We start from the raw sequence: 144179 nt of genomic DNA, 5'->3' as shown, positions 1-144179 counted from the left end.
AGACAGCTAGCTCAGCAGACACAACGGCACACACAGGAGTCAGTCACAAATATTTCCTAGCTAGCATGCTATGGATGAAGAGGTTTTTTCACAAAGGTGTGACCAACACACCAGGTAAAGCTTCCAGAAGGAAAGGTTTAATCCTGGTTCAGTCCACCACAGAGAAGATGAATGATCAGCCCCGTGATAACGTGAGAGCAGAAGTGTGCGGCAGAAGAAAGGTGTTTATCACATGCCTGACAGGAATTCGAGAGCTCAGTAGGGTAACATATTCCCAAAGAAGCATCCGAAGTGAACTACTTTCTCCAACTAAGCTCCATCTCCTTCAGAAGCTACAACTTTCCTAAATGGAGCCATTAACCTGGACCAAGTGTTCAAAACAAGAACATGGGGGAGGGTGTGGTGGTGGGGGTGTGGTGGTGGGGGTTGGGGGGGAAGGTTCCTTTTCAATCCTAGCACTCTGCTCAGTGCGTACCCAGAGGTGTCTTCTGCCAATTCAAGTGCCTGGTTTGGGGAAAGTTCAGGGGAAACATAATGGAAAACTATGATATTTTGTCGCCATGCACATGCATCAATAAATGTAATGCTAAGTCTTTAAAAAAGGAAGCATAAGCTATCATTTACAATAGGACAGGACACCAAGAAAATTAGCAGTACAGCCCATGTGTGGAGGTCAGAGGGCAATCCTTGGGAGTCGTTTCTCTACTTTCGTCATGGCAGTAAGTGCTTTACCCGTTAAACCATGATGTCAGCCCAGTAACTCATATTTTCTGAGGAATGCAAATGGCATGGCTTTACCATCTTTGATGAAAGCCATATCTGTATATTAATCCACACCTATCTGTATCAATCAACATAATAATAGCACTGGTGAAAGAAATCTTTTTATTTTTAATTTATTAGATTTTTAAAAATACCAATCCAAGTTCCCACTCCCTCCTCTCCTCCCATTCCCTCCACACACCCTCCCCACATCCCCACCCAGTCCTCAGAGAGGGTAAGGCACATTGTTTTGTGAAAGGAATCTTAATAATATGCAATAATAACTTCCTTGTTATCTGATGCTAAATGGTAAGTTATACTTTTAAAAAATTTTCACAACCTATGAGATGCAGCTATTGCCTGACTTTAAATATACGGGAATTGATGCAGGCAAATGGAGTGAAAAGGCTAGATTTGAACACAGGCTATGCAGTTTCATAATAAGTACATGTGGGTCTCTCTGACGATAAAAGTCCCCTATATTCACAATTATAGCAAAAAAAAAAAAAAAAAAAAAAAAAAAAAAAAAAAAAAAAAAAAAAAAAAAAACCTCCTGCAAACAGACACGTGTTTGCTGTCCAGAAACTGAGAAGAATTTTGCCAGTTGTCTACATCCCCCTTTAAGATGGTAGCCTGCAAAAAGAGCAAGCGTTTTGCTTTCAGAGAAAAATAAGGGAGAGAAAGGAAGGTTGTGTGTAAACAGTGCCGGAGTGGAAGGAGACTGCAGGTCGCTGTTGCCACAGTAACCTGACGTCATCAAGGCGACCCATAAGTTTTTAGTTAGATGTGCCTCATCTACCGAAAACAGGGATTCGCTGCCACTAACGTGGTTTGCTTCCAAAACTTGCACAGGGTTCTGCTAACAGAAAGCAACCTGGCACACTTTCTCAAATGACTGTGTTTAGTTTGGTTATCTTAAAGAGTTTAGTTTCGGAGACAAGCAAGGGCATGGAAAAGAAGTCCATGTGGAGACATTTTAAGATTTTCTAACAATCCTAGCATCGCGATTGCCCTAGAAACATGACGTCATTATGGTGACCGAAATGTCTTTTAAAGCACATTCTGCAGCTAAAATCATACTTTTTAAAATCTGTCAATGGTCTGCGTCCTAATCTAATGAACGTTTTCTCAGGTGGCCTCAAGGGTGAAAGGTGCTTTGTTCTCAGAAATGGGGGTGGGGGTGGGGGAACGTGAAGACTGGGTGGGTACACAGTCATTTCCGGTTTGGGGGGGAAGACTAAGTGCGTCCCAGTTGCCATAGAAACCTGACACCTCTTTTTTGACAACATGGCAGGTTTTGACCAAGAACAAGGGGTTGTGATTAAGAGAACGGGGTCCCTCTTTCCTTCTCTTGTGGTTATCCTGAGGTGGGCATCCTTGCACGGTTGAGAGAGGCAGGGATCACTGATCTAAGAGGACTGGTTACTACTTTGAAACTTGGGGGCAAGGAGGCTCAAGGGCAGCAGAGATATGGGATCCTGTCCTTAAGGGAGTGTGCTACCCTTGACTCTTTCCACGTAGCCCAGCTTCTCCTTGGTAAAATTGGGGCAGAACGCAAGAGGTCACCCCACTGGATCACTGGTATCTTCTGGTTAACTCCAGCTTAAACAGCAGTTGTAAGCACTGCAGCTCGGTTGGAAAGCAATCCTGACCACAAAGTCACCATAAACATAGCAAAAGCCTATAGCTAGCCTTGTTCCAGGGAAAGGCTTCCCCAACATAACAGCTCTGTTCTGGCAGAGGAGGGGTTCCCCAGCAAAATTGTTACAGGAGAGTTTTTGTTGGGTTCAATTTTGGCTTTTTAAAAGTTTATTTTTATTTTATTTATGTTGGAGTTTTGTCTGCAGGTATGTCTGTATGAGGGCAACAGACTCCCTAGAACAGACGTTACAGCCAGCTGTGAGGTGCCATGTGGGTGCTTGGAATTGAACCCAGGGCCTCTGGAAGAGCAGTCAGTGCTCTTAACCACTGAGCCATCTCTCCAGTCCCTGATTTTGGCTTTTTAATTCGTATTATATCATCCACAAATTTTATGTTTAATTTTCCCATATCGTTGCACATATTGATGACTCTTATTGACTTGTTTGCAGCAGTGTTGAGGACTGAACCAAAGCCCTTCAGCTTGTTGGCAGACATTCTACCACGGAGCTCTTTGCCAGCTCTCTTCACTTTTTCTCCTTCCCCTTCAATCAGGAGCTCCCGAGTGGAACCCCTGCTTCAGTTTACCAAATGCTGGGATGACAGGCTTTGGACAGCACACTTGCTTTATCTCTTCACCCCTTGGTGGAACATTGTGTTTCTGTTCGTAAAGCTACTATGAGCATCTGGGAATTGTGGCGACACGATGTTATGACAATATGGCTTACATTCTAAGAGACTGGAACCTTTGCTGGACCTCATTACTGAGGTAATGGTCACTTAAGACTGCTTTCCTACTCTATACTGGGCCTACTTATTTAACCTACATTTCAGAGAACAATGCAACAACAAACCTTACTTGCCTTGCAATTTTCCAATGCAATCAACTTTTACAGCCTAAGCTAATGCATAGCTGTAACTTTCAGTTACGGGCATATTCCTCTGTGCCCCTGACCCAGAGGAATGTATTGTATGCACGCTGTGGTAATAAATGCTGCCAATAGCAAATTTAGGTTGAAAGCAATCGCACAACCTCACAGAATGAATACCTGCCGTAAATGTTGAAGACAACACAGAGGTATTACTTGTTAGCATTTGTCTGTATATCTAGGTCGGTTGGAGTCACTGACTCAATCCCTTGTAAGCACCCTGCTAAAGAATTCTGTAAACTGTCCCTCATTCCTTCCCCGTGTGACACTGTCTAGTATGTTCAATAAAAGAGAAAAATCCTTTTTATAGGGACACACATACACGAGGGGGAGGGAGGGCAAGAGGGAGTGAGGGAGGGAGGGAAAAAGAGAGAGAAACAGAGACAGAGAGAGCATAATAGCTACTCTTATGAAAGTAGTCCCAGACGACCCAACTACAGGAATCTCAGGAACACTCTCCAGAAGAAAGAAAAGGTGGAATCGGGATCTTTATCTACTATTTCATTGACAACTGCACACATCTCAGCGATCATATGTTTAACATTACTCACTCCTAACCATTCTAGGAGGAAGACATCATTATTCCCAACTTACACAGTCAGAAAAAGGCTAATGAAGAATCACACAAACCCATTCCTTCTCCTTAACTGTGTGCTTGTGACTGCTCAGTCAGCAACCCTATGTCTATGGTGAAGCTAATGGAGCAGAGTACATCACAGTGCAGGAATCTCGATGCTACAGTGAATCAGCTGGAGAGTCAGGGGCTTATGATCTCTCTGCCTCTCTCTCTTTCTCTCTCTCGTGTGTGTATGATCCTGTCAACTATAAGTCAGTGGAAATCTGATACTGAATATCAGTATTACCAGTATCAATATCAATGTTCTGATACTGAACTATATATCAAGGAGACCGAAGTTAATAAGAAACAGTCTAAAATCCATCACCATCAACACCCTACATCACAATAATGTCTCCAAAGCTTGAAGCTCAATGCAAGCATGAGTGTGGGCTGCTTCTTATTGTTACCATTCCAGGTGGCCTCCACGTGAGTCATACTGTTTGATTCTAGCCACTCTCCTTGCTTCCATGGTAGGAAGGAGAAAGTTGGGCCAGGGTGGAATCTGTTGAGATCCTTCTATGTACTATATAGTATGTGAAGGATTTCAATTCTGTAAAAATCCATCGGCTCATTTGAGAGATAATCACTGGAAATGTAATGTCTCAAAAGCTTTCCTATTATGTCCAGAAGATGCCACGAACCAGAGTATACTGATGTCTCTGTTGCCCTGAATGCATGGATCCTTGAATCCCCGTCAGCCGCCCCAGTTCTCATGGCTGTAGGCCACTGGCTAGATGCCTTGCGGTCCTGCCATTCTAACATGAATAATCAGATGTTACCTGCCTCCACTGGTGGGGTGGGATTGAGACAGGGTTTCTCTGTAGCTTTGGAGCCTGTCCTGGAAATAGCTCTTGTAGACCAGGCTGGCTTCAAGCTCACAGAGATCTTCCTGCCTCTACCTCCCGAATGCTGGAATTAAAGGTGTGCGCCAGCATCACCCAGCCACCTGCCTCCAATTTTAACAGATTATTTTTCTTGCCAAGAACCATCTATCTCTCTAGCTTCCCGAGGGTGGCATACATAGTTAACTTACTTCAGTGTGCTAGGAATTTATTACGGTAGTCCCCTGTCTGCATGCTCCACCATCTCATTCTATAGCTGCTTCTTACAAAAGGAAATTCCCCTGTGGATATTTGTGCCCACTCACAAGGAATGACTCAAGGACACTTCTTTCATCAGTGGGCCTGCTTCTTCGAGCATCGTGACAATTCAAATCTCTGAGTTTCCCATTTTAGTAAGTTGCACGATGTTTTCATTTGCACAAAGTCAGCTAAGCACCCGAAGAGAACACCTGTCTGTGCATGTCTGAGAAATTGATGAGTTCCACAAACTCTGGCTATCTGCACATCTGATATCCTGCTATAATGTCTCAGACTGTATCTTAGAAGCAACTGCAGAATTGGAAGGGAAACCTTACTGGCCAGGTTGTGTTTATGCTACCCCTACAAGAGCACAAAGTGGGGAGAAGGTCACGTTATGCTAAAAAAAAAAAAGAGAAATTTCACACATCCTCTTTGTAAAAAAGTGGGGGAGCATCAATGTGGGATAAAAGGGAAACTTTTGTCTGCTAATGTTCTCTTAGCTACAGCATAGACCACCCCAGGGATATGTGCCTGGCAAACACAGACTCAAATCTCTTGGAGTCTGGAGGTGGTGTGGAGGTTTGAATAAGAATGGCCCCCATAGGCTCATGTATTTGAATGCTTAGTCTCCAGGGAGGGGCACTCCTTCAGAAGGCTTAGGATGTGTGGTGTCCTTGTTGGTGTAGATGTGGCATCATTGGAGGAAGTGTGCCATTGGGGGTGGGCTTTGAATTTCAACATCCCATGCCAGGCCCAGTGTCACCGTCTCTCTCCCTGTGGATCAGGTAATAGAACTCTCAGCTGCTTCTCCAACACCATGTCTGCCTGTGTGCCACCATGCTCCCTGCTGTGTTGGTCACAGACCAGTCTCAGAAACTACAAGCAAGCCACGTGAATGCTTTCTTTGATAAGAGTGCCCTTGCTCATGGTGTCTCTTCACAGTGATAGAACAGTGACCACGACCGATGGTGTTTCGTAAATTCCTGTGTGCTCAAGGTCTTTACAGTTTCTGTATACGCGGGTTTATCCATGAGGAGGCTAAACGGGGACCACTCTCTTCTGAAGAGCACATTTCTTTAGACAAGTAACTTGAATGGCCTCCTGCTCTCCCCAAATGTCACACAGTAGTCTCTTCTATTAATGACTGACATCTCAGAACAGATTCTAGTCTATGCACTTATGGGTATTCACCAGCCACAATTCTCCCTCTGCAGCTGCTGATGGGGAGAGGAAATCCCTTACAGGACGGTGGTAGTTTGAATGAGGATGGTCCCCATAAGCTCCTATGGTTAATGTTTCAATACTAATGGTGGATGGTTTAAGAAAGATTAGGATGTGTGGCCCTATTGGACGAGGTGAGTCACTGGGGTGAGTTCTGATGTCTCAAAAGCCCTCTGGCTCCTGCCTGTGATCAGGATGTAAACTCTCAGTCTCTGCTACAGTGCCCTGCCAGGCTGCCTGCTGCCATGCTGCCCACAGTGATGGTACTGGACTAACCCTCTGACACTGTAAGCAAGCTCCCAATTTAATGCTTTGTTCTGTAAATTCCCTCAACACAGCGCCTCTTCACAGCAATAGAGCAGTAGCTAAGACAATGTCCTGTGGCTGTCAAGAGACTTGGGGTTCCTGCCTCTTTTCTTCTGCATTATCTCTTCTTGTAGGACTCAGGGGATAATTTCTCTTTCAATATCAAGTTAGTTGTTCTAAAATGATGGGGAGGTAAAGGAAGTACTTTGGAGATCTTCCTGCAACAGAAAGGGGACCCAAAATCTTGGTCCACATTGTAAGGGTGAAAACATATTACATCTTAGCCATATGCAGACGGTGTCTGAGGCATGTGTGCTCTCCAGATTATACAATGGTCTTCCTTTCTCTGGGAAGGTGGAGAAAGTTGACCCAGGATGCACACTGGTAAACTCTGATTTCTAAAGTCCTAAGTAATCCCATGAACAGTTCTGGAAAGAGGGTGCAGTATGTCTGCTTAAATGATGCACACTTCAACCTGGCAAACGCTAACAAGGATTCCCACATCAAACTTAAGTAAAGGAAGCGTGTGGTGTCATATTTGCTCCTACAGAAATGCTCCCTGACTCCTCAACAGGGGCACTACGCTCATAGGGGTGACAGTCCACATTACCTGTGCTCTGTGGCAGGGCCACAATGTATAAAGAGCTTACACTTCATCTGTGATGTCAGAACTCATAGTCTGGTCAGAAAAGGACGTGTGAAGGGGGGAAATGTCCAAAAATCCTTCCTTTGCTGTGATATGGAAATGACATTAAATCCTACCATTATAGAAATGATGGACCACCAGAGCTTATGGTGGTATAGATGTAGGAGCTGGGTCAGGAAAAGGAGTGGGTTCTCCTGAAGCTGGCATCCTGCAGTGTAGGACTTAACATGCTTGAAACTTAAAATAAGCAAATGTTATGAGAGATTGTATTATGAATTCAATCCAATTTGGGCTCCACAGTGAGTTCCAGACCAACCTAGGGTACATAGTGAGCTGCTCCGCATGTAAATAAAATACATTTTCCTGAGAAGACGAGCACAATAACGGGACAGTTGGGTTAGAAAGATCATAACTTGATGTAGATCAGTCTTCCATGTATGTCTCTAGCTGTTTATCTGGAAATTTTAAAGTAGAAAAATAAAAGATTGCTGTTCCTCTCATATACAAAATTTTGCTCATGATGGCGAGAGGCCAGATCCTTACCAGTGGCGCACAGTGTTCCTGTACTCCACGACTGTCCTTTCCACCAAGACCTTCAAAAATGAAACTGCTGGCCACAGTGACACATGCGTCGTGGCTCCGCCGCTGTGTGGAAGATGGATTGTCAGGTGGGAGCCCGCGTCAGGAGTGGGAAGGGACGGAGCAGGCCACCCAATGTCCTCTTGTGGCCTCCACAGTCATACGAACGTGCACATACATACAGCAATCCACAAGCATACACACAAAAACTAAACCATCTTGGACGGAATGATTCTAATTTGACTGTAAAAGTGATAAGCATGGAAGCAGACTTGGAAACCACACCACAAACAGCAGGGTGCTCTTGGAAGTCCTCAGCAGGCATGGTGCAACACAGTGCCAGTGACTGACCAGGATACAACTTGCCTGGCAGGTGGCGATCTGGGGGCTGTACCACAGCCTCCTGGAGATGGGATGGAAAGTCTAGGAAATCCACCCATCCCATTGTCAGGGGATTCAATGTGACCACCACATTCATGTTCTCTACAGAGCACCAACCACTCTGTATCCCGTGTGCACTGCCCACCTTACACTCAGGGAGGATGAAGTGAGTTGTGGATCACTACAGTTGCTGCAGTCCATAAATGGAACGGCTCTGTATGTGTGCCAGCTTTCCAAACACACTGAAAACGCATTGCTGTTCCATAAAACATCAGCGCTTTTAAAGAAAATAAATGTAGGTATGTAGTTTGAGTGCCACCTCCTGGCCATAGTGGGAACTACATAAGTGAGAGTCTTGGGCCATGTGAAGTCTATGGTTGGGTGGGAGGGAACATTGGCTGTGACCTGGACTTGAAGGGACCTTACCTGTGGAGATAAGGCAGTGTTTTTTTTCACCTCAGTATAATTTCCTGGCACACAAAACTTGACATCTTAGGTATATCAAATGTAAACCTGAGATTGTAGGCCAATCGCAGTATAAGGTTAACATAAAGCTGCCTCATTAGATAGAGATGGTAGAGCTCTGTGTGTAAACACACACACACACACACACAAAGGAATGCACAGATTTTGGGTTCGTGCATATGTGCATGTGTGCCTGTGAGTGTGTGTGCAATTGTGTGCATGTGTGCCTGTGTGTGCCTGTCTGTGCCCATACATGCATGTGGTCAGGGGACAGAAGACAGCCTCCGGTGATGTACCTCAGGCTCCACCCCCCTCAAGTTTTTCTTAGACAAGGTTTCTCACTGGCCTGGAACACGCAAGGCAGGCTGGGTTGGCTGGTCAGCACACTCCAGGGATGGGCTCAGCTCCACCTTCACACACAAGCATCCCCCGCCACACCTGCTACTTTTCCTGCTGTAGTTTAGCTTCATTTTCTTGATGATGTTCTCTGGGGATGGAACTCAGGCCTCATGCCCACAAGGCCAGCACTTTACTGATTTAGCTGTCTCCCCAGCCCCGCTTTTACCAGCTGGAGGACAAGTATTTTTCTCTGTTTACACTTTAAAGTGCTTTCCTTCCTGGATACAAAATTTCAAACACCACAGGAAAGCACATGTAGTACCATAAGGAAATCTGTGTCTGTCGCTGGTCTGATTCCTACCCCTAAGGCACAGGGCTGTCTGCAGGGAACTCTCCTGAGAATGATCTATGTGAGTACAGTCCCAGCCGCAATTTTCTGTGCACCTTGCTGTATGTGGTGGTGAGGAAGTCACTTCCTCGTTTAGAGGATGCTAATCTTTAATGTGTCTGCCAGGGACGCACAGGGCTGTGCCTCGCATCCGATGGAAAGAGGATGGCTTCCCATGACAGAACTAAGATGAAACTTTCCCACAGTGAAAGGAACGATAATAGACCTGCTATCTACTTTGTGTGTTTAGGGCAGAGTCTCACGGAGCAGCCCAGCCCAGCCTGGGACTCTTCACCTTCCTCTCTCAGCCTTCAGAGTGCTGCTGGTCTTCCAAGCTTACCACACTGCCCCCACTCAAGTATTCATTTTAATGCAAACACATTCTAAATGCTACTGTTTTCTTCTGGGCCCAGTAACATTTTCATTCCATTTTCTACATGTGTATTGTTGAATTCCCAAGAAATAAGTAATTTTATCATTGAATTCCTTGCAAAAATTTATTTTATAATGATACACACCTCTTGAAAAACCATGTACTCTAAGATTGCTATTTTAAGAAATTTAGCATTTTCTGAGATATTTCTGGTTATTGTTTGGTTTTCATTTTCAGTCAGGGGCTCTCTAGGCTATTCAGGCTGTTCTGAAACTTCTTAGCACTAATGATCCTGTAACCCCAGCGTTCAAATAGCTGGAAGTGCACGCATTTGCCACATAACGCTGATGAAAACTGTTCTCATTACTGCCTGGCATTTGAGCATTTTTCTTTAATGTTTCACAACAACTATTTTAATTTGTAAATGATTTTAAGTCAAAGAATGTGCATAACTTAATAATAATTAGGTTGTGTATACTCTTATGTGTATGTACACATCAATTCCGGTGCCTACAGAGGTCAGGAGAGGTCATACCTTCCTGGAGCTGAGGTACGGTCCATCATGGATGTTGGAAATGGATGCTGGAAACAGACCTTGCGTCCTCAGCAAGAACAGAATGCACTCTGAACCACTGAACCATCTCTCCAGGAAGACTGTAGACTGTTAAAGTCCATTAGCCATTTTAATGTTCATATATTTTAAATTCCACTGTGTTTTCCCCTTGGTTCAATAACCTGGAGCTGATGCTTCTGTTTTCTTGTTTGGATTTTAGTTTTACTTTTAATTATGCATGTCTGTCTGTCTGTCTGTCTGTCTGTGGTACGCACACGATTGGCAGAGGCATTGACTCCTGATGGAGCTGGAGTTAAAGGCAGTTGTGAGCTATCTGCCATGGGCGCTGGGAGCCATACTCTCATAAACAGTAATGACTCTCACGCCTCTTTCCTCCTCCCTCTACGCCTTGAGTGCTGGTATTACAGGTGAGGGTGAATATGCCCAGAGTGTCAAAGAACCCAGAGCAATTTACATTCTAGGCAATCAATCATTCTACCACGTGAGCTGTGTCGCCAGCCCCTGTACTGTGGCTTTTTAAATTCACCAATGACTTCTTTTCATGGTATATCATTCTCATTGATCAGCTACCAGAGAAATCAAGAATATAGCTGGGAATGTCCTGCACAGCCAGGGGAGCAATAGCAGTGTTTAGGGACCAATTTGAAAATCCCCAAATGTGCTCCCACCACATTTGTGAAGAGCTGGGATGGGGCCATCAGATGCTGGGCAGATCTAAGTGCTGCAGCATCCTCTGGTAAGGACATCATGTTCCTGAGAGCAAGTCTCCTGCCAGCAAACCTACCTTAGATGCCCAGCGTCCTCAAAGGTCAGCAACAAGGGTCTGGAGGCTGCTGTTGTACTGTCTGTGGTTGTGTGTGCAGAACAATGACCGAGACCCTGCAGAAGAATCACAAAACAGGAAAAAGGTTGGCCAAAAGATCAGACACATCCTTAAGATGAGCATTAAGATATAAAAAAAGCAAATTAGGAAATATAGCATAGTGTGTGGAGATAGAAATGACAGGGAAAGAAGAACAGGGTCCCCTCGCAGAGAGATGTGAGTGTGTGTTTCCTGATGTGGGGCTGTGCCTCTCTAGGAGTATGGGAACAATGATGAAGGGATCCCAGACATATCTGAGAAGCCAGATTCTGTGTTGGATGTCTGTACAGCAGTGGTTCTCAGCCTTCCTAATGCTGTGACGCGACTCTTATACAGTCCCTCATGTGTGGTGATCCCAGCCAGAAAATTATTTCTGTTGCTACATCATCGCTGTAAAGTTGTTACAGGTAAGAATCACAATAAAAATAGTTTGGGGATAGACGTTTGCTGAAGGGGTCAAAGTCACAGGTTGAGAACCACTGTTCTAGAGTCAGAGAGATGTGGGACCTTCCTAGTCCCAGCAACTTTGGTTCCCTGAGCCAAGATGTCCTGGACCCATTTTCCAAACACAAGCTGGGCATTTATGTGAGGAGAAAACAGAGGAAGAACCTATGCTCTGAGCCTTGCTTCCCACTCTGTGAAATGAGAGCATCACACTGCTCATCGGCAAATTTTGGGAGCCTTTAATGATAATATGTGCTTTAAATACCAGTCAGAAGTCCCTGTGTATATGTCAGCCTAATGAAGTGTGCAATTGGCAGGGTGGGGTGTTTCAGTACAAGCATTTGTGGTCTCTGTGTAGTCCTGGTTGTCCAGGTATTACAGGCTGGTCTTGAACTCAGACATCCAGGTGCCTCCATCTCATGAGTGCTGGGATTAAATGCGTGTACCACCAGCACCTGTCAAAAATATGCATTTCTAAAGGCAGTTTTCTTCTGGAGAAAGAATAGAAGCAGTAGCTGCAGCACCTAGAGACCGATTTCATTTTGACTCTGCCTAAAACCTATTCATTTGCTTCGTCTGTAAAACTGTAAAACTACAGCAGTACACGCTGTAGAGCAGCCATTTTCAAAAATACATTAAACGTTAGGTTTGCTTTTCATTAGACAAATGTTAGATTCTTATTCTTTTGGAAATTCTGCTACAGTTAGTTGTACTTAGAAAAGTTTACATCTTAAAATTATTTATCAGCTGACAAGTTATTAAATTGCTAAGTTTTACAATAACTAGTTTGGGTTTTCAAACTATCCTGTGTCAAAAACATGTGTAACAACAGATGTCAGTAAACGGAAGCACTGTGTCTCCATGTGGTCAGACAAATCCAGAAACGTTAGAGCGACGTCTCCACAAGGAAAATGCACAGCGCATACAGGTGCTATCCGCCCTCTCGCAGAGAAGGCTGCACAGGGCGGCTCTCCCGCTGATCACGCAGCGTGGCTTCATCCCTCTTGCATACCACTCCCATCCCTCCCCTGTCTTCTGAAACATCTCCACTGTCTCCACACCCTCCCTCATCTCGCCCTCCTCAGGCCTGTCTCTGTGCAGTGCCAAGTCACCTTCCACCAAAAGGAATCAAATCATGACAATTCCATAACTCTCCTTCCACAATGATCATATAATCCAAATGTCATACACAGCTGAAAGGACACATATCTTCCTTTCTTTCCTATCCCCAAGCAGTGTCCACATTGTCTTCAAGGCTCTGGCCACTGGCCTTGTCCTCTGCTCTTAGAGCCACTGTTCTCCATGGGGGCAAGCACACCCACAACACGGCTTGTGCACGGCCTTGCATCTTTTTGTCACTCAGGACTCAGATCACATGCTAACTTCTGAAACCTTTGAGGGTAACATCACATACCACAATGTCCATCTCAAATACTTCCTATCCCCTTTATGATCTTTAAAGCACAAATAATACATTGAATTTCTCTGATTACTGATTTCTTCTGCTTACTGACAGTTTGCCTATCTAACATGATATACAAGGACCCATGCTAGTTTCTCAGTGCAAGAACCCGGCACTCACAAAAGAGGCCACTATGTGATTATCTGGATAGATATATATGAAGGAATTGATGCGTATTTCACATGCCATGTAACACACTGATATTTACGGGAGTAACAAGAGAACATGGTATGGAATTAAGCAGTCTGTGACTCCATATTCTGGAAGACAGAATATCAAACTCACTGGCAATACGTTTTAACATGGACAGTCATCAGAAAGAAGTGGCTATGCCACACCCCACTTCCCAGGGTTTGATTCAGTGTCTGTTATGGACCAGATATCTACCATTTTAAAAAGCACTCCCTGCAAATATGATGTAGTAATGCATGGCCCATTCGGGGAAATGGTCTGTCTGATGGAGATGGCTTCCATTTCAGTCCTGGTCATTTAAAGGGACCCTACAGGGTTCAGTCATCTGGGGAGTCTATGAATGCCATTGTTCCACAGTGTGCTGCTATTGCTGCTACCTGCTCAACAAGATGTGTTCCTACAAGGCATCACAGATCCTCTGCTGGTCACACGGATGGGAAGAGAAAAGGAAATGTCTCACCTGGTAAGTCCCACATGATCTTGTTACTCTTGCTTAGGTAACAGGCTGACAAGACCACACCACACTTGGTTCTTCTCCAGGAGCTGGTTCTGCAGGGAGAGTTCGCAGTTTTCTCCTCTGTTCTACTAGAAGGCAGAGAAAGGGGAGAGAAACCTCATAGAGAGGATAGGAAGGCAGATGAGAACGCTCCTGCACTCTACTGTACTGAATATAGGGATGGAGTAGTCTGTCTGCATCCAGTCAAGTCAAAGATGTGCAGTGACATCTTCCTCTTCTTGTTCATCTCACAGACCCTTCCTATACACACACACACACACACACACACACACACACACCAGTGGCACTTACGACTCTCACATACTGAAACAAGGGCTCATGTCAGCTTCTTGTCAACCTTCTGCGTGTTCTCTCTGCAGTCCTCCTGTTCTTCTCATAGAAGAGACCTGACATTGACAGACAGAGGAGTAAACGTGTCACTGACAAGAAGCATTTGGTGATTACTGTCTTCCAGGGGTGGTCAGATAATCCAGAATTCTAAGCAGATAACACATGAAGAGCAGGTCCACTTGAATGTGTGTCCTTGCACGGGCACGTTATGGGATAATTTAAGCATCACAATATATAATAATGACAAAGGAGTACTCCTTTAATAATGGGTGTTTCTGAGTAGACACAAACACACGAGTAATACATTAATAAGCAAAAGAGAAAAAAGTGGAACTTTCCTCAAATACAAGCAATGCTTGTAGACTAGCAACTGCACAGGGAAGTAGGTAACACAGCAACACTTAGCAGGTGTCATGGTAATAATCAACATGGCAAGAACCATCCATAAAACACCCCCTCTGTACACAGTCCACATCAGACACTGCCAAAATCTGTGTGACTGATGGGAAAACAACAGGGAAACACACGAGTACTAACCTTGTCCTTTTTGTGTTGGGAAAATTATATTAGATGTTATGAAAATGACTATCTAAATATTCTTGACAATACGAACCTTACTGGAGTTACACATACACACCTAAATCTTCACAGGAATCCCCTTCTTTCTCTCCACACATGATATCAGCACCTCCGTGATGGAGCTGGCTGGGAGGTAAAGGACTATCTCTATGATTCCAAAGATTCCATTTGGGCAAACGTTTGGCATGTGGCTGCCTTAGAAAATTTTCCCCCAAATGGGTGTTGGACATTTGTTTGTTTTCTCATAATTCACTTTCAACTTCAAAATACTGAAATTGAAACACAAGCAAATATATGTTATCAAGGACATTTTCATCATAGAGAAAGAAACCTAACATTTCAACATAGAAGAGAGCTTCTGTTAAAATCTACCCACAGACAGCTGACCACAGTGAATTGTGTGGAAGCTGTAATATAAAATCCCCGTCACTGGAGATAGCATCAGGAAATATGAAATAATTAGGAAAACTCTGCCCGCTTCTCTGTAGTGCCTAGACACTAAATGGGACAAAGCATTGCTGAGGGAGAGTAAAGATGTATAGATTCGTCGACTGTGGTGATATTTTGTTTGTTTCATGGCAATAAAGCTTTGAGGATCAGTGTGTGCAGATAGCCACTAGTTAGCCATAGAGGACAGGCAGTGGTGGCACTCACCTTTCCCAACACTCAGGAGATACAGGCAAATGGATCTCTGGGAGTTCAAGGCCACTCTGGGTTACACTAGACTGATCCAGTCTAAAACAGAAACAGAGTCAGGCAGTGGTGGCTCACACCTTTCATCCCAGGGTACTTGAAGAGAGGAATATAAGGTGGGGTGAGGCAGGAGCTCCAGGTATTCAGTCTGAGGTTTTGTAGAGACAGGATACTCCACTCGGTCTGAGAATTTCATAGAGGAAAGAACTGGAAGCTGGCTGCTTTGCTGTTCTGATCTTATAGATTCAACCCCCTAATATCTGACTCCAGATTTTATTATTGAGACCAATTACAAATCACGCTACAATCACCTTCATGCAATGGAAGATACAGGTGTCTGTTCTCCTCAAACAGACCTATAGTTCCAGTGCAATACCAACACAACTCAACAGACTTTTAATAAAATAATGGCTGAGTCTCAAACTCATAGGAATATGACTAACCGCAGCTTGAAAACAACCTTGAAAAGGAACAAACTTGGAGGATGAACACCTGACTTCCAAACTCCTTATAAACCTAGAGAAATGAAGACAGCGTCCCTGATTGGTAATGACAATAAGACAGAAAAGAATATGAAGGGGACAGAAGAGTCACACACGTGTGAGGGAACACCTTTAGCAAAGACACAAAGACACTTCGGTGAAGCAGGCATATGCTCTTCACCGAGTTTTTCTGTGACTCTGGGTGGTGGTAGGGAGGTACAGCCCAGCACCGTGACCAGAAGCCTGAGGATCACCCTGTCCTTTTGATGACCTTGACCCTGGTAAAGGTGGATCTAAGCTGCAGAAAAGAATTTCAGGAAAAGCCAGGATGAAGCAAACCTTGTGAGCTTATTAATCCTTTGGACAGTAGATCACATAGACTAGGAGTGGCTCATGCATGAAGTACTGAGTGTGGACTAGAGAGAAACGTGAGATTAGGTGTCATTCCAATAGGTGTGTGAGGAGGGCAGGAAAGTGAGAAATGTGAAGTTTTTATGGCTCTCAAAGTTACATTGTTTTAAAATTACATGTAAGAATACTTTGAGTCTTTAAATGGGTTCTGTTTTCCCATTAGGAATAATATACATTACATTATTTAAAAGTCAAAAATAAAAAAATATCTTTTGAAATGTTCTTATCCCTTTTAAAATTTCTTTTAGTAAATTAAATTGTAAGGTGAATATGTGATTCTACAAGTATTCTTGTCCTAAGTAAGCACAATTAATTAATTAATTTTTATTTGTTTAATGTTTTTCCACATGGAAGTCTGTGCACCACATGAGTGAGTACCTACTGCCCACAGAGGGCACCAAAGTTTGAGATATCTCGAATCTGGAGTTACAGACAGTTGTGAACCATCGGGTAGGTGCTGGTTATCAATTCTGGATCCTCTGGAAGACATCCAGTGATATTAACGAATGAACCATATCTTCAGACCCTAGTTTATTAGTTTTTATTTTTAAACTTACTTTGAGATGTCTTTAGGAATAGTTGCATCATATCTGCAGGTAATTTTGGCTTATCAGTTGGGTTGAGGCTTCTTGAATGTTCTAAAAATGTAAAAATGATCACAGGATGAGGGGCTATGTATTCCCTCTCATAGCCCCTTCAATGCCCTGTCTTTCTGTCTTATTATGGGACAAGTGGACATCCTCATGGACAGATATAAATATAGACAAGTTGTTTATCTCAGGATACAAAAGTCAACCCAAAACAAACAATTGATCTACACAGGACTAGAGAGACATCTCCGAGGTTAAGAGTGCCTTTGGCTATTGCAGAGGACCTGACTTTAGTTTCCAGCACCCATATGGTGACCCACAGTCGCCTGTAACTCCCGATCCAGAGGAATTGGCAGTCTTTCCTGGTCTCAGTGGACATCTGCACTCAAATGTGCACACGGCACACACAGACATACAGGCAGACACTCAGTAAATAGTCAAAAGAAATCTAAATGAATCGTGTAACAGAAAACAATTGAATGAATTACAGACACTCAGTAAATAGTCAAAAGAAATGAGGCAGACACTCAGTAAATAGTCAAAAGAAATCTAAATGAATCGTGTAACAGAAAACAATTGAATGAATTACAGACAAACTTCTTAGATGCAACAAACCCCCTTTCATTAAAGAAGAACTGTATTGTTAAGAACTCCATAAAGTGAGAAAATGTCCACTCTTCCAAATATATGATAGAAACATATTTTTCTTACCTGGGAAAATGAATGTTTGAAATTGTGTATCAGATAACAGTCTTCTTGTTTCCAGAATACAGAAAACCTCAAAAAGAGCCGCTAAGAAAATAGACAATTCAGGAACTAAAACTTGGCCAGAAGGTTGAGTAGATGCTCCACTAAGACAAACATACAGCAGCAACATGCTTAACACTTAGGGAAGAGAGACAGGTGACTCTGAGGGGACTCTCGACACCCCCACAAAATATTCAGAAATAAAGACTTGTCATACGAAGACCTGGCAAGGTTGTGGAGGATGAAACTCTCATGCCCACTGCTGGTGGCCATGGACAACTGGACGATTACTTGGAAAAATATTTCTCAGTTTCTTGATATGTTGATTGTCATATGGCCATCACATCACCAAATATATAACCTGGAGAAAGAGAACATATTTTCTTCGAAAGATTTATTTATTTCAGTTCACACCAGCTTTATATACAAGACATTGAAACTGAAGACAACCTAAACAACAGGCAACAGGTAAAAGACTCATTTCCCAAAACTGACATGGCAGCTCCCAACTGTAACTCCAGTGCCAAGGGATCCATTGCCCTCTCTTGGCTTCCATGGGCACCAGATACGCATGTATTCTTCATACCTATACGTAGATAAATCTATATACACATAAAATAAAAATAAATTATAAAAATTTCAGTGTAGCTATACATTGCTACACCACTTAATATTAAGAATGAACAATTATCACTGGCAACAAAATTGATAAATTTAAACATATATGCATGATGAATGAAGGCCAGATGTCTCTAAACTCTGATTCTATTCTAATACCTTCCAGCATATATAAATTTGTCTAAAATGGCAGATTGTTGTATTTTCCTGCACACAGGGTAGGGCAGTGGTTGGGATTGAGAACCTAAGTAACTTAGAAATGAAACCTTCTGGATTGGTAAATAATAATGAAACTTGGACCTACCCGAGTATAAGAAGATGTCTATTGAAAGTAGAAAAATACTAATTACATTTACTATTTGGTGACTTGGACTTCAGAGGTGGCCCCATGGTTAAGAGGACTTGCTGCTCTTACAGAAGACCTCGGCTGGGTTCTCAGCACTCACTTGGTGGCCCACAATGGAGTGCATATCTGTTTCTAGGGGAAACAACACCCCTTTCAGGCTTAAGCAGCACATCCTGATCCTGAAACCAGAGCAAAAGAAACAATCACTGACCCTGAGACTAGAATCGATTCACTGGCCCTGAAACCAGAGGCCAACGTTTAAAAAAGGCCAGTGAAATAAACACACTTTGCCCCTGAAACCAAAGCCACAGAAACACACTCTTCCACCAACCAATTCGGAAAAAAACTAACCAATCTCTCAGATAAAACGAACCAATCCCTGAGCAGGAAAACCAGCTGATGACTGAGCACGAAACCAACCTGTACCTGTTCAGTTGGGAGCTGCCTTTCCCACTCTTCCAGGGGCAGCCACCTCCTGGATTCCTCTCTCTTAGTGAATCTCTTGAATGAGGCTTGGGTGAGACCTTCTTTGCCTAAGAAGAACAGAGAAACAAAGACTTTAACTGGAGCCGAGCAGAGGAGAGGGGAGCAGAACTGGAAAAGCTTCTCCTAGCAGAGCAGAGTTGTTGCTGTCTTGAGGCTCTAAGCAGAGCTGTAACAACTTGGCTGGAGAAACCCTCCCCTACCAGAGCAGAGCTGTTAATTTGGGGAAAACTTTCCCTGAAGCAGGGCTGTGAACTGCTAAGCTTAAGGTGACTTTGTGGTATTCCTTGGCTCCCGACTGCCAGGATCCCTTTCCATCTAAACAGCAATGCTTACGATATACACACAATTTTTAAAACATTGCAGTCATTGGGTGCCGGGAACATATCCCCAGGCTGCCTGATACCATTCTGTTCAGGCAGGTGCCAGTCACCCACAGGCCAGCCTGCATTGTCAAAGCCTGGGCTGGCAGGAAGACATTCACAGGCCTACCCGGTACTTCAAGGGGGCCATTATGATGAGCAAAATGTGTGGTGGAGAAATGGGAGAGAAAGAGCAGCAGAACGAGCTATGAAAAGAGGTGCATTGGAGAATGTGAAGGCAGTGAGGAAAACCAGCTTGCTTTCTACAACCCCAGACAACCTAGGCAAGAAAGAGGATCCTAAGAGAGACATTCCTGGATCTACATATGAAGGAGAAAAAGACAAGAACTCCTGAGAAAACTGGGAGTGTGGGGGTCACAGGAGAGGAGAAAGAGGAGAGGGTAGGAAGGTAGGGAAGTGGAGCAAAATGTATAGCTCATTAAAAACAATAAAAACCAAACTTTTTACATATAACAAACCACTTTTTATAAGTTGAGAAGCTTGTTGTTAGAACGTCCATCAAGTGTCAGTTGTATGCTCTTCCAAGTAATGGTTGATAAATGAAGACGATGCCCTGATGGGGAAATAAAAGTTTGAAAACCATGCACCAGATTAAGGAATCCTTGCATCTAGGATACAGAACATCTTACAGACATCATTAAGGTAAGTGCTACCTATGGGTTTTCATGTAATAGAATAGAGATGATTCTAAGTGACCAAGAGTATTGATTTCATAATAAATGTAAATGTATATGAATTCATCAAGCAAAGAAAAATACTCTTCAGGTTGCCTGTTAGGATAAAATCTTAAAATACCGACTTTTAAAGCACATACCCCTTAAATGTTACATTGAACACTTAGAAATGAACAAAAAATAGTAGCCAATTACAAATAAAAGGAAACCTGAGATAAAAATTCTGATATTTGAGAAATGCTTAAAAGAATATGCAATTAAGAGATATTTTTGAAACCCACAATAATTCTATAGACTCAACTTTAGTGGCAAAATGTTACTCTTTCAAGAAATATACCAATAATGTGGCATCTTTTTGAGGAATGTGATGGCTAATCTTGGTTGTCAATTTGACTACATCTCAAATCAACTAAAACTCAAGCATCTGGGCACTCCTGTGAGAGATTTTCTTGACTGGATCATTTGAGGTGAGAATATTCACCCCAATCTGGGCAACATCTCTGTTGGAATACCACATCAAAGTAGTGGAAAAGGAAAGCTTTTGCATTTGTGTGCTCTCATTCTTATCAGCAAGGTCATCTACCCTACTTCTGAGGCATCCCTTTGCTGGAGTTAGAACCTACATTTTTGGGACTCCAATATTGACTGAAGACCAGTAGCAGGTCCCTAAGAATCCTCTAGATCTCCAGTGCCACACTGAGACTGCTGAGACATCCAGTCTTGTTGACTGAAAACTACCATTTATGGCTTTTCTGCTAGACAGAGCCATTGTTGGATTAGCTGGACCACAGTCTACCAATTATATTCGTTTAGAGCAGTGGTTCTCAACCTTTGAGTTTGGCCCCTTTCACAGAGATCAGATAAGACCATAGACAACCATAGATATTTACATTGTGGTCTATAAAAATAGCAAAATTACAGTTATGAGTAGCAATTAAATAACTTTGTAGTTGTAGGTCACCACAATGTGACGAACCGGATTAAAGGGTCACAGCATCGGGAAGACTGAGAACCACTGCTTTAGTGAGATCTGACTAATGCAACAGGTAAGGAAAAGCTCAGGAACAATAGTAGATTGTAAGACACTGCTTCCGATGCAACAATAATCATGTGGGAAATAATTCATTGAAAAGATTTATGAAAGCTAATTTCTCTGTAGATCCTATATGCAACTCTATGAACTTCTGAAACTTGATAGAGGACAACCTACCCACTCTCCAGATGAATATGGAAGATTCGCCAACACTAACTCCACGTGAGACTGTTAAATTTGTGCACAAATGCATGTATAGATTAAAATGTTGCAATTTGCAGGTAGTTCAATTGGTAAAAGAAAGGCACATATAATTATGCCTGCCAGCTGAGTTCAATTCTCAAGACCCATGAGGTGGAAGGAGGGAACCAATCATCACAAACTGGTTCTGGGAGGCACATATGTGTCTAGGCACTGATACACTGAAAGGCGTCTTTCTCAGCAATAGAAACCCCGACTAAGTGGAAAAGAGAAAAATATTTCAAGAATGGTGACATCTATGCATCCATAAATGTAGGAGAAGACCCAAGTTTTCCAGAAGGTCAGTAAAACAAAGCAGACTCAGTAAGGATAAAAGACCCAAGTTTTCCTCATATATCTAATCTAGAATTAAATGCATTTATGAGTGTGGCTGTGTGTGGTCATGCTTGCATGTCATAAAACTAGAAAACAGACCATGAGGAGATGAACACGAGCTTAAAAGAGAATGGAAAAGAGAGGGCAGTGAAATATGTGGGCCATGAAAGCAGAACGTGCAACAACTTGTAGATGAAAGCACAAAGGAAAAAAATCTATTTCTAAAACAATGTTGAGTAAACCAGGAAGCGTATGAACCCAAGAAATACATGAAATGATTGATATAGTCAGACTTCAGAAAAGAAAAGCAAAGAAAAAAACTTGAGATCACGTTGAAGGAATTCTGTTTCTGGTAGAAGAAAAAAGACAAAAAGACAACCACGTAATTATAATGAGGCATGTAGTCCAAGGGATAAAGCACAATATTTATTGAAGTGCTGAATAAAAGCAATTATCAAACCTGAATCTCTATGTCTACATAAATTATTCTGCTGGATTATCATGGAGATAAAAAGACATCATCAAAAGTAAACGTAAGTGTTTATCAATATGAGACATGCTGCTATAAAGGACTAAAGGAAGTTTCTAAAACAAACAAATCTTAGAGAAAACAGAGATATCTGGAAGAAAGAACAATAACAACAATGCAGAATATGATTAAATATATATACATTTCCTTTTCCTTTTAATATCTCTCAGTTCTGTATGATGTTTGAAGCAAAAAGTATAAGTGATGTGATGTGATGTGGTCCTCTATAGACGTAGAGTCAATGTGTTGGAGATTCTGTTCTTACAAGGGGCGATTGTGAAGGAGCTATAATTGCAGTAACATCAAATACAGTTAGACTCACAGGCACTCACGATATTTGAGTAGCACTAACACCGACCAGGAAGATCTGGGATAGCTGATGTAACATACTCACTTCACAGTGCCTTGATCCTTCTACCCAACTGAGATGACAAGGCATTTAGGCACATGGGATCACATTTAACCTCAAAGGATTGCTAATGAACAGAAGATGAGGTATTGTTATCGTATTGAATGGTTAAGGATGGGGATAGAGAACTAACTCACTCTTAATGTCCCAATGTTCTGTTCACCTTTCCTGTCTCTCAGACATCACAGCACACTGGATTCTTCCCTATGAACTCCTGCTTCTGGTTGTAGAGATTAAACCCTTTGCCTTTACACTAGAAGGTAGCGTAAGGGAAAAGAAAACTCATGAAATAGAGGAAACCAGGATGAGAAAGCACATAAATCCAAGGGGATGGAATGACGGTGCCTTGTCTGTGCAGACGACATCAGTGGAAGGTACACAATGATGTTTTTCCTCCTCCCAGGTCATCACACCACCCTGAGCACACGCAGTGATACCTGTGCCTGCAGACACATACTGGGAATGTGAGCTTGTACGTTTACCATTCCCGTGGCAAGAACTCTCCCTCTCTGTGTGCACTCAGGTCCCTACTTTCATGCCACAGCCCTCCAGGGAAGCTTGAAGGAGGCAAGGGAAATCAGCCAACCATATAAATACACAGGTTTTGTTTTCTCTCCATTCAAGCACTCAAAATGATTCATTGAGCTGGGCATCATTACTTCCTTTCCATACAGGGGCTCAGAGCGTGAAATGCTTAGATCCAGGAATTTCTCCAGAGGCACCAGATGAACACGGATGTCATTTTAAATGGATTCCTCTGGCCAATACTGGGACAAAGGGAGCATGGAAATAGAGAACAGCAGTAGAGGAAAACAGTTTGGGAAAAGGGGTGTTGAGCCATACTGATATAAGTCAGCACATGAGTAAAGAACTATGGAGATAAGTAAGCAGTATACTAAACACCAGGTCACCATTGAAGAGGACCAGGAGAATTATAACACATAGCCTATCACAGCAGTAAGTGACTTTCACACACACACACACACACACACACACACACACACACACACACACACACACGACACCTCTCACTCTCACTCTCCTAGCTCCCTGGTATTTACTGAGATCTCAAGGGGTACAATCACGTTACACCAGATTCATCTCTGACCACACACGGGATGGTGAGACCTACTAAATTATGTGGTTTGAGTGAGATTCCTGTGACGATGGCCATGGACTTGTCTCTGGGACATTTCTCTCATTTGTTTCAGACTGTCAATAGTAACCTGTAAATGCTGATAAGGAAATAGGGACAAACTGCATTACACATCAAATAAAGTTTTCATCAGGGGATAATCCATGCTTTCAACAAAAAAAATCCTTTGTAAGTTTCATTGACACTTGGTTCCTGACAGTTTACAGAAGATTTAATAATTTGTTCACAGAAAAAAACGATATGTATGAATTGTGTTTAAAAAATAATAACAGTTATAGATGAATCAAAAAGTACAAATATTTGTGAATAATCCGAACACAGAGATCCATAGTGCTGATAGCCTGAAAGATTTCCAAACATTGCTGAATTGGAGACAACCTGTCTTAACAAAGGAAAACTATGTTCATGGCTCAAACAATTCATTATTAGTAAGATGTCTGGTGATTCAAAACTGAGCTACAGATTCAAGGCAGTAACAATAAAACTGCACTTATTCTTTTTAAAAATTGAGGGGATAACTCTAAACATTGTAGATTAAATACATAGCTTGTGGAAAAATCTTAGAAACAGACAAATGTTAGAGAACAGCATTGCCTGATAGGAGACCTCTGTTTGAACCTACAGTAATTGGACCAGCATGCTATTGAATCAAAGTTGGCAAGAAAAATCCAAAACCAACAGTCCACGCTCACATCCACACATTTACAGACCACTGCCTATATCGAGTCAACATTTTTCCTGTACCCGATGCTGGCATCACGCTTGTGTGTAGTGCTTGTCGTGTGTGCTGAGAAGAACTGACCACACTCCTGCCGCAGCCTCCCAGGCACTGGGGTTACTGGCATATATATCATGTGTGGATTACTGGAGAACTGATGTTTCACAAATAAACAAGGAAATTTGATGCAGAAAGATGGCCTTTCAGGAAGCAACGCTGAGGCAAGTGTATATCCAAACCCACAAATAGAAACTAGGACTTACATCGTATCATATGTGAAAACCATTCAAATAGATTCCAGATGTAAAAATATAAAAATCAGTCTATAAATGTCAAACAGAACACAAGAAGAAAATCCCTGTCACTGGGTGCCAGGCAAAGATTTCGCAGACAAGACACCGAATAAAAACCGTAATTGAAGAACTAGAGAAGGTGGGATCTTACAATTTAAAATCTCCTGCTCTTCCAAAGACATGGATGAGAATTGAGATGATAAGTCTGAGGCTAGGAGAAAAGTTAGAAATACATACATCTGATAAAACATTTCTATGAAACATGCACAAAACCTCAAATGTCAGTCAGAAAGTAGTAATTGAGACCCGTGAAAGATTTCGGGTGTGCTTTTCAAGGGGGCATTGATAGGGTCACCCCTTTATAGAGATTGATTAGAGATATTAAGGCCATAGGCAGCGTCGCAGGGATTCTGAGGAGAGATCAGGGCCACCTGGCAGGGTGGGCCCCACGGAAATGGAAATTAAAATGCCAGACTGGTGCCAAGCACAAAGTGTCCCACACCTGCAACCCCTTCACGAGGCAGCCAAGGCAGGAGAATCACTGAGAGTTCTGAGCCAGGGTAGGACACAGTGAAATGCTGTCTCAAATCCAAACAAAACCGCAGATTACTAAAAAGAAAATCCTCTAACCAAGTGCGTATTTTAGTCCTCATCTGAGACATGTAGGGAATTATTGACTAGCATTTAGGCTTTCCCTCTTAAATCTCACCGATTCATCGGGTGAGCAATCTCATGGCCTTTTCACAGAGAGGGGCATATACAGATGGGCCCGGGAGAAGGGGGCTAGAGGACAGGAAGGTGCTCACTGGTCATCCAGTGGTAAATAAGGCTGGGAATAAATAGCTGAATATTTACTCATTCGAATAATATTAAAACTGTTCAAATAGAAAACAATTGCTTTCTTTTCTGTTTGCCCAGAGATCTGACTGACTGCAACTTGGAAAGAAGACGGCCCTGCTATCTCCCTTCCCTCTTAAATCTCACCGATCCTATGGGCGAGCAATTTCATGCACAGAGTGGGAAGTCGGGATCACAGAGTGCTCATTCGGCCTCATCTCCCTCCCGCTCGCTCTCCCACAACTCCCCTCCTGGACAATGGCTCCAGCACAGCCCGGTACAGAACAGCACAGGAGGAGGCAGAATGCTCCCAAGTCCGTCTCCTTCCGGAGATACACAGGCTGCAAACCCCGAGGTAGGAGTGGTCCTACTTGGGTCTGGAATCCCCGCATCTGCCTCCCAACTTTTAGGAAGAATCTGGTGCTCACCTCCGGGAATCCATAAGCTCAACTCAGTCCAAACACCAGGAACTGAATGCTCCTTTCCACGACATGGCCCGGTCGCCATTTGAAAATGGTCGCCATAATGACCCCGGTTTCTATGACAACCGCAATGCTGCCTCCCCTGTAGTAACCAGGAATGGCTCCGCCCAGCCCTCCCTTTCCTTCTCTCATTGCAAGAACTCTTCACCCTCGTTTTCACCCAAGAAAGCATTATCTGAGAAACTGTCCCCACTACGAAAGCAGAGCTTTCCTTTTTTGTTCGATCTGTGAACAAAAGCGTGCCCACGTTCTACTCACCAGACCATGGCGGTGTCTATGGAAAAGTCGTCACAAAGATAAACATTGCTGTCACGGTGACAAATGAACAATTTCATCCAATAATTAGCTATGCATATATGACCTCATCACGGGAATTTGAAGGCTGGGACACCTTGCACAGAAACATCCTGAAAAAGAAAAGTCAAAGGTTAAAAGTATTGTGTTGGAGATGCCGGGGCTCGAACCCGGGGCCTCATATATGCGAAACATGTGCTCTACCTCTGAGCTACATCCCCACACCTGTTAACAGCTTCATCAAAGCCTATGTGAATTCAGACAGACCGAGCCAACACTCAGCGTCTCTGCACGGGTCTGCATCAGGTCCTTTGAGCATACTGGATTCCAGGTTAAGTTTAGTGTTTTGATAGGATTCTTGGGACATTCGTTGCATGAGAAAATAATCTGTTTTCAATCAAAGGAAAAGTAAGAACAATAAAAATAATAACAACAAACCTTTGAAGCAAGGTAAGCTAACAATGAATGATACTTCGAATTACTCAGTCCCATCAATTTTACTTCAACTTTACCTTGCAGGTGGTCCCACATGCCAGTATCATGCGGAATTAATAATTATATGTTGCTGATTACTGATATGCGGTCATATCTGAGAGTGTGAGTAGCCTCTTTCTGCACAATGTATTTGCCTCTTCTCCGTTTGTCCATGTACTCCACTTATTGCCATGTAAAACTACTTCACATGTTTTTGTTGCTCTAATATTTCTTCTTTGGTCGTTTAGAGGTCTTTCAGTGGTCTCCTGTATTGAATTCATGTGCCTGAGTTGTGGAATTTATATTCTATGTTCTTTTACTACTATGTGCTCTAGCCAAGCATAGTGGTACATACTTCTAATACCAGGGAATCTATACTGTCAGGCTAGCCTTGGCTACATAACAAGACCATTCCTTAAACAACTACAGTAAAAAATGTTTTAGTCTTACCTTATGTACGTCCTGTTCAATTCCCAGAGTCAGGCATGTCATGAAGAATTTGTGGTACCTTTTTTTTTTTGGAGAATGGCATTTAAAACCAAATAAGTGGTTGGGTGTAGTGGCATGCACTTTTAATCCCAGTGCTTGATAGTCAGAGACAGTGGATCTCTGTGATTTCTGTGCTAGGCTGGTGAACATAATGAGTTTTGGGACAGCTAGAGCTATATAGTCAGACCTTTCCTCAAAAAACAAAAACAAAAACCCAAGAACAAGAACAACAAAAAAGTTTAAATCAAGGATGTGAGTGTCTGCCATACTCATCGCTGTGCTCTATAATCACAGCTCATCCTTAGTTAATACATCAAGCTCATATGTACACACTTAGTAATTTGCAGATGAATATATGTAGGATCTACCCCAGGTATTCAAGTTGTGTCTCTCCTAGGCCATGGCTGACAGCCTGGAACGTGCACTTTCCCCGCTCATTTCTGTGCTTAGGATCATGTGCTTTGCAGTCATACATGTGTATGAAGAGAGGGCAGTGCTATCTCAGTAGCAGGATGTGGCAGACATTCAATTAGAACCTCATGGAAAGAACATGAAGCTGGGATCCTCTTAAAAATCTACTCTATAGGTACTAGCTGCCTTTCCTCCCTGGAGATGGAGAACTGTGTGGCCAGAGATCCTCAGCTTGGTTACAGATCACTATCACCTTACAATCCTTTTCTAAACTCTTAACTGGCATTATCTTATTGCTGGAAGCAGGACTTCTAGATCAAAAGCCATTCACGCTATTAAATGAAATAATGTGCAGAGAGAGGAGATTTGTCCACTTGGCAGGGTTCAAAGACATAGTCGGCACATTAAAATTTTTAGCAGTTTGTATAGACAGAAATTCATGAATACTTTATTTCCAAACTACAGGTGGTTTGGAGTCAATTGAAGCAGCAATGAGGGGTAACGTTTATGAACTGCTCTCAGAAGGATGAATTCAAACACATTTGGTTGGTTAAAGTAAAACTTTCTAGTTAGAGGTTAGTTTGATGGCTTCATGTTGATTAAGACCAACACTTGTTTTAATGTTGATGTTTGGCTGGCTTTTGTTTTGCTTATGTAATAACACAAGGGGCAAGAATCATTTTAACTTAAGGTTATCGCCTAAATTAGCTTGCTTAACAGCACCGACAAATGAATGGTTGCCCACTGTCCCTTCATTCTACAAAAGCATTAGGGGTTTCCCAGAAAAACAGAAACAGAAACAAACCCCCCACAACATATAGAGGTTTAATATAGAGGTGTTATGGAATGTGCTCATATGACCATGGACACTCAGGAAGTCACATTACCTGCAACCCATAAGCTGGATACCTATGAAGGCCAGTGCTGCAGGTCAGCTTGAATCTTAAACACCATGGGAGTTGAGCCTAAGGTGTAAGTTGAGCCTTTGTCCTATACTGGAGGCCCAAGGACCCAAGAGTTAGTTGCCGGTGCAAGTTTCCCGAATTTAATGGACTAGAAGCTGGAGTTCCACTAACTCGATGGATTAGATTCAGCTTCCTCGCACTGTTGAAGGTGCATGGATCTGCCTTAGTCTACTGACTGAAATTCTAAGCTCTTACAGAATCAAAAGACTCAGAAACTTCTGACCATCTGGTGGCATAAAATAGCCATCAAAGCCAGACATTGTCAGCTCCTATCTCTATTAACAATTGGATCTTCTTGGATTTCATGAGTCTGTTTTTTGGAAGGCTCTTTACAGTTGTTGAATTTGGAGATTCCTGAGAGTTGCCAGGGTTAGCAAATGAAGATACACATAATCCGCTGAAAGTCAGCTTTTAACTTTTTAAAACTTTATTAGTGTGTGTGTGTCTGTGTGTGTGTGTGTGTCAAGGTATGCATGTGAAGACTGGAGAACACTGTGGTGTTGATTTCTTCCACCTTTGCTTGGGTTATGGGAATCAAACGAGTTTGTCAGGCTTGAATACCAAGCACTTTTACTTTCTGAGCCATTTCACCAATCTCTGAATCTCAGTCTCAACAAAGAAAATCATATATACCACAAACAGGAAAAGATACATGTGTAGGATTAATTTTTTTTTTTTTTTTTTTGGTTTTTCGAGACAGGGTTTCTCTGTGGTTTTGGAGCCTGTCCTGGAACTAGCTCTTGTAGACCAGGCTGGCCTCGAACTCACAGAGATCCGCCTGCCTCTGCCTCCCAAGTGCTGGGATTAAAGGCGTGCGCCACCACCGCCCAGCTAGGATTAAATTTTAATTGATCTAAATTAACATCTGGCATGTAGAAGTCCCAGCTATGCTAGAGACTGAGGCCAGAGAATCACAATTTCAAGACTGCAGATTGAATTTAAGGCCAGAATGGGCAAGTTAGTAAAATCCTGTGTCAAAAATTTAAAAAGTAGAAAGAGGGTTGGGATTGCACCTCAGTGACAGACTTCTGGTCTAGCAAGAAGAACTCAAATTCAGTCCTAGCCCTGCAATGATAACCAGATCACCGTCACTTGGCAACAGTGCAGGCTGTGTGGGGTAGCCCTAACATGCTCCCACCTGACGCATCCACCACTGTTTAGCTAATGAACGGGCTTTCGCAGGTGTCTTGAAGGATGCAAATATTTTGCTCTGAAAGAAAGGCCAAAGCATGAAAAGGAGGGCTGTGGGGAGGCATGTCTAATATGAAGAACAGCCTATACATCTTGGTTGTCATAGAAGCTTGACGTCAATATGGCGACCAAAAGAATAGAGCAATTATTTTTCTGATGTTTTGATTCAGTTTTGATATCTGACTATTACATAACTGTATGTTACTCTCTCTCTCCATGCCTTTTCTCAACTGCCTCCCATTCTTCTCAACCCCTCTTCCTCCCTACCAGTCTGATTCACAACTATTGGTTTTCTTTCGTGACTGATTTAGTTTAAGCAGGCCATCTATGTGACTATTGGATGAGAGCTATCCTTTGGAGTCTGCTGGGATCACACAACTAAAGTAACGACTGCCCATCCTCCTAAATCTATCAATAGCAAGCAGCTCATTCGTGAGGAGCAGGGTTCTTCCTCCACCCATTCCTGACCGTTAATGGGTCTATTCTGCTAGCGGCCCCAGTGCAGTCATGAAGACAAGTGTGACCTGGTGAAAGAAGCAGATTCCAATCACTTGGTATCTGAACTTAGTTGGCAACAACTTACATCTGTCTGGTTATATTCTGAGACATCGCTGGGTACCATCGTAGCACAATAAAACCTATGACATTATTATTTTTGAAAAATAGGGAATTGTTGTACCTAAAATTTTTGTACTTAAAATTCATAACTTTAGTGAGGATTTGAAAAATTCCTAATTTTTAAAGCACTTTTAAATGGTTAAAAATTGGTTTTATGAAAGAAGGAATATTATAAAATCAAATTTCCAGAAAGATATAACCACCTTCAAATATCAGAATCTATCTGAGACATACATAAAAAACCACTGATTACTATTTAAGACGGTGGTATCAGTGAAGTTCCAATGATCTTGTGTGTGAGTATTTTGATGCTTATTTCACAGACAGGAAAGAAAAGTGGTAGGACTGAAAAAAAATTAACTTACAAAAATCGGTACCCCTTATACATAAACAACAAACACACAGAGAAAGAGATCATGAACACATTCTGATTTACAATAGCCATTGATTTTAAGTAGTGGTATTGTCCATCTCTTTGACTTGTTTTTACGATGATAGCACTATTGGTAGTTTGTTTCCTTCCTTCCTTCCTTCCTTCCTTCCTTCCTTCCTTCCTTCCTTCCTTCCTTCCTTCCTTCCTTCCTTCCTTCCTTCCTTCCTTCCTCTCTCCCTCCCTCTCACCCTCTCTGAGGATTTGGGGAGTTCACACCTCCCAACATAATCCACTCCTCCCCCATTTCCCTTCAGAAAAGGACTGCCCTCCCTGTGATATCAATCCAACATGACATAACAAGTTACAATAAGACTAGGCACAAACCTTCATATTAAAGCTGGGCAAGGGGACCGAGTGGGAGGAAAACAGTACCAGGAGCTGACAAAGAATCATAGACAACCCCTGTTCCCACTGGTAGAAGTTCCACAAGAAGATATGCGGAGGGTTTAAGTCAGTTCCATGCTGGTTGTTGATTCAGACACTTGGGCCCCTATGAGCCCAGGTCTGTTGATTTCATGGGATTTTTTGTAGTGTTCTTGACCCCTCAGGCTCCTACAATCCTTTCTCCCCTTCTTCCACAGGATTCCCTGAGTTTGACTGTGGGTCTCTGCAATTGTCTCTATCAGTTGTTGGATGAAGCCTCTCTGATGATGATCATGCTAGGCTCTTGTCCATGAGGTTAGCACTATATCATTAGGAATCATTTCTTTTTTTTGCTGCTTCTATCCTAGGTCTCTGGACTATCCAGTCTCTAGTTCCTGGTGCTCTAGAAAGTATCAGGGAAACATTTATTTTCAAAACATGAGCCATTCTGACAAGAGCGAAAAGGAATCTCAAAGTAGTTTTAATTTCTATTTCCCTGATAGCTAAGGTTGAATACATTTTCGAGTATTTATGGGTCATTTGTGTTCCTTCCTTTAAGAACTATCTGTTCAATGTGTTAGCCCTACTGATGAGAGGAGTAAGGATCTCTTATATTTAATTTCTGCAATTAATTATGTATGCTGAATATTAACCTCTGTCTGAAATATAGCTGGCAGAATATTCTTGTTTTTCTGAAAGCTATCTCCTCATTCTGCTTATAACTTCTTCTGCTGCAAGGGCATACTTAATTTCATAGAATCCTGTTTGTTAATTTTTTTTAAATTTATTTATTTATTAAAGATTTGTGCTTCCTCCCCGCCACCACCTCCCATTACCACCCTCCTCCCCAAGCAAGTCCCCCTCCCTCATCAGTCCAAAGAGCAGTCAGGGTTCCCTGCCCTGTGGGAAGTCCAAAGACCTCCCACTTCCTTCCAGGTCTAGTAAGGTGAGCATCCAAACAGCCTAGGCTCCCACAAAGCCAGTACATGCAGTAGTATCAAAACCCAGTGCCATTGTTCTTGACTTCTCAGCAGTCCTCATTGTCCGCTATGTTCAGCGAGTCTGGTTTTATCCCGTGCTTTTCCAGACCCAGTCCAGCTGCCCTTGGTGAGTTCCCAATAGGTCATCCTCATTGTCTCACTGTGTGGGTGCATCCCTTGTGGTCCTGAGTTCCTTGCTCGTGCTCTCTCTCCTTCTGCTCCTGATTTGGACCTTGGGATTTCAGTCCAGAGCTCCAATGTGGGTCTCTGTCTCTGTCTCCTTTCATCGCCTGATGAAGGTTAATATCCAGGAGAATGACTATATGTTTTCTTTGGGTTCACCTTCTTATTTAGCTTCTCTAGGATCACAAATTATAGGCTCAATGTTCTTTATTTATGGCTAGAAACCAATTATGAGTGAGTACTTCCTGGCTTACCTCACTCAGGATAGTGTTTTCTATTTCTGTCCATTTGCATGCAAAATTCAAAAAGTCATTGTTTTTTACTGCTGAGTAGTACTCTAATATGTATATATTCCATACTTTCTTCATCCATTCTTCCATTGAAGGGCATCTAGGTTGTTTCCAGGTTCTAGCTATTACAAACAATGCTGCTACGAACATAGTTGAGCATATACTTTTGCTGTATGATAGGGCATCTCTTGGGTATATTCCCAAGAGTGGTATTGCTGGGTCCATGGGTAGGTTGATCCCGAAATTCCTGAGAAACCGCCACACTGCTTTCCAAAGTGGTTGCACAAGTTTGCATTCCCACCAGCAATGGATGAGTGTACCCCTTACTCCACAACCTCTCCAGCAAAGGCTATCATTGGTGTTTTTGATTTTAGCCACTCTGACAGGTGTAAGATGGTATCTTAAAGTTGTTTTGATTTGCATTTCCCTGATTGCTAAGGAGCTTGAGCATGACCTTAAGTGTCTTTTGGCCATTTGAACTTCTTCTGTTGAGAATTCTCTGTTCAGCTCCGTGCCCCATTTTATAATTGGGTTGATTAGCTTTTTACACTCTAGTTTCTTGAGTTCTTTATATATTTTGGAGATCAGACCTTTGTCAGTTGCGGGGTTGGTGAAGATCTTCTCCCAGTCAGTGGCTTGCCTTTTTGTCTTAGTGACAGTGTCCTTTGCTTTACAGAAGCTTCTCAGTTTCAGGAGGTCCCATTTATTCAATGTTGCCCTTAATGTCTGTGCTTCTGGGGTTATACGTAGGAAGTGGTCTCCTGTGCCCATGTGTTGTAGAGTACTTCCCACTCTCTCTTCTATCAGGTTCAGTGTGTTCGGACTGATATTGAGGTCTTTAATCCATTTGGACTTGAGTTTTGTGCATGGTGATAGATACTGTTTGTTAATTTTTGATAATTTTTCTGATAATAGAGTCCTAAAGGAACACCCTGCCTAGACTTCTATCACTAAGGGCTTCCCGTATATATGCCTCTAACATTGTCAATGTTTGAGGTCTTCTGTGAAGACTTTTCAGGCATTTTGAATTTGTGTGTGTGGGTGGGTAAATCTAGTTTTATTCTTTGGCATATGGAAATGCAGTTTTTCCACCATTGTTTGTTAAAGAAGCTGTCTTAAATTGTATGCTTTTAACAGCATTACCAGTGGGGTTTTTTTTAAATCGTTTTTATTGACCTATATATTTTTTTCCACTACCTTCCTCTCTTCCCCCTCCAATTCTACAATCTCTCATGGTCCGCGTACTCCCAGTTTACTCAGGAGATCTTGTCTTTTTCTACTTCCCATGTAGATTAGATCCCTTTATGTCTCTCTTAGGGCCCTCATTGTTGTCTAGGTTCTCTGTGATTGTGAATTGTAGACTGGTTTTCTTTGCTTCATGCCTAAAGTTACTTATGAGTGAGTATATAAGATAATTGTCTTTCTGGGTCTGGGTTACCTTGCTCAATATGATGTTTTCTAGATCCATCCATTTGCCTGCAAATATCAAGATGTCGTTATATTTTTCTTCTGTTTAGTACTCTATTGTGTAAATGTACCACATTTTCCTTATCCATTCTTCGGTTGAGGGGCATTTAGGTTGTTTCCAGGTTCTGGCTATGACAAACAATGCTGCTATGCACATAGTTGACCACATGTCTTTGTGGTATGATTGAGCATCCTTTGGATATATAACCAAAAGTGGTATTGCTGGGTTTGAGGAAGGTTGTTTCCTAATTTTCTGAGATATTGCCACACTGACATCCAAAGGGGTTGTACCAGCTTGCACTCCCACAAGCACTGCAGAAGTGTTCCCCTTTCCCCACAACCTCTCCAGCATAAACTGTCATCAGTGTTTTTGATTTTGGCCATTCTTACAGGTATAAGATGGAATCTCAGAGTTCTATTAATTTGCATTTCTCTGATGGATAAAGATACCAGTTTTTTAACAGTCATAGAAATAGGTTTTTTTGTGTCTGTGAGAGTTTATGCCTGTATTATCTATCCTATTTCAATGGTCTTGATGTCTGTTTTCGTGTAAGTTCAATGAAGTTTTTTTCTTTGACAAATCCACACAAATGTACAACATATTTGAATTTTTATCCCCTATTGTCTTCTCTCATCACCCCTCATTAGTGCTATACATTTTCTTTCTGGCAAGTTTTCAAGTTTCAAGTATTTTATTACTGTATTTGGGGGTTTGTTGTTTCTTTGTTTGAGACCTAGTAAATATAATTAATGTTGCTTGCATGAGCATAGTTGGGAGGCTATGAACCATACTATTTACAAGTTAGCAATGGCTATAATATCAAAAATAATGGTTCCTCATCCCCCAGAACTTGTCACTTCCATGGATTTCTCAGATGCCTATGGTACTTCATATCCTTCTCCCTACTCATCATGAAATGTTTATTGGGCTCATCTTGTGCTGTTTTTCTTCAGTTTGAAAATACAGTTACTCTGGATTCATAAGTGGAACAGTCGTATCACTTCCAGAAGATAGACAGCGTTTCCCAGCATTTATCCTACACCCAGCTTCTATTTTCTTTCTACCCCCAGTTCTGCAATGTTCCCTGAACCTTGGAAAGGAACTGGAGATATTCCATTTGGAGATGAGCAATCAGCAAGCAGTTATTTTTAGTTCTTTGGCAAGTTACACATCTACACATCTCTTCATTGTCATCCAATGCAAAAAAAGCTGCCTTCATTCCATCCTTCCTTTATTTATTTATCTGTCTATTTATGTTTGTTAGTTTGTTTGTTAGTGACAGGGTCTCTCTCTGTGTATCTCTGGCTGTCCTGGAACTCGCTCTGTAGACCAGGCTGGCCTTGAACTCTCAGATATTTGCCTACCTCTGCCTCCTGAGTACTTGAACTAAAGGTGTGCACCACCACTGCCCTGCTGAACAGAAGGATGAGAGGAGCACTATTGTATGGATATAAATGGAAATATTTATGGCATATGTGGTTGGTTTATGCCTTTAATTCCAGTAGTATGGAGACAGAGGTGGGCATAGGTCTGTGAGTTTGCTGCCAGGCCTAGTCTACATATCAAGTTCCAGGCCAAACCAAACCAAATACAATCCATATATATTTAGAAATCAGCTTGATAATATTTATTCAGCAAGACAGCAGCAGAAATTTCCACCTTGTACCCGTGAATTTCCTACCCACGGATTATTGACCAGTATTGTAATACCAGGCATGGATTCCTTCCTGTGAAACAGCCTTCAAATGCAACCAAGGTAGTTCATGCCCCAAGTAACTGTCATTCTGCTATTGCAACATCAGGTGAATATTTCCTAACATACCAATGATGTAGATTACAGGACTCACAGATGCATAAAACCATCAATGAGTTTTCTTTCTCCGGTAGAATGAATCTCTCCCTTTGGCATCAGGAAAGGTGGCTAGCATGTAGGAAGCTTTCAGCTCACTGCCAGCTTGATTCCTTTAGGTTCTGGGACCAAAATATCAAACTATTGAATGTCTTTAGCTGTAGGGGCTGAATTTCTAGTTCTGGTGCATAACCGAAAGCAATAGCAATTGCGTGCATTTTTCGGGAAACCAATGGGGCTTCTTAGATCAGCAACTCATAGTGAGGTACCTGATATCTGGCACTAAGGGGTGTGTGTGTGTGTGTGTGTGTGTACAAACGAGTGCAGATACCTGTTGAGGACAGAGGCATCAGATTCCTCTGGAGCTGGAGTTGCAGGCACTTGGGAGCTTCCTAAGGCAGCTGCTGGGAAGTGAACTGAGGTCTTCTACAAGAGATTTCTTAATCATTTTTCCAGCTCCTGGAGCCTTTGTTTAATAGTCCATGACTTCTAGAAATAGCATTATTTGTATATATGCAGGGTATCTCTGTTCAAATACTTTCCAAAAGTTTTTTAATTAGCTTATAAAATAGTAGTTTCTAAGTGGCCTTTTAAATTTATTTACTTATTTTACATTCTGGACACAGTTTCCCCTCCCTATGCTCCTCCAAGTCCCCCAAGTCCACTCTATGTTTCCACTTCCCCAGTCCCCTCCTCCTTCCTTTCTGTTTAAGAAAGGGCAGGTCTCCCATGTGTATCACCAAAACATTACAAAACATGTTACAGTAAGATTGAGCACCTCCCCCGTATTAAGGCTAGGGGTGCAAGGCGATCCTGTATGAAGAGTAGTGCGCCACCACTGCACAGCTCTAATGGATTTTAATACAACCATAGTATTGGCTAGCCATCCCTTACCCTCTCTTCCCTAACCCCTTCTAGCCCCACTTAAATTGTTGGATCCTCAGTGTTCTCCCACACACTTCATTTAAGGCCTCTTCTCTCCCTGCCCATAATGGCCTTTCTCCAGTGTCCTGGCCTTTAGAGACACTCAAATTGAAATAAACAAATTCAAAGCTAAGGTCTACCTATGAGAGAGGGCATATAGTTTTTGTCTTCCCTCATGAACATCGATGCAAAAATTCTCAATAAAATACTGGCAAACCGAATCCAAGAACACATCAAAAAATTATCCATTATGATCAAGTAGGCTTCATCCCAGAGATGCAGGGCTGGTTCAACATATGAAAATCTATCAATGCGATTGGTCTGTAATTCTCTTTCTTGGTTGGGCCTTTGTGTGGTTTTGGAATCAGGGTAACTGTAGCTTCATAAGAAGAGTTTGGCAATGACTCTTCTGATTCTATTATGTGAAACACATTAAGGAGTATAGGTATTAGGTCTTCTTGGAAGTTCTGATAAAATTCAGCATTAAAACCATCAGGTCTTGGGCATTTTTTGGTTGGTAGATTTTTTTTTAAGACAGTCTCTATTTCCTCACGAGTTATAGGTCTATTTAAATTGTTCACCTGGTCTTGATTTAGTTTGGTAAATGGTACTTATCTAAAAACATGTCCATTTCTTTTACATTTTTCAACTTTGTAGCATATAAGCTTTTGTAGTAAGATCTAACGATTCTCTGAATTTCCTCAGTGTCTGTTGTTATGTCCCCCTTTTCATTTCTGATCTTGTTAATTTGCATGTTTTCTCTCTGCCTTTTGATTAGTTTGGATAAAGGTTTGTCGATCTTGTTGATTTTCCCAAAGAACCAGATCTTTGTTTCATTGATTCTTTGCCTGAAGAGAAACATATCTTCCTGGATAATGGAAGTAACATGGTTGCCAGGCAAATATTGGGAGCTCGGGGGTGGGGTGGGGTGGGGTGGGGGTAACGGGAGATGGGGAGAGAAAAGTGAGAAGGGGAGGATGGGGAGAGATTGGGGGAATGGGATGGTTGGGATGGAGGTAGGGTGGATATAGGAGCAGGAAAGTATATATCTTAATAAAGGGAGCCATTTTAAGGTTGGCAAGAGACTTGACTCTAGAGGGGTTCTCAGGTGTCCAAGGAGATGTCCCCAGCTAGTTCCTTGGACAGCTGAGTAGAGGGAGCCTGAAATGGCCCTATCCTATAGTCAAAGTGATGAGTATCTTGCAAATCACCATAGAACCTTCACCTGGCGATGGATGGAGATAGAGACAGAGACCCATATTGGAGCACGGGACTGAGCTCCCAAGGTCCAAATGAGGAGCAAAAGGAAGAGAACATGAGCAGGGAATTCAGGACCGTGAGGGGTGCTCCCACTGAGACAGTGGGGCTGATCTAATGGGAGCTCACCAAGGCCAGCTGGACTGGGACTGATGGAGTGTGTCATCAAACCGGACTTTCTGAAAGTGGCGGTCAATGAGGGCTGACTGAGAAGGCAAGGACAATGGCACTGGGTTTTGATCCTACTGCATGTACTGGCTTTGTGGGAGCCTAGTCTGTTTGGATGCTCACCTTCCTAGACCTGGATGGAGGGGGAGGACCTTGGACTTTCCACAGGGCAGGGAACCTGACTGCTCTTTGGACTGGAGAGGGAGGGGGTGGGGGAATGGGAGGAAAATGGGAGGAAGGGAGGAGGTAAGAATCTTTAAAAAAATTAAAAAAAAAGAAAATATGTCAATGCAGTCCATCATATAAATAAACTGAAAGGAAAAACCATATGATCATTTTATTGGATGCTGAAAAAGCATTTGACAAAATTCAACACCCCTTTATGACAAAGGTCTTGGAGAGATTAGGGATACAAGGATCATACCTAAATAAAATAAAAGCAATATACAGCAAGCCGACAGCCAACATCAAATTAAATAGAGAGAAGCTCAAAGCCCTTCCAATAAAATCAGGAACAAGACAAGGCTGTCCACTCTCTACATATCTCTTCAATATAGTACTTGAAGCAGTACTTATAGCAATAGCAATAAGACAACATAAGGAGATCAAGGGGAATCAAATTGGAAAGGAAGAAGTCAAACTTTTCATTATTTGCAGATGATATGATAGTGTACATAAGTGACCCCAAAAACTCAACCAAAGAACTCCTTCAGCTGATAAATACCTTCAGTGATGTGGCAAAATACAAGATCAACTAAAAAAAATCAGTAGCTCTCCTATACACAAAGGATAAAGAAGCAGAGAGGGGAATCAGAGAAACATCATTTTTCACGATAGCCACAAATCGCATAAAGTATCTTGGGGTAACACTCACTAAGGAAGTGAAATATCTATTTGACAAGAACTTTAAGGCTTTGAAAAAAGAAATTGAAGAGGATACCAGAAAATGGAAGGATCTCCCATGCTCTTGGATGGGTAGGATCAACATAGTAAAAATGGCAGTTCTACCTAAAGCAATCTATAGATTCAATGTGATCCCCATCAAAATCCCAACAAAATTCTTCACAGACCTTCAGAGAACAATAATCAACTTTATATGGAAAAACAAAAACCAAGGAAAGCCAAAACAATCTTATACAATAAAGGAACTTCCGGAGGCATTACCATGCCTGACTTCAATCTCCCATTACAGAGCTACAGTAACGAAAACAGCTTAATATTGGCATAAAAACAGAGACATTGACCAATGGAATCAAATCAAAGACCCGGATATTAATCCATAAACCTGTGAACACCTGATTTTTGTAAAAGGAGCTAAAAGTATACAATGGAGGAAAGAAAACATCTTTAATAAATGTTGCTGGCATAATTGGATGTCAACCTGTAGAAGAATGAAAGTAGATCCATATCTATTACCATGCATTAAACTCAAGTCCAAATGGATTAAAGACCTCAATGTAAATCTGACCACATTGAACCTGATAGAAGAGAAAGTGGGAAGTAGACTGAAACACATGGGCACGCGAGACCACTTCCTATATATAACCCCAGTAGCACAGACAATGAGAGCAACAATGAATAAATGGGACCTCCTGAAACTGAGAAGCTTCTGTAAAGCAAAGGACACTGGCATTAAGACAAAAAGGCAACCTACTGAATGGGAGAAGATCTTCACCAACCCCACATCAGACAAAGGTCTGATCTCCAAAATACATAAAGGACTCAAGAAACTAGACATTAAAATTCTAATTAACCCAATTAAAAAGCGGGGTACTGAACGGAACAGAGAATTCTCAACAGAAGAACTTCAAATGGCCAAAAGACACTTAAGGTCATGCTCAACTTCCTTAGCGATCAGGGAAATGCAAACCAAAACAACTTTAAGATACCATCTTACACCTGTCAGAATGGCTAATATCAAAAACACCAATGATAGCCTTTGCTGAAGAGTTGTTGGTGGGAATGCAAACTTGTGCAAACACTTTGGAAATCAGTGTGGTGGTTTCGCAGAAAATTGTGAGTCAACCTACCTCAGGATCCAGCAATACCACTCTTAGGAATATACCCAAGAGATGCCCAATCATACTACAAAAGCATTTGTTCAACTATATTCATAGCATTATTTGTAATAGCCAGAACCTAGAAACAACCTAGATGCCCCTCAGTGGAAGAGTGGATAAAGAAAGTGTGGAATATATACACATTAGAGTACTACTCAGCGGTAAAAAACAAAGACACCTTGAATTTTGCATGCAAATGGATGGAAATAGAAAACACTCTCCTGAGTGAGATAACCCAGACCCAAAAAGATGAATATGGTATGTACTCACTCATTAGTGGACTCTAGCCATAAATAAAAGACATTGAGCCTATAGTTCACAAGCCTAGAGAAGCCAAATAGCAAGGTGAACCCAAAGAAAAACATATATAGATCCTCCTGGAAATTGGACGCAAACAAGATTGCCAGGCAAAAGTTGGGAGCATGAGGGTGTGGGTAGGTGGGGGTGGGGATGCGGGAAGGGGAGGGGGGGGAGAGAAGGGAGAAGGTAAAGATTGGGGAGAGCTGGGGGGAGTGGGAGGGTAGAGATGGAGGAGGGGCTGATATAGGAGCAGGGAAGAAGTTATTTACATTAAGGGAGCCATTTTAGTGTTGGCAAGAGATTTGGCTCTAGAGGGAATCCCAGGTGTCCACAGGGATGTCCTCAGCTAGGTCCTTGGGCAGCAGAGGAGAGGATCCCTGAACTGGCCTTGCCCCACTATCACACTGATGATTATCTCGAGTATCACTATAGAATCTTCATTTGACGACTGATGGAGATAGAGACAGAGACCCTCATCAGAGCAATGGACTGAGCTCCCAAGGTCCAGTTGAAGAAAAGAAGGAGGGAGAAGATGAGCAAGGAAGTCAGGACTGTGAGGGGTTATTCCTGCCATGACCTGGAATAAAATTTCAAACATAATTTTCTGGAAGATAGCCTACTTAAGAAATAAGAAAGGGATTCCTTTGAGTTAACTTTTGAAAAACAAGATTTAGTAGAGCCAAGTATGATGCATGTTTAATAAAATGGTATTATTAGAAAGTTTTGATCACCCCTGGGGCAGTCCTCCCTGAATTAAGCTAGTAAAAACTAATTTGTTAATCATAAATTTGATTGAATAAATGTTGTGAGAAAATATTACTAGCCCAGTGACTCCTCTCTCATCTCAATTCCCATACAGTAGAAAATATTTGTCTTTTTTTCTTTTTTTTTTTTTTTTTTTTTTTTTTTTGAGACAGGATCTCACTATGTAGATCTGGCTGTCCTGGAACTCACTATGTAGACCAGACTGACTTCTCACAGAGATTCAGCTGCCTCTGCCTTTGTGTGCTGGGAATAAAGGACTGTAGCACTCTGTCTAGCTAAAATATTTGTCTTTTTAGATGGTAATGATTTCCAACTGTTATACAAGGAGGTGGATACTGTCATAAACACTTTGACCTTACTATCAAATACACTCTAAATACCTGCATTTTTAAGCACAGAGGTCTTAAAATTGAACAAACTCTGACACCCACAAAATTAAAAGCTGGGGAGAGGGCACAGCAATCGAGGGCTGCTGACCAATCAGAGAGGCCTTACATAACACAGGGGTCTGAAGTCACAGAGGGATGGGCGGGGCAAGGGGCGGGGCGTCCTATGGAGCTTATAAACTCAGGGCTGTTGAAGGCCACACCAGTGAGAGCCACTCTCTAGCAGGGCACTCACCCGTTCATCTACCAGGCATCTTGTACCACACAGGTGAGAACCTGGTGCCCAGGAGGACCAGGCAAGATGGGGCCTGCCGACATTCAGGCGGTAGTACTTTGTGGCTGAGGGAATCCCATTTCGAAGCCCACTTCACAGTGGCTTTGTTTCATGTGTTGCTGTCTGGAGCGGGATCCTGGGGGTCCCACCTTAGAAGGCCCAAGGGGACAGGCAACTCCTAGGAAAGGGCAAAGGCCAGGAGTAGAGTTGACAGGGGAATCGGGGGTGATCTTTTAGGTTTAATTCTCATCCTTTTGTCCCTTAAACTGGGCACTGGACAGTGACAAGTTATTTGTAAATGGCACAATTCAGACAAATGACCCTGTGCTGCCCCGCAGTTATAAATGTGTGAATCCCAATTTCCCCTGTTTTGAGATTGGTGATGTTCACCTGGTAAAGGAGGACCTTAGGATACCCTTGACTAAAAGGGTTTGAGAGGTGGAAGTTGGGGTGGTGTGGGGTGGAGGGCTCTTTAGTCTAGGCCTTAGGATACCCTTGACTGAAAGGGTTTGAGAGGTGGAAGCTTCAGAGCTGGGGGTGGGGTGGGGTGGAGGGCTCTCTAGTCTACCCTGGTCACTGGAATGTGTCCTAGCCCTGCTAAGATAGAACCAGACCCTGGCTGAAGATCACGGCCTTCTTATCTTTGGAACTAGGACTCAGCTGTATTTGGCATTCCTCATTCTACTAAAGGTTTTGAGTCTTGATCATAAATAGCGACTTTTCTTTTTTCTTTTACACACTCTCTAAGGTTACAAGAAGGTACTATGAGACTTGTAGTTGGCAATGACTAAGTTAATCCCTTCCCTGTCTTATTGCAGTGCTCTAATATACTGACTTTGGACATTCAATAGAAATTAGTAAAGTGTTGTGTGCCTCTCTTTTAGTGTGTGATGCTCACCATCATTCCCAAATCCCCTAAAAGTAGCTGACTGGAAGGTGAAGATGCTCATAGTCTCATTTTACCTTTGCTGGGATTTTAAAAATCAGGCTTTTATTTTCCCCTGGGTTTCTAGAGTATCTTAGCTTCTGGAGCATCTTCATCTGCTGTCATTTGCTGCCACCAGAAATGGACTAAAGCTTTGCAATCAGAGTACCCTAAGAAAACATGACTTTCTAAGACTGGCTGTTTTCTTGTTGAAAATCACAGCGCAAAGTATTCGTTGATATTTTGAATTTTATGAACTTTTAATTGTTATTCCTAATCTGATCATTATTCAAGCAGGTAACGCATTGTTGTTGTTCTTTCAGTCAAGATGGCTGACAAGCTGGACCTGTCGGAAATTGAAAACTTTGACAGATCAAAACTGAAAAAAATTACTACCGCAGAAAAAAATACGCTTCCATCGAAGGAAAGTAAGTCATGGAGGTTTCTAGTTGAGAGGAACAGTGGTGAAAGTTGGCAGAGTCAGTTAATAAACCTAAGTAGTAGTAAGAATTATGATAATTCATGCAGCAATTAAAATATCAAGTAGTTGTCTTTTATTTAGATAATGTACATGGTTTGCATGCTAGGTTGCAGTAATAATAGTATGTAGATTCATTTGTTCTTACAAAATTACTAAAATTACATTAAAGCTACTTCTAGAATATTGGATGTGGTACTATATAAATCTCGATTTTGCCCAGCTTTATTTTAATGTGAATGTTACACATTTTTCAGGATGCAACAGTTTGAATCTATGCTTTCACACACAAAAACTGTGCAACGTGTAGTTTACGTCTTCTAGAAATAGCTATAAAATAAGGTGGAAGGCTAAGTTCAGAGTTTGAGTGTGTTCCAGCTTCCCAGATTCAAAGGATCAGTTTGCTCTTCAGAATAACAACCACCTAGAGAAACTCAAAGTGAACTTTTAAAAGCTGAATGGCATTTTTATCTTGTGAGCTGTAATTGAAAACTCAAGAATTCAAAAAATCATCTGAAAAGACGAAACTTCCTAGTTGTATAAGGATAAAACCGAAGGAAATGCTTACTTACTCCTCATTCCTAGAACACTCTGTGGACAATAACAGTATTTTAACAATATTTTAAATGTATTTTTTAAATATAAACTTTCTATTTATTTATTTATTTATTAAAAATTTCTGCCTCCTCCCCGCCACCGCCTCCCATTTCCCTCCCCCTCCCCCAGTTAACTCACCCTCCCTCAGCAACCCAAAGAGCAGTCAGGGTTCCCTGACTTGTGGGAAGTCCAAGGACCACCCACCTCCATCCTGGTCTAGTAAGGTGAGCATCCAAACTGCCTAGGCTCCCACAAAGCCAGTACGTGCAGTAGGATCAAAACCCAGTGCCATTGTTCTTGACTTCTCAGCAGCCCTCATTGTCTGCTATGTTCAGCGAGTCCGGTTTTACCCCATGCTTTTTCAGACCCAGTCCAGCTGGCCTTGATGAGTTCCCGATAGATCATCCCCATTGTCTCAGTGTGTGGGTGCACCCCTCGCGGTCCTGAGTTCCTTGCTCGTGCTCTCTCTCCTTCTACTCCTCATTTGGGCCTTGGGATTTCAGTCTGGAGCTCCAATGTGGGTCTCTGTCTCTGTTTCCTTTCATCGCCTGATGAAGGTTAATATCCAGGAGGATGACTACATGCTTTTCTTTGGGTTCACCTTCTTATTTAGCTTCTCTAGGATCAAAATATAAACTTCATATATAAGAATATATAGATTATTGTAAAGTCTTCAGGTGTTCTAACACTTACACATCTCCACTATGAAGTTAAGTGATTAGGGCTTTTGCATTCAAAGGCATGTTTGTCAGCCATCAGTGACTTAGTAAAGTTATCTTTTAGAAGAAACCTAACTTAATTTTAAGAAAACCAAAAAAAAAAAAAAAAGGAAGAAAAAATAAAAGAAAGAGGAAAATCCATTTTAAGGATTTTTTTTTTCTATTTTTCTTTCCCTAGCCATCCCACAATAAAAGGAGTTGGAGAAAAAACACATAAAATGAAGAAAACCATTGAAGAATAAACGTGAACATTGCCTAACAATATTGGTTTCAGGCTTTTTTTTTGTGAGCCTATGTGTTTCTAGAGATGAATGACAATTGCTGATGGTCTCTCGCCTATACCTTATAGTTAAGTGCTAATCAGTACCCAGTTAAGCAGTAATCAGGAACAGGCATTCCCTTTGGTTTTAAAGTTCCTCATTGGTGAACAAATTACAGATGGCTGTTGTGGGATATTTGGTCAAAAGTGAGATCCCAGCCCTCTAACACCCCTATATCCAAGGAGTCTGGGAAGATTGGAAGCAGCACCCCAGTCCCTGGCATCCATCCTAAGCCCCTTTCCTCTGGGAGTTGCCTTGGTTCAGACTCCACCTCTAGGAAGCCTGCCAAGTGCTGACCCTCTCCAGGAAGGGTCAGGACCACTGTCACAGGCTAGTTAACATATAGTCCCAGGTTTTGCATGATCTCTCTCTGTCTCTGTCCTCCCTTCCCCCTCCCCCGCCATGTTCCTGACAACCCAGGATCATTGCAGTCATTAAACGTGGGCATCATGGGTTTGGTGTAATCTGGTCTAATTGGAGTTATTTTGCGTGGGTGGAGAGGATCGTTTTAAGATTTTTCTTAACAGATGGAGGTTTCCTACCAAAAGGTTCTGTTTTTCCAGCGGGCACAGGGCCCAGGGCCACTAAACACCCTAATTGTGCACCCTCTCTGCCAGACTGGATCGACTTCATCTCGGTGAGTTCCCTTTTTTGCTTATGCTGGTAGGGTACCCAGGGTGACCCATTCACGTTTGGGGCTTTCCGCTGAACTTGCACATCCATGTTCACTGTGGCTATAGTCAGAAAAGTTAAATGGAATCAGACTAGATTAGATGTTCATTAATAGATGAATAATCAAACTGGGATATATATGTGTGTGTGTATGTGTGCATGTATATATATATATATATATGGGGTGGGTGGAGAGAGAGAGAGAGATTTTAGAGAGATTTTATTCAGTTGTAAAGTAAGCATATAATTTGCAGGACATGTTCGGTCACCCCAGTCAGGATATAGCTGAGGAACCCATCTTTTATATTTTCAAGTATGTACTTTTACAAAGAGCTTTGTAATTATTATTTTACATGTCATTTATGCTTCCTATATGCCAAGAACTCTGCTGAACACTTTACAAAGATTATCTTATTAAAATTCTTACATCAGCCCTGTGAGTCATACAACAAATTGAGGCTCAGGGGAGCTTTCTCAAGGTCAGACTGTTGGTAAGTGGCAAAGCTGAGATTAAAGAATAGGTTTGTTTGACTATAAAGCTCATGCTATGAATGGTTCATTCATTCCTCTGACCACCCATTTATTACTTAATCCATTCAAGGATTTATTGAATCGATTTTATGGGACAGATACAGTCTAGGTATTAGTTTCAGCATGGCTGTTTCTGGTGGTGGCTCTATGACTTCTTTCTTGCTCAGCTTCCTTTCCCCTAGCATTCAGTTTAGTTTTCCCTTCCTAGCTCTACTCTACCCTATCACAGGCACAAAACGGCTTCTTTATTTACCAATGGTAATCACAGCATCCAGAGGGAAATTCCACATCACCTCCTCTTTTCTATTTAATTATAAAAGAAGTCTTTAATTTTAACATAGTAAAATTACATATAACGAAGTTATCAAGCAAGAATTACAGTTACAATATATATCTACTTTATCTTTTATCATAGCTAAAGACAACTATAATTATAACTCTATATTATTCAGCTCCATCTACTTTATCTTTTATCATAACTAAGGACAACTATAATTATAACTATATATTATTCAGCTCCATCAAAGATCCCAGAGGGATATAATATTGCCTAAATAAACATGAAGTGCAATGTAAGCAACTTTTAAAACTCTAGAAATGACCGAGACTGTCTGGACAGCTATCCAAAGTTCTTCTCTGTCATTGAAGCATCCATCTTCAGCCTAGAAGCCCATAGTATCCAGCAGATATTCCCATGAAGCAGGGAATTTCAAAGACAGTTCTGCTTATATTGGCAGTTTGTCAGTCACTTTCTTCCGTGTCCCGCATTTTTTTTCTGCTGGCAGCATGCAGCAGTTCCCTTAAGAGAGGTCTTCCTAATTCAGTAGTAGCAGGAAAAAGCTGCATGGCTTTGAAATGGAGGCTTCCTGGGGCATGCTGACAGCAGGAACTTTGGCTCTTTCAGAATACCAAGCCTTTAAATGGGGTTTGTGCACAGACTGCTACAACTTGCTTAATGGCAACGTAGATTGCTGTATGTCTGAAAATGGGGCTTTGAGCATTTTTAGCTTGTGCTAAACAGACTTCTGCTTCTTCACCATGTTGGACTGTTAGGAGCCAAAAGACAAAGCAGCCTTAGTTTCTGCTTAGTATTTTAAGAAGTGGTCCTGGACAGAAAAGAATTACAAATATACGATAGGATAGATTAACAAATAAAAGACCTCTTCACAAGGCACAATGTTTAAAAAATGTATGTAGGCTTGGGAGAGAGAAGAAAAAGACTAAAGAGACAGTAAATGTAATTTAAAAGAACACAGACAGTCACAGACTAAAGGAGTAAAAATAATAAAATAAATATTAAACATGTAGAAAAAGTAATAGAGTAAGAAAAACAAGCCATGTAAAGATGCATGAGGCTGCTTGTTTGTCCCGGCCACCCAGAACCAAAATAATCACACAGAAACTGTATTAATTAAATCACTGCTTGGCCCATTAGCTCTAGCTTCTTATTGGGTAACTCCTATGTCTTAATTTAAACCATTTCTAGTACTCTGTGTGCTGCCACGTGGCTCTGGCTTACTGACAAAGTTTCAGCATGCCTTTCCCTGGTGGTGGCTCCATGGCTTCTCTCTTACTCAGCCTCCTTTTCCCCAGCATTCAGCTTAGTTTCCCCTGCCTACCTGTGCTCTACCCTATCACAGGCCCAAAACAGCTTCTTTATTAACCAATGATGTTCATAGCCTACAGAGGGGCATCCTACATCATATTTGATGACAACTTATGCTGGAGAGATTGTAGGGTAAAGGGAACACTCCTGCATTGCTGGTGGAAGTGCAAGCTGGTACAGCCCCTTTGAATATCAGTATGGAAATTTCTCAGAAAATTAGGAAACAACTTTCCTCAAGACCCAGCAATACCATTTTTGGGTATATATCCAAAGGATGCTCAATTGTGCCACAAGGACATGTGCTCAACTATGTTCATAGCAGTATTTTTTGTCATAGCCAGAACCTGGGAACAACCTAAATGTCCCTCAACCGAAGAATGGATAAGGAAAATGTGGTACATTTACACAATGGAGTACTACACAGCAGAGAAAAATAATGACACTTTGAAATTTGTGGGCAAATGGATGGATCTAGAAACATCATATTGAGAGAGGTAACCCAGACCCAGAAAGTCAATTATCATATGTACTCACCCATAAGTGTTTTTTAAACATAAAGCAAAGAAGACCAGCGTACAAATCACAATCCCAGAGAACCTAGACAACAATGAGGACCCTAAGAGAGACTTACATAGATCTAATCTACATGGGTAGTAGTAAAAGACAAGATCTCCTGAGTGAATTGGGAGCAGAATAGGGTTGAGGGTGAGGCGAAAGGGAGGGGAGTGGAAAAAATGTATATCTCAATAAAATCGATAAAAAAAGAAAAGAATCTGTTTGAGGCTACATTCTTAACCCAATTAAGATTGCTTACAAGATCACATATGACAACAATACATTGTCCTTATTCTAAAATGGTTTGAGATATTGCTAAGTTTGTTAAAATAGTTATTGTTTTCACAGTTTGTAAGCAATAATGTGAAAGATAAGAAGAGGTTGTAAAATGACCATCTGTGACTCAGTAATTGGGAGTTGTTAAGACGAAAATCTAAAAACTTTTCTACTCAGATGATGACATTTGTATAATACTCTAGACTGGGGTATACTTTTTTATTTGGTGCCATTAAAGCCTCCTTGGTCTGAAATATTCATGAGTCAATAAATAATGAACTTTTGAGTATTTTTTCTGTATAGAAGATCATCCCAAGGTTCATCATTGTGATAGCCCCTGATGGGTTCGGAATATAAAGACAACATATGCTTGTTGTTTGACTTTGGATACTTTCTTCTGTTTTGTGACAGGATCATTTGTCGCCATATGATAGGCTGGCCCAGAACTCGTGATCCTCTTGCCTCAGTTCCCTCACAGCTCTTGCTAGCATTATATATTATAGACACTTGTCACACACCCAGAGGAAACTATAGGTCCTTAATCAAACACATGATCTGAATTTTATTCCAATCTCAGACCTTACTTACTTTTTACATTATAGTAACCTATTTCTTTAAAATTTATTAATTCTGTAATTTAGTTTCTTCCTCTTTGTCCATATTCTGCTACCTTACTTCTATTTTTTTCTTCTTAATATTGAGAATTGGACCCGGGACCTTGGACAGCATGAGCACACGATCTTTCACTGAGACACAACCCTTTTCTTTCTTTCCAGTTTTTCATCTGACTCACTTGCTCCCAGGCATAGGTATATGACTTTCAGAAAAATCAACTAGAAAAGTCAGTAATTTTTAGTTTACTGTCATTTATAATCTTTTAAAACTGTGCCCACTGATAAATAAATTCAAAAATTCATATTAGAATCCTATTTTAGGTAAATACAGGTTAAATTATGGTCAAGTTTTAATTTTGTTAAGAGTCACAAAAAATAAAGGAAAGAAAGAAAAACATAAGTCAGAAATAACAAAAGAAGAAAATGTCTAAGTAAGAGAGTGGCCTGTGTTGTTAGTTACCTTAGACATGCAGGACCCACTTCTGTCCCCATTTCCTGACTACCTTGAGGTCCTGATAGCTGACATAGTTAGTGCACTTGGCTTTTCCTCTTCATGAAAGATTACTTTGTGTAATCTCAAAAGTCCATAGTTGGTAAAGTAATGACTTCTGGCTGCATTTGAGCCTTACCCACACACCTTATCTCTTCTTCCAGGTTAGACGACTTTATAACACTCCCAGGCTGACTTGAGATCATGTCTGGATTTCTTTATGTTCAGAGCTTCCTGAGACTTTAAATGTCTAACTCCTGATGTGACTGTTATTTCTGCTACTAGCCCCTTCCCTCTCTTTTTATCCACAGCAGAGCCACTGACAGTTCTTGAGCATTTCCCAGAAATGTTCAACAACTTGCGTCTGTCTTGGCCTAAGGGCAAATGAGGTGACTGGTTTCTGGGCAAAGAGGTGATTGATGAGGTGTTAGAATAACCCTCAGAGCTCATAACCCTTGAGGCTTCAAGGGCTAGGGGAAACAGGGATGTGGGCTACACATCCTTCCTTACCTAATAGCCACCAAGAAGAAAAGAGTATTCTCACAAGCATGAGCTCCAACCAAGTGCCATAACGTGGGTTCCAGTCCAGTTTCCACACCATCTAAGGCCACAGTTGGATCTACTCCCCATGATACCTTCAGGTCCATCTGGCACAGCAGTGCTGCCGTGAGACCAGGCTAAGTACAAATCCCTGAGCACAGTGTTTTGCTGATCTCATGCTAAGTCTTTTATGCGTTGCATCCATTTCTTTTTGTCATACAAGTACAGTAATATCTTCCTGCCATGTGGAGTTGAGGACAGCACATAGCTTGTCTGTTTGTGAGTGGTTCCTTGCCCCTTTTAGGTTAACTATGGCCCAAATTCATAACTCTCTTTGTGACTCAGATGGCTGATATACTGCCCTATCTCTTCTATTCCATCCTATGGTAGATTGCTTCAGATCAGATGTGATCTTTAATCTCAAGAGCCCCCCGCCAGGGACCCACTGTCTCCTCCTAAGGAATATTAACTCAAATTGGAATCATCTTATTGCATGTTCTGGGAAGTTAGGTCCCCTAGAAGCTTTCCTGACCAATACCAGGAGAGGTTAACTCCTTTCCTAGGCCAGGAATAGAATTCGTACAGCAGCTACCCCCAACATAGGAGCTATGCCCAGAAGCTTGTACCTCTCAAAGATCCTTTGTCCTATGGCAAGCACTGAGCAACTCCCACTGCAGGGTCACCTGTACAGGAATGGAGGTTGAACCTGAGCCTCCTCTTTTCCTGGAGGTAAGGTAGCCCTTATCCTCCCAGCAAGCCCATACTCTTGGGTTTACCCAGAGGTTCTAGACTCCACCAAGGAAATCCCATATTCCCCATCCTAAATATTTCTTCTAGGTTTAAATGGGAGCCTTTCTTACCTAGTTCCCTGGAATCTTTCATGTTCCAAGGTTTTCTCTCGGAGGAGTTGGGAGAGTCGGGGAGGAGATCCCTGGTGGAGACCAACAGGAACTGGCACAAAGAGGGAGAAACCCAGGAGTCCTCCATCCTACTGCCTGCATATTGGGATGGGACCAAGTTCCAAGACAAGGGATTAGTCTCCTAGAAATCCAGAAAGTGAGGGCTGTGGCTTCAAGAGGCAGATACAAAGAAAGATTCTGCCATGTCTCTCCACAGAATGGGACATCCAGGTCTACAACAGGGCTACTTTCACGGCAACTCAGAAGAAGCTCAGGCTCCTTCCTCACATGAGAGCTCTTCACAAAGAGCTTGGACCACCTTCAGACTTAATGAAGTGAGGAACAGAAGTGGGTGTCACTTTCAGACATGGGTTCCCTGAGAACAGAATATCTCATGACCTTTCTTAGGCAGATCCTGCGTCTTCCTTGCTCTCAGAACACTAATTCATACACTCCCATCACGATCCTCTCCAAATCCACCCCTTTTCTAATTCAAGGGGCTGCTAAATTCACTGGAAAGAAATAGAGACTGACAGCTATGAACTGCTTTAAACTCTCCTTGGGCAGGACTGTAAGGATGTAGACCTTCTTAGAAATAGGTCTGGATGTTACACAGAGAAACTCTGTCTCAAACAACAAGAACTACAACAACAAACCCCCACACAAAGAAACAAATAAAAACAAAAAGAGGAAGAAAGAAAGAAAGAAAGAAAGAAAGAAAGAAAGAAAGGAAGGAAGGAAGGAAGGAAGGAAGGAAGGAAGGAAGGAAGAAAGAAAGAAAGAAAGAAAGAAAGAAAGAAAGAAAGAAAGAAAGAAAGAAAGAAAGAAAGAAAGAAAATAGAAATAGGTCTAGAGTGCCAAGAAAATGATCACAAAGCCATTTTAGCAAGGCAAGAAGTTTGACTTCCACAGAATGGCGCATAGCCGTGCCAAATCAAAGACAAGAACACTGAGCAGAATCCCATTTGGTTTTTGGGTTTTATCTCCACCACAAAAGGGAGCCTGTGCCTTAGCCTGAGTGGTCAGAGCTGGGCCTGACATGCTTATCCAGTTGGGTAACTTGAATGGCTTAGCTGGTAAGTGAAGTGCAACTTCTGAGAATACCATGCAATGTGGAACACACATTTTGATTTGAAGAAGTGCTGGCCCTGGGGAAATTTCAATTTTTTTTCAAGTGGATTCTCTGTTATTTAAAAAAAAATAGACTTTGTCTTATTTAACCCTTTAATAAAGACAATTTGCCTTATTCGCATTTCCCACAATCCCGCCAAGGCATGGTTCCAGTTGAAGAAATGATTGCACTACTCAGAGCTGGAAACCTCGGGCTAGGCAATTCTGAGACCTGAGTCCTGAGCTTCTCTTCAGGATAAAAGGAAGCATCAGTGTAATTAACAAGATTTAAGACCTTTATTCATTTTTTCATTTTGATGCAGGCTTTCACGCTGCAGCCCAGATATGCCTTGAACTTGTGACAATCTTTCTGCCTCATCCTCCCATAGTCTGATATTACAAACATGAGCCACCACACTTGGTTTAAGGTCAGGGACCATCTTAAATGCAGAATGTCTAGCATACCCAGTTTTGAATGGAGGTTCAATAAATTCTAGCAAGAAAAATTAACACAATAATAGTTATAAGAAATACTTGATATGATATTTAATATTAATAACTTGGGCCTTCGGTGTTATATATAAGTCAGTCATCACAATGTTTCTTAAATTGTTAGCATAATTACCATTATAGAAGTAAGAACACAGAGATTCAGAGAGGTTGAGTAACTTGCTCACAGTCACACTGCTGTAAAGTGGAAGGGCTGAGATTCAAATTCAATAAATCTGGCTTTAAACCCTGCCCTCTTAAGCTTACTATTATAACCAGAGCAATGTAAAACTAAAATTATACCTCCACTGCTTCAGGTCTCAGTTACTATGTTCACCATATGTGAATGACAATGCTGCCTGCTTGCACAAGCATTATGAGACATAGTAGCTAGCATGTAAGAAAGTGTCTGTCACATAGTGGACATTAATGTCATCTGCTCTTCCTTTCACACCATTCAGAACAGGGAGGAATGAGAGGACATGGAATGAAGGCATAGTGGTAGTGGAGCTAAATACCAAAGTTTCAGGGTCAGATGCTTCTGTTCCAGAAACTAGCCACGAACAGTCTGCAGATAGGTGGTCAGCATCGGGAAGACTCGAGTCATGGCCTCAGCCACCACATTCCTGAGCCTAAGGTCAGGGAGGTCCATAGGTAATAACCAGGACTCTTGAGTCAAATCAGAGGTTTCAACCCTCTATTCAATTGCTATATCGCTTGGAGCTGATCGTCTGACTCTGGATACAATTCCTATAGCTGAGGGGGTGGGTGCTTTGCCTGGTGTCCAGGAGCTTTCTTGAGCTGACTAGGTATGACTCCTGGTCTCAGAGATAGACTTCAGCTCCTTTCAAGGAAGGATTTCCCAATAGAAGGGAAGGAGTCTGAATCTGATGGTGGGCTCTCCATTTTTTTTTTTTTACAATCTAGTATGTAATTTAGATTTTTTTATTTTTACTTAAAAATTTCCACCTCATCCCCTTCTCCCATTTCCCTCCCCCTCCCCCATCCCCCTTTCACCACCCTCTTCCCCCCCATCCCCTTCCCCCTCCCTCTCCAGTCCAAAGAGCAGTCAGGGTTCCCTGCCCTGTGGGAAGTCCAAGGTCCTCCCCACTTCATCCAGGTCTAGGAAGGTGAGCATTCAAACAGACTAGGCTCCCACAAAGTCAGTACGTGCAGTAGGATCAAAACCCAGTACCATTGTCCTTGGCTTCTCAGTCAGCCCTCCTTGTCTGACATGTTCGGTGAACTCAAAGAAAAACATATAGTTATCCTCCTGGATATTGGAAGGAGACAAGATTGCCAGGCCAAAATTGGAAACTTGGGAGTAGGGGTGGGAGGTAAGGGGAGATGGGGAGAGAAAAGTGAGAAGGGGGGATGGGGAGATCTTGGGGGAATGGGACAGTTGGGATGGAGGAAGGGTGGATATAGGAGCAGGGAAGTATATATCTTAATTAAGGGAGCCATTTTAGGGTTGGCAAGAGACTTGACTCTAGAGGGGTTCCCAGGTATCCAAGGAGATGTCCCCAGCTAGATCTTTGGGCAGCTGAGGAGAGAGAGCCTGAACTGACCCTATCCCATAGCCACACTGATGAGTATCTTTCTTATCACCATAGAACCTTCATCTGACAATGGATGGAGATAGAGACAGAGACCCACATTGGAGCATTGGACTGAGCTCTTAAGGTCCAAATGAGGAGCAGACAGAGGGAGAACATGAGCAAGGAACTCAGGACCATTTTTTTTTAAAGAGTTCAGATATTGTCAAACACATGCAGAGGCCCACTGTCCTGGCAACGTCCTAAATCCACCACAGATAATTATTCAGTATCCATTGGCTGAGGCAGAGTGTAGGGCAGTGGAAAGCACACAGTATTGTTCTAGTCTCCAGAATGGGCAGGAAAGGTTTGGAAGTCTGCATGGTACCAAGAGGAGGAATGTCTCCCATGTTCTGGAAATGATACAGACTTGAATCTTGACTTCAGAGACCTAGTTACAGACAATTGAGAAGGGGATAGGTAGCACATTGCTCTGTTGAGGTTGGGTGGAGAAGAAAAAACACCAAGAGAAAGGTGCCTCTCTTGCCACAGAAAACTCGGTGGAGAAGGGGCATTTAATCCAAGCAGATCTATAACAACTGCGGCCAAGAGGAGTCGGTGACATGTAAGACAGCACCTGTCATACAGCAGGCACTTAGTAAGACAAAAGACTTAGCAAGGACTCCCCTCCCTAGTCTAAGGAGCTCAAATGGAGGGCCTCACAAAAGAACCATGAGGCTGAGTACAGGAACAGATACAACATGGCCCATATCTAGAGTGAGCAGACAGATCGGGGTAGAACCTCTTCATAAACAAGAGCATAGCCTGCTGAAAAGAGGGCACCGAGAGCCAAGGTTAGAAGGCAGAGTCCCAGTATACAGATGGGCAAACTGAGTCCAGCTAATGGAAAAGGACTGGCCCTGAAAATCTCTGTACATGAAGCTAGAGGAAAATGTAGGACTGGAACATGAAAGTCTCAGGTTTAAATATTCATAGGAGTTGCTTCTCAGAGCAAGGAGGAGGGAGAGGCTCAGAGGTGGAGACTGGATTAGAGATGAAAGGAGGGCCTCCTGGACACACTAGGTTACTACCTAAGACCCAGGTAACAAGCCTTTAGCCAAGAGTAAACGTGGCTGGTATTGCTCACTAAGTGCGTTTAACTCTTGCCCTTCCTGCTGCTAGGATGGAGGCATGAGACAGATTCTGGCCAATGACTGCAAACAGACCACTGTGGGTATGGGAGCTAGTTCACAGCATCTAAGTAGTACAAGCCTTCTGCACTCTTTTCCCTCTATGCAGATGGCAATCTGCATTGCTAGATGATTCTCCCTCTATGCAGACGGCAATCTGCATTGCTGGGTGACTGTCCGTTCGTATTTGGAAGAAGCTGAGCTGCTGCAGTTCCTGGGTGGTCTCAATGCAGAAACCATAATCTGTGTTCTTTGGAGCCAATGAAGCTTGGAGATTTGGAGTGTGGTAATACAAACAAGATCTTGAAAACTAAGATCAAATCCCAACTCTTTCATACTGACTCAGTGAGTGACCTTGGCAAATAAATTTTCTCCTATACTTTTATGTCTTCCATTTTAAAAAAGATCCATGTATGAAATCACACTGAACTCGCTAATGTCTTAGGAATCTGCTTTCTCCTTGTTAAAATCACACAGGGTTAGCCAGATGATGGTAACACATTGCTTTAATCCCAGCACTCGGGAAGAAGAGGCAGACAGATCTCTGTGAGTTCAAGGCCAGCCTGGTCTACAGAACTAGTTCCAGGACAGCCGGGGTTATACAGAGAAATCCTGTTTCTAAATCCTGTACGAAAAAATCACACAGGGCTTTGGGAAAACCAGGGAAATGGCAATTTCTGGAGTTTTCCAATGAGGAGTCTTTATATATTGTATTAGTCAGCGTTTTCTAGAGTAACGGAAAATATAGAATGAATCTCTCTGCATAGATAAGGGGTATTTAGTTAGAACGACTTATAGGCTGTGATCTGGCTAATCCAACAATGGTTGTCTATTATTGGAAAGTCAAAGAATCCAGAAGTTGCTCAGTCCACAAGGCTGATGTCTCAGCTAGTCTTCAATATAAACTGGAATCCCAAAGAAGTAGATTTTAATACCAGTGGGGAAGGACCAGAGAAAGGCCAACAATAAAACTTTCAGATATTTTATCATGGTCCTTCCTCAGGGGAAGCTGGCCATCCTTTCGTCCCAGGGGTTCTGGGTCTGTAAATGGGCTAAAGCCTGAAAAATTACTCACAGGCTGAGATGGCCTTTGACTGCATTCTCATGTAGCCTTTCTTTCATTTGCCTGAGATTTTTTTTCCCCTTACACAGTCCAAACAAAAATTAAGTTGGTATTTTAAAAATCTATTTCATGTCTGGAAACACGATGATTGATTAGCCAGTACCAAAGGTTCATATAAGTTATGTTACCATAAAATTCATTTTGCCTGTGCTGGCTGTTAAGGGTTAAGCCATTGTGAACATTGTTTTGTCTATGGTGCCCATTACAGTAATTATACTCACCTTCCCTTGGGGATCTAGTTGTGCTGCCTGGCCCCTGCTACCTTGGGGCCCAATGAATTACATTGCATTTAATTCATCCAACTGAGCAGTAGCATCTCCAACCCTAGGGTCTAGTACAAGGAAAAGGGCAAAAACAAAACTTCAAATGTGTTCTAATCATTTTGCATCTTTTAGGATTAATGGAAGACATGTCTTCTGAACATTGCCATTGTGGAGGATTAGGTTTTACATGGTGTATCCACTCTATAATCTCCCTGAGCCTTAAAGTCCCCTCATCAACACTAATGCAGAGGACACCAGGCACCTCCAGCTCCTTTTCAGCAGGCCGTCTTTGACAAATGCTTCAGCCAGCTATTCAAACAAACTTTTGATGCCTTTTTTCTGTGCAAGCTTCCGTATTAAATCTAGAATCTCCCATCAGAGGGCCCATATGAATAAACTCAGCCTGATCTGGTTTTCTGCTCCTTCCCCCATTATCCCACACCTTTAAAAGCCGTTCCCACACATAATCTCCAGACTTCTGCTTGAACGAATTAGGCTATTCATTAAGCTCTTTAGTAGCGCAGCACACCTCCTTATGAACTACACTTTCTACCTCCCCTTTAGGAGCCTGCTTTGCCTTGAGTTTAGTTATAGGTCTAGAGGCAACTATTGGTGGGCCCTGAGGGACGTAAGTATTTCTTTACCTGGTATGTCCTTCAGAGAAAGTCATGCTGATTTAGCAGACAATGAAGGATTAATTACCAGCCCTGCCACATTAAACAGCAATTATATTTTCAGCTAAGATGTATCCCAACTGAAGGTGAAAGGGGCAGTATTTCGAGGGGTGGGGTTGAGGGTACTACTTTCTCAGGTGAGATAAACCCCCGAGAATCTGAGGGTTCAAAGTTTTCACTTTCAGTCGGATGCCCATCCATAGGTCCCACTGTTCCATTCTCTGCTGGACCTCTGAGTGGCTTCCTTAGAGAGGCCTGGCTACAATGGAGCTAAAATCAGGAGTGAATACACTCAAAATATGCAGCAACGACCCAGCTAACCTCTAGTCCCAAAGGGTTCCCAGGCTGTTTGGTGTGGTAAATTGAATCTAGCTGGAAGCCTGACTCTTCCCATTGGCTCCCTCTCCACACCCCCTTCTCTCTCTTTCTCCTTCCCTTTCCCCTTGCCCTCTTTCCCCTCCTTTGCTGTCTTCCCAGCACCCTGCCCTGCTAAAGGGAGGAAAGCATCAAAAGTAAATGCCTTATTACAAAGCAGCCTCTGTTCATTGCCTTGCCTGTTCTTAGAGGGGCAGGGAAAGTTTCTGCCTCTGTGCATGCTTGTATGGGCTCAGGAGGGTACGGATGAGGCAAAGTTTGGGACTCACCTACACATATCTGTCTTCTCCTTGTCTCTTCACATTCAGAATGAAACCTAGAAAGTAGAAGTGTACAGTGAGATGCACCATGTTCACCAGCACTGTCAGATAAATAGCAACCATATTTTCAGGTGTGATATATTCCACATGTTGTATGAGATATAGATATATATTTATATGCACTTTATCATTTGACACACAAACTTAACTAAGTTTCCTCTGATTTTATTGTTTGAATTTGAAGTCCTACAATGATCTTCTCTTTTTAAAACTTTTCTCTACCCCCTTTATTGAAAACAGATTCTTTTCTCACACACTATAATCTGAATACAGTTTCTCCTGACTCCCTTTCTCTACTCCTCCCAGCTCCACCCAGTCTCTTTCATCCAGGTCCACTTCCTTTCTGTCTCTCATTTTACAAAACAGGCTTCTAAGATATAACAACAAAACACAACAAAATAAAATATAATAAAACAAAAATCATCACATCGAAGTTGAACAAGGAGAACCAAGAGAAGGAAAGAGTCCAAGAGAAGGCACAAGAATCAGAGGCCAGTCCCACTCATTCATATACCCAGGAGTCCATAAAAATGCTCAACTGAAAGCTATAATGGACTGGTGAAGGATAAAGTGCTCAGTCGTTTTTGTTTTTTTTTTTTCCTGAGACAGTCTCCATATATAGACCAAACTGGCCTGAACTCACAGACATCCTTCTGCCTCTGCTTCCCAAGAATTCCATTTTGCATTTAAGCCAAAGATCCCACATAGGGAGTTGAACCCAGAACACCTGAGTAAATCCTAATGGTTAGACATTGTGGGAACTGACTACAAAGCTCTTCTCTTAGAAAAGAGTGCAAGACTTCAGTCCACCACTAGGGGGTGCTAGGCACGGATTTTAGGTTTCTCTAGATCCCTGCTCTTGGTCTTTGGTGGGTGACTGTGGACAAGTCTCTCACCTCCTTTAAGCATCAATTTCTTCTTATTTGAAGAAATAGAGTTTCTTTCACAGATTCATATATGTATATAATGAATTTTAATTCTTTTCCTTTCTTATTTTCCTGTTTCATCTCCCTGTGCTGATTAGTGGTTTGTTGTTGTTGTCAACAAACTATAGTAATCTGGAAGAGGAGACGTTTAGTGAGGAATTGCTTTCATGAAACGAACACCCCTCCATTGCTGGTGCGAGCGCAAACTGGTATAGCCGCTTTGGAAATCAGTATGGGGACTTCTCAGAAAATTAGGAGACAGTCTACCTCAATACCCAGGACTACCAATTATGGGTATATACCCCCAAATGCTCAATCATACCTCAAGGACATGTGCTCAACTATGTTCATGGCAGCACTATTTGTCATAGCCAGAACCTGGAAACAACCTAGATGCACCTCAGAAGAATGGATAATGAAAACGTGGTACAAAATAATAACATCTTAAAATTTGTAGGGAAATCTAGAAAAAAAAAACATACTGTGGTCACACAGACACAGAGAGAAAAATATATATATTTACTCATAAGTGACTCATAGACATAAATTAAAGGACCCTAAGAGAAACATACACGAATCTACACAGGAAAGTGAAAGAGACAAGATCTCCTGAGTAAATTGGGAGTGTGGGTTTCATGGGAGAGGGTAGAAGTGGAGAGAGGAAAAAGAGAGGAGAGCAGAGAAAATATATAGCTCAATAAACAATAAAAAGAGAGTGTTGCAACAATGGTGAATTATTATCATATTTATGTAAGGAATATTCTTATATGTTTGTATTTCATTTATCATATATAAAGAATAATGTTTATTATTTTGTCTAGCATTCTACTTTCTTCACGTGCTAAGTGCTGAGATTGCAGGCATGGTCCACTAGTCTTGGCTAAGAGGATTTGGGGGGTGGGTTCTATTGTTTTTTAAATTGTTCAATTTGTTTTTTAAATTTTCATTTTGCATTCCAACCACAGTTCTCCCTCCCACCCCTCCTCACACTCCCCTTGCCTCCCCACCCCAGCCCACATCTCCTCTACTCCTCCCAAGGCGTAAGGGTACATTAATTTGGGGCAGGACCAAGTCCCTCCTCCCTGCATTAAGGATAGCATCACATCTCAACACAGACAATGGGTACCAACAAACAAGGCCAAGCACCAAGGATAGATCCTGATCCCACTGCCAGGGACCCCTCAGTCCAAACTTCACAACTATCTCTCCACATACAGAAGGCCCATCTGAGTCCATCAATTACTGGAGGAAGCCTCTATAATGATAGTTGGGGTAGTCACCAATCTGATAACAGGGAAGGCCAGTTCAGGAACCCTCTCCACTACTGCTAGGAGTCTTCTTTCTTTTTTTTTTTTATCTCTCTCGTTTTTTTTTTTTTTTTTTTTTTTTATTTTTTTTTTTTTTGATTTTCGAGACAGGGTTTCTCCATAGCTTTTGGTTCCTGTCCTGGAACTAGCTCTTGTAGACCAGGCTGATCTTGAACTCACAGAGATCCGCCTGCTTCTGCCTCCCAAGTGCTGGGATTAAAGGCCTGCACCACCACCGCCCGGCCTACTGCTAGGAGTCTTAGCTGGGATCATCCTTGTGGATTCTTGGGAATTTCTTTAGCACCAGGTTTCTCCCTAAAACCATAGTGACTCTCTCTATCAAGTTCCTTTTTTCATTGCTTTCTCAGTCCATTCTCTATGACCATCCTGTTCCCTCATGTTCTCTTCCCCATTGCCTCTTCTTCACCACCTCCTCACCCCCAGTTTACCCAGGTGATCTCATCTAATTCCCCTTCCCAGGGCGATCTATGCATCCCTCCTTGGGTCTTCCTTGTTACCTAGCTTCTCTGGAGCTCTGGATCGCAGCCTGGTTACCCTTTGCTTTACATCCAATATCCCCTTAGAAGTGAGTACATACCAAGTTTGTCTTTCTGAGTCTGGGTTACCTCACTCAGAATTTTTTTTCTAGTTCCACCATTAACCTGCAAATTTCATGATGTCGTTTTTCTAAAATAAGAATAATACTCTATTATATAAGTGTACAGCATTTTCTTTATCCATTAATCTATTATGAGACATCTAGGTTGTTTCTATTTTGGGGCTATTGGGAGTAGAGTGGCAATGAACATGGAATAGCTAGTGTCCTTCTGGTAGTTGAAGTGTCCTTGGGGTATATGCCCCAAGTGCTATATCTGGAATATGAGGTAGTTTGAATCCCATCTGGAGTACGAGTATTGAAGAGATCAGGATACAAGGAACCTATTTAAACACAATACAAACAATTTACAGCAAGCCAACAGCCAGCATCAAATTACACGGAGAGAAACTCAAAGTGATTCCACTAAAATTAGGAAGAAGACAAGGATGTCCACTCTCTCCGTACCTTTTCAATATAGTATTTGTTGACCTAGCTAGAGCAATAAGACAACCAAAGGAGATCAAGGGATACAAATTGGAAAGGAATAAAAGTTAAACTTTTATTATTTGTAGATGATATGATAGTACATATAAGTGACCACAAAAACTCTACCAGAGAACTCCTACAGCTGATAAACATCTTCAGTAATGTGGCAGGATACAAGATCAACTCAAAACAATCAGGAGCCATCCTATATACAAGTGATAAACGGGTCGAGAAAGAAACTAGAGAAACATCACTCTTTGCAAACGCCACAAATATAAATTATCTTGGGGTAACCATAACTAAACAACTGAAACACCTGTATGACAAGAACTTTAAGTTTCTAAAGAAAGAAACTGAAGAAGATATCAGAAAATTGAAAGATCTCCCACGCTCATGGATGCTCTTGGATAGGTAGGACCAACATAATATAAATGGCAATCTTACCAAAAGCATTCTAGAGATTCAAAGCAATGCCCATCAGAATCTAAACACAATTGCTCACAGACTTATAGAACAATATTCAACTTCATATGGAAACACAAAAAAGAAACTCAGAATAATTAAAACAATTCTGTACAATAAAAGAACTTCCAGAGGCATCACCATCCCTGACTTAAAACTTCACCGTAGAGCTATAGTAATAAAAAAAACAATTTGGTATTGGCATAAAATCAGACACATGGACCAATGGAATCAAATAAAGACCCTGGCATTAATTCACACACCTGTGAACACCTGATTTTTGACAAGGAAGTCAAAATATACAATGGAAAATGGAAGTATTTTTAACAAATGGTGCTAAAAAACTGGTGTCAACATGTAAAAGATTACAAATAGATCCAAATCTTCAGCCATACACAAAACTCAAGTCCCATTGGATCAATGACTTCAACATAAATCCAGTTGCTCTGAACCTGATAGAAGAGAAAGTGGGGAGTATCCTTGAACACATTGGCACAGGAGACCACTGCATAAATATAACAGGAATAGCACAGACACTGAGAACAACAACCAATAAATGAGACCTCCTGAAACTGAAAAGCTTCTATAAGGCTAAGGACACAGTCAATAAGACTAAATGACAGCCTACAGAATGAGAAAAAGTCTTCACCAAACCAACATCTGACAGAGGACTGATCCCCAAAATATATAAAGAACTGAAGAAAAGAGGCTCAAAATATCAAATAATCCAATTAAAAACTGGGGTATAGAGCTAAACAGATAATTCTCAACAGGACAATCTCAAATTGCCAAAAGACATTTAAGGAATTGCTGAACATCCTTAATCATCAAGGAAACATAAATTAAAATGACTCTAAGATACCATTTTACACCTGTCAGAATGACTAAGATAAAAATTATGCGGACAGCTTATGTTGAAGAGGATGTGGAGTTAGGGGAACACTCCTCCACTGCTGGTGGGAGTGAAAACTTGTACAGACTCTTTGGAAATCAGTATGGTGGTTTCTCAGAAAATTGGGAATCAACCTACCTCAAGACCCAGCTATACCACTTTTGGGCATTTTTTTGTTTGTTTATTTTTGTTGTTGTTCGGTTTTCTAATATTGCTTAACTGCTTAGTCAATGTTTTGGAGAAAAATCTTGCAGTTTTCTGGCATAGGTGGATGGCCCATCTTAGACATTCCTCTGAAAAGAGTTACCTTGTGTTCCACAGTCCTACTGTATATCCCTAGCTATGTTTTCATGGTAGATCCTTGTGGGCTCTTTTACTCCTGTTCATTTACCATATCCTATTTCTATTTGATAATTGTGATTTAAAGTCTCATAATTTATTTTGCTGTGCTTTGCTGTTATCTCTTAGAAGTCTATTATTATCTACCGAGAGATAGAAACAGAATGGATCCTGATAAACGGGAAGGTGGAAAGGAACTGGGAGGAGTAGAGTGAAGGGAAATTATAATCAGGATATATTCTGGGGAAAATCTATTATGAATAAGAATGTAAGGAAGATTCCCAAACTGAAGGATAACACAAAAGGGTCATGGCTCGCAGAGATACACTGACTCATATTTTGTTACTTTTAGGTCATTTGGGTATCAGTACTTATCCACCAACATCTCAAACCTAGACCACAATCAGCACTGAGATGTTACTGCTTCTTCCGTGCCCTCATTTACCTTTTGATTCCATCCCTCCATCCCGCTCTTTTTGCTTTTGTCTTCATTTAATTTAGGTAACTCTCATTCTCCCACACTAGCTCACCTGCTGGCCATTACCCCTTGTCTTTATCTAGAAGTTATATATTAAAGCCCTGTTCTGATATCATTCTTTGTAGTATTCCAATAATTGTTGAGGTTAAGCAATGTCTTACGCGGACTCAGTCTTCTAAAGTCTGGCATCTTCTCAGGTACTATTTATTTTTTATTTTTTTATTTTTATTTTTTATTTTATTTTTATTTATTTATTTATTAAAGATTTCTGCCTCCTCCCCGCCACCGCCTCCCACATCCCTCCCCCCAATCAAGTCCCCCTCCCTCATCAGTTTCTGCCCTGTGGGAAGTCCAAGGACCTCCCCCCTTCATCCAGGTCTAGTAAGGTGAGCATCCAAACTGCCAAGGCTCCCACAAAAACAGTACGTGCAGTAGGATCAAAACCCAGTGTCATTGTTCTTGACTTCTCAGCAGTCCTCATTGTCCGCTATGTTCAGCGAGTCCGGTTTTATTTCATGCTTTTTCAGACCCAGTCCAGCTGGCCTTGGTGAGTTCCCGATAGATCATCCCCATTGTCTCAGTATGTGGGTGCACCCCTCGCGGTCCTGAGTTCCTTGCTCGTGCTCTCTCTCCTTCTGCTACTGATTTTTTTGAGTTGAAGAGTGGGAGGAGTGAGAATATGAGCAAAGAGATCAAGGCCATGATGGGGACACCCACCGAAACAGCTTACATGAGCCGATGTGAGCTCACCAACTCTGGCCAGACAGGGAAGGAACCAGCATAGGACCAAGCTGGACCCTCTGAATGTGGGTGACAGTTTATGGCTGGGGCAGAGTGCGGGCCCCTGGCAGTGACACCAGGATTTATCCCTGCTGCTGGTGCTGACTTTTTGGAAACCATTATCTTTGGATGGAGACCTTGCTCAGCCTGGATATAGTGGGGAGGGCCTTGGTCCTTCCTCTGGGCAATGTGCCTTACCCTCTCTGAGGAGTGGATGAAGGTGGGGTGGGGGGTAAGTGGAGGGAATGGGCGGAGGAGAGGGAATAGAAATTTGGATCGGTATGTAAATGAAAAAAGATAGATTGTTTTCTTTTTAAAAAATACTTTTTTTCACTCATCTGAAAATACATATAATATTTATTTAATGATTTTGTATATTGAGACATATACTAGATGATACGTGAAAAGGGGGACATATTTCAGTAAACCTCTCATTTTTGAAACTTACAAAGCATCCGATGAGATACATAAACATGCAGAAAGTGACAGCACCTTAGGGTTTTATGACCCAATAGCTACCACACATTTAGTTATTGCCATAAATGGAGTGATGGACAGTACTGGCAAGGTTAAGAAACAAAATGACCAGCCTGACCAAGAACATAAACACTGCCTTCCAAGCCCTGAAACTGAGCGTGTTTTAAAGGAGAAAGGAGGTGTGATGGAGAGGGTTTCAGGAGGCTACTCACACTCTCAGATATGACCGCATATCAGTAATCAGAACATATAATTATTAATTCCGCATGATACTGGCATGTGGGACCACCTGCACGGTAAAGTTGAAGTAAAATTGATGGGACTGAGTAATTCAAAGTATCATTCATTGTTAGCTTACCTTGCTTCAAAGATTTGTTGTTATTATTTTTATTGTTCTTATTTTTCCCTTGACTGAAAACAGATTATTTTCTCATGCAACAAATGTCCCAAGAATCCTATCAAAACACTAAACTTAACCTGGAATCCAGTGTGCTCAAAGGACCTGATACAGACCCTTGCAGAGACTCTGAATGTTGGCTCAGTCTGTCTGAATTCACATAGGCTGTGATGAAGCTCTTAACAGGTGTGGGGATGTAGCTCAGAGGTAGAGCACATGTTTCGCATATATGAGGCCCCGGGTTCGATCCCCGGCATCTCCAACACAATACTTTTAACCTTTGATTTTTCTTTTTCAGGATGTTTCTGTGCAAGGTGTCCCAGCCTTCAAATTCCCGTGATGAGGTCATATATGCATATCTAATTATTGGATGAAATTGTTCATTTGTCACCGTGACAGCAATGTTTATCTTTGTGACGACTTTTCCATAGACACCGCCATGGTCTGGTGAGTAGAACGTGGGCACGCTTTTGTTCACAGATCGAACAAAAAAGGAAAGCTCTGCTTTCGTAGTGGGGACAGTTTCTCAGATAATGCTTTCTTGGGTGAAAACGAGGGTGAAGAGTTCTTGCAATGAGAGAAAGAAAGGGAGGGCTGGGCGGAGCCATTCCTGGTTACTACAGGGGAGGCAGCATTGCGGTTGTCATAGAAACCGGGGTCATTATGGCGACCATTTTCAAATGGCGACCGGGCCCTGTCGTGGAAAGGAGCATTCAGTTCCTGGTGTTTGGACTGAGTTGAGCTTATGGATTCCCGGAGGTGAGCACCAGATTCTTCCTGAAAGTTGGGAGGCAGATGCGGGGATTCCAGACCCAAGTAGGACCACTCCTACCTCGGGGTTTGCAGCCTGTGTATCTCCGGAAGGAGACGGACTTGGGAGCATTCTGCCTCCTCCTGAGCTGTTCTGTACCGGGCTGTGCTGGAGCCATTGTCCAGGAGGGGAGTTGTGGGAGAGCGAGCGGGAGGGAGATGAGGCCGAATGAGCACTCTGTGATCCCGACTTCCCACTCTGTGCATGAGATTGCTCGCCCATAGGATCGGTGAGATTTAAGAGGGAAGGGAGATAGCAGGGCCGTCTTCTTTCCAAGTTGCAGTCAGTCAGATCTCTGGGCAAACAGAAAAGAAAGCAATTGTTTTCTATTTGAACAGTTTTAATATTATTCGAATGAGTTAATATTCAACTATTTATTCCCAGCCTTATTTACCACTGGATGACCAGTGAGCACCTTCCTGTCCTCTAGCCCCCTTCTCCCGGGCCCATCTGTACATGCCCCTCTCTGTGAAAAGGCCATGAGATTGCTCACCCGATGAATCGGTGAGATTTAAGAGGGAAAGCCTAAATGCTAGTCAATAATTCCCTACATGTCTCAGATGAGGACTAAAATACGCACTTGGTTAGAGGATTTTCTTTTTAGTAATCTGCGGTTTTGTCTGGATTTGAGACAGCCTTTCACTGTGTCCTACCCTGGCTCAGAACTCTCAGTGATTCTCCTGCCTTGGCTGCCTCGTGAAGGGGTTGCAGGTGTGGGACACTTTGTGCTTGGCACCAGTCTGGCATTTTAATTTCCATTTCCGTGGGGCCCACCCTGCCAGGTGGCCCTGATCTCTCCTCAGAATCCCTGCGACGCTGCCTATGGCCTTAATATCTCTAATCAATCTCTATAAAGGGGTGACCCTATCAATGCCCCCTTGAAAAGCACACCCGAAATCTTTCACGGGTCTCAATTACTACTTTCTGACTGACATTTGAGGTTTTGTGCATGTTTCATAGAAATGTTTTATCAGATGTATGTGTCTCTAACTTTTCTCCTAGCCTCAGACTTATCACCTCAGTTCTCATCCATGTCTTTGGAAGAGCAGGAGATTTTAAATTGTAAGATCCCACCTTCTCTAGTTCTTCAATTACGTTTTTTATTCGGTGTCTTGTCTGCGAAATCTTTGCCTGGCACCCAGTGACAGGGATTTTCTTCTTGTGTTCTGTTTGACATTTATAGGCTGATTTTTATATTTTTACATCTGGAATCTATTTGAATGGTTTTCACATATGATACGATGTAAGTCCTAGTTTCTATTTGTGGGTTTGGATATACACTTGCCTCAGCATTGCTTCCTGAAAGGCCATCTTTCTGCATCAAATTTCCTTGTTTATTTGTGAAACATCAGTTCTCCAGTAATCCAATCATGATATATATGCCAGTAACCCCAGTGCCTGGGAGGCTGCGGCAGGAGTGTGGTCAGTTCTCAGCACACACGACATGCACTACACCCAAGCGTGATGCCAGCATCGGGTACAGGAAAAATGTTGACTCGATATAGGCAGTGGTTTGTAAATGTGTGGATGTGAGCGTGGACTGTTGGTCTTGGAATTTTCTTGCCAACTTTGATTCAATAGCATGCTGGTCCAATTTCTGTACGTTCAAACAGAGGTCTCCTATCAGGCAGTGCTGTTCTCTAACATTTGTCTGTTTCTAAGGTTTTTCCACAAGCTATGTATTTAATCTACAATGTTTAGAGTTATCCCCTCAATTTTTAAAAAGAATAAGTGCAATTTTATTGTTACTGCATTGAATCTGTAGCTCAGTTTTGAATCACCAGACATCTTACTAATAATGAATTGTTTGAGCCATGAACATAGTTGTCCTTCATTAAGACAGGTTGTCTCCAATTCAGCAATGTTTGGAAATCTTTCAGCCTATCAGCAGTATGGATCTATTTGTCGGGATTATTCACAAATATTTTCACTTTTTGATTCATCTATAACTGCTATTATTTTTTGTTTGTATTTATTATTTTTTTATTAAATTTTTTTTAATTAAAATTTCTGCCTCGTTTCCGCCTCCCTTTCCCCTCCCCCACTCCCCACCTCCCACTCCCCTCTCCCTCCCTCTCCAGTCCCAAGAGCAGTCAGGGTTCCCTGCCCTGTGGGCAGTCCAAGGTCCTCCCCCCTCCTTCCAGGTCTAGGAAGGTGAGCATCCAAACTGGCTCGGCTCCCACAAAGCCAGTACATACAGTAGGGTCAAAACTCAGTGCCATTGTCCTTGGCTTCACAGCATTAGGAAGGCTGAGAACCACTGCTGTACAGACATTCAAACACAGAATCCGGGTGCTCAGATATGTCTGGGATCCCTTCATCATTGTCCCCATACTCCTAGGGAGGCACAGCCCCACATCAGGACACTCACACTCACATCTCTATGCGAGGGGAACCCTGTTCTTCTTTCCCTGTCATTTCTATCTCCACACACTATGCTATATTTCCAAATTTGCTTTTTTTTATATCTTCATGCTCGTCTTAAGGATGTGTCTGATCCTTTGACCAACCTTTTTCCTGTTTTGTGATTCTTCTGCAGGGTCTGGGTCATTGGCTGTGCACACACAACCACAGACAGTACAACAGCAGCCTCCAGTCCCTTGTTGCTGACCTTTGAGGACGCTGGGCATCTAAGGTAGGTTTGCTGGCAGGAGACTTGCTCGCGGGAACATGATGTCCTTGCCAGAGGCTGGACTCGAGGATGCTGCAGCACTTAGATCTGCTCAGCATCTGATGACCCTGTCCCAAGCTCTTCACAAATGTGGTGGGAGCACATTTGGGGATTTTTAAAAATTTTTTTTTAATTATTAAATTTTTTTTAATTACAAATTTCCGCCTCCTTTCTGCTCCCCTTTCCCTCCCCCTCCCCCCACTCCCCAAGCCCCACTCCTCTCCCCCCTCCCTCTCCAGTCCAAAGAGCAGTCAGGGTTCCCTGCCCTGTGGGCAGTCCAAGGTCCTCCCCCCTCCATCCAGGTCTAGGAAGGTGAGCATCCAAACCGGCTAGGCTCCCACAAAGCCAGTACATACAGTAGGGTCAAAACTCAGTGCCATTGACCTTGGCTTCTCAGCAGTCCTCATTGTCCACCATATTCAGTGAATCCTGTTTTATCCCATGCATTTTCAGTCCCAGTCCAGCTGGCCTTGGTGATCTCCTAATAGATCAGCCCCTCCGTCTCTGTGGGTGGGTGCCCCCTTGCGGGATTTGGGGATTTTTAAAAGTGGTCCCTAGACACTGCCTTTGCTGGACATTCCCAGATAAATTCTTGATTTCTCTGATTTCAATGAGAATGCCATTGGTGAATTTAAAAAGCCACAGTACAGGGACTGGAGACATAGATCACGTGGTAGAATGATTGATTGCCTAGAATGTAAATTGCTCTGGGTTCTTTGACACTCTGGGCATGTTCACCCTCACCTGTAATACCAGCACTCAAGGCGTAGAGGGAGGAGGAAAGAGGCGTGAGAGTCATTACTGTTTATGAGAGTATGGCTCCCAGCTCCCATGGCAGATAGCTCACAACTGCCTTTAACTCCAGCTCCATCAGGAGTCAATGCCTCTGCCAATCATGTGCGTACCACAGACAGACAGACAGACAGACATGCATAATTAAAAGTAAAACTAAAATCCAAACAAGAAAAAAAAAGCATCAGCTCTAGGTTATTGAAACAAGGGGAAAACACAGTGGAATTTAAAATATATGAACATTATAATGGCTAATGGACTTTAACAGTCTACAGTCTTCCTGGAGAGATGGTTCAGTGGTTCAGAGTGCATTCTGTTCTTGCTGAGGACACAAGGTCTGTTTCCAGCATCCATTTCCAACATCCGTGATGGACCATACCTCACCTTCAGGAAGGTATGACCTCTCCTGACCTCTGTAGGCACCGGAATTGATGTGTACATACACATAAGAGTATACACAACCTAATTATTATTAAGTTATGCACATTCTTTGACTTAAAATCATTTACAAATTAAAATAGTTGTTGTGAAACATTAAAGAAAAATGCTCAAATGCCAGGCAGTAATGAGAACAGTTTTCATCAGCGTTATGTGGCAAATGCGTGCACTTCCAGCTATTTGAACGCTGGGGTTACAGGATCATTAGTGCTAAGAAGTTTCAGAACAGCCTGAATAGCATAGAGAGGCCCTGCCTCAAAATGAAAACCAAACAAAAACCAGAAATATCTCAGAAAATGCTGAATTTCTTAAATTAGTAATCAAAGAGTACATGGTTTTTCAAGAGATGTGGATCATTATAAATTAAATTTTTGCAGGGAAATCAATGATAAAATTACTTATTTCTTGGGAACTCAACAATATACATGTAAAAAAATGAAATGAAAATGTTACTGGGCTGAGAAGAAAACAGTAACATTAAGAATGTGTTTACATTTAAATGAATACTTGAGTGGGGGCAGTGTGGTAAGCTTGGAAGCCCAGCAACACTCTGAAGGCTGAGGGAGGAAGGTGAAGAGTCCCAAAGTGGGCTGGGCTGCTCCGTGAGACTCTGCCCTATACACACAAAGTAGATAGCAGGTCTATTATCGTTCCACTCACTGTGGGAAAGTTTCATCTTAGTTCTGTCATGGGAAGCCATCCTCTTTCCATTGGATGCGAGGCACAGCCCTGTGCATCCCTGGCAGACACATTAAAGATTAGCATCCCCTAAATGAGGAAGTGACTTCCTCACCACCACATACAGCAAGGTGCACAGAAAATGGCGGCTGGGACTGTACTCACATAGATCATTCTCAAGAGAGTTCCCTGAAGACAGCCCTGTGCCTTAGGGGTAGGAATCAGCCCAGTGACAGACACAGATTTCCTTATGGTACTACATGTGCTTTCCTGTGGTGTTTGAAATTTTGTATCCAGGAAGGAAAGCACTTTAAAGTGTAAACAGAGAAAATACTTGTCCTCCAGCTGGTAAAAGCAGGGCTGGGGAGACAGCTAAATCAGTAAAGTGCTGGCCTTGTGGGCATGAGGCCCTGAGTTCCATCCCCAGAGAGCATCATCAAGAAAATGAAGCTAAACTACAGCAGGAAAAGTAGCAGGTGTGGCGGGAGATGCTTGTGTGTGAAGGTGGAGGTGAGCCCACTCCTGGAGTGTGCTGACCAGCCAACCCAGCCTGCCTTGCGTGTTCCAGGCCAGTGAGAAACCTTGTCTAAGAAAAACTTCAGGGGGGTGGGGCCTGAGGTACATCACCGGAGGCTGTCTTCTGTCCCCTGACCACATGCATGTATGCACACACACACATATCCACACACAGGCACACACTTACACATTGGATAAAGATGTGTATAGCTTCTGTAGTTTAGAAGTAGTCATTGTGTTCCGTTTCTGGGCAATGAAGTAGAAGGACAAATGGAATCGACTCTAATGCTCTGTGCATGCCTCTGTGGTGTGTGTGTGTGTGTGTATGTGTGTGTATGTGTGTGTTTGCACACACAGCTCCACCATCTCTACCTAATGAGGCTGCTTTGTGTTAGCCTTAGACTGGGATTGGTCTCCAATCTCAGGTTTACATTTGATATACCTAAGATGTCAAGTTTTATGTGCCAGGAAATTATACTGAAGTGAAAAAACACTGTCTTATCTCCAGAGGTAAGGTCCCTTCAAGTCCAGGTCACAGCCAATGTTCCTTCCCACCCGACCATAGACTCCACTGGTCCACTGATGTAGTTCTCACTATGGCCAGAAGGTGGCACTCAAACTACATGCCTTCACATATTTTCTTAAAAAGGGCTGATGTTTTATGGAACAGCAATGCGTTTTTAGTGTGTTTGGAAAGCTGGCACACATACAGAGCCGTTCCATTTATGGACTGCAGCAACTGTAGTGATCCACAACTCACTTCATCCTCCCTGAGTGTAAGGTGGGCAGTGCACACGGGATACAGAGTGGTTGGTGCTCTGTAGAGAACATGAATGTGGTGGTCACATTGAATCCCCTGACAATGGGATGGATGGATTTCCTAGACTTTCCATCCCATCTCCAGGAGGCTGTGGTACAGCCTCCAGATCGCTCCCTGCCAGGCAAGTTGTATCCTGGTCAGACACTGGCACTGTGTTGCACCATGCCTGCTGGGGACTTCCAAGAGCACCCTGCTGTTTGTGGTATGGTTGCAAAGTACTCTCCCATGGTGTTTGTGGTGCGTTTGCCATGTACACTTCCATGCATATGGTCTGCATATGGCTCAGATGTAATATGTATTCACCCTTACGATGTGGACCAAGCTTGGGGTCCCTTCTCTGTTGCAGGAAGATCTCCAAAGTATTTCCTTTACCTCCCCATCATTTTAGAGCCACTAACTTGATATTGAAAGAGAAATTATCCCCTGAGCCCTACAAGAAGAGATAATGCAGAAGAAAAGAGGCAGGAACCACAAGTCCCTTTCGAGCCACAGGACATTGTCTTAGCTACTGCTCTATTGCTGTGAAGAGGCACTGTGCTGAAGGGAATTTACAGAACAAAGCATTAAATTGAGAGCTTGCTTACAGTGTCAGAGGGTTAGTCCAGTACCATCACTGTGGACAGTATGGAAACAGGCAGCCTGGCAGGGCACTGTAGCAGAGACTGAGAGTTTACATCCTGATCACAGGCAGGAGCCAGAGGGCTTTTGAGACATCAGAACTCACCCCAGTGACTCACCTTGTACAATAGGGCCACACATCCTAATCTTTCTTAAACCATCCACCAGCTAGGATCGAAACAGTAACCATAGGAGCTTATGGGGACCATCCTCATTCAAACTACCACCGTCCTGTAAGGGATTTCCTCTCCCCATCAGCAGCTGCAGAGGGAGAATTGTGGCTGGTGAATACTCAACAGTGCATAGACTAGAATCTGTTCTGAGATGTCAGTCATTAATACAAGAGACTACTGTGTGACATTTGGGGAGAGCAGGAGGCCATTCAAGTTACTTGTCTAAAGAAATGTGCTCTTCATAAGACAGTGGTCCCCGTTTGGCCTCCTCATGGATAAACCCGCGTATACAGAAACTGTAAAGACCTTGAGCACACAGGAATTTACTAAACACCATCGGTCGTGGTCACTGTTCTATCGCTGTGAAGAGACACCATGAGCAAGGCCACTCTTATCAAAGAAAGCATTCACGTGGCTCTTTTATAGTTTCTGAGGTTGGCCTGTTACCAACACAGCAGGGAGCATGGTGGCACACTGAAGGCACAAGTCATAAACAATCCCACACCAGTTTGGAATTGTGATTAATAGGGTGGTATTTATTTAAAGGGGAATAAACTTACAGATCACCGTCCCAGACAACAGCCCTCTGCGCGATTAGGAAGAAGTCTAGTCGCCAGAACCGGAGCAGGAAGTAACGAGAGCAAGGAGGAAGTAGCTGCTTTTTTAAAGGGAAAGAGACCACGCCCCAATGGGCTGGTATCTCAGCGGCTATTGGCTGGAGGAGTGGAAGGACCTCCCGCAACAGCACACAGGCAAACATGGTGTTGGAGAAGTAGCTGAGAGTTCTATTACCTGATCCACAGGGAGAGAGAGGTTGACACTGGGTCTGGCATGGGATTTTGAAATTCAAAGCCCACCCCCAACGGCACACTTCCTCCAATGATGCCATCTCTACTCCAACAAGGACACCACACCACCTAAGCCTTCTCAAAGAGTGCCCCTCCCTGGAGACTAAGCATTCAAATACATGAGCCTATGGGGGCCATTCTTATTCAAACCTCCACACCACCTCCAGACTCCAAGAGATTTGAGTCTGTGTTTGCCAGGCACATATCCCTGGGGTGGTCTATGCTGTAGCTAAGAGAACATTAGCAGACGAAAGCTTCCCTTTTATCCCACATTGATGCTCCCCCACTTTTCTACAAAGAGGATGTGTGAAATTTCTCTTTTTTTTTTTTTTTTAGCATAACGTGACCTTCTCCCCACTTTGTGCTCTTATAGGGGTAGCATAAACACAACTTGGCCAGTAAGGTTTCCCTTCCAATTCTGCAGTTGCTTCTAAGATACAGTCTGAGACATTATAGCAGGATATCAGATGTGCAGATAGCCAGAGTTTGTGGAACTCATCAATTTCTCAGACATGCACAGACAGGTGTTCTCTTCTGGTGCTTAGCTGACTTTGTGCAAAGGAAAACATCGTGCAACTTACTAAAACGGGAAACTCAGAGATTTGAATTGTCACGATGCTCGAAGAAACACACCCACTGGTGAAATAAAGTGTCCTTGGGTCATTCCTTGTGAGTGGGCACAAATATCCACAGGGGAATTTCCTTTTGTAAGAAGCAGCTATAGAATGAGATGGTGGAGCATGCAGACAGGGGACTACCGTAATAAATTCCTAGCGCAGTGAATGAAGTAAGTTAACTATGTACGCCACCCTTGGAGAGCTGGAGAGATAGATGGTTCATGGCGAGAAAATAATCTGTTAAAAATGGAGTCAGGTCACATCTCATGATTCATGTGGGAACAGCGGGACTGTTTCCTATCACAGACCCCAATCCAGAGCCCCTGCACATACAAACTCAGTGTCTCTATTACGCTCTCACAGTGCCACAGGCATTTTCCACTGTAAACATAGTGAGGCCTGCTACCACGTAGCTCAGGGAATTCCAGAGCTTTCTGACATTCTTTAGAGGGCTGGACTCGAAGCCCGCCTGTCACCTGGTGTGGAAGGAATACTGAAGGCTCCTGCCACGTTTTCCCCCTGCTTTTTCTTAATCTCATTGATCCTTCTTCTTGTGGAGGTTGTGAGGCAAGAGAGGCTGCTCATCTCAGCCACTGGGAGGACCAGACTCTTCCCATAGCAGCGGCCACCTGGCCACTTCCCTCACCCTGCAAGAGCTGGGATGGAAAGTGCATTGTGAAACACTGCCTCAGGGTCAGAGTTCCCGAAGGATGGGCTCTAGGAAACTGGGGACATGGTCACCTCTGCCCTGAAAGTGTGGACAGCAGGAGAAGAGGGACTGCTTCCTTAAGCAGTAGGAAAATTCATAGTTTTAACAAGAATTTATTGTATATATTTATTGTGCTGGTATGTAGTGTGTTCATTTCAGGGAATGAGTGTGAAGCTCAGGTGACAATTTACAGGAGTTGGTTCTTTTCTTCCACCAAGCAGGTTCCAGGACTTGAACTCATTGGGCTGCATTGTAAGCACCTTCACCTGGTGAGCCATCAGATGGGCCAAGAATTCCACAGTCTTGGTACTTCTGTGTGCATGTCCCAACCCTGCCATAAAAGAATGCATGAATGTTTCCAATTGGCCAAAATATGCAAGTCAAGAAATCTTAGTAGATGTTGTCTATGTTCTTCTAGTGTTAGAAAGTAGAATTGCTTTTTATTTTCTCTAATTTCCATATGTATTCCATAGTTTACATTGATGTCTCAACATATGTCTTGCAGTAATTCTGGACTTCACACTCTAGAAGGGAAAGCTTAATGACTGAGTTGTCTTTATGCTACACCCATTTAAATGGAAAATGTGACAGAGGAAAACCCCATATATTGCTGGAGGAGAAATTCCATGTCCTCCCTATGAAGAAAAACTAGGCAACGTTGACCAAAAGTCAGATGTGAGGCTTCCACAGCTACCGCAGTCTCAGGCACTAAGGAGAGAGTCGCAGGTATGATGTACACACGAGAAAACATGCACAAGAACGGTCACACAGCATAGCCACACATGTCCAAGTCGTCCCAGATGACCTGACCCCAGAAACCTCAGAAATCCTTTCTGGAATGGAAAGCTGCATTCTGTATATTAATCTATGGGTTCTTTGGCAGCTACGTACACGCTAACACTCAGGTGTATTGCATAATTCTATGACCATCCCCAGATGTCGGGATCCTAAGGGCACTGATCTCCCTGAGTGTTCTGAGTGAGTGGACCCCCGCACTGCCCTCTGATGCCCCAACCTTGCCTATAGGGAAACTCCATAGTTGCCTTGAAGTCCTGCAACTCACATTTTGATCACCAGATGGCACTTGGCTCTATTTTCTTTTTCTTTTATTTATTTATTTTTTTTATTGAAAAAAAAAATTTTCCCACTTCCTCCTCGCCTCCCATTCCCTCCCCCTCCTCCTGCCCCTCTCCCCCTCCCCCCACTCCTCTTCTCCTCCCTCTCCAGTCCCAAGAGCAGTCACGGTTCCCTGCCCTGTGGAAAGTCCAAGGTCCACACCCCTCCATCCAGGTCTAGAAAGGTGACCATCCAAACTGTCTAGGCTCCCACAAAGCCAGAACATGAAGTAGGATCAACACCCCGTGCCATTGTCCTTGGCCTCTCGTCAGCTCTCATTGTCCGCCATGTTCAGAGAGTCCGGTTTTATCCCATGCTTTTTCAGTCGCAGTCCAGCTGGCCTTGGTGAGCTCCCAATAGATCGGCCCCACTGTCTCAGTGGGTGGGTGCACCCCTCATGGTCCTGACTTCCTTGTTCATGTTCTCCCTCCTTCTGCTCCTCATTAGAACCTTGGGAGCTCAGTCCGGTGCTCCAGTGTGGGTCTCTGTCTCTATCTCCATCCATCGCCAGATGAAGGTTCTATGGTGATATGCAAGATATTCATCAGTATGGTTATAGGATAGCAGCATAGACACTAAGGGCAACACTGAATAAATGGGACTTCCTGAAACTGAGAAGCTTCTGTAAAGCAAAGGACACTGTCATTAAGACAAAAAGGCAGCCTACTGACTGGGAGAAGATCTTCACCAACCCCGCAACAGACAAAGGTCTGATCTCCAAAATATATAAAGAACTCAAAAACTAGACTATAAAATGATAATTAACCCAATTAAAAAATGGGGCACTGAACTGAACAGAGAATTCTCAACAGAAGAAGTTCAAATGGCCAAAAGATACTTAAGGTCATGCTCAACCTCCTTGGCTCTATTTTCTAAAGGCTAGTTTTTCACTGAAAAAGGAAATTTTTTTAAGGAACAGAAAAAAAATACTCCTCAAAATAGGTAACAAAATAGAAAGTACCAAAACACCATGATTTTCTTTGTGTATTGTGAATTATACAAGATTGAGTGAAGGTACATACGCACTCAAACACACACACACACACACACACACACACACTTCCTTCAGCCATGTCATCAATTTATGTGTGTGAATTAGTAGTTTATTGTGTGCCAGGCATCATCATTCTAACCCTATATCTACATGTCTCACACAATTCCGTTTTCCCTCTTTTGATCTGCTCAAGTGGATTACCATGGAAACGATTCAAAGAGACTGCCTTAAAGTGTCTGGTCCACAAAGAAAAACAACTGCTGCCTTGGAAACCAAGGAAAATTTGGCCCATCCTTCCCATAGTGCTAGCTGTCAGGCCCCACCCTGCTCCTGGCTATATCTCCCTTACAGAGGGGAGGGAGGATAAACCTTGTGTGGTGTCTGTCCTGGAAGTTATCCTGGGTGCTGCGTAGGTTTTGTTTCTGATTCTGCTTTCCATCTGACAGTGCAGTTAACATGCTTCCATAATTAACTAAGTATGGGTCATCTATAAGAAAGCAATGGGGACATTGAGGACATTGAGGTGACACCAAGCACGTGACTTCCCTTTCGCACACTGTGGGACTAGAGCCAGAGCCACAGGACTCAGAGTGGAAGAAGAACCACGTCTTCAAAGACAAAGACAGGCAGAGGGTCCAGTCTGAGCAGGTACCTCTCCTGATTTCAGGAAACGCTCACCGCAGGTTTCTCACATAGGAGTCACCTCCTCTCAGCTCTCCCCGCGGGTAGTCTGTGAGCAAAGAGACACTCTTCTCCATTGCTAGAGAGAATGCAACTGTTCTCCAAGTCTATGGAGGGATCTGATGCTAGTTAAAACCACAAGCGTGCATTCTGGGGACCAGGGATCTTTCTCCTAAGGATCCATCCCAAAGAACACGGAAGGGGACACAAAGACTCTCTCAGAACAACAATGTAGAACACCAAGAGCAGAACTATGAAAATTGTCTGTGGGAAAGAGGGAGTGACTACACAATCTCAGGTGTTACTACGACTGATTTCTTCTGCTAACTGAAGGTTTACCCATCTAACAGGATACTCCAGGACCCCTGGTTATCTTCACAGTGGAGAAACATGGTGCCCACAAAAGAGGCCACTATGTAAATACCTGGATAATCATTACATATCTGAAGGAATTGATTTGCCTATTTGATATGCCATATAAGACACTGATATTTACGGGAGTAACAAGAGAACATGGTATGGAATTAAGCAGTCTGTGACTCCATTTCCTGGAAGACAGAATATCAAACCCATTGGCAATACGTTTTAACATGGAGAGCCATCAGAAAGAAGTGGCTATGCCACACCCCACTTCCCAGGGTTTGATTCAGTGTCTGTTCTGAACTAGATATCTACCATTTTAATAAGCACTCTCTGCTAATGTGATACAGTAATGCATGACCCATTCGGAGAAATGGTCTGATGGGCATGGCTTCCATTTCAGTCCTGCTCATTTAAAGGGACCCCTACAGGGTTCAGTCATCTGGGGAGTCTATGAATGCCATTGTTCCACAGTATGCTGCTATTGCTGCTACCTGTTCAACAGGATGTGTTCCTACAAGGCATCACAGATCCGCTGCTGGTCACATGGATGGGAAGAGAAAAGGAAATGACTCACCTGGTGAGTCCCACATGATCTTATCACTCTTGCTCAGGAACAGGCTGACAAAACCACACCACAGTTGGTTCTTCTCCAGGAGCTGGTTCTGCATGGAGAGTTTGCAGTTTTCTCCCTATTCTACTAGAAGGCAGAGAAAGGGGAGAGAAAGCTCATGGGGAAGGGAGGAAGGCAGATGAGAACGCTCCTGCACTCTACTGTACTGAATACAGGGATGGAGTAGTCTGTCTGCATCCAGTCAAGTCAAAGATGTGCAGTGACATTTTTCTCTTCTTTGTTCATCTCACAGACCCTTCACACACACACACACACACACACACACACTGGTGGCACTAATGACTCTCACATACTGGAAACAAGGGCTCATGTCAGCTTCTTGTCAACCTTCTGCGTGTTCTCTCTGCAGTCCTCCTGTTCTTCTCATAGAAAGACCTGACATTGACAGACAGAGGAGTCAGAGTGTCACTGACAAGTAGCATTTGGTGGTGACTTTCTTCCAGGGGTGGTCAGATAATCCAGATTTCTAGGCAGATAACACATGAAGAGCAGGTCCACTTGAATGTGTGTCGTCGCACGGGCACGTTATGGGATAATTTAAGCATCACAATATATAATAATGACAAAGGAGTACTCCTTTAAAATGGGTGTTTCTGAGCAGACACAAATGCATGAGTAAATACATTAATAAAAAAAGTAGAAAAAACTGAAACTTTACTCAAAGACAAGCAATGCTTGTAGACTAGTAGCTGCACAGGGAAGTAGGTATCAGAACAACACTTAGCAGCTGTCATGGTAATAATCAACATGGCAAGAACCATCCATAAAACACCCCCTCTGTACACAGTCCACATCAGACACTGTTAAAATCTATGTGACTGATGGGAAAACAAGAGAGGATACAAACGAGTACTAACCCTATCCTTTTTGTGTTGGGAAAATTATATTAGATCTTATGAAAATCATTAAGGATTCTTCATAATACAAACCTTCCTGGAATTACAGATACATACATATATATTCACATTCCACCTTCTTTCTCCACCCGTGATCTCAACACCTCCTTGATGGAGCTGGCTGAGAGATAAAGGACTATCTATATGATTTTGCAGATTCCATTTGGGCAAACATTTGACCTGTGGCTGCCTTAGAAAATTTCCCCAAACTGGGTGTTGGACATTTGTTTCTTTTCTCATAATTCACTTGCAACTTCAAAATACTGAAATTGAAAAACAGCAAATATATTTTAGCATCAAGGACATCATAGAGAAAGTAACTTAACATTTTAACCTAAAAGATTCATCAATAACTCTGTCTAAATTTAACACAGACAGCTGACCACCGTGAATTGTGTGGAAGCTGTAATTTAAAATCCCTGTCACTGGAGATAGCATCAGGAAATATGAAATAATTAGGAAAACTCTGCCCACTTCTCTGTAGTGCCTAGACACTGAATGGGACAAATCATTGCTGAGGGAGAGTAAAGATGTATAGATTCATCGACTGTGGTGATATTTTGTTTGTTCCATGATAATAAAACTTGCATAAGGATCAGTGTGTTCAGAGAGCCACTAGTTAGCCATAGAGGACAGTGAGTGTTGGCACTCACCTTTCCCAACACTCAAGAATCAGAACTCTGTGAGTTCAAGGCCATCCTGGGCTATATTAGATTGATCCAGTCTAAAAGAGAAACAGAGTCAGGCAGTGGTGGCTCACATCTTTCATCAAAGTGCTTTGGTGTCACACACCTTTAATCCCAGCACTAGGAAGGTGGAGACCGAAAGGGATATGGCTGGTCCAAGAGAGGAATATAAGGTGGGAGTAGATAGGAGATCCAGGCATTCAGTCTGAGGTCTTGTAGAGACAGGATACTTCATTTGGTCTGAGAATATCATAGAGGAAAGAACTGGTGGCTGGCTGCTCTGATGTTCTGATCTTATAGCTCCAACCACTTAATATCTGACTCCAGATTTTATTATTAAGACCAGTTTGAATTTATTCTGCAATCACCTTCATGCAATGGAAGATACAGGTGTCTGTTCTCCTCAAACAGAGCTATAGATCCAGTGCAATACCAACACAACTCACAACAGACTTTTCATAAAATAAGGGCTTATCCTGACTCACAGTGAATATGATGAACCCCAGCTTGAAAACAACCATGAAAAGGAACAAACTTGGAGGATGAACATCTAACTTCCGAACTCCTAATAAACCTAGAAAAAAGAAGACAGCATGCCTGATTGGTAATGACAATAAGACAGAAAAGAATATGAAGGGGACAGAAGAGTCACACACGTGTGAGGGGACACCTTTAGCAAAGACACAAAGACACTTCAGTGAAGCAGGCATATGCTCTTCACCAAGTTTTTCTGGGACTCCCTGTAGTGGAAGGGAGGTACAGCCCAGCACCGTGACCAGCAGCCTGAGGATGACACTGTCCCATTGATGACCTTGACCCTGGTGAAGCTGGATCTATGATTAGACTGCAGAAAAGAATTTCCAGAAAAGCCAGGGTGAAGCAAAGGTTGTGAGCTTATTAATCCTTTGGACAGTAGCTCACATAGAATAGGGATAGCTCATGCATGAAGTACTGAGTGTGGACTAGAGAGAGACTTGAGATTAGGTGTCACTGCAAAGGGTGTGTGAGGAGGGCACAAGAGTGAGAAATGTGAAGATTTTTATGGCTCTCAAAGTTACATTGTTTTAAAATTACATGTAAGAATACTTTGAGTCTTTAAATGGGTTCTGTTTTCCCATTACGAAAAATATACAATACGTTATTAAAAGTCAAAAATGAAAAAAATAATCTTTTGAAATATTTTATCCCTTTTAAAATTTCTTTTAGTAAATTAAATTGTAAGGTGAATATGTGATTCTACAAGTATTATTGTTCTAAGTAAGCACAATTAATTTATTGATTTTTATTTGTTTAATGTTTTTCCACAGGGAAGTATGTGCACCACATGAGTGAGTACCTACTGCCCACAGAGGGCACCAGAGTTTGAGATCTTTCGGAACTGGAGTTACAGACAGTTGTGAACCATCGGGTAGGTGCTGGGTATCAACCCTGGATCCTCTGGAAGACATCCAGTGATTTTAAAACATGAGCCATCTCTTCAGGCCCTAGTTTATTTTTTGTTATTTTAAAATTTTTTTTGAGATGTTTTAGGAAAAGCTGCCTTATATCTGTAGATCATTTCAGCTCTATCAGTTGGGTTGAGGTTTCTTGACTGTCAGTTACAAAAATACAAACTAGATTACAGGGTGAGGGGCTGTGTATCCCCCTCTCATAGCCCCTTCAATGCCCTTTCTGTCTTATTATGGGACAAGTGGACATCCTCATGGACAGATATAAATATAGACAAGTTGTATATCGCAGGATACAAAAGTCAATTCAGAATGAACAAATGATCTACACAGGATTAGAGAGACATCTCCGAGGTTAAGCGTGCCTTTGGCTATTGCAGAGGACCTGACTTTAGTTTCCAGCACCCATATGGTGACCCACAGTTGCCTACAACTCGAGATCCAGGGGAACTAACAGTCTTTTCTGGTCTCAGTGGACATCTGCACTCAAACGTGCACACGGCACACACAGACTTACAGGCAGACACTCAGTAAGTAGTGAAAAGAAATCTAAAAAGTAATTGATCAAGAACAACCTAAACATGAATCGTGTAACAGAAAACATTGAATGAATTACAGACAAGCTTCTTAGATATAACAAACCCTTTTTCATTAAATGAAGAACTGGATTGTTAAGAATTCCATAAAGTGAGAAAATGTCCACTCTTCCAAATATATGATAGAAACATATTTTTCCTACCTGGGAAAATGAATGTTGGAAATTGTGTATCAGATGACAGTCTTCTTGTTTCCAGAATACAGAAAGCCTCAAAAAGAGCCACTAAGAAAATAGACAATTAAGGAAGTAAAATGTGGCCACAAGGGTGAGTAGATGCTCCATTAAGGGAAACATACAGCAGCAACACGCTTAACACTTAGACAAGAGAGACAGGTGACTCTGAGGGGACTCTCAACACGCCCATAAATTACTCAGAAATAAAGACTTGTCATACGAAGACCTGGCAAGGTTGTGGAGGATGAAACTCTCATGCCCACTGCTAGTGGCCATGGAAAACAGGACAGAGACTTGGAAAATTATTTCCCAGTTTCTTGGTATGTTAATTGTCATCTGACCAAAGGTGTAACAACTTTCCTGATGGAGCAGAGCTGTGACTTTGAGGAAAGCTTTCCCTGAAGCAGATCTGTAAGCTGGTAAACTTATACTCACTTTGTGGTATTCCTTGCCTCTGGACGGCCAGGATCTCTTTACATTTGAGCTGAAATGTATACACTACGCATATATGTTTTTAACTGTACTCATTGTCTGGCAGGAAGACATCCGCAGCCTGTGTGATGGCATCCCGCTCCAGAAGGTGCCAGCCACTCACAGTCCAGCCTGAGTCCTCAAAGCCTGGGCTACCTGGTAGACAACCAGAGGCCTGCCCAGAGCTACAAGGCTTCCATTACGATGAACAAAATGTGTGGTGGAGGAACGGGGGAGAAAGAGTAGCAGGATGGTTCATGTGCTGTGAAAAGAGGCGGAATAGACTGTGGTGAGGAGCAGGCTGAGCTGGGTGGACTTCTTGCCGTTCACGGTCATGGCGTCATCAGGGCCGAGGTTGCTATCAAAGATCATTTCTGGGTCTCTGGACTTATTGCAGCTTGGGTCTGTGTTAATATTCATGGTCCAAGCTGCCACCAAAGGGCACACAGGAGCCTGGAGTCTGGGCTGTATCCTCTGGCCTTGTTGGCATCTGAGGGCTGTGTTGCCACTGGAGTGACACTGATCTGACAGACCCAAGCTGCCACCGGGGCCATGGTGTTGTCCATGCCCGAACTGCTGACAAGGGCCATACCTGTGACCCAGCAGCAGCCAGGGTCTTTGTCTTCCATGCCTCCTGTTACCATTGAAGGCCATGTGGATGCCCAAGGTGTGGGTCACCACCTGAGGTCACGTTGGTGGCCAAGGGCTTTGCTGCAGCTGGGGCCATCCTGGTCTGTGTGGTCTGTGCTGTCACCTGGGAATTGCTGACATCAAGGACGAGTTGCTGCCAGGATCATGTCTGGGTCCATGGTCCTACCAGAGCTAGGGTCTGTGTTTATGTTTGTGGCCCATGTTGCTACACGGGGTTTTAAAAACCATGCATGATGATATCCAAGGTCCAGGCTGAGCTGGTTCTGCCCTTTGGTGGGCATTGTGTCAAGAGAGCTGGCCCTGACCTTCACAGGAGAGCTGGTCCCACCCCTCACCCCGGGCATGGGAAAACTGGCCCTGGTGGCATGGGCATAGGTGAGCTGGCTGCGACCCTATCCTAAGGCAGGCAGCCCCTGTGGCCTGACCTGATCAGCTCAGCTACCACCCAGGCCCGTATTCTGGTTCTTGGCTTGGCCCATCCTAACATCTACACCATCTAAGGCCTACTGGAATGCTGGAATTGACTGGTCTTTTGGAACAATACCTGCATGATCTCTGTTACTTGGGGTGATTGCAGGATATCCTAAAAGAGTTTTGTTGAGGGTCCCATGATGATAGTGTACCAGAAATAGAATCCATGAATGAGTTCAATGACTCATTACAATGAATGTTTATAAGTAAATATGATGGACAAAATGGAATACTGTGTGACTCACTTTATATGTAGATCGTATTAAAGTGTAATAGAAGCCCTAGTACTGCTTCTGATGACTTCAGTTGGATCCTCAGGACCCACATTGTGGAAACAGAAAAATGACTCCTTCGTGTTGTCCTTTGACCTCTACAAGTACACTGTAGATCATATATGGCCTTGCCAGACACAGAAAATAGGCAGATAAATAAATGTAAAAAATGTAAATGGACATAACTTACCAAAAACAAAACAAAAAGCCAAAAAATGATGTCTTATTGCTGACTGAAATAGAATCTGAAATGATTGCTTTTTTCAAGACATGTATCTGAAACAAGCATTAAAATGTTAGCTTGAACACTTAAAAAGAAGTAAACACATACCATTCAGGAATGAATAATTAGAAATCTAGAATTATAATCTTAACGTTTAAGAAAGAACTAAAACTAAAATGGAATAAAACTATTTTAAAACATGCAATAATGTTATATCTAAAATTCATTAGGAAAATACTAATCTTTCATACTTATATTTCATTCACACAGCAAAATATGGATTGAAGGAAAACTACAAGAAGGTATAAAAACCGATTAATAATTGCAGCTGAATGCAAAATAGTTTTCTCAATGCAACAACAATCATGGGAAAATAATTTATTAAATGAGAGGCCCTGCATAACCTAACCTCAAGAGCATATCCCCTGGGAAGACATATGGAACTCTTAAGTCTGATATAATCTTTTTTGTTGAAAGCATGGATTACCCTGTGATGGGAACTTTATTTGATACGTAATCCAGTTTGCCCTGATTTCCTTATCAGCATTTACTGGTTACTATTGACAGTCTGAAACAAATGAGAGAAATGTCCCAGAGACAAGTCCATGGCCATCGTCACAGGAATCTCACTCAAACCACATAATTTAGTAGGTCTCACCATCCCGTGTGTGGTTAGAGATGAATCTGTTGTAACGTGGTTGTACCCCTTGAAGTCTCAGTAAACACTAGGGAGCTAGGAGAGTGAGAGTGAGAGTTGTCGTGTGTGTGTGTGTGTGTGTGTGTGTGTGTGTGTGTGTACAGAAATTCCTCGGCAGAGGCTGGTCTGCAAAGACTGATTGTTGACTCTTAGACATGCAGTGATATGGAGATGGTGGAAGTCGCACTCCCAGGGCCTAATTACAATTTCCTTGTGTTCTCTTGAGCCCATGAGTCCCAGTCCTTGGGCCCCCTGTGTTGGACTTACCTAACACCTTGTCACTAACAGATGGCGTTGGACCTGACATTTAAAATATCAGAATATGTCTCCTTAACAAAGCTCTAAGTTTCTACAAGTCAAAGGACTGCATGTTATCACATAGCAGCTAGTGCCTGTAGCTGAGGTTTCTCTGCTTTACCATAATAGTCTACGTAATATCATCACCAGTGTACTTAAGGAGAGTCTATAGTTTCTTCATTGTTACTATAAAAACTTCATGAAACTGTTTCCACATTGTAACATGCAATTTGTACTAACATAAACCTGTCTCACTCATGTTTACTCACAGATATTTGACTTCAGAGTTAACTCTCTTCTTCCTTTGAAGTGAGAGCTGTGTGTTCACACTGACATTTGTTAGTGTGTGTTGTGTATATGCTCGTGCATGTGCAAATATGTCCCTGGATATATATTGTGAAGGTTAGTTAATCACTTACTGCTGTGATAGGCTATGTGTTATAATTCTCCTGGTCCTCTTCAATGGTGACCTGGTGTTTAGTATACTGCTTACTTATCTCCATAGTTCTTTACTCATGTGCTGACTTATATCAGTATGGCTCAACACCCCTTTTCCCAAACTGTTTTCCTCTACTGCTGTTCTCTATTTCCATGCTCCATTTGTTCCAGTATTGGCCAGAGAAATCCATTTAAGATGGCATCAATGTTCATCTGGTGCCTCAGGAGAATTTCCCTAGTCTAAGCATTGCATGCTCTGAGCCCCTGTATGGAAAGGAAGTAATGATGCCCAGCTCAATGAATCATTTTGAGTGCTTGAATGGAGAGAAAACAAAACTGTGTATTTATATGGTTGGCCGATTTCCCTTGCCTCCTTCAAGCTCCCCTGGAGGGCTCTGGCATGAAAGTAGGGACCTGAGTGCACACAGAGAGGGAGAGTTCTTGCCAGGGGAATGGTAAACGTACAAGCTCACATTCCCAGTATGTGTCTGCAGGCACAGGTATCACTGCGTGTGCTCAGGGTGGTGTGATGACCTGGGAGGAGGAAAAACATCATTGTGTACCTTCCACTGATGTCGTCTGCACAGACAAGGCACCGTCATTCCATCCCCTGGGATTTACGTGCTTTCTCATCCTGGTTTCCTCTGTTTCATGAGTTTTCTTTTCCCTTATGCTACCTTCTAGTGTAAAGGCAAAGGGTTTAATCTCTGCATCCCAGAAGCAGGAGTTCGTAGAGAAGAACCCGGTGTGCTGTGATGTCTGCCAGACAGAAAAGGTGAAGAGAACATTGGGACATTAAGGGTGAGTTAGTTCTCTCTCCCCATCCTTAACCATTCAATACGATAACAATACATCATCTTCTGTTCATTAGCAATCCTTTGAGGTTAAATGTGATCCTGTGTGCCTAAATGCCTTGTCATCTCAGTTGGTTGGAAGGATCAAGACACTTTGGAGTAAGTATGTTACAGCATCTATCCCAGAACTCCCTGGTAGGTGTTAGATAGTGGTACTCAAATATCGTGAGTGCCTGCGAGTCTAACTGTATTTGATGTTATTGCAAATACAGTTTCTTCACAATCACCCCTTGTAAGAACAGAATCTACAATACATTGACTCTACCTCTATAGAGGACCACATCACATCACATCACTTATACTTCTTGCTTCAAACATCACACAGAACTGAGAGATATTAAGAGAAAAGGGAAATTTGTGCTTTTTAAAATCATATTCTGCATTGATTTTATTGTTTTTTCTTCCAAATATTGTTATGTTTTCTCTATAAATTTGCTCCTGTTTCATAAACTTTCTTTAGTCTTTTTAGCAGTATGTCTCTTATTGATAAACACTTGTGTTTACTTTTGATGATGGCTTTTTATCCCCCACAATAATTTATGTAGACCAAGAGATTCCGATTTGATAATTGCTTCTTTTTTAGGACTTTAATAAATATTGTGCTTTATCCCTTGGACTACATGCCTCATTATAATTACGTGGTTGTCTTTTTGTCTTTTTATTCTACAAGAAACAGAATTTCTTCAACGTGATTTCAAGGTTTTTTGTTTTTATTTTCTGAAGTTTGACTATATCAATCATTTCATGTATTTCTTGGGTTCATATGCTACCTGGTTTACTCAACATTGTTTTAGACATATCTTTTTCTCTTTTTGTTCCCATGCACAAGTAGTTTGCATGTTCTGCTTTCATGGCCCACATATTTCACTGTCCTCTCTTTTCCGCCCTCTTTTAAGCCCATGTTCTTCTCCTTGTAGTCTGTTTTCTGTTTCATGACATGCAAGCATGACCACACTCAGCTATTCTCATAAACGAATTCAACTCTAGATTCGATATCTGAGAGAAAACTTGGGTCTTTTATCCTTACTGAGTCTGCTTTGTTTTACTGAGCTTCTTAAAAACGTGGGTCTTCTCCTACATTTATGGATGCCAAGAGTTCACCATTCTTGGAATATTTTTCTCTTTTCGGGTTAGCCAGGGTTTCTACTGCTGTGAAAGACGCCATGGCCAAAAGCAAGTTGGGGAGGAAAGGGTTGATTTGTCTTCACTTCCACAGCACTGCTCACCATAAAGTTAGTGTTACGAGCTGGGGAACTTCAGCTCCAGGTTCTTTTCGAGTAATATCTATGAGGACTTTGTGCCCTTCTCCCCAGAGAGTGATGAGTAACCAGACCAAGCAAGGGAATTGTTTTTATGATGATTCTTTACTAGCAACTTCAATATCCAATGCATCAATGGGGTTTACAATCTTAATAGGCATGGGGGATTGATGATGGGCAACACACAGGCAATTCAATATCACAATTATTAATCCTACTAAACCTAATACATAAAACCAATTCATAACTTTAATCTAACTTATCACTTATCTATAAAATACTTCTTAACCTTAATACAACTTATCCATTACTTATCTAAAACCTTAATACAACTTATCCATTACTTATCTATAAAACACTCCTTAACCTTAACTTATCCATTAATTATTTATAAAATGCTTCTTAACCTTAACTTATCCATTAATATTTCCTAATCTTATCAATTATCCATAAAATATCTCTTAACATTTCAAACACTAAATTTATGTATTAACACGTCTATGCTTTTCTCTTAACCTCTCATACACACATGAAATAGCATCATACGACCTGGTATTCCCTGGCTTAAAAAGGGCTTTTTGAATTTCTTCAGGCTGGGCTCTTGTCCGTGCTGTGGGCTGGGTAGCGAAGATTAACTCTTGACCCTGTAGTCTGCACTCGGGAGATAAGGTTCTGATGTTCCAGGCTGGTATCTGGTAGGGCCTTGGACTCGGCTATTAGGGTGACCGAGTCTCGGGAGACAAGGCTTTTAGTTCTCTACTCTCGAAGATGAGGCTTTGCTCTCGGGATGGCAAAGCGCTCTGAAAGGCAGATCATATAGTCTGTTCTCGGGGGACAGACCTTCAATGTCCACTCTCATGGAATGAGGATTTGCATTCGGGATGCAAGGCGTTAAATATCTGTTTTCGTGAGACGAAGCTCTGTACTCGGGAGACAGAGCATTAAATGTTTAGGCAAGGTATTTAATATTGCTGCTTTTCGGGAGGCAGGCTAGGAGGATCTCTCTTTCCACGGAGGCCTGGTGCCAGAGCCATTGTGAGAAGTGAGATAACCATCCTGCCTCAGCTACCTCTTTTAAGTCAGTTTGAAATTGCCCCTCGTTTGATCCTTCCAATAACCAGATGTCCTAGGTTATCAGTATCGACTGGCCACAGAAGGGTGGGGGTCCCTCTTGTGTGGCAAGATTATTTGGTTACCACGGTTGCTGGGTGCAGCCCCCACATCTGGCAGGACCAGATGGGTGTGGCAGCCTTCAAGCAGGCAAATGTTCTCTTAATATTTCACCTTAGTAATTTTACACACCACACACAAGAAGAAATGCTTTTACATTACACCAAGTTACATTCATTCTTATTCTATAAATTTCCTGCTCTATCTACACTACAGATTCCCCTTTATTTATTCATTCAGAGGAATCTGCTTCCATGCTCATTACAGTTAGTCAGGACAAGAACTTCAATAGAGCGGTCACCGGGAGGCAGGAACTGGTACAGAAGTCATGGAGGGGTGCTGCTTACTGGATTGGTCACAGGGCTTGTTCAGACTGGTTTCTCATAGAACCAGGACCACCCTCCATCAGTCACTCTTAAGAAAATGTCTATGAAGCTGCCTACAGCCTGATCTTATGAAGGCATTTTCTCAGTTGAGGCTTACTCCTGGCTGAGGACTCCAGATTGTTTCAAGTTGATATAAAACTATCCAGCACACTTGAGTACGCTTTATCCCTTCCTTTATGTATATATTCTTCTGTGGCTTGGTTTTGTTTTGACATATATTTCTAGCTGGCCTGGAACTCACTATGTAGAGCAGGCTGGACTGGAATTTTCATGATCTTCCTCCTTTTCTTTAGTGTTGAGTTTCTGGTCACACCCTACCCCACTCATTTTGCACTTTAATTTTCTAACCCCTTCATTTCTACACTGACGCTTAAATATTATTTTATTTTACTTAGAAAACAATTTGGTTTTTCTTTTAAGCTCAAGAATGGTCTTATTACTTTCCAACAAAAAAATCACAAAATTTAGGCAAACTGCAAGTTTTGGTGGCTGTCCAGAGGGAGGAAATGGACTAGAGAGGTAGAGAAAGTCATTGTCTTTGAGTTAAGGTCCCAGAAAGAAGGAAGATTTAGCAAGCCGCTGCATTGGACATGTAGCACATGCAGAACAAGGGTCTTCCCCCAAAGAGTGAGATGTCCACAGTGTCAGGGCGGGCAGGCTTAGGGTTTTGACTGGGGTCTGGAAAAAGAAAAAAGGAAAAGAAAAAGGAAAGTGACACTTTTGATTTATAATTCCAAAAAAAGGTAAGGAGCTGGGTAAATGGTTTTGTTGTTGTTGTTTGTTTGTTTGCTGTTTTAACTTGCAGGTGACTCAGTAAGGAAAAGTGCTTGCTTCGAAGCAAGATTGATGATCTGAGTTTGGATCTCAGAACCCATGTAAAAGCCAGGTGTGGTGCTGACATCTGTAATCCCAGGATTCCTACAGCAACATGGGAGGTATAAACATTTGAACTGGTGAAAGCTCGTGGTCCAGGGACCCTGGAGTTCACATTGTATGCAGCAGAAATTAGAGAACCCTGCCTCAAAAGGTTGAAGAAGAGAACCGGCTCCAAATAATTGTTCTCTGGCCTCCTCTCTTGTACTATGGTATTTCCCAGCCTATGATCACACAAGCACACACACACATACACACACACACGTTGGTGTACTTAGTACTGTAGATCTGTAAGCAGCTGTCATGGTGACCAATTGTCTGGATTTTAAAAATTGTGTGTGTGTGTTTGTGTGTACCTTTCAGAGAACCAGTTCCAAGGTGCATGTCTGCCTATGAAAAACAATTTGTGATTATTGGTTCCCTCCTTCCACCTCCATGGGTCTTGGGAATTGAACTCAGCAGGCAGGCAGGATTACATGTGCCTCACTTTTACCAATTGAACTATCTGGAAATTGCAACATTTTAATCTGTAAATGCATTTGTGTACAAATTTAACAGCCTCGTGTGAATTTAGTGTTGGCGAATGTTCCATATTCATCTGGAGAGTGGGTAGGTTGTATTCTATCAGGTTTCAGAAATTCATAGAGCTGCATATAGGATCTGCAGGAAAATTAGCTTTCATAAATCTTTTCAATGTATTATTTCCCATATGATTATTGTTGCATCGGAAGCAGTGTGTTACAATCTACTATTGTTCCTGAGCTTTTCCTTACCTGTTGCATTAGTCAGATCTCACTAAAGCAGTGGTTCAGTCTTCCCGATGCTGTGACCCTTTAATCCAGTTCGTCACATTGTGGTGACCTACGACTACAAAATTATTTAATTGCTACTCATAACTGAATTTTGCTATTTTTATGGATCACAATGTAAATATCTGTGGTTGTCTATGGTCTTATCTGATCCCTGTGAAAGGGGTCAAACTCAAAGGTTGAGAACCACTGCTCTAAAGGAATATAATTGGTAGACTGTGGTCCAGCTAATCCAACAATGACTCTGTCTGGCAGAAAAGCCATAAATGGTAGTTGTTCAAGTCAACAAGACTGGATGTCTCAGCAGTCTCAGTGTGGCACTGGAGATCTAGAGGATTCTTAGGGACCTGCTACTGGTCTTCAGTCAATATTGGAGTCCCAAAAATGTAGGTTCTAACTCCAGCAAAGGGATGCCTCAGAAGTAGGGTAGATGACCTTACTGATAAGAATGAGAGCACACAAAAGCAAAAGCTTTCCTCTTCCACTCCTTTGATGTGGTATTCCAACAGAGGTGTTGCCCAGATTAGGGTGAATATTCTCACCTCAAATGATCCAGTCAAGAAAATCTCTCACAGGAGTGCCCAGATGCTTGAGTTTTAGTTGATTTCAGATGTAGGCAAGTTCACAACCAAAATTAGCCATAACATTTTTCAAAGAAAAATTTGCTACATGACTGGTATATTCTTTAAAAAGTAACATTTTGCCACTAAAGTTGAGCTCATAGAATTATTGTGGGATTCAAAATATCTCTTAATTGCATGTTGATTATAATCTTTCTTTAATATCAGAATTTTTATCTCAGCTTGTCTTTTATTTGTAATTGGCTACTATGTTTTTGTTCATTTCTAAGTGTTCAGATAACACTTAATTGATCTAGTCTTTGAAAGGCAGTAGTTTAAGATTTTATCTTAATAGGCAACCTGAAAAGTATTTTCTTTGCTTGATAAATTCATATACATTTACATTTATTAAGAAATCAGTAGGCTTGGTCATTTAGAATCATCTTTGTTCTATTACATTAACACACATAATAGCACTTACCTTAATGATGTCTGTGAGATGTTCTGTATCCTAGATGCAAGGATTCCTTAATCTGGTGCATGGTTTTCAAACTTGTGTTTCCCTAGCAGGGCATTGTCTTCATTTATCAACCATTACTTGGAAGAGCATACAACTGACACTTGATGGACGTCCTAACAACAAGCTTCTCAACTTATGAAAAGAGGTTTGTTATATCTAAGAAGTTTGGTTTTTATTGTTTTTATTGGCCTATACATTTTACTCCACTCTCCTACCTTCCTACCCTCTCTCCTTCCTCCTCTCCTGTGACCCCCCCACACTCCAAGTTTTCTCAGGAGTTCTTGTCTTTTTCTCCTTCCTATGTAAATCCATGAATGTCTCTCTTATGGTCCTCTTTCTTGTCTATGTAGTCTGGAGTAATGGACTGTAGGCTGGTTTTTCTTTGCTTTATGTCTAAAAGTCACTTAAGAGAGAGTATATATTACATTTGTCTTTCTGGGTCTGGGTAAGAAGTTTGTTTTGAATCCATGTTCCTGAGCTTGACGGTATTTAAGTAAACTATTTAGACTGTCTATTTAGATTGATTATTCAGTTTTAGACTTATTTTTATTTTACATCATGAGAATGGAGTGTATTTGTATGTGAAATGTGTGCACATGAATGCACATGCCCATGGTGGCCAGGAGAGGACACTGGTTCCCCTGGATCTAGAGTCACAGAAAATTGTAAGCCACTCACGTCCTCCACAGTGGCACAGTGCACTTTAACCCCTGAGACATCCCTCCAGCCCTACTTAGACCTGCTTTCTTTCAGGGTGCGTTCCCACACAGCCCAAAGGTCTTCGAAGCCATTTTGCTCTCAGAAAATCTAGGGCACAGGGAGGGTGGGCTAGGGCATCTCTATATGCAGCTTGTGCCAGGTGGTGGTCATAGAAACCTGATGTCATTAAGGCTACCGAGATGACATTTATGGTACACGAGGTGATATGACAAAGACAGCAGAGGTTCCCCACCCCCAATATTTGGACTAAGATGAGAATGTGTGCCCTGCAGTGGGTACTGACCCCCATGGACACGGGAAGACAAAACGCTCAGACCCAAGCCAAAAGGTGCTGCTTCATCTCCTCAGGGAGAAAGACGTCGATGACGTCTGGATACACAAGCGTGTACTGTCCTGGTCCATGGTGTCCAGGAGCCATTTTCTGAGAAAAGGTAGGGTGTTTGTGGCAAATAGACATCAGTGCCTGCTCTCACCCAACTCCCAGCTCTGTGAAAGGGAATGAGAATGGCTCATCCACAAATCTCTGGGATCTTCCATGATAATGACCTCTTAAACCATCATCTGTGGTATGCTTGAAAGTCTCAGAGGGATGAGAAAAGACTCCTTTGGTTTGACTGGCATGCAAATAATCTGATTTTAACACAAAATTTTCTTTTTTATTGATTTTATAGAGCTCTACATTTTTCTCTTCTCCCCTCCCCTTCTACCTACTCCCATGGTCCCCATGCTCCCAATTTTCTCAGGAGATTTTGTCTTTTTCTACTTCTCATTAGATTAGATCCATGTATGTCTCTCTTAAGGTCTTCATTGTTGTCTAGGTTCTCTGGGATTGTAACACAAACTTTTCTAGATTTTAACAGAGACTTTTCTCTGGGCACCAGTCTGGTGCCTAATACTTAGCAATGTACTTTGACAAATTCTGTTTATTACAATTTCAATGTAATATCTTTATAGATCCTTTGTGAATTTCACATCATACCCCCAAATCTGTTCATTTTGAGGTACCCCCATATCTGCCCTTCACCCAACAAAAGAAGAAACAGCTAAAACCAATGCAAAACAAACAAAAACCTAAACCCAAACAAACTACCAACCTCTTTGCTCCTCAATCTTTACCCTCTGTCCAACACATCTGTTCATTCATCTTAGTGGTATTGGGATCCTTGGTGATCACACACTATACCATTTTGTCCAATCAGCTCTTTTTGCAAACATTCATTCCAATGAGTCTTTGGTCTAATTTGAGGGCCCTATTTCTGGTACACCATCGTCAGTACACCCTCACAAAAACTCTTCTCAGACATTCCCGGTCCACCATAATGGAGATCATGCAGGTATCTTTCCAGAGGACCTGTCCCTTCACGAGTTCCAGCTGATTATAGATGGGGGAGATGTTAGGATGGACCAACCCAAGGCCCTGAATATGGGCCTGGGATGTAGCTGAGTTTGTCAGTCCAGGCCACTCGGGATGCCGCCCTCAGGCTAGGGGCAGAGCAGCTGTCCTGTGGCCATGTCATCAGCGCCAGTTCTTGTGAACAGACTGCACTGTGGTTTCCCAGCCACCCAGACCTGAATAACGACACAGAAACTATATTAATAGAACAGCGGCAGTGCAGGCCCCTGAGGTCTCCGCCCATGACACTCAGACACCAGCATGGCCCCAGGTGGTGGTCCAGAACTCTGGCAACCACATGACCTTCAGTGCTGACAGGAACCATGGACATGAGCTCAGACCCTGGCCTCTGTAGGGCCACAGAGCCAGACAAGACCCTTGACAACAGCTCAGACTTGGACAACACCGTGGCTCTGGTTGGCAGCTCGGGTCTCTCAGATCAGGGACACTCCAGTGACAGCACAGCCCTCGGAGACCAACAAGGCCACAAGACGCAGCCCAGACTCCAGGCTTCTGTGTGCCCTTTGGTGGCAGCATGGACCATGGATGTTAATGTAGACCCAGAAATGTCACTTAACAACGGCCTGAGTCCTGATGGTTGGAGTGGTAAGAAGACCACCCACCTCAGCCTGTTCCTCACCGCCTTCACGTCCTCCATTACATCTCTTTTCATAGCTGCTGCTCCTTCTCTCCCATTTCTCCACCACACATTTGCTCACCCCCTTGAAGTACCGGGTAGGCCTGTGAATGTCTTCCCGCCAGCCCAGGCTTTGACAATGCAGGCTGGCCTGTGGGTGACTGGCACCTGCCTGAACAGAATGGTATCAGGCAGCCTGGGGATATGTTCCCGGCACCCAATGACTGCAATGTTTTAAAAATTGTGTGTATATCGTAAGCATTACTGCTCAGATGGAAAGGGATCCTGGCAGTCGGAAGCCAAGGAATACCACAAAGTCACCTTAAGCTTAGGAGCTCACAGCCCTGCTTCAGGGAAAGTTTTCCCCAAATTAACAGCTCTGCTCTGGTAGGGGAGGGTTTCCCCAGCCAAGTTGTTATAGCTCTGCTTAGATCCTCAGAAGAGTAACAACTCTGCTCTGCTAGGAGAAGCTTTTCCAGTTCTGCTCCCCTCTCCTCTGCTCGGCTCCAGTTAAAGTCTTTGTTTCTCTGTTCTTCTTAGGCAAAGAAGGTCTCACCCAAGCCTCATTCAAGAGATTCACTAAGAGAGAGGAATCCAGGAGGTGGCTGCCCCTGGAAGAGTGGGAAAGGCAGCTCCCAACTGAACAGGTACAGGTTGGTTTCATGCTCAGTCATCAGCTGGTTTTCTGCCTCAGGGATTGGTTGGTTTTACCTGAGAGATTGGTTAGTTTTTTTCCGGATTGGTTGGTGGAAGTGTGTGTTTCTTTCATTAGCCTTTTTTACATGTTGGTCTCTGGAATCAGGACAGGCTGTGTTTCTTTCACCTGTCCTTTTTAACCTTTTGTCTCTGGTTTCAGGGCTGTGAATTGATTCTAGTCTCAGGGTCAGTGTATGTTTCTTTGCTCTGGTTTCAGGATCAGGGTGTGCTGCTTTGGACAGAAAGGGGTGTTGTTTCCCCTAGAAACAGATATGCACTCCATTGTGGGCCACCAAGTGAGTGCTGAGAACCCAGCCCAGGTCTTCTGTAAGAGCAGCAAGTCCTCTTAACCATGGGCCATCTCTGAAGTCCAAGTCACCAAATATTAAATGTAATTAGTATTTTTCTACTTTCAATAGACATCTTCTTATACTCAGGTAGGTCCAAGTTTCATTATTATTTACCAATCCAGAAGGTTTCATTTCTATGTTACTCAGGTTCTCAGTCCCAACCACTGCCTTACCCTGTCTTCAGGAAAATACAACAATCTGCCATTATCAACCAATTTGTATACACTGCAATGTGTTAGAATAGAACCAGAGTTTAGAGACATCTGGTCTTCATTCATCGTGCACATATGTTTAAATTTATCTATTTTGTTGCCAGTGATAATTGTTCATTCTTAATATTAATGCTGTAGCAATGTATAGCTACACTACAAGTTTTATAATTTAGTTTTATTTTATGTGTATATGTTTGCCTACATATAGATATAAGGATCACATGCATGCCTGGTGTCCATGGAGGCCAAGAGAGGGTATTGGATCCCTTTGCACTGAAGTTACAGATAGTTGGGACTGCCATGCCGGTTTTGGGAATTGAATGTCTTTATCAGTTGGCTATTATTTAGGTTGTTTTCTATTTCAATGTCTTGTATATAAAGCTGGTGTGAACTGAAATAAATAAGTCTTTAAAAGAATATATGTCCTCTTTCTCCAGGTAATATATTTGGGGATGTGATGGCCATATGACAATTATCATATCAATAAACTGGGAAAGATTTTTCCAAGTCTATGTCCTGTTTTCCATGGCCACCAGCAGTGGGTATGGGAGAGTCATCGTTCATAAATTTGCCAGGTCTCCATATGAAAACTCTTTATTTTTGAATATTTGTGGGGGTGTCGAGAGTCCCCTCAGAGTCACCTCTCTCTCTTCCCTAAGTGTTAAGCATGTTGATGCTGTATGTTTCTCTTAATGGAGCATCTACTCACCATTCTGGCCAAGTTTTAGTTCCTGAATTGTCTATTTTCTTAGTGGCTCTTTTTGAGGTTTTCTGTATTCTGGAAACAAGAAGACTGTCATCTAATACACAATTTCCAACATTCATTTTCCCAGGTAGGAAAAATATGTTTCTATCATATATTTGGAAGAGTGGACATTTTCTCACTTTATGGAATTCTTAACTATCCAGTTTTTCATTTAATGAAAGGGGGTTTGTTGCATCTAAGAAGTTTGTCTGCAATTCATGAACCTGAACATTCAATTGTTTTCTGCTACAAGATTCATGTTGAGGTTGTATTTTGGATCAATTATGTGTTAGATTTATTTTTATTACTTACTGAGTGTTTGCCTGTATGTCTGTGTGTGCCATATGTGCATATGAGTGCAGATGTCCACTGAGACCAGGAAAGACTGCCAATTCCTCTGGATCGGGAGTTCTAGGCGACTGTGGAGCACCATATGGATGCTGGAAACTAACGTCAGGTCCTCTGCAATAGCCAAAGGCACGCTTAACCTCAGAGATGTCTCTCTAGTCCTGTGTAGATCATTTGTTCATTCTGAATTGACTTTTGTATCCTGCGATATACAACTTGTCTATATTTATATTTGTGCATGGGGACATCCACTTGTCCCACAATAAGACAGAAGGACAGGGCATTGAAGGGGCTATGAGAGGGGAATACACAGCTCCTCACCCTGTAATCTAGTTTGTATTTTTGTAACTGACAGTCAAGAAACCTCAACCCAACTGATAGAGCTGAAATGATCTACAGATATAAGGCAGCTTTTCCTAAGACATCTCAAAAAAAGTTTTAAAATAACAAAAAATAAACTAGGGCCTGAAGAGATGGCTCATGTTTTATAATCACTGGATGTCTTCCAGAGGATCCAGGGTTGATACTCAGCACCTACCCGATGGTTCACAACTGTCTGTAACTCCAGTTCCGAAAGATCTCAAACTCTGGTGCCCTCCGTGGCCAGTAGGTACTCACTCATGTGGTGCACAGACTTCCCTGTGGAAAAACATTAAACAAATAAAAATTAATTAATTAATTGTGCTTACTTACGACAAGTATACTTGTAGAATCACATATTCACCTTACAATTTAATTTACTAAAAGAAATTTTAAAAGGGATAAAAACATTTCAAAAGATTATTTTTTTCATTTTTGACTTTTAAATAATGTAATGTATATTATTCCTAATGGGAAAACAGAACCCATTTAAAGACTCAAAGTATTCTTACATGTAATTTTAAAACAATGTAACTTTGAGAGCCATAAAAATCTTCACATTTCTCACTCTCCTGCCCTCCTCACACACCCTTTGTACTGACACCTAATCTCAAGACTCTCTTTAGTCCACACTCAGTACTTCATGCATGAGCTATCCCTATTCTATGTGAGCTACTGTCCAAAGGATTAATAAGCTCACAAGGTTTGCTTCATCCTGGTTTTTCCTGAAATTCTTTTCTGCAGCCTAATCATCGATCCAGCTTCACCAGGGTCAAGGTCATCAAAGGGAGAGGGTCTACCTCAGGCTGCTGGTCACAGTGCTGGGCTGTACCTACCTTCCACTACAGGGAGTCCCAGAAAAACTCGGTGAAGAGCATATGCCTGCTTCTCTGAGTGTCTTTGTGTCTTTGCTAAAGGTGTCCCCTCGCACATGTGTGACTCTTCTGTCCCCTTCATATTCTTTTCTGTCTTATTGTCATTACCAATCAGGGACACTGCCTTCATTTCTCTAGGTTTATAAGGAGTTTGGAAGTCAGGTGTTCATCCTCCAAGTTTGTTCCTTTTCAAGGTTGTTTTCAAGCTGGGGTTCGTCATAATCACTGTTACTTTCAGACTCAGCCTTTAGTTTATGTAAAGTCTGTTGAGTTGTTTGGTATTGCACTGAAACTATAGCTCTGTTTGAGGAGAGCAGACTCCTGTATCTTCCATTGCATGAATATGATTGCATCGTGAACTCTAACTGGTCTTAATAATAAAATATGGTGTCAGATATTAGGGGGTGAAAGGTGAAAGATCAGCAGAAAGGAGCAGCCAGCCTCTAGTTCTTTCCTCTATGATATTCTCAGACCAAATGAAGTATCCTGTCTCTACAAGACCTCAGACTGAATGCCTGGATCTCCTATCTCCTCCCACCTTATATTCCTCTCTTGGCCCAGCCATATCCCTTTCAGTCTCCACCTCCCTAGTGCTGGGACTAACGGTGTGTGACACCAAAGCACTTTGATGAAAGATGTGAGCCACCACTGCCTGACTCTGTTTCTCTTTTAGACTGGATCAATCTAATATAGCCCAGGATGGCCTTGAACTCACAGAGTTCTGATTCTTGAGTGTTGGGAAAGGTGAGTGCCAACACTCACTGTCCTCTATGGCTAACTAGTGGCTCTCTGAACACACTGATCCTTATGCAAGTTTTATTATCATGGAACAAACAAAATATCACCACAGTCGATGAATCTATACATCTTTACTCTCCCTCAGCAATGGTTTGTCCCATTTAGTGTCTAGGCACTACAGAGAAGCGGGCAGAGTTTTCCTAATTATTTCATATTTCCTGATGCTATCTTCAGTGACAGGGATTTTAAATTTCAACTTCCACACATTTCACTGTGGTCAGCTGTCTGTGGGTAGATTTTAAGAGAAGCTCTCTTTTAGGTTGAAATGTTAGGTTTCTTTCTCTATAATGAAAATGTCCTTGGTGCTAACATATATATATACTTGCTTGTGTTTCAATTCCAGTACTTTGAAGTTGCAAGTAATTTAGCTAATTATGATAAAAGAAAGAAATGCCCAACACCCACTTTGGGGGAAATTTTCTAAGGCAGCCACATGCCAAACGTTTGCCCAAATGGAATCTTTGGAATCATAGAGATAGTCCTTTACCTCCCAGCCAGCTCCATCATGGAGGTGTTGATATCACGTGTAGAGAGAAAGAAGGGGATTCCTGTGAAGATTTAGGTGTGTATGTGTAACTCCAGTAAGGTTCGTATTATCAAGAATATTTAGATAGTCATTTTCATAACATCTAATATAATTTTCGAACACAAAAAGGACAAGGTTAGTACTCGTGTGTTTCCCTGTTGTTTTCCCATCAGTCACGCATATTTTAACAGTGTCTGCTGTGGACTGTGTACAGAGTGGGTGTTTTATGGATGGTTCTTGCCATGTTGATTATTATCATGACACCTGCTAAGTGTTGCTCTGGTACCTACCTCCCTGTGCAGTTACTAGTCTACAAGCATTGCTTGTCTTTGAGTAAAGTTTCACTTCTTTCTCTTTTGCTTGTTAATGTATTCACTCATACGTTTGTGTCTGCTTAGAAACACCCATTTTCAAAGGAGTACTCCTTTGTCATCATTATATATTGTGATGCTTAAATTATCCCATAACGTGCTCGTGTGAGGACACACATTCAAGTGGACCTGCTCTTCATTTGTTATCTGCCTAGAATTCTGGATTATCTGACCACCCCTGGAAGAAAGTCACCAGCAAATGCTTCTTGTCAGTGACACTTTGTGTCCTCTGTCTATCAATGTCAGGTCTCTTCTATGAGAAGAACAGGAGGACTGCAGAGAGAAGACGCAGAAGGTTGACAAGAAGCTGACATATGCCCTTGTTTCCAGTATGTGAGAGTCATAAGTGCCACCAGTGTGTGTGTGTGAAAGGTCTGTGAGATGAACAAAGAGGAAGATGTCACTGCACATCTTTGACTTGACTGGATGCAGACAGACTACTCCATCCCTATATTCAGTACAGTAGAGTGCATGAGCGTTCTCATCTGCCTTCCTCCCCTCTCCATGAGCTTTCTCTCCCCTTACTCTGCCTTCTAGTAGAACAGGGAGAAAACTGCAAACTCTCCCTGCAGAACCAGCTCCTGGAGAAGAACCAAGTGTGGTGTGGTCTTGTCAGCCTGTAACCTGAGCAAGAGTTATAAGATTATGTGGAATTCATCAGGTGAGTCATTTCCTTTTCTCTTCCCATCCGTGTGACCAGCAGCGGATCTGTGATGCCTTGTAGGAACACATCCTGTTAAGCAGGTAGCAGCAATAGCAGCACACTGTGGAACAATGGCATTCATAGACTCCCTAGATGATTGAACCCTGCAGGGGTCCCTTTAAATGACCAGGACTGAAATGGAAGCCATCCCCATCAGACGATTTCCCCGAATGGGCCATGCATTACTGGATCACATTAGCAGGGAGTGCTTATTAAAATGGTAGATATCTGGTCCATAACAGACACTGAATCAAACCCTGGGAAGTGGGGTGTGGCATAGCCACTTCTTTCTGATGACTGTCCATGTTAAAACGTATTGCTAGTGGGTTTGATATTCTGTCTTCCAGGATATGGAGTCACAGAGTGCTTAATTCCATACCGTGTTCTCTTGTTACTCCCGTAAATACCAGTGTGTTACATGGCATGTCACATATGCATCAATTCCTTCATGTATATTTATCCAGATATTCACATACTGGCCTCTTTTGTGAGCACCAGGTTCCTGCCCTGAGAAACTAGCACGGGTCCTTGTATATCATGCTAGATAGGCAAACTGTCAGTAAGCAGAAGAAATCAGTAATCAGAGCAATTCCATGTATTATTTGTGCTTTAAAGATCATAAAAAGTATAGGAAGTAGTTGAGACGGGCATTGTGGTATGTGATGTTACCCTCAAAGGTTTCAGAAGTTAGCATGTGATCTGAGTCCTGAATGACAAAAAGATGCAAGGCCGTGTACAAGCCATGTTGTGGGTGTGCTTGCCCCCATGGAGAACAGTGGCTCTAAGAGCAGAGGACAAGGCCAGTGGCCAGAGCCTTGAAGACAATGTGGACACTGCTTGGGGATAGGACAGAAAGGAAGATATGTGTCCTTTCAGCTGTGTATGACCTTTGGATTCTATGATCAGTGTGGAAAGAGAGTTATGGAATTGTCATGATTTGATTCCTTTTGGTGGAAGGTGACTGGGCACTGCACAGAGACAGGCCTGAGGAGGGCGAGATGAGGGAGGGTGTGGAGACAGTGGAGATGTTTCAGAAGACAGGGGAGGGATGGGAGTGGTATGCAAGAGGGATGAAGCCACACTGCGTGATCAGCGGGAGAGCCGCCCTGTGCAGCCTTCTCTGCGATAGGGCGGATAGCACCTGTATGCGCTGTGCATTTTCCTTGTGGAGACGTCGCTCTAACGTTTCTGGATTTGTCTGACCACGTGGAGACACAGTGCTTCCGTTTACTGACATCTGTTGTTACACATGTTTTTGACATAGAATAATTTGAATACCCAAACTAGTTAGTGTAAAACTTAGCAATTTAACAACATGTCAGCTGATGAATAATTTTCAGATGTAAACTTTTGTGGCGGCGCAAATGAATGCAGACAGATTATATAGATATATACAGCTTTAATAAGGAAATAGACTTACAGGACCACAGGTTCCCGCGGAGCACTGGAAAAGCGGAGCAAAAGAAAAGGGGCTGCTGGGCTCACGCCCGGCAGATTTATCCGTAAACATTAGCCCGAGGCGAACACGCCCCCAATGGGTGGGGCTATGTCCCTACATCTCCCCCTTTTGTCTAAATAAGATAGAACCAAACCAAATACAACTATATACAATAATAACAAATAATAAATATAACAAACAATATTGAGAACAAAACTTTTGCTAAACATTCTATCTCAAGGAGTCTAAATAACATAGAGAGTAACTACAATTATATAGTCTTCAACTCCGTCAAAGATCTGAGAAGGGAATAAATATTACTTAACAATCGAGAGATATCCAAAATGTGCAACAATTGACAGAGACAACTGACTACCTGGGCAATCACCCAAAGTCTCGTTTGCAATGTTGAGTCAACCAACTTTGGCTAAGGCCTAACATAACTGGCATACCATTCTTAGAACTATCCTACCCTGTCTTGGCAGGATAAGACAATCCTGTTTCATCCACTTAGGGATAGTCTGTATCTTTGTCAGAAGTTGAGGTATGGGCTTTTCTTAACCCAAAGGCCAGTTCTGCCAAGAAGACAAGCTCCCAGTGGAGTGTCTTTGGTGCTCAACGTTCTCTCGGGAGTAGAGTGGTGTTGCCAGGAGTAATTGTGTCTCGTTGGCACAGAAATTTTAGGTTAGATTAAAGGCCATTTTATACAGCTCTTGAAAAGGCTGAAGATCATACTATCTATACTAAATATAATCTCTATGTAACTAAAAGACCTGATTAACTTAAAAATAAATATGACAAACATATAATTCTCAATACCTATCTAACTTGAAGACTAAAAGAATAAACAACTGTGCAATATATGAAGACAATGATCTTCAACTGTAAACAATGTCATAGTATCAGAGGTAGAAATGTACAATGTAATATGGTAGATGTATCAATACAATATAGACAAAGTTATAAGCATACTCATACAAAAATAGAGGTAGGAACACTCACATTTAATATTCAATATATCAATATACAAGAAACAGTACCAATACAATTTTCTATAAACAGTAATTCACAAATACCAATCATCCCAAAAAACCAGTTAATCCCCCTTCTTCTTCCTCTTCTTCTTTTTTTTTTCAAAAAAATATTACCCCATCCCCTCAACCCTAAACCAACCACTAAAAGATGTCCCCAACCCTGAGGGCAAACTCTGTTGGGAGAGGGGATGTTTGCGCCGCCACATTTTGGCGCCCAACGTGGGGCTATGTCCCTACAAACTTTTCTAAAAACAACTATAACAATCCTAAATGCGAATGAACATGGTGGCACACACCTTTGATCCCAGTGCCTGGAAGGCAAAGGCAGATGAATACCTGTCTATTGTGTGATATTTTACTCTTTTGGCTTTTGCAGGATAGCAGCCACCCTGCTCCCAAGTAAATCACACACACGAGGCTTTTTGTTATTTATGAAAGACCAGCCTTAGCTTGGCCTGTTTCTTGCCAGCTTTTCTTAAATTATCCCAAGTACCTTTTTGCCTCTGGGATTTTTATCTTTCTCTATTTCTATATACCTTGACTGACTAGACGATTGGCCCCTGATGTCCTCCTCTCCTTGTTCTCTTGCTCCTCTTCCTCGTTTCTCTGTCTGCCAGCCCTGACTATCCTTGCTCCTGCCTCGCTATTGGCTCTTTATTAGAATCGTCAGGTGTTTTAGACAGGCAAGGTAGCACAGCCTTACAGAGTTAAACAAACGCAACGTAAACAAAAGTTACACACACCTGAAAATAATATACCCCAACAGCTGTCTGTGAAAGAGTTTAGCTTGATCTACATAGTGATTTCTAGGACAGCCTGTGCTACACAGTGAGACCCTGTCTCAAATGAGTGAATGAATGAATGAATGAATGAATAAGTTAAGTAAATGCACACACTCATGTGCGCACATACACACACAAAATCCTAACACTTCCAGAATGTTGATTATCTGCAAGTAGAAATTGATTCTTCAGTGATCCTAATGAGGGGCCACAGACAAATCATATTTGGTATCTTCTCAAGTCACAAAAAGTGAATATGGAATTAATAAAGATAATTTGAAAAAATACAAAATTTGAAATGGTGCAAACTAATTGATTCATAACAGTTCAAAGATAAATCACAAAGACCGCCTGCAGAACACATTTGCTGACACCTTATGAACAGAGTATTAAAGTATGTAACACAACACTGCTTACAGTAATAGTGCCAATAACACCACATACTTAGGGCTGAAAAGATGGCTCAGTGGTTAAGAGCACTGGCTGTTCATCCAGTGTTAACAGGTTCGATTCCCAGCACCACATGGCAGCTCACAATTGTCTGTAACTCCAGTTCCAGAGGATCCAGTACCCTCACACAGATACACTTACAGGCAAAACACCAATGTTCATAAAATAAAATATTTTTAACACCACATACCCGGAAACAAAATCTCCCTTAAAACTTCTGTGGTAGCTTTTTTCAAGGGAGAAGGGCCAAAATGCCCACATTCTCTGAGGGATATTTGGCAATGAAGAGCTTTTAAAAAGGATGTATTGGCATGTGGTGGGTAGAGTCGGGGTGCTGGGACAACTCCTGATAGCAAAGTATTGTCTGACCCAGAAGATGACAACGTCTGAAGCTGAGGCAGCCCTGCTCTACAGAGAGAACCACGAGCTGCTGAGAGACTAAAGCTCCACAAGAGCGCCTATGGGTGGAGTCAGAAACTTATAGAAGCAGCTCTCCTGCTTTGAGTCACAGGTTAAACATTCATGTCAAAGTCCCATCGGTCTTTTTAAAACAGAAGTTTGAGGTTTATATCACCTAACTTCAAGACTTACAAAGATAGCATAATTAGAGCTGTGAGTTATTGGCATAAAGCTAGACAAATATGGGCAAGGGAAAGACAGAAGTAGATCCACCTAAATACTGATTTTTTTCCCAATAAAGATTCTTGTATAGCTCAGTGGAAAGAAAACCACCATTTTAAAAGATAGTGTTGTAACAACTGAAATACTGAATAATGCCATAAATAACGCAAACATTTTAGCGATTTGGAGGCCGTCATGGTTCACGCCTATTAATTACCTATGTACTGGGTGGTTTCATGTGTCAAATTGACACCAGCTAGAGTAATCAGAGGAAGGAGCTTCAGCTGAGGAAACGCCTTTTCGAGATCCAACCCTAAGGTATTTTCTGAATTAGTGAGCAATGGGGGAGGGTCCAGCCCATGGTGGGTGGTGCCATCCCTGGGCTTCTGGTCCAGCTCACAACTGTCCATAACTGCAAGATATACATTAGATGGATGGATGGATAGATAGATGATAGATAGATAGATAGATAGATAGATAGATAGATAGATAGATAGATAGACAGACAGACATACAGATGTGAATCAGTAGCAGAACTGGGTCACGATGAGAAGAGTAGAAGGTGCAGAGTTTGCTACAATTGAATTGACACTCCAGCAGGCAGCAAGCAAGGGGATAAGAGTACACACCCTCGGGGTAGCTTATATTTGTCTGGCCTCAGAACAAGAGCAGGATCTTTAAAAATGCTTGTTATGTTCCCAGAGTGTGTGGGGGAGATGTTCCATCTCTTCCAGAGCTGGCCAGAGTGGAAGCCTCCCTGGAATGTGCCTTGGAGGGAGGGTCAGAGCACTCCGTGTGTGAGACACTACTACATTCTGGTGGCCCATTTTAAGGGTTTGGAAGAGTAGAACTCATCAGATCAGGAGGAGTCTGGAGAGCAGCAAAGTGTCTTAAACACCATGGCTGAAGTAGTTAGAAATAGTTGGAAGACTGGAGTGCCCCCTAGAAATGAGCAGATTGCATTTTAAGAGCGATTTACAGATTACACAGGTTCAAATATGCAAAGTGAGGTGAGAAGAGGGACAGGTAATGAGGGCTTTATAAACTGAGGTAATAGTGGGGGACATTGGGAACCATTAGAAGGTTCTCAAATACTATAGCAATGTAAGTATATTTATTAAGAGCTTATTCTAACTACCATCATAGAGGTATACAAATGAGAGGTGAGGTAGGGATTGTTGAAATACAGGGACAACCTTCCTGGATAGAATATTAAAAGTGCCATATATAAAGCCTCAACTACTCATCTTAGAGAAGATTCGTGGAACAAGTATGGCAGAGAACTGGGTCCTTTCTAGTCATTTTGTTACTCATAATTCTCACTCTTTTGTAGCTGCTTTGGGCAAAAGGCAACACCATAGCTCTTCAGAGTAGAAAGCGTTACAGACCAAGTCTGTTGTCTACTGCCATTAATGGTGGATCTGTGATTCACCTTACAGAAATAATTGAAATTAATGTCAGTGTCTGCTGTATTGTTTCTCCTGTTCACTGTCTGATTGTGTCTCTATTTTTGCAACATGTTTTTTTAAAAGTATGAGTTGGATACCCAGACAATAAGTAAAATGATGATTTCTTTCTTTTTTGCTTGTTTTAATCTGTTCAAGCTGAAAACTCCTTGACATCCTTTGGAACAGAAACATCAAATAGCAGTACCTTATTCCAGAGCAGCGCAGTTGGTTCTGCCTTCACACAAGATACAAGATCTGTAAAACCACAGCTAGCCCAAGGTAAGCTGTTCTGCCTATCAAGTACTTGGATTCTAAACTTCCCTAGCAGTTTTTGCTTTGTTCTGATGGTTTATGAGCAGTATGTGTCATTGGTGCTTGGCTCTTTAAATTCTGTTTTCAAGACAGAACTTTTGCTCCTTTATCTTAGGCTAATTCAGTATATTCTTGCCTTCACCTTCTGAGTGCTGGGGTTACAGGTGTATGCCAACATAACTTCACTAGTTTGGAAGTTTTTTCCTGGTTACTCTATTGCAATAAAGTTTTGCTTAATGGCTTCTACTATTTATTTGTACTTTTTAAACTTTCTACACATTGGAATTGAAATAATGAGCATTCTGTGTTTAACATTTGTTTTCAAAGTTTATCAGATTCGTCCTAGACTCTAGACTCACAACTGAACGTTGAACTGTGCTAAGTGAATTTGAAAACCCATCCAGAGAAATGTACTGCTGATGTGCATGCTATTGAGTCTCTCCTAAAACCATACAGATACGGGACCTTCGGTCTCTGGATCACCACAAAAGACCCATTTTGTAGTGCTTCTGAAAATGTAGGCCATAAGTGAGATCTGGAATATTAGAAGCCATGGAACCTGGAGATGAACATTTTAGTAAGCTTAAGGGATCCTGTTGTCATTTTTGAAAAACTTCTGTTCTTCGAGATAGTCTTATAATCTTTAATCACACAGCCCTGTGTCTGCTGTGTTCACTGCTGCAGTCAGTGTGGTGGGTTGTTGCTTTACTTTCTCAGTAGTGCAGTGTAGATGTCACTTCACAAAGTGAAACAGTCACAGGGCAAAACTGGTGAAGATCAAATCGTGCCAGTACTAATAAGCATAATCCTGTATGTTTTGTTCTTTAAGACACAAGTCTTAAAGTAATTGTAGCCAGCATTGCTCATGCTGGCTGACATAGTGAGTATGGAGTTGGCTCCAGTTAAGAGGACTTAATTAGAATTAGTCTTGCTAAGGACCTGAGATGAGTCCCCAGTACCCTCATGGGACAGCTCAGACCTGACCATGACTCCAGCGGGATCTAAGCTGATAACCTCTAGCTTCCTTGGGAACTGAAAGATACCCCACACACAAGCATAATTAAACAGAAAAATTTAAATATATAGATGTGTATTAAATTTTAAAGATTTTCTGTAAATGACTTGGAAATAGAAGCATAAAGAATAAAACAAAACCATAATCTTGCTACCCACAAGTGGCGAAATATCACATTTTGTTATGTTTTTTCAGACATTTTGTAATTAATATAAATGTATTTTAATCTTTCTTTTGCTATATTTTATGTTAGAGCTCTTACTGAAAAATAATAAGCCTTAATTTCCTTAATTATGAGACTTTGGGGTTAAACAGATGGCTCAGAGGTTAAGAGCACTGGTTGCTCTTCTAGAGGTCCTGAGTTCAGTTCCCAGCAACTCACAACTATCAGTAATAAGATCTGGTGCCCTCTTCTGGTATGCCTGTATACATATAAAATAAATATTTTTTTTTTAAAGAAAGAAAGAATGACAAATAAATAGGATTGGAGAGGTGGCTCGGGTTTTAAGAGCACTACTGCTTTTTCCAGAGGACCCAGGTTTGATTCTCAACATCCATGTGAAGGCTCATAATCATGTGTAACGCCAATCTCAGAAGATCCAACTTCCTCTTCATTGTGGAGACTGCGCATGCATGATACACATGCAGGAAAAGCATCATATACATTTAAAAAAACAAATTGTAAAAAATAGATCTTAAAATACACCTGGACATATAGCAGAGCATACTTGAAAAATAACAAATTTATTTACTTGGTATAATAAAACTATAAGAATAAATTTTTAGAGATGAATAAAACAGTATACAATGTTGGAAACAGCCCCACCATGAATACAAAATGTAATATCTGGTGGTATAGTTTAGTGGTAGAACATTCCCTAGCTGTGTGTCATGATCTGGGTTTTATCCTCTGCACAATAAGTATAGGGAAAGGAGTGGGATTACGTAGATGATTAAGATTTCTAGATTAGCCGGGCGGTGGTGGTGCACACCTTTAATCCCAGCATCAGGAGGCAGAGGCAGGCGGATCTCTGTGAGTTCGAGGTCAGCCTGGTCTACAAGAGCTAGTTCCAGAACAGGAACCAAAAGCTACGGAGAAACCCTGTCTCAAAAAATCAAAAAAAAAAAAAAGATTTCTAGAATAAATTATAGTAGAAAGAGACTGATTATTCCCGTAAGGGTTGTTGGTGTCTGGTAGTTTAAGAAAAGTAAGATTGGATTCCTTACCTCGTACTGAAGACTTGAAAACAGAAGTATTTTTTTATTAAATTTTGATGTGGATATTTGTATAAATCCATGGCACAGAAAGCCTAAGAATCCATTTAAATTTTACCAACTAAAATGTTTGGATTTCAGGGGCTGGACAGGTGACTCAGCAAGAGCTTGTGGTGCTCTTGCAAAGGATGTGTATCAGACAACTCAGTCCCACGGGAAACTCCTGCGCCCCAGGAGTTTCTTCTCAAGCACCCATATTCAGGTGCACAGAAAACACACACAGAGAACAAAAATAAAATAAAATCTTTTTAAAGAAAATAATAGAGCTGGTCGTGGTAATAAGCACCTTTAATCCCAGCACTTTGGAGGCAGAGGCTTATGGATCTCTGTTCCAGGCCAGTCAAGGCTACACAGTGAAACACTGTCTCAAAAAAAAAAAAAAAACCTAAATAAATTTCTGAATTTTGCATAGATACATGAAATTTTCTTTTAACTCTATGATAACAATGTAATGGTCACTCAAACACTCAAAAATGTTTTGATTTTGCTGAAATCATTTCTGGATTTATTCCTAATCATATACTCTACATTTCCTATTTGTAGCAAAATCAACACCGTGATTAATAGGTTGTTAGTAAAAAGGAAATTTAATATACAGCCAATGAGTCAGTGACTCACTCTGTGTGTCTCCCTTTGTTTTTATTTCTGTACTGATGATTTCTGAGTTGCAGGCTTTCTTCTCAGAAAAGCAATGATAGGGGCTGGAGAGATGGCTCAGAGGTTTAGAGCACTGGCTACTCTTCCAGAGGTCCTGAGTTCAATTCCCAGCAACCGCATGGTGGTTCACAACTGTCTCTGATAATATCTGGTGCCCTTTTCTGGTGTGCAGGCACACATGCAGGCAGAACACTATATACATAATAAATAAGTCAAACCCCTGACAAATAGAGACAAGGCAGGAGAGTTTCTGTGTGACTTTGGGAATGAGTGTGACTGTTCTGGAGTTCTCAGAAGAGTTTGTTTTTGATGTCTTTTAAATTCTGACATTTAATTACCCAAACAGTTAAGGCTTGTAAGAACCATCTGCCTGCCGTGCTTTATTGTCCTGTATATTCTTAGAGCAGAGCTCCGCGCTTTAGTCATTTACATGGCTATTCATACCTGGGATCCTACCACTTGGGTGATGGAGGCAGGAGGATCAGGAGCTGAAGGCCAGCCTGAACTATATGAGATTGTCTCAAAAAAAAAAAATCTGAATGTGTCAGTATAATCCTGTGATTAGGAAAGCCTCCATTTGACATGCCTACAGCGTGATATTTGCATCCCAGCACTCAGGAGGCAGAGCCAGGTGGATCTCTGAGTTTGAGACCACTCTGGTCTGTGGAGTGAGTACCAGGACAGCTAGGACTGTTACAAAGAGAAACCCTGTCTTAAAAAAACGAAGAAAGAAGAAGAACAAAGAAAGAAACATAGATAAATTCATGGCAATGATGTTGTTACTGTATTTTTTGTGGATTTTTTTTGTTTGTTTGGTTTTGTTTTGTTTTCATTGCCTAAATAATCAGCCCACTAAAGATAAGTAGATTTAAGCACTGGTCTAATAAAATTAATTCAGTTTTATGCTGAGGATTTGATTTAGCAGAATAAAATTCTAAACTTATTTTTAAAAGGTCTAGATGGTTTTGAAATTCTAGGTTAGGGTAGTTTATTATCTTTTGGTTACATTTTAGGTCGATCAAGCCCTCCGTTAGACCCTTTGAGAAAAAGTCCAACCATGGAACAAGCAGTACAGACCGCCTCGGCCCACTTACCTGCTCCAGCACCTGTTGGGAGAAGGAGCCCTGTACCAACCAGGCCTTTGCCATCTACCAGCCAGAAAGCAATAGACAACCAAGAGCACAGGCAAGGTAGAGCTGAGCTGTTTACTGTTCCTGCACGGATGATCACTCTCCATCTCCTCATTTCATTAAGAGGGTTACTTTATGTGAACGACCCTAGCAGGTTTAAGCTGAACTTTATTTTAATAGTGTTCGGTCTTTCAAATTTGATTCAAAGTGGTGGGAGTGTGTGGGGTTTTTCTGTTTGTTTGGGGTGTTGTCTGTCATCTCCATTCTAACTTTGTGGGATTTTTTTGGGTATATATTCTGAATTGATTTGTCACTTTGCATGTCTCTTTCTATAGCTGAAGTACACAAAGTCCCAAGGCCAGAAAATGAGCAGCTCAGAAATGATAGCAAGAGGCAAATAGGTAAGTTACCTGGCTCTAGCTGGTTTGGGTTTATTTGATTGGAGGGGTTTTGTGGTTGCTTGCTTGGTTGCTTGCTTGCTTGCTTGCTTGCTTGCTTGCTTGCTTGCTTGCTTGGCTGGTTGTAACAGGTCCTCGCTGTATAGCCCTGACTGTCTTGGAACTCTACCTCCCAAGTGCTGGGATTAAAGGCATGTGCCACCACACCTAGCAGCTACCTGGATCTGAAGGCTGTGTGCTGTGGATCTCAATGGGGGAAAGCATTTCAAAGAAATGCATAGTTGCTATAAAAAGAAAGGTGGGAATTGTTGACTACAGAGGACTGACCCTAAGGCAGCGGCTTGTTGTGAGTCTGCACATGGGGTAAACTGTTGCTGACCTCCATAAACAGACAGACCAGAAGGTGAATGTCAGAAGTAGGTGACATCTTAGGAAGATGAGTTTGGTTAATTGCATTCTGCCGGTATCTGTTTACTAGTTTTGCTAGTTGGGAAGGAAGCTGGAAAATGGACTCTTAATACCACAATGAACTTTTTTATTTTCTTATGTCTATATTTAATTTTTCTGAAGTACTATTTTTCTGGAAGAGACTCTTACTTAATGATACACAGTTGTTTTTGGATTTGGGGGATTATGTACATGTTCTTGTGGATGTATATGCATGCAGGTACATAATGCATGTATGTGCATATGGTGGTAGAGTTCAGAGGGTAATATTTCGTGTCTTTTTGACATTATTTTTGAGGGAAGCATCTCTCACTGAACCTGGAGTTCATTACCTCGACTGTGCTGGCTGATCGTTGAGCTCCAGGGATTCATTTATCTTCCGAACTTGAGTCCTCGTGCTTATGTGTCTGGGCATGTGTACAGAGGTCAGAGGTTGACATCAGATTTCTTCCTCAATCACTCTTATATACTCTTATATACTGAGGAAGGCTTTCTTACTTGAACCCTAAGCTTGCTAATTAGGCTAGTTTAGCTACTGGCTTGCTCCAGGGATCCCCTGTGTCTGCCTTCTGAGAGCTGGGATCATAGGTGTGGGCTACCATGACCGCCCAGCATTTATGTAGGTGGCAGGCATCTGGACTGCAGCCCTCACAGTTGTATAGCAGGGGAGTGTTACCCTCAGCAATCCTCAACCCATTGAATTGTTTTTTAAGTGTATACTGAGTGTTTGCCTGCATGTATGTATGTGTGTATGATTGCCAAGTGTGTACCTGGGTGCCCACAGAGGTCAGAACAGGGCATCAGATCACTTGAAGCTGGAGTTACAGACAGCTGTGGACTGTCATGTGGGTGATGAGAATGCCAGGTCCTCTGGAAGATCAGCCAGTGCTCTTTACCTCTGAGCAATTTCCAGTCCCCAAAACAAAATTTTCTTTTTAAGATTTATTTGTTATGTAAACAGTGTTCTGCCTGCATTGTATGCCTGCAGGCCAGAAGAGAGCACCAGATCTGTGGAATTGAATACAGGCCTTCTGGAAGTGCAGCCAATTCTCCTAACCTCTGAACCATTTCTCCAGCCCCCTTCTTCTTCCTTTTTTGTATTTAAGGCACCAGCAAGATGACTGGCTCTTTAGATAAAGGTGCTTGCTGCTAAATCTGATTAAATTAATGTTTTCTTTTAAGTATTTTAAAATCCAGAGTTTGTGTTTGCTTGTTTGTTTTGTTGTTGTTTTTTAAGACAGTCTCATGCAGCCCAAGCTAGTCTGGAAATTACTGAATAATCAGGGATGGTCTCCAACTCCTGATTCTGCCTCCCAAGTGCTGCCATTGTAGGCATGTGCCAACAGATTTAATCCAAAGATTTTTGCTTTTTTTAAAAATTTATTTTGTGTGAATGAATATTTTGCCTGTATGCATATATATGTACCACATGCTTGTCGGATCCCCTGAAACTGGAGTTACATGTAGTTGTGAGTCACCTAATCTGGGTCCTGGGAACCAAACCTGGGTTACCTCCTAAAAGCAATGAGTGCTCTAAACCCCTGAGCTAGTTCCAGGACAGATCAAAGCTACAGAGAAACCCTGTCTTGAAAAACAAAAACAAACAAACAAAGCCAGGACAAACATGAAACTAGCTCTTGTAGACCAGGCTGGCCTCGAACTCACAGAGATCCACTTGACTCTGCCTCCCACGTCCTGGGATTAAAGGCGTGCGCCACCACCACCACCTGGCTTCTGAGCGGTCTTTTTAAATGAAGCACTGTATAAGAACTTTTCATTTTCTTTTGTGGTTATTGATTTAATGAGGTTTTACATTTTCTTTGGCAATATTTAATATTTAAAAATCATGTTTTTGTTAATTTCCAATTTATTAATGGAAAATAAAAGCTAAAACTGTGCCAAGTTAAAGCATAGTAGTAACATATAATCACCTTAATTTAGATGGCGACTAGGAAGTAATCTTTGTATTTATTGTTAGGTACCTCAGTGTGCTGTTTTTAAGTGTATGAGCACGAATTTCACTTCTACATGTTTGGGGTGCTCTCTCTGTGGTCTGGGCTGGCCTGGACCTCCTAGACTGAAGAGATCCTCCTCCATCACCTCCTGGGTAGTGGCTTACTGCTTTCTGTGTGGATTTTTATGTTTTGTTTGTTGTGGAGTAGTTACTATATTTTAAACAGGTGAATAATCTCTTAGAATAATTACCATATTTTATCTTGCAAAGTTATGTAAGAAGCTGTAGGAATACCTCAGTGGTCAAGAGTGCTTGCTGCTTTTGCAGGGAAATGTCTGTTTCCTAGCACTATAGCTGGCATCTCATGCACCCCTTTCTGACTCTGCAGGCATGTGCTTACACATATATACACGTAGTCTTTTCATAAATCTTTTAATAATACTTTGTGAAGTAATAAGTAAATTTATCTTCCTTAAACTCACCACCTGTGTTGGAGATAACTCTCAGTGGCAGAATGCTTGCCTAGTATCCAGAATGCCTTAGAGCCAGTCTCTATTATCACAAAAAGAAACAAAAGAACTAAAAAGCTTCTCTACCCTCATCCACCACTAAGGGTCACTAACAGAACAGTGTTCTTACAGTTTCTCCTTGGATTTTATATTCTTTTTGCGGGACTTTAAGGTGAATCATGCCCTGTTTCCTGGCGTGGAACTGAGTTGCTTTTAATAATAATAAAATTGAATGTGTTAAAAGACCTGCTTATCTAGACATAATGGTCTGGATCTGTTGCTTATGGTTGTTTTTTCTCAAACTCGGTTTGCTATTCCTTAGCAAACAGTGAGCACAGCCCTGTTACCTTGTAGTCACTTCTGATTCTTGTCAGTATGTTACACAGTTCATCTAACTATACAGTTTGTACTTCATTGAATTCATCGTACTCTGTGTTGTACTTTTTTTTTTTTAGTTAAACTCACACTAAGTACTATTCCATGTTCTATTTTTTTCTTAGTCACACATGTACTGGATGTTTGGGTTCCCAAGTTTTCACTATGAATTATACTACTTTGTATTACTTTATCACATCTCAGTGACTGACTGAGATCCTGTGGTGGTGTTGTAGAAAGAGAATACATAGATCCAGAAGACTTGAATAAGTGGAGCTGCTTAGAGGAAACAGTGAAAGCAGGAAGTGCTTGGAACCAGTAAGGACTGGTGCTTCTCTTGTCTGTTGTTTGTCTGAATTGTGAGAAAAGCATCTTTTCCTGCAGTTTGTGCTAATTAGTGTTCGCTTATGCTCTTATGTACATCTTATCTCCTGTTATCCTTTCCACAAAGGACCTGACACTTTGGGTATGGGGTACATGGCAGAAGGAAGAGAATTTCTAGACCCTATGTTAATATAGTGAAGAAGGCTCCAGATCTGTCAATTATACATCTCTTTGTTACGGTCTTCATAGACATAACTGTATAAAAATTACATTAAAAACTTTTATTTCTATTTTTTAGTATACATACTAACTTAGCAACTTTCTCTCTTTTTTGGGAGGGAGGGATTTGAGACGGGGTTTCTCTATAGCTTTGGGGCCTTTCTGGAACTAGCTCTGTAGACCAAGCTGGCTTCAAACTCACAGAGATCCACCTCTTTCTGCCTCCCGAGTGCTGGGATTAAAGGTGTGTACCACTAGCAACTTAATTCTTTTTGGTATCTTTTTGACATCAGTTTATTTGTTTTTCTCTGTGTATATGGGCATGTGTATGCTGCTGTGCACCCATAGAAGCAAAGGATGACTTTCAGGAGTTGTTTTTGCTTGTTTGTTGTATTTATTTCTGTATATGTGCCATTGTTCAGGTGAGTCACAGTACAGATGTGGAGGTCAGGATAACTTGTGGAATTCAGTTCTCTCTTAGCATCATATGGGTTCCAGGGATTGTACACAGGTCATCAGTCAGGCTTGACAGCAAGCTCCTTTACCCATTGAGCCATCTCTCCAGCCCCAATTTCAGGGGGGATTGTTGTTATTTTAAGATTTTTATTATATGTGTATGCATGCTTTAATTGCATGTATGTCTGTGTACATGTGTGCCTAGTACCTGCTGAGATCAGAAAAAGGCATAAGTCACTCCCTGGAACTAGAGTTTTGAGTGGTTGTAAACCACCATGTGAATGCTGAGAACTAAACATAGGTTCTCTGCAGGAGGAGCCAGTGTTTTTAATCATTAAACCATCTCTCCACTCCACCCCCCATTTCTCATTTATATAAAAATACATATATGCTGTACATATAGAGACCTTTAAACATTTATATTGTAGATCGTTTCATACAAAGACTGCAGTACTGTCCTAAACCAGCTGCTACATGCTGAATGTTTGTTATATTCTTTCTTGCGTAGTTCCAGGTGTTCCTTCTGTTCCCAGGAGAGGACGTGGGGGCCATCGAGGTGGCAGGGGAAGATTTGATATTCGCCGAGATGGTCCAATGAAATTTGAGAAAGACTTTGACTTTGAAAGTGCAAATGCACAATTTAACAAGGAGGAAATCGACAGAGAGTTTCATAATAAACTTAAATTAAAAGGTAAGTTTTTATTTTTTTAATCAGAAAATCATTATTATCTTTGAGGTGAAGATGTTTTACAGCTTGGATGTTTAGAATCTTAACTTGCATGTTTTTCATTAGAAGATAAACTTGAGAAACAAGAGAAACCTGTAAATGGTGAAGATAAAGGAGACTCCGGAGTTGATACACAGAACAGTGAAGGAAATGCTGATGAAGAAGATCCTCTTGGGCCCAACTCCTACTACGACAAAACTAAATCCTTCTTTGACAACATTTCCTGTGATGATAATAGGTACAATCTTTTCATGTGCTCTAGGGGCATTAACATGTAAAATGCCTATGACAGCAATGAATTTCTAAGATTTACTATTTTTATTTTATGCGTTATGGTGGTGTTTTGCCCGCATGTGTGTCTTGTCTGTACATCATATGCATGCAGTGCCCACAGGCCAGAAGAGGGCATCAGATTCCTTAGAATTGTAGTTGGAGAAGGTTGTGAGACACTATGTGGGAGCTTAGGTTGAACCTAGGTCTTCTAGAAGAGTAACCAGTGCTCTTAACTATTGAACCAACTTTCTAGCCCCCCCCCCCAATTGATTTTTGTAATGACTTTTTTCTTTTCCTAAAAGAAATTACTGTTGATAAGGTTTTTTTTTGGGGGGGGGGGGTTTGTTTGTTTGTTTGCGTACACACATTCCATAGAGTGGATGTGGTAGCCAGAGGACAATTTAAGGGAAATCAGTTCTTTCCTCTTAGCATGTTTTTTTCCAGGAATGGAACCCAGATATCAAACTTGCTGGCAAACACCTTTATCAACTGAGCCATCTCACCAGCCCAAAAGCTTTCAAATGATATTCCTTCTAAAGCAGTAAAGGTTGAGGATGTAGCTCAGTGGAGGAATACTATCCCAGCGTATGCGAGGCCCTGGGCTTTATCCCAGTAACACAAAAGGAAAAAGAGGCTGGGTGGTAGTGGCACACACGGCACACACACACAACTGCAAATAATTTTAAATAGTGAAAATAAAAAAAAAAAAAAACATAAAGGGTGCCGGGCAGTGGTGGCACATGTCTTTAATCCCAGCACTCGGGAGGCAGAGGCAGGCGGATCTCTGGGAGTTCGAGGCCAGCCTGGTCTACAAGAGCAAGTTCTGGGATAGGCACCAAAGCTACAGAGAAACCCTGTCTCGAAAAACCAAAAACCAAAAACCTAAAAAAAAAAAAAAATAAATAAAAAATAAAGGGACCAGGAATAGAGGCACACACCTTTAATTGGGAGGCAGAGTAGGTGGATAGTTCGAGGCCAGCCTGGTCTACAGAGTGAGTTCAGGATAGGCTTCACAGCACTACAGAGAAACCCTGCCTCAAAAAACCAAGAAGAAAGAAAAATAATCATGGACTTTAACCTGTAATCCCAGCACTTGGGTAGGAGGTGGATTCAGGAGGGTGAGGGGTTCAGAGCCAACCTATGTTATGGGAGATCTGTCTTGAAAAGAACAGCTTATACTTTTGTAAGTATTTAGTTACATTTAGATACTAGTTAAAACAGAAGCATTAGTATAGCATATAAACCTTTCCTTTGTGTTACCTTGTCTGCATTGTAATTCAAATGAAACCAAACCCAGACGGAAAATGTTTCTTCAGAATTGACTCATACAGTACAGTCTGTCATATTAGAGGTGCAGAGCCCAGCACAGTGAGTGAAGGGCTGCAGAAACCATGCTGTCCACGTCACATCACCTTTGTCCTGACTGCAGCTTGGTGCAGTTTAAGCGTGGATAGGGAGGCCTGAGCCTGCTGGGCCCAACGTCTACTGTAACCACACAAGCTCTTGCTGAGTTAATTGCATTGGGTCCAGTTAGGAGCTAGGATACGAGGGCCTCCATCTCCTAGCTTCTCTAAGACAAGACTTTCCTACCAACTCTGTCTTCCTTTCTATGGGTCAAGTGGAATCTACGAATTCTCTCAGTCTTAATTATCTTCATATTAAGGTTCTTATCAGTTGTATTTATAAGAAACTAGCCTCTGTATCATGTGAAAATATACTACAGAAATGTATCAGGCTTGCATGCCAGGAAGGCTTGCAAGAATTTACATTAGCTGCTTGTTTTGTTGTTGCTAATTAATTTTGAGAAATTAATTAAATTTATCCAGAATCGGGGCTACATAGACTTGCTAAGGGATCCACTTTTTGAGCTAACACGCTAATGTCCATCTACTCTTATATGACAGAGACAGGAGACTAACGTGGGCTGAGGAGAGAAGGTTAAATGCTGAGACGTTTGGGATCCCACTTCATCCTCATCGTGGCCGTGGGGGCTACCGAGGCCGAGGGGGCCTTGGCTTCCGTGGTGGCAGGGGACGTGGCAGTGGCCGAGGAGGGACCTTCACTGCCCCTCGAGGTTTTCGTGGTGAATTCAGAGGTGGTCGTGGGGGCAGGGAGTTTGCAGATTTTGAATATAGGGTAAGTATAGCAACATGCTGTGGGATTGGCCTTCAGAACATTTTACTTGTATCTGTTTTGGCAGAATTATTTTTAAAACATCAGAATAACTTTCAGTTTAACTTCTTAAAGAATATACATGATTAGAATATCTATTTTTAGTACTGGCTTTGTGGGAGCCTAGGCAGTTTGGATGCTCACCTTACTAGACCTGGATGGAGCTGGGTGGTTCTTGGACTTCCCACAGGGCAGGGAACCCGGATTACTCTTAGGGATGATGAGGGAGGGGGACTTGATGGGGGAGGGGGAGGGAAATGGGAGGTGGTGGCGGGGAGAAGGCAGAAATCTTTAATAAATAAATAAATAAATAAAAATTTTAAAAAAAGAATATCTATTTTAACAACAAAGACCATAATTTCTTGACTAATGAATGAAAAAGAGCTGGGTTTGGTGGTACACGCCTTTAATCCCAGCTCTAGGGAAGCAAAGGCAGGTGGGTCTCTGAGTTCAAGGTCAGCCTGAGAAAAAGAAAGTGCATCTTGAGTACTTCAAGGTGGCATCAAGCTAAGCAGTAGTTAGAGTGTTGCCTGTAGCCTGACTGCTCTTTCAGCCCAAGGGAGTTTAGAAGACTGGTGATTTTTGCTGTTTTATTAGAGCTAGGAGTTAAGATTTCATAAACCAGTAAAATCTCTTAGACCCCCCCGCCCCCACCCTCAAAAAAGAAAAAGAAATACTCTGGTAGCTGCTGTGTTATGTTAGTGTTACCTTTTTTCTGTCTTATAAAAGAAAAATTTTTAAGGGAAACACTAAGGAATACTAAAACCATACAGTTTTAAAAAATGACTATCACCTTTATTTCATATTACTAGATTTTTGCACTTTAACACTTTGCTTTAAATCTGCACATCTGAATACGTTGGCGTTCACATAGTGGTTAGTGAGTGACAAGCACGCTGCTGCATGGTTCTCACACACTGACTCAAACCTCGCGACAGCTCTGTGAGACGGCTCTATTATTACCTACGTCTTACAAAGGAGACAGATACAGAGAGATATTAAATAACCTGCCCAAGGTCACAGAACCAGAGAGGAATGGCACTGAGTGTTGGGCCTAGCAGGTTGGCTCTTGAGTCACTGCTCTTAATATAGGTTTGTAGAGAACTCACTAGGCTCTTGTTTTCTTATTATGGCATGCTCTCGAGAGTCCTCTGGTATATTGGCATTCACCAACAGCTGGGGAAAAATTCCATTACTCTTTTAGTGTGCTTTTGTGTATAATTTATCTAGTGAAAGAGGCCAGTCATTTAAGGAACTATCTTAGATTTTTGACTAGAAAATAAAAGAGGAAAATTCTGTTATACAGAGATCTACTGGTAATAGCAAAAGAGAGTTGCAAAGATTTGCTGGCTTGAGTTTTGTTGTCTGATTTTTTATAACTAAGCTATTATTGAGGGTCTCTGTGGAAGATCAGTATTGATGGATTTGGGGCCAGGTATATTAATTTTAATGTCTTGGATATTGTGCCGAGACTGCTCAGAATTAGCTTTAAGTCATTAGCTCCTGTTACCCAGCCGTGCAATTGCAAGACCCCTTCAGCTCAGGTTCTCACTCTATAGACTGTTCTTGCTCATCTGACTTCTCTTAGAGTTACCAGCTCCCCCATACACAACTCAGTTCTTTGAGCACTGGAATAGGTATTAGTTTGGGGATGGATGTAAGCAAACTTGGTTTAACAGACAGAAGTGAAGATAGGACCATAGAGAATCAGCCAAATTTGATCCTCTCTTCCACCTCACCCTGTAAGGCAGGTGATTGACCTCTGAGAGGTATAAACTTAGTGTTAGACTGGGTTCTAGCTCCTAGCAGGACACACAGTGATTGTAATTCTACTCCAGTTTTTACTAAGAATAATGGTTTGCACATAAACTTTGTGTCCTGTACTGTTTTTCTTTTTGGAGAAGGGAGCTATCTGGAGTGGGGTATGGATGTAGTCGGCTTTGAGCTCATGCTCCTGTGAAGTAGCTTCAGGCACCATGGTGGCTGACTGAGTCTTCTGTTTCTTCAGAGAGGGTCCTGAGACAGTGAAGAATCCGAATTGGGGGCTGGAGGTGACTCAGTGGTTAAAAGTGCTTGCTAACTTCCAGAGGACCCAAGTTTGATTGTCAGCACCCATATCAGGCAACTCAGACCTGCCTGTAACTGCAGCCCCAGGCTGTCTTCTGATTTCCACTGACACACACACACACACACACACACACACACACACACACACACACTTTTTTAATTGGGGTGGGGGAGGAAGAATCTGAAATGACTCTATCTCTTTCCTCCCCTTACTCCTTCTCTCCCTCTCTTTCACCTGTCTTTTTTTTTTTTTTTTTTTACCCTTTCAGAAAACCACGGCTTTTGGACCCTAAAAGTTCTGGATTGGTCATACTGCTTTCTGAAAGGTAAAAAAAAAAAAAGAAAGAAATTGGGAGGTGTGAAGGTTGATTTGTTGGGGGACTGACGGTTCATTTTTAGTTCATTTGTTTCCATGCCAACTTGTACTTTGCCATATGTGCTTCAGTTTTTTAGTGACACTGCACAAATAATTTGGTATTGTAACTCAGGTGAAGAAGTTAACTCTTTCAACTAGGAATTTCTTGTCCTACTGTTAGGATGTGTATCACTAAAGATTAGGTGTTGTGCAGGGTATGGTGGCGCACGCCTTTAATCCCAGTTCTTGGGAGGCAGAGGCTGGAGGATCTCTGTGAGTTCTAGGACAGCCTCAGCTGTTACACAGAGAAACCTTATCTCAAACCCTAACCATCACCACTACCAAGAAAAAAAAATGTGTGGCTATAAGGGGGATGGATCCCAAAACCCATGGGTGCATAAGTCTCTTATAAAACAATGTTGCATTTACATAGACCCCGTCGTATCCTCTTATCTGTTTGTGGGGTCTAGAGATTGATCACAAGAGTTCACCCGTGTTGCTCGGGTGCTTTATGCGGGCTTCACTGCTAGCTCCTGTTTTCCCTGCCCTGCAGATTACCTCTAACACAGTCGAGTGATGCAACTAGTACGCAGACAGTTGTTACACCCTGTTGTGCAGGCCCTAAAGGGGAGAGACAGGATTTCTACATGCTTTGTACAAATGCAGACACATAAACACACATGCCTAGTTTATATCCACTCCTAAAACTGAGGGCGCAGACTGTGGTGGCTGCTTGTCTGAGGGTAGCAGAGCCTGACTGTACTATATGTAAACTTGAGTTTAGGGTCAGTTTACTGGTTATAGTTTCTCGTTTTTCCAGTCAAGTTTAGTTTTCAAGCTTATTTCATTTTTTTTTTTTTTTTGGTTTTTTGAGATCTTATTTCAAATTTAAGAGTTATTTGGTTTTTTTAATTTTTTTTTTTTTGATTTTCGAGACAGGGCTTCTCTGTAGTTTTTAGTGCCTGTCCTGGAACTAGCTCTTGTAGACCAGGCTAGCCTCAAACTCCCAGAGATCCTCCTGCCTCTGCCTCCCGAGTGCTGGGATTAAAGGCATGCGCCACCACTGCCCGGCGGTTTTTTTAATTTTTAAGTTTACAAAGTTTTTTTTTTGTTTGTTTTGTTTTTTTTTTTTGTTTTTAAGGCCTGGTCTTATGTGGCTTAAACTAGCCTTGAGCTTACTGTATAGTAGGGCTAAACGTTTCTCTTGCCTCCATCACCATAGTGCTGTGATTAGAGGCATGTGCCACCACCACAGTTAGTTTACTTAATGGTAGGGATAAGGCCAAGAGCTTCATGTATGGTGGGCCAGGACTCTGCTGGCAAAGGTACTAACCCTTAGGGCTAGAGAGACAGCTGAACAGTTAAGAGTGCTTGCTGCTTTTTCAGAGCTCAAGTGGGTTCCAGGACCCATACTGGGTTTTTACAACTCTCACAACCCCTGTAGCTGCAGCCCCAGGGACGCAGTGCCCTCTCCTGAGCTCTGTTTAAAATCACAGGCACTCACTTGTGCATGCCTACACAGATGATCAAAGTAAAAATAAATATATTTGAAAGTTATTTTTAAAAAGTAGATTTCTAAGTCCAATAGCACTGCTTTCTCCTAGCATGCAAGTTTAGAAAGAAATGTTATTTCACCTTCTGGATTATTATATTGCTTGGTAAAAGATGTCAAAATTTAGGAATTTAAGAAGCTTATTTCAAAAGAGTTTTATGAGTAAATAAATGAAAGTTTAACTGTTGTGTTAAATTGTTAGGATAATCAAAGGCAGTGAGGTACCCCCATATTGCAGAGTGGCCTGCCTGTCAGTCCAGCCACTGCTACAATCTCTGCTGACTGGAAAACCCACTCACTGTCAAGTGAACTTAAAGCAGTGTTTCCAGAAACCAGGGAGACAGCTTTTCTCTGTGAAAATAAGAGGAGGGTATTTAGAGTAACCTGAATAAACTTCGGCAAACCAAGAAAAAAGTCTTACCAATGAGCCTTGGCTTAGAACATGAACTAATATTTCTTTTTCCTTTTCAGAGAGACAGCAAAGTTGCTGCATAGTCTACAAACAAGTCTTTGAAAACAGGTAGCTCCTAGCTCTTCCTGGTCTTGGAAAGTGGTTTCCGTCTTTGTGAAGATGAAGAAGTGAAGTTGCTGTCTGTCTGTCACCAGCACTGGGTTTATCTGTTTGTTTTTCTGCTTCATTTCAAAGCTACACTGCAGTTGCTTTGAGCAGAAAGGCTTGACAAGAGCATAAGTGTGTGCGGAGTAGCAGGAGGTCATGGTCCTTGCTTAGAGTCCAACTCCAGCGAGCTGAGTGGAACTGCTAAGTGTTTTCTCATCACTGACAGGATTTTCTTATCACTAATTAATTGTATTCGGTGATTACTTCAAGTTGCCTGCAGATAGGCCGTGATACTGTGTTTTGAGCCACAGAAGGTTGTGTGTGCATGCGTGTGTGTATGTGTGCGTGTCTGTATCTTTTTCTTTTTGGAGATCTTATAATATGAGGTAGCTTATTTCGACACTTAATTAGGGTACTGGATGGTAGAGAATTTTGTCAGTCAACTATGCACACACAGGTAAATACTGTTTCTTCGGCAAAGGTAACTTTTTTATGTAGTTGTAAAATTCCATTATATTCCATTGCCAAATAAACATTAAGATCTTTGTATAGCTGTAAAAAAAGCAACTAATTTTTTAAATAATAAACGTTTAAAGTCAGCAAACATACGTGTCCTTGCAGAAGTTGGTGTGCTGAGGAGTAGGACTGTGGGTGGGTCCTTTCCCCTTGCTTTCCAGGCTTAAAAGTTTTTGATTTATTTTTTAATGTTTGGAACATAAATGAAGATTTGATAATTTTATTCCATTATCTAAAAAGGATAAATTATTCGTGCATAGTGTATTGACTTCATTTGTAGCAAATCATTGAATTTGTCCAAAAAACAGATATTTTCAGTGTATGAATATAAATAATCATAAATGAGAATGTACCTCGCTGTATTTTCAAATAAGTAACTTTCCCCCTTTGTAAGACATTAAAACTAGGCATCAGTTGACCTGTTCCTCCTGCTATGCCTGGAATTCTGTTGCAATGACACTGACTCCTGTTTTACTTCAAGAAGATGGAATTTTCCGAACCGTCTTGCACCTGTAAAACATCACTAACACAGTCTGTGGGCCTGTGACCCACTGATGACTCCATGTACACGTTTGTTGCTAACTGTAAATTACTAATAAATCTTTTTTGATATTTAAGCTATAGTGGAAAAGATCTGGCCACTTTGTGTTTTTGACGAAGGCCATGGAATAAAGGGATCCAAAGATTTGACTACTTTTATCTACTTTGATTCTTGTTACTTTTGTCATTCAGTAGTGATAAAGGTGTGGGAAATTGTGCTGTAGGAGAATCAGACTAAGTGTTGTTGGAGGAGCGGGCTGTGTCCCATCGCCTGGCTAGCTTAACCCCCGAAATAATCACACAGAAATTGTATTAATTAAATTACTGTTTGGCCCATTATCTCTAGCCTCTTATTGGCTAACTCTCACATCTTGGTTCAACCCATTTCTAATAATCTGTATGTCACCACGAGGTCATGGCTTACCAGAAAAGATTCAGCATGTCTGACCTGGCAGCTCCATGGCGGCTCAGCTCGATCTGCTGCTTTCTTCCTCCCAGAATACAGTTCTGTCTTCTCCGCCTATCACGCCAAGCAGTTTCTTTATTGATTAACTGGTGAAAGCAACACAAATACTGAAAGACCTCCTACACCATTTAAGGATGCTTGATTATTTTTAAATTTATATCTGTTGTATAGCTTAGCAAGGAGATGCTTTGTAATTTGGTTTCATTGTTGAGATCTGGTACTTGGCAGCCATAGTTTACTGTGTGCCTGCATGTGAACAACTAGCTCTTTTGGAGAACCCACAAATCATGGTATTGACCACATTTGTAGGCACCCTGAAAGCATCAAAGCACGCACTGTGGCCATACCTCTAGGCTGAGATGTCCCTGGCCAGTTTCAGAACTGTAAGTGCCCATGCAGCATGAGCTCACACTGGTTTACAGCCCCCCAGGTCATTGACTGGGGTGTTTACTGTCCCTATAATAACTGGCAGCAAACGTGTCCATAGTGCACCTTCTAGTAGCAAGACTTTTATCATAAAACTGTTCAATGAACATGTTCTCAAAATTCTTTCTCATAAGTAATGACATTCTTTCCATAGAAGATTAATGGAAAGGATCTTGAGTGCAGGAGACAGCGATGGTAATGTTTGCCCAGGAGTAACTAAGTCATGTCTAACCACTTCCAACATTGATTTGTCGTCGTAGCTGATCAAGGAAAGCTAGAAATCCCTTTATCCACTGAGATCTGTGACATGAGAATAGAGCACATCGAGGCCACACTGGAAGACTGTCCAGAGTGCACCTCTGTAGGCAGGTAAGTGTAACAGATAACCAAACTTGAGAGCCCACCCAGCAGTGTAAGGCCTGGGTTCAATCCTCAGTACCACAAAGAGTAATGAAGATGAAAAACTTCTCTGTTTCTCCCTCCAAGAGTAGGGCTTGATGTGAGGTGAATGATGATTGAGAGTGTTAATCCAGCCCAGAGGTTCTGAGGCAGAGTTGAGTTGACCTCCATAGGGTTGCTAAGCAGTGTGAGAAGTGGTGTTTGGCTCTGGATAACCAGGATGCATCCATCATTAGACTATGGGGCCGAGCAATGGTGGTGCACATTATTAATTGCATGCTTGGGAGGCAGAGGCAGGTGATTCTCTGAGTTTGAGACCAACCTGGGCTACAGAGCAAGTTTCAGGACAACCAGAGCTACACAAAGAAACCCTGACAAGGGGCGGGGCACAGGATAAAGAGCCATAGCCTGGCATGGTGTGCATACCTTCAATCCTCAAAGAGACAGAGGCAAGCGAAAGAAAGGAAAAGAGTGTATGATTGGGTAAATGTTCGTCAGTTACACAGCTCAAAGTACAATGTGGTTCCCTCTACCTCAAAAAACACTACCATTGGAGCTGGAGAGATAACCCAGTGGGTAAGGACACTTGCTATGCTGCCTGAAGACCTGAGTTCAAGTCCCCAGCACCATATGAAAAAGTAGTCCAGAGAGCCCGTTTTTTTTCTTAATATTTATTTATTATGTATACAATATTCTGTCTGTGGGTATGGCTGCAGGCCAGAAGAGGGCACCAGACCCCATTACAGATGGTTGTGAGCCACCATGTGGTTGCTGGGAATTGAACTCAGGACCTTTGGAAGAGCAGGCAATGCTCTTAATCTCTGAGCCATCTCTCCCACCCCCAGAGAGCCCGTTTAAAACAAGCTTCTAGTCCACTGAGGTGCCTATCTCAAGTGAATGAAGTATCAAGCCATAAAGAAATAAACACACCTTACGTCCTCTGAGCAGTCACGTGCATGCCCTCAAATGTGCATATGCATGCGTGCACGTGTACACACACATGCGCACACACACACAAAGAATTACTATGAAGATAATTGGCTGGTCGGTGGTGGCACACACCTTTAATCCCAGCACTTGGGGGGCAGAGGCAGGCGAATCTCTGAGTTTGAAGCCAGCCTGATCCACAGAGCGAGTTCCAGGACAAGCTCCAAAGCTACAGAGACACTTTGTCTCGAAAAGCCAGAAAAAAAAAAGACAGTTGAATGAGAAATTTGTTTTTCCTTACATCTAGAATGTATTTGCTACTTGAGTCTCTCTGTGGACCATAGCAGCACAAGGCCTACAAGGACACCCCTGGTAGCACTGTTAGCCATAGATGGACAAGCTACCATCTTATCCTATGCTGTCTGTGATCCACAAGTCTCAGATGAGAATCTGCTAGTGAGCATTTTTCCTCTTTGTACTTGCCTAACTGTCAAATCCACAAAGTTGTGAATTTGATCCCAATATCTAGAAAAGGTAGAAATCAAAGTCGGGAAAATAACGCTGTTTACCCCTGAATCAGGATGGTAAAGTGGAAACTTCCCACATAGCCGTATGGTGACCTCTTCCTGGAGGAGGTATCTGAAGGTAACTTCACACATAGCCGTATGGTGTCCACCTCCTGGAGGAGGTATCTGAAGGAAGTCACACAGTTCTGAGTATCCATTTGGCCAGTGGTTAACATGCTCACCTGACAGAGACACGCTCCCATGGGAGTGGCCCTCTGAGGAGGGGCTAGCAGAGGTAGGAAGAGGCTCATGTTTTCGAGGCTCCGCCGCACAGGACCAGACCAAGTCCAAAGTAGCTCCTGTTTTCTGCTGCAGACCTGTGAGTATGTCCTAAACACCAGCTCGGTTCATATTTCATAAGCTTGGCTTACTGTAGATTATAAAGTGGAATTCTCTCCGTAAAGGCATCCATGAAAAGGATGTGCATGCCATGGAGAGGGTGGAGATTTGCTTTGGAGATAAGATCTCCCTATGTATCCAGGCTGGACTCCATGCCATCCTCCTGCCTTAGAGCGTTTACTGTGCAGCTAAAGCTAACCTTCAACTCTTAAAATCTTCCTTGCCTTGGTGGTTGCACAAGCCTTTAGTCCTAGTACTCGGGAGGCAGAAGCAGGCAGATCTCTGAGTTAGAGGCCAACCTGGTCTATAGAGTGACTTTCAGGACAGCAAGGGCTACACAGAGAAACCTGATCTCAACAACAAAAATAAAATCCTACCTCTACACCCTGAAGTCTGAAATTACAGACATGCACTAACCATACTGACCTGATTTTGGTTTTTGACATAAGGTCTCACTGGGTGGACTTGACTGGCTTGGAACTCACGTGGGCTGACCTTGAACTGGCAGCAGTTACCCTATTCTGCTTCCCATGTTGCTGGGATTGCAAGCATGTGCCATTATACCTAGCTGGAAGATGAGTTTATAGAAAGGAGAGGAAGGGATGGCACGCAACACCACCATCAGAAGCCATGCTAACTGAAAACTGTGAAGCTAATGTGTTGGGATTTTTTATTGGGGGCGGAGGTGGGATTTTTGTTTTTTGATGCAGCTGTTGAAAGCATGTCTGTCCTAATTACCTATGGAATCCAGGTCACAAGTCAGCACTGGCAGAATCCCAGCCTACCCCACTCCCAGGAGCCCTACCCCTTCAAGGCTCCCTTTTAACTCTTCTCAATGAAGATTGCTTCTTGCTTGTTTCTATCCATATAAGAGAGGGTATGCCGTAGATTTTTTTCCTGTCCATGGATAATGGAGGTAGACACATGTGGACCCAGAGAACAACTTAGGTCACATTTCTCCTTCCACCGTGTCAGGTCATCAGGCTCGGAGGCAAGTGCCTTTACCCACTGAGCTATTTTCTCACCTTCCCAGAGAGTGTGTGTATGTGTCTGTCCCCTCTCACTGTTTAGCAATGGCTGACCTAGAACTCACAATGTAGAAGGCAATAGTGACCTCAAATCTCAAACTCGCAGAGCTCCATCTGCCTCCCCAGCGCTGAGGATAAAAGTGTGGCGTTCACGGTAGTGTCACCATCTGGCTTGCAGGCACTTGATTTTCATCTAGTGCTGCACAACTCACTTCATCCTCCCTGAGTGTAAGGTGGGCAGTGCACACGGGATACAGAGTGGTTGGTGCTCTGTAGAGAACATGAATGTGGTGGTCACATTGAATCCCCTGACAATGGGATGGGTGGATTCCCTAGACTTTCCATCCCATCTCCAGGAGGCTGTGGTACAGCCCCCAGATCGCTCCCTGCCAGGCAAGTTGTATCCTGGTCAGACACTGGCACTGTGTTGCACCATGCCTGCTGGGGACTTCCAAGAGCACCCTGCTGTTTGTAGTGTGGTTTCCAAGTCTGCTTCCATGGTGTTTGTGGTGCGTTTGCCATGTACACTTCCATGCATATGGTCTGCATATGGCTCAGATGTAATATGTATTCACCCTTACGATGTGGACCAAGCTTGGGGTCCCTTCTCTGTTGCAGGAAGATCTCCAAAATATTTCCTTTACCTCCCCATCATTTTAGAGCCACTAACTTGATATTGAAAGAGAAATTATCCCCTGAGCCCTACAAGAAGAGATAATGCAGAAGAAAAGAGGCAGGAACCCCAAGTCCCTTGATGGCCACAGGACATTGTCTTAGCTACTGCTCTATTGCTGTGAAGAGGCACTGTGCTGAAGGGAATTTACAGAACAAAGCATTAAATTGAGAGCTTGCTTACAGTGTCAGAGGGTTAGTCCAGTACCATCACTGTGGACAGTATGGAAACAGGCAGCCTGGCAGGGCACTGTAGCAGAGACTGAGAGTTTACATCCTGATCACAGGCAGGAGCCAGAGGGCTTTTGAGACATCAGAACTCACCCCAGTGACTCACCTTGTACAATAGGGCCACACATCCTAATCTTTCTTAAACCATCCACCAGCTAGGATCGAAACAGTAACCATAGGAGCTTATGGGGACCATCCTCATTCAAACTACCACCGTCCTGTAAGGGATTTTCTCTCCCCATCAGCAGCTGCAGAGGGAGAATTGTGCCTGGTGAATACCCAACAGTGCATAGACTAGAAATCTCTTCTGAGATGTCAGTCATTAATACAAGAGATTACTGTGTGACTTTTGGGGAGAGCAGGAGGCCATTCAAGTTACTTGTCTAAAGAAATGTGCTCTTCAGAAGAGAGTGGTCCCCGTTTGGCCTCCTCATGGATAAACCCGCGTATACAGAAACTGTAAAGACCTTGAGCACACAGGAATTTACTAAACGCCATCGGTTGTGGTCACTGTTCTATCACTGTGAAGAGACACCATGAGCAAGGGCACTCTTATCAAAGAAAGCATTCACGTGCCTTGCTTATAGTTTCTGAGACTGGTCTGTTACCAACACAGCAGGGAGCATGGTGGCACACAGGCAGACATGGTGTTGGAGAAGTAGCTGAGAGTTCTATTACCTGATCCACAGGGAGAGAGAGGTTGACACTGGGTCTGGCATGGGATGTTGAAATTCAAAGCCCACCCCCAATGGCACACTTCCTCCAATGATGCCATCTCTACTCCAACAAGGACACCACACCACCTAAGCCTTCTGAAGGAGTGCCCATCCCTGGAGACTAAGCATTCAAATACATGAGCCTATGGGGGCCATTCTTATTCAAACCTCCACACAACCTCCAGACTCCAAGAGATTAGAGCTCTGTGTTTGCCAGGCACATATCCCAGGGGTGGTCTATGCTGTAACTAAGAACATTAGCAGGCGAAGGCTTCCCTTTTATCCCACATTGATGCTCCCCCATTTTTCTACAAAGAGGATGTGTGAAATTTCTCTCTTTTTTTAAGCAAAACGTGACCTTCTCCCCACTTTGTGCTCTTATAGGGGTAGCACAAACACAACCTGGCCAGTAAGGTTTCCCTTCCAATTCTGCAGTTGCTTCTAAGATACAGTCTGAGACATTATAGCAGGATATCAGATGTGCAGATAGCCAGAGTTTGTGGAACTCATCAATTTCTCAGACATGCACAGACAGGTGTTCTCTTCGGGTGCTTAGCTGACTTTGGGCAAATGAAAACATCGTGCAACTTACTAAAACGGGAAACTCAGAGATTTGAATTGTCATGATGCTCGAAGAAGCAGGCCCACTGGTGAAATAAAGTGTCCTTGGGTCATTCCTTGTGAGTGGGCACAAATATCCACAGGAGAATTTCCTTTTGTAAGAAGCAGCTATAGAATGAGATGGTGGAGCATGCAGACAGGGGACTACCATAATAAATTCCTAGCGCAGTGAATGAAGTAAGTTAACTATGTACGCCACCCTTGGAGAGCTGGAGAGATAGATGGTTCATGGCAAGAAAAATAATATGTTAAAATTGGAGGCAGGTGGCCGGGTGGTGGTGGCGCACACCTTTAATCCCAGCACTCAGGAGGTAGAGGCAGGTGGATCTCTGTGAGCTCAAGGCCAGCCTGGTCTACAAGAGCTAATTTCAGGGCAGGTTCCAAAGCGACAGAGAAACCCTGTCTCAACCCCACCCCCCAGTGGAGGCAGGTAACATCTGATGTTCCATGTTAGAATGGCAGGACCACAAGGCATCTAGCCAGTTGGTCTACAGCCATGAGAATTGGGCGGGGATCAAGGATTCATGCACTCAGGGCAACAGAGACATCAGTATACTCTGGTTCGTGGCATCTTCTGGACATAATAGGAAAGCTTTTGAGAAATTACATTTCCAGTGATTATCTCTCAAATGAGCTGAGGGATTTTTACAAAATTGCAATCCTTCGTGTACTATATGGTACATAGAAGGGCCTAACCCTAACCTTAACCCTAACACTAAGCCTTGGGTGCTGAAGAGATAGATAGATTCATTGGTTAGGAGCGACACTTGCTTCCCCAGAGGACCTGAGTTCAAATCCCAGCACCAATGACAGGAAGTCAGAACCATGTGCAACTCCAGCCTCTGGGATTCAACACGCTGGACACTGACATTCACATACATAGCCCTCCTCCCCAGGATTAAAGTAAATCTAAAGGCAAACACAACCAATGAAAATTAGGAAAAGTTGTTCCCTGTCCTGTTATATTTTGAGGAAAAGTTTTGGTTTTGTTCATTAACAAAAAAAAGCAGTTTTAAAAAAATTAATAGACGCTATTTCATGGTGAGAAAAATAATCTGTTAAAACTGGAGTCAGGAGACATCTCATGATCCATGTGGGAACAGCAGGACTGTTTCCTGTCACACACCCCAATCCAGAGCCCCTGCACGTACAAACTCAGTGTCTCTACTAGACTCTCACACTGACAGCAGGCATTTTCCACTGTAAACATAGTGAGGCCTGCTACCACGTAGCTCAGGGAAGTCCATGAATTCCAGAGCTTTCTGACATTCTTCAGAGGGCTGGACTCCAAGCCTGCCTGTCACCTGGTGTGGAAGGATACTGAAGGCTCCTGCCACGTTTTTCCCCTGCTTTTTCTTAATCTCCTCTGCTGCTTCCTCTTGTTGAGGTTGTGAGGCAAGAGAGGCTGCTCATCTCAGCTACTGGGAGGACCAGACTCTTCCCATAGCAGTGGCCACATGGCCACTTTCCTCACCCTGCAAGATCAGGGATGGAAAGCGCATTGTGAAACACTGCCTCAGGGTCAGGGTTCCCGAAGGATAGGCTCTAGGGAAACTGGGGACATGGTCACCTCTACCCTGAGCAATGTGGACAGCAGGAGAAGAGGGACTGTTTCCTTAAGCAGTAGGAAAATTCATAGTTTTAACAAGAATTTATTGTGTATATTTATTGTGCTGGTATGTAGTGTGTTCGTTCCAGGGAATGAGTGTGAAGCTCAGACGACAATTTACAGGAGTTGGTTCTTTTCTTCCACCAAGTAGGTTCCAGCCCTCAAACTCATTGGGCTGCATTGTAAGCACCTTCACCTGGTGAGCCATCAGATGGGCCAAGAATTCCACAGTCTTGGTACTTCTGTGTGCATGTCCCAACCCTGCCATAAAAGAATGCATGAATGTTTCCAATTGGCCAAAATATGCAAGTCACGAAATCTTAGTAGATGTTAGTCTATGTTCTTCTAGTGTTAGAAAGTAGAATTGCTTTTTATTTTCTCCAATTTCCATATGTATTCCATAGTTTACATTGATGTCTCAACATATGTCTTGGGGTAATTCTGGACTTCACACTCTAGAAGGGAAAGCTTAATGACTGAGTTGTCTTTATGCTACACCCATTTAAATGGAAAATGTGACAGAGGAAAACCCCATACATTGCTGGAGGAGAAATTCCATGTCCTCGCTATGTAGAAAAACTAGGCAACGTTGACCAAAAGTCAGATGTGAAGCTTCCACAGCTACCGCAGTCTCAGGCACTAAGGAGAGAGTCGCAGGTATGATGTACACACGAGAAAACATGCACAAGAACGGTCACACAGCATAGCCACACATGTCCAAGTCGTCCCAGATGACCTGACCCCAGAAACCTCAGAAATCCTCTCTGGAATGGAAAGCTGCATTCTGTATATTAATCTATGGGTTCTTTGGCAGCTACGTACATGCTAACACTCAGGTGTATTGCATAATTCTATGACCATCCCCAGATGTCGGGATCCTAAGGGCACATTTCTCCCTGAGTATTTTGAGTGGGTGGATCCCTGCACTGGCCTCTGATGCCCCAACCTTGCCTACAGGGAAACTCCATAGTTGCCTTTAAGTCCGGCAACTCACATTTTGATCACCAGATGGCGCGCCTGGCTCTATTTTCTAAAGGCTAGTTTTCAATGAATAAATGAATATTTTTAATGAAAGAAAAAAATTCTCCTCAAAATAGGTAACAAAATAATAAGTACCAACACACCATGATTCTCTTTGTGTATTGTGAATTATACAAGATTGAGTGAAGGTACACACGCACTCAAACACACACACACACACACACACACTTCCTTCAGCCATGTCATCAATTTATTTCTGTGAATTAGTAGTTTATTGTGTGCCAGGCATCATCATTCTAACCCTATATCTACATGTCTCACACAATTCCGTTTTCCCTCTTTTGATCTGCTCAAGTGGATTACCATGGAAACGATTCGAAGAGACTGCCTTAAAGTGTCTGGTCCACAAAGAAAAACAACTGCTGCCTTGGAAACCAAGGAAAATTTGGCCCATCCTTCCCATAGTGCTAGCTGTCAGGCCCCACCCTGCTCCTGGCTATATCTCCCTTACAGAGGGGAGGGAGGATAAACCTTGTGTGGTGTCTGTCCTGGAAGTTATCCTGGGTGCTGCGTAGATTTTGTTTCTGATTCTGCTTTCCATCTGATAGTGCAGTTAACATGTTTCCATAATTAACTAAGTATGGGTCATCTATAAGAAAGCAATGGGGACATTGAGGTGACACCAAGCACGTGACTTCTCTTTCGCACACTGTGTGACTAGAGCCAGAGCCACAGGACTCAGAGAGGAAGAAGAACCACGTCTTCAAAGACAAAGACAGGCAGAGGGTCCAGTCTGAGCATGTACCTCTCCTGATTTCAGGAAACGCTCACCGCAGGTTTCTCACATAGGAGTCACCTCCTCTCAGCTCTCCCCGCGGGTAGTCTGTGAGCAAAAAGACACTCTTCTCCATTGCTAGAGAGAATGCAACTGTTCTCCAAGTCTATGGAGAGATCTGATGCTAGTTAAAACCACAAGCATGCATTCTGGGGACCAGGGATCTTTCTCTTAAGGATCCATCCCAAAGAACACGGAAGGGGACACAAAGACTCTCTCAGAACAACAATGTAGAACACCAAGAGCAGAACTATAAAAAACATCTATGGGAAGGAGAGAGTAACGGCACGATCTCAGGTCTATCTATTACCCAAATGACGAGGTACGCATGTGCTAAGCCAGCTATGGTGGTATGCATCTGTGATGCCAACAGGCTAATGGTAAAGACAATAGAATAGTCATTTTGAGACTATCCTGAGCTACGTAGTGAGTTCATGTTTTACCTGACTTATATACTGAGGTTCTATCTCAAAACAAACAAAATAATTTTTAAGAAGGCAACATGAAGTCCATGATTATAATTATAGAGTAATCTCCAGGACATATTGTGAATGCACAACACAAGGTGAAAAAATGAGGCCAGGGTTATCTGCCTAATGTTTTCCTCACAGTTACATGTGGCACATGGAGGTTAATAAATTATATAACCCTATTTAAAATAAATAAAGTCAGCTTTTAACAAACAATATTGAACCGTACTTATAAATGTCACCCTCAGCACTGCTCAGATTTCCGGTGGCTAACAACCACAGACAGCTAGTGCTTCCTGGGCTGGGCAGTGCAGATAGCGAGCATTTTCATCAATTCAGAAAGGTGCATTGGAAACAGAGAGTGCACACCTTTATTGTGAGTGGGAGAATTGATAAAATATGTATGCTTGTGCTTTGAAACACTGGATAGTAGAGTGCCCCCCAAGAAAAGAAAATGATTTCCTATAGAGTGCCCTGGAAGAAACCAGGACAGACGCTGACATTTATGCTCTTGAAGATGCTAAAGTACTCATTCCATGCACTGATTCCAATCAAGTACTTATCACCAACAACTCCATTGCTCGGATTGAGTACACTAAAATCACTGCCCCCTCAAAGATGCCTGGGGAAAATGGGTGATTCCAGATTTGGGTCAGGAATGCAACAGATAAGCGCACAGTGACCTATGGCATCAGGAAGAATTTGGAAAAGACTCAGAAGTCCGTGTTAAAATGGAGATCTTCACGTGAGTGCAGAAAGTCAGACTTATCAGGGAGATATGGAATATTTTCTCTTACAGATTGAATTAAAGACCAGATGTGATGGTAGTAGCCAAACCTATGATTGTATAATATGTATGAGTTTAATTGGAGTTACCTGACGAAAGGGATGATGCTCCTCCCAGAAGCCATGGATTATTAAAAGCCCAGTGCTAGGTGTGGGATACCCCCTCCAGCTGTTGGTCAGGGCTGTTCCAGTGATCCCCCAAAACAATACAGGTCATTGTCATTGCTCTTGATTCCTATTGCTTAAGACACCACACACTTTGGCCACAGGGTATGGAGAAATCAAGTTGACACTGACCAGAAACCTTCCTTCGTACTACCTAGTTTTCCTATTACCAGAAGATACAACCAGGCTACTGAGGGGAGGAAACTCATCAATATTCTTATCCCTCTGTGAACTACAATAATGGCCAGCATGGCAGGATATGCCCATGGGTGAAGCAGTGGCATGAATATCACAGAGGTAACCAAGTAACTTTATGTTTGAATCTAAGGCCCACTCCACAGGAGGAAACACTTGCCTAGTAAAATCTGTTCATGATCCCATGGTTGGCGAGTTCAGAGGTCCCAGAGGTGAAACTATTACCACCACCACTACCACCACCACCACCATTACCACCACCACCATTACTACCACCACCACCACCACCACCACCACCACCACCACCACCACCATTACCACCACCACCATTACCACCACCACCATTACCACCACCACCATTACCACCACCACCATTACCATCACCACCACCACCACCACCACCACCACCACCACCACTACCACCACCACTACCACCACCACTCCCACTACCACCACCACCACCACCATTACCACCACCACCATTACCATCACCACCATTACCATCACCACCATTACCACCACCACCACCACCACCACTACCACCACCACTACCACCACCACTCCCACTACCACCACCACCACCACCACCACCACCATTACCACCACCACCATTACCACCACCACCATTACCATCACCACCATTACCACCACCACCACCACCACCACCACCACCACCACTACCACCACCACTCCCACTACCACCACCACCACCACCACCACCACCACCACCACCACCACCATTACCACCACCACCATTACCACCACCACCATTACCACCACCACCATTACCACCACCACCATTACCATCACCACCACCACCACCACCACCACCACCACTACCACCACCACTACCACCACCACTCCCACTACCACCACCACTACCACCACCACCACCACCACCACCACCACCACCATTACCACCACCACCATTACCATCACCACCATTACCACCACCACCACCACCACCACCACCACCACCACCACCACTACCACCACCACTACCACCACCACTCCCACTACCACCACCACCACCACCACCACTACCACCACCACTACCACCACCACTCCCACTACCACCACCACCACCACCACCACCACCACCACCACCACCACCACTGTCACTACTACTGCCTTTACCACTGGTACCATTACTACTACTCCTCCGGTAGGTGAACATTGTATGACACTTCCAGGTGTCACTAAGATGAGCAAGTATGTGCTGGAGAGATGAGAGAAGCTTCTTCATCAACTGATGTGTGTTATTAAATCACCAAGTTTCACGATAAGGGTCATTGGGTTTCCAAACCATCCAGAGAATGTCTCAGAAACACAAGAAACAACTGATATCAGAAAACAGCACCACTATGTGGCCACGGAGCCAGAAAAGCCCAGGAATTTTCTCCCCGCCTCTTCTCCATAAGCCCCATGCACAGTCACTGCCCTGCCAACAGCAGCCATGGCCAAAGGTTCCACTCTCTCTACACACTGCAACTGCATGGCTCCTGTTGACCATAATGGCTGTTCCAACCCACCCTCTCAGCAGTTTCTATTCAGTTCATTCTCCACACAATAGCATAACAACAAGAAGAGTCAAATTGTGACTCTCTCCGAATCTTCCTTTCATAGTCATAATACAACTGAAAGACCATGAGAGTCATCTCCCCTTTCCACCTCGCACCGACATGACTACACTGTCCGCCAGCCTCTAGGCTTGTCCTCTGCTTGTAGAGCAAATGAGGTCCATGTGGACAAGCCCACCAACAAGGCTTGTACATCCCTTGTTCTTTTTGTCAATCAGAACTCGAGTCAAGTACTACTGATGAAACCGACCTTTGGGGGAAACACCACCTACAACAATCCCCACCACAGCCATTTTATGTCCACCTTGTGTTCTTTAAAGCACAAATAACATATGGAGTTGCTCCAATTACTGCTTTCCTCTACTTACTGACAGTTTAGCCATCTAACATGATACTCCAGGACCTCTGCTAGTCTTCTCAGTGCAGGAACCCGGTGCTCACAAAAGAGGCCACTATGTGAATATCTGGATAAATATACATGAAGGAATTGATGCGTATTTGACATGCCATGTAACACACTGGTATTTACGGGAGTAACAAGAGAACATGGTATGGAATTAAGCACTCTGTGACTCCATATCCTGGAAGACAGAATATCAAACCCACTAGCAATATGTTTTAACATGGACAGCCATCAGAAAGAAGTGGCCATGCCACACCCCACTTCCCAGGGTTTGATTCAGTGTCTGTTGTGGATCAGATATCTACCATTTAAATAAGCACTCCCTGTTAATGTGATCCAGTAATGCATGGCCCATTAGGGGAAATGGTCTGATGGGGATGGCTTCCAGTCCTGGTCATTTAAAGGGACCCTACAGGGTTCAGTCATCTGGGGAGTCTATGAATGCCATTGTTCCACAGTGTGCTGCTATTGCTGCTACCTGTTCAACAGGATGTGTTCCTACAAGGCATCACAGATCCGCTGCTGGTCACACAGATGGGAAGAGAAAAGGAAATGACTCACCTGGTGAGTTCCACATGATATTGTCACTCTTGCTCAGATAACAGGCTGACAAGACCACACCACACTTGGTTCTTCTCCAGGAGCTGGTTCTGCAGGGAGAGTTCGCAGTTTTCTCCCCTGTTCTACTAGAAGGCAGAGTAAGGGGTGGGAAAGCTCATGGAGAAGGGAGGAAGGCAGATGAGAATGCTCCTGCACTCTACTGTACTGAATACAGGGATGGAGTAGTCTGTCTGCATCCAGTCAAGTCAAAGATGTGCAGTGACATCTTCCTCTTCTTTGTTCATCTCACAGACCCTTCCTATACACACCCATTTCCACATCTCACACACACACACACACATACACACACACACTGGTGGCACTGATGACTCACATATTAGAAACAAGGGCATATGTCAGCTTCTTGTCAACCTTCTGCATGTTCTCTCTACCGTCTTGTTGTTCTTATCATAGAAGAGACCTGACATTGACAACCTTGAAAAGGAACAAAGTTGGAGGATGAACACTTGACTTCCAAACGCCTTATAAACCTAGAGAAATGAAGACAGTGTGCCTGATTGGTAATGACAATAAGACAGAAAAGAATATGAAGGGGACAGAAGAGTCACACACGTGTGAGGGAACACCTTTATCAAAGATACAAAGACACTTCAGTGAACAAAATATATGCTGTTCACCAAGTTTTTCTGGGATTCCCTGTGGTGGTAGGAAGGTGCAGCCCAGCACCGTGACCAGCAGCCTGAGGATGACCCTGCCCCTTTGATGACCTTGACCCTGGTAAAGCTGGATCTATGACTAGGCTGCAGAAAAGAATTTCCAGAAAAGCCAGGATGAAGCAAAGCTTGTGAGCTTATTAATCCTTTGGACAGTAGCTCACATAGAATAGGGATAGCTCATGCATGAAGTACTGAGTGTGGACTAGAGAGAAACTTGAGATTAGGTGTCACTGCAAAGGGTGTGTGAGGAGGGTAGGAGAGTGAGAAATGTGAAGATTATTATGGCTCTCAAAGTTACATTGTTACATTGTTTTAAAATTACATACTTTGAGTCTTTGAAATAGATCTGTTTTTCCACTAGAAAAAGATATACATTAGGTTATTAAAAAGTAAAAAATAAAAATGCTTTTAAATGTTCTTATCCCTTTTAAAATTTCTTTTAGTAAAATAAATTGTAAGGTGAATATGTGATTCTACAAACATTCTGGTCGTAAGTAAGCATAATTAATTAATTTTTGAATGCTTTTCCACAGGGAAGTCTGTGCACCACATGAGTACCTACTGCTCACGGAGGGCACCAGAGTTTGAGATCTCTCAGAACTGGAGTTACAGACAGTTGTGAACTATTGGGTAGGTGCTGGGTATCAACCCTGGATCCTCTGGAAGATATCCAGTGATATGAAAGAATGAACCATATCTTCGGACCCTAGTTTATTTGTTGTAATTTTTAAACTTTCTTTGAGATGTCTTTAGTAATACTTGCATTATATCTGCAGGTAATTTCGACTCTATCAGTTGGGTGGAGGCTTCTTGAATGTCAGTTAGAAAAATGATCACAGGACGAGGGGCTGTGTAACCCCCTCTCATATCCCCTTCAATGCCCTGTCTTTCTGTCTTATTATGGGACAAGTGGACGTCCCCATGGACAGATATAAATATAGACAAGTTGTTTATTGCAGGATACAAAAGTCAATTCAGAATGAACAAATGATCTACACAGGACTAGAGAGACATCTCCGAGGTTAAGCGTGCCTTTCGCTATTGCAGAGGACCTGACTTCAGCTTCCAGCACCGATATGGTGCCCCAGAGCTGCCTATAACTCCAGATCCAGGGGAACTGACAGTCTTTTCTGGTCTCAGTGGACATCTGCACTCAAACGTGCACACGGCACACACAGACATACAGGCAGACACTCAGTAAGTAGTGAAAAGAAAATTGATCCAAAATACAAACTAAACATGCATCTTGCAGAAGAAAACATTTGAATGTTCGGGATCATGGATTCGGAACAAACGTCTTAGATATAACCTCCTTTCATGAGAAGAAGAACTGGACTGTTAGGACTTCCATAAAGTAAAAAATGTACACTGTGATATAAAAGATATTTTTCCTGCCTGGGAAGAAATGAATGTAGGAAATTGTGTATCAGATGACAGTCTTCTTGTTTCCAGAATACAGAAAGCTTCAAAAAGAGCCAATAAGAAATTAGACAATTCAGGAACTAAAACTTGGCCTGAAGGGTGAGTAGATGCTCCACTAAGAGAAACAACACGCTTAACACTTAGGGAGGAGAGACAGGTGACTCTGGGGGGACTCTTGAAACCCCCACAAAATATTCAGAAATAAAGACTTGTCATACAAACACCTGGCAAGGTTGTGGAGGATGAAACTCTCATGCCCATTGCTGGTGGCCATGGAAAACAGGACAGAGTCTTGGAAGATTATTTCCCAGTTTCTTGGTATGTTAATTGTCATCTGACCAAAGCTGTAACAACTTTCCTGATGGAGCAGAGCTATGACTTTGAGGAAAGCTTTCCCTGAAGCAGATCTGTAAGCTGGTAAACTTATACTCACTTTGTGGTATTCCTTGCCTCTGGACCGCCAGGATCTCTTTACATTTGAGCTGAAATGTATACACTACGCATATATGTTTTTAACTGTACTCATTGTCTGGCAGGAAGACATCCGCAGCCTGTGTGATGGCATCCCGCTCCAGAAGGTGCCAGCCACTCACAGTCCAGCCTGAGTCCTCAAAGCCTGGGCTACCTGGTAGACAACCAGAGGCCTGCCCAGAGCTACAAGGCTTCCATTACGATGAACAAAATGTGTGGTGGAGGAACGGGGGAGAAAGAGTAGCAGGATGGTTCATGTGCTGTGAAAAGAGGCGGAATAGACTGTGGTGAGGAGCAGGCTGAGCTGGGTGGACTTCCTGCCATTCACGGTCATGGCGTCATCAGGGCCGAGGTTGCTATCAAAGATCATTTCTGGGTCTCTGGACTTATTGCAGCTTGGGTCTGTGTTAATATTCATGGTCCAAGCTGCCACCAAAGGGCACACAGGAGCCTGGAGTCTGGGCTGTGTCCTCTGGCCTTGTTGGCATCCGAGGGCTGTGTTGTCACTGGAGTGACACTGATCTGACAGACCCGAGCTGCCACCGGGGCCATGGTGTTGGCTGGTATAGGAGGTTCTTCTGTCTATGTTTTGCTTTCATTGGTTGAATAAAGAAACTGCCTTGGCCTTTTTATAGGGCAGCACTTAGGCAGGTGGAGTAGACTGAACTGAATGTTGGGAAGAAGAGCAGTGTCCCAGATGTCATGAAGTTCCTTCCTGAGGCTGACACGGGTTAGAATATTTCCCGGTAAGCCATGACCTTGTGGTGTTACACAGATTGGTAGAAATGGGTTGAATTAAGATATAAGAGTTGGCCAATGGGAAATTAGATCTAATGGGCCAGGCAGTAATTTAACTAATACAATTTCTGTGTGATTATTTCAGGTGTAAGCTAACTGGGCAGCTGGGACCAAAAGCAGGCATACTCTCCTTCAACAATTGGTGCTCAACGTGGGGTACAAAGCCTCAATCTTAAGTCTGATATAATCCTTTTTGTTAAAAGCATGAATTATTCCGTGATGGAAACTTTATTTAATGCATAATGCAGTTTGTTGGCATTTCCTTGTCAGATTTATAGGTTTTTGACAATCTGAAATAAATGAGAGTTTTTATAAAACTTCATGAATCTGTTTCTACATTATAACATGGAATTTTTACTAAACTAAACCTGTCTCACTCATGTTTACCCACAGATATTTGACTCCAGAGTGAACTCTCCCCTCTTCCTTTGAGGTGAGAGCTGTGTGTTTACATTGACATTTGTTAGTGTGTGTTGTGTATATGCTCGTGTATGTGCAAATGTCTCCCTGGATACATATATATGTGTGTGTGTGTGTGTGTGTGTGTGTGTGTGTGTGTGTGTGTGTGAAAGTCACTTACTGCTGTGACAGGCTATGTGTTATAATTTTCCTGGTCCTCTTCAATGGTGACCTGGTGTTTAGTATACTGCTTACTTATCTCCATAGTTCTTTACTCATGTGCTGACTTATATCAGTATGGCTCAACACCCCTTTTCCCAAACTGTTTTCCTCTATTGCTGTTCTCTATTTCCATGCTCCCTTTGTCCCAGTATTGGCCAGAGGAATCCAATTAAGATGGCATCAATATTCATCTGGTGCCTCAGGAGAATTTCCTGGGTCTAAGCATTGCACTCTCTGAGCCCCTGTATGGAAAGGAAGTAATGATGCCCACTTCAAAGAATCATTTTCAGGGCCTGAATGGAGAGTAAACAAAACCTTGTGTATTTATGTGGTTGGTTGATTTCCCTTGCTGCCTTTGTGCTGCCCATAGAGTGCTGTGGCATGAAAGTAGGGGCCTGAGTGAACACAGAGAGGGAGAGTCCTTGCCACGCAAATGGCAGACGTACAAGCTCACATTCCCAGAATGTGTCTGCAGTCACAGGTATCACTGCGTGTGCTCAGGGTGGTGTGATGACCTGGGAGGAGGAAAAACATCATTGTGTACCTTCCACTGATGTCGTCTGCACAGACAAGGCACCGTCATTCCATCCCCTGGGTTTTATGTGCTTTCTCATCCTGGTTTCCTCTATTTCATGAGTTTTCTTTTCCCTTTTGCTACCTTCTAGTGTAAAAGCCAAGGGTTTAATCTCTACAACCCAGAAGCAGGAGTTCATAGGGAAGAACACAGTGTGCTGTGATGTGTGCCAGACAGAAAAGGTGAACAGACATTGGGACATTAAAGGTGAGTTAGTTCTCTATCCCCAACCTTAACCATTCAATACGATAACAATACATCATCCTCTGCTCATTAACAATCCTTTGAGGTTAAATGTGA

General features: G+C 42.4%; 1 protein-coding gene, 1 long non-coding RNA gene and 2 other non-coding genes across 23 annotated transcripts in view; 2 read left to right on the top strand and 2 right to left on the bottom strand.

The window, feature by feature from the left end:
• Positions 1-14016, bottom strand: part of LOC130868145 (uncharacterized) — a 23284-nt gene extending 9268 nt beyond the window's left edge. Inside the window, exons 1-2 of the long non-coding RNA XR_009056494.1 lie at positions 13723-14016; positions 11087-11181 (exon numbers count right to left, since the gene is read on the bottom strand). This is a non-coding gene — a long non-coding RNA (uncharacterized LOC130868145). The remainder of the gene's footprint in view (positions 1-11086; positions 11182-13722) is intronic.
• A 12575-nt stretch (positions 14017-26591) lies between these two features.
• On the bottom strand, positions 26592-26663 carry Trnaa-cgc (transfer RNA alanine (anticodon CGC)). The gene has a single exon. It is a non-coding gene; the product is annotated as a tRNA-Ala (tRNA).
• Positions 26664-65923: 39260 nt separating this feature from the next.
• On the top strand, positions 65924-65995 carry Trnaa-cgc (transfer RNA alanine (anticodon CGC)). Its single transcript has one exon. It is a non-coding gene; the product is annotated as a tRNA-Ala (tRNA).
• A 368-nt stretch (positions 65996-66363) lies between these two features.
• On the top strand, positions 66364-125718 carry LOC130867412 (protein LSM14 homolog A-like). 20 transcript variants are annotated; one of them, XM_057759398.1, is made up of 18 exons: positions 66364-66492; positions 69084-69179; positions 82099-82199; positions 83550-83771; positions 87216-87332; positions 91006-91135; positions 93013-93107; positions 96253-96359; positions 96626-101322; positions 101534-101654; positions 107626-107748; positions 111742-111918; positions 112194-112259; positions 117049-117231; positions 117334-117505; positions 119445-119676; positions 122049-122105; positions 124158-125718. In XM_057759398.1, exons 9-17 carry the CDS (start codon positions 101308-101310, stop codon positions 122070-122072), a joined length of 1113 nt encoding a protein of 370 aa, XP_057615381.1. In that variant the 5' UTR covers positions 66364-66492; positions 69084-69179; positions 82099-82199; positions 83550-83771; positions 87216-87332; positions 91006-91135; positions 93013-93107; positions 96253-96359; positions 96626-101307; the 3' UTR covers positions 122073-122105; positions 124158-125718. The 20 variants fall into 20 exon arrangements, with proteins under 20 accessions (XP_057615381.1, XP_057615375.1, XP_057615386.1 ...); XM_057759392.1 differs by having other exon boundaries at positions 83550-86495; XM_057759403.1 differs by adding an exon at positions 87403-87484 and having other exon boundaries at positions 83550-87306.
• Positions 125719-144179: the final 18461 nt, after the last annotated feature.

Source organism: Chionomys nivalis, chromosome X (assembly GCF_950005125.1).
Source record: "Chionomys nivalis chromosome X, mChiNiv1.1, whole genome shotgun sequence".
NCBI classification, from domain to species: domain Eukaryota; kingdom Metazoa; phylum Chordata; class Mammalia; order Rodentia; family Cricetidae; genus Chionomys; species Chionomys nivalis.
The sequence above is the reverse complement of the archived record's forward strand: the minus strand, read 5'-3'. Positions and strand labels throughout refer to the sequence as shown.

What these genes read in the sequence shown, in the direction of transcription:
- LOC130867412 (XM_057759400.1), top strand. An exon ending in AAAACCACAGCTAGCCCAAG is followed by an intron (nt 107,749 to 111,741) that starts GTAAGCTGTTCT and finishes GTTACATTTTAG; the next exon opens with GTCGATCAAGCCCTCCGTTA. An exon ending in TTGCAGATTTTGAATATAGG is followed by an intron (nt 119,677 to 122,048) that starts GTAAGTATAGCA and finishes TTACCCTTTCAG; the next exon opens with AAAACCACGGCTTTTGGACC.